The sequence below is a fragment of the Agelaius tricolor genome, unplaced genomic scaffold (assembly GCF_023055355.1).
Source record: "Agelaius tricolor isolate 1412-34295 unplaced genomic scaffold, bAgeTri1.0.p SCAF_90, whole genome shotgun sequence".
Taxonomy (NCBI): domain Eukaryota; kingdom Metazoa; phylum Chordata; class Aves; order Passeriformes; family Icteridae; genus Agelaius; species Agelaius tricolor.
Genome location: NW_027269350.1, coordinates 512,012 through 648,668, shown reverse-complemented (window position 1 = coordinate 648,668; position 136,657 = coordinate 512,012). Strand labels below are relative to the sequence as shown.

General features: G+C 51.5%; 10 protein-coding genes across 48 annotated transcripts in view; 5 read left to right on the top strand and 5 right to left on the bottom strand.

The window, feature by feature from the left end:
- The window catches only part of SYMPK (symplekin scaffold protein), a 28,445-nt gene extending 18,988 nt beyond the window's left edge, over positions 1 to 9,457 (bottom strand). For 7 of the 20 annotated variants that reach the window (XM_071418804.1, XM_071418807.1, XM_071418809.1 and 4 more), the window contains exons 1-9: positions 9,235 to 9,453; positions 8,074 to 8,207; positions 7,071 to 7,136; positions 6,443 to 6,496; positions 5,799 to 5,872; positions 4,863 to 4,989; positions 3,366 to 3,615; positions 2,101 to 2,271; positions 1,128 to 1,367 (exon numbers count right to left, since the gene is read on the bottom strand). In XM_071418804.1, the coding sequence (XP_071274905.1) occupies positions 1,128 to 1,367; positions 2,101 to 2,271; positions 3,366 to 3,615; positions 4,863 to 4,989; positions 5,799 to 5,872; positions 6,443 to 6,496; positions 7,071 to 7,136; positions 8,074 to 8,207; positions 9,235 to 9,316 (1,198 nt within the window). In that variant the 5' untranslated portion in view covers positions 9,317 to 9,453. Of the gene's footprint in view, positions 1 to 1,127; positions 1,368 to 2,100; positions 2,272 to 3,365; positions 3,616 to 4,862; positions 4,990 to 5,798; positions 5,873 to 6,442; positions 6,497 to 7,070; positions 7,137 to 8,073; positions 8,208 to 9,234 lie in introns of all 20 variants that reach the window. The other 13 variants (XR_011677325.1, XM_071418799.1, XM_071418801.1 and 10 more) reach the window with 5 other exon arrangements.
- Positions 9,458 to 14,855: 5,398 nt separating this feature from the next.
- MEIOSIN (meiosis initiator) lies at positions 14,856 to 18,174 on the top strand. Its single transcript, XM_071418730.1, has 4 exons — positions 14,856 to 15,342; positions 15,750 to 16,063; positions 16,655 to 16,744; positions 17,685 to 18,174. Exons 2-4 carry the CDS (start codon positions 16,029 to 16,031, stop codon positions 17,827 to 17,829), a joined length of 270 nt encoding a protein of 89 aa, XP_071274831.1. The 5' UTR covers positions 14,856 to 15,342; positions 15,750 to 16,028; the 3' UTR covers positions 17,830 to 18,174.
- Positions 18,175 to 21,790: 3,616 nt separating this feature from the next.
- On the bottom strand, positions 21,791 to 22,896 carry LOC139585816 (uncharacterized). The gene is made up of 2 exons (XM_071418780.1): positions 22,378 to 22,896; positions 21,791 to 22,276 (listed from the first exon to the last, which is right to left on the bottom strand). Exons 1-2 carry the CDS (start codon positions 22,894 to 22,896, stop codon positions 21,791 to 21,793), a joined length of 1,005 nt encoding a protein of 334 aa, XP_071274881.1.
- Positions 22,897 to 26,701: 3,805 nt separating this feature from the next.
- Positions 26,702 to 55,540, bottom strand: CLPTM1 (CLPTM1 regulator of GABA type A receptor forward trafficking). 13 transcript variants are annotated; one of them, XR_011677314.1, is made up of 16 exons: positions 55,412 to 55,540; positions 54,005 to 54,129; positions 52,837 to 52,960; positions 51,080 to 51,238; positions 49,378 to 49,495; positions 48,172 to 48,257; positions 47,189 to 47,309; positions 45,539 to 45,783; positions 42,631 to 42,724; positions 40,823 to 41,013; positions 37,193 to 37,288; positions 35,985 to 36,120; positions 32,053 to 32,220; positions 27,719 to 28,185; positions 27,621 to 27,648; positions 26,702 to 26,901 (listed from the first exon to the last, which is right to left on the bottom strand). XR_011677314.1 is itself a non-coding variant. In XM_071418742.1 (14 exons), exons 1-14 carry the CDS (start codon positions 55,463 to 55,465, stop codon positions 28,031 to 28,033), a joined length of 1,872 nt encoding a protein of 623 aa, XP_071274843.1. In that variant the 5' UTR covers positions 55,466 to 55,540; the 3' UTR covers positions 26,702 to 28,030. The 13 variants fall into 13 exon arrangements, 3 of the variants coding, with proteins under 3 accessions (XP_071274843.1, XP_071274845.1, XP_071274846.1); XR_011677311.1 differs by having other exon boundaries at positions 27,621 to 28,185; XR_011677308.1 differs by lacking the exon at positions 27,621 to 27,648 and having other exon boundaries at positions 26,702 to 27,556; positions 27,649 to 28,185.
- A 182-nt stretch (positions 55,541 to 55,722) lies between these two features.
- LOC139585815 (keratin, type II cytoskeletal 2 epidermal-like) lies at positions 55,723 to 56,109 on the top strand. Its single transcript, XM_071418779.1, has one exon. The coding sequence runs from the start codon at positions 55,723 to 55,725 to the stop codon at positions 56,107 to 56,109; it is 387 nt and encodes a 128-aa protein (XP_071274880.1).
- A 753-nt stretch (positions 56,110 to 56,862) lies between these two features.
- On the top strand, positions 56,863 to 71,076 carry RELB (RELB proto-oncogene, NF-kB subunit). The gene is made up of 10 exons (XM_071418741.1): positions 56,863 to 56,868; positions 58,339 to 58,727; positions 60,481 to 60,638; positions 61,766 to 61,857; positions 63,258 to 63,389; positions 64,085 to 64,189; positions 65,703 to 65,918; positions 67,558 to 67,626; positions 68,447 to 68,524; positions 69,383 to 71,076. Exons 2-10 carry the CDS (start codon positions 58,356 to 58,358, stop codon positions 71,053 to 71,055), a joined length of 2,895 nt encoding a protein of 964 aa, XP_071274842.1. The 5' UTR covers positions 56,863 to 56,868; positions 58,339 to 58,355; the 3' UTR covers positions 71,056 to 71,076.
- A 252-nt stretch (positions 71,077 to 71,328) lies between these two features.
- CLASRP (CLK4 associating serine/arginine rich protein) lies at positions 71,329 to 93,692 on the top strand. 4 transcript variants are annotated; one of them, XM_071418733.1, is made up of 21 exons: positions 71,330 to 71,458; positions 72,611 to 72,891; positions 74,215 to 74,312; positions 75,091 to 75,192; positions 75,862 to 75,941; positions 76,051 to 76,135; positions 77,748 to 77,896; positions 77,976 to 78,072; positions 78,795 to 78,873; positions 78,961 to 79,034; positions 79,611 to 79,652; positions 80,724 to 80,942; positions 81,308 to 81,616; positions 84,084 to 84,287; positions 85,396 to 85,435; positions 88,925 to 88,985; positions 89,761 to 89,819; positions 90,790 to 90,836; positions 91,652 to 91,734; positions 92,665 to 92,692; positions 93,610 to 93,692. In XM_071418733.1, exons 2-21 carry the CDS (start codon positions 72,793 to 72,795, stop codon positions 93,650 to 93,652), a joined length of 1,998 nt encoding a protein of 665 aa, XP_071274834.1. In that variant the 5' UTR covers positions 71,330 to 71,458; positions 72,611 to 72,792; the 3' UTR covers positions 93,653 to 93,692. The 4 variants fall into 4 exon arrangements, 3 of the variants coding, with proteins under 3 accessions (XP_071274836.1, XP_071274834.1, XP_071274835.1); XM_071418734.1 differs by having other exon boundaries at positions 71,331 to 71,458; positions 92,668 to 92,692; XR_011677305.1 differs by lacking the exon at positions 93,610 to 93,692 and having other exon boundaries at positions 71,331 to 71,458; positions 85,396 to 85,439; positions 92,668 to 92,692.
- An 891-nt stretch (positions 93,693 to 94,583) lies between these two features.
- On the bottom strand, positions 94,584 to 96,733 carry GEMIN7 (gem nuclear organelle associated protein 7). Of its 5 annotated transcripts, XM_071418736.1 has the most exons (4): positions 96,646 to 96,733; positions 96,496 to 96,517; positions 95,822 to 96,140; positions 94,584 to 94,729 (listed from the first exon to the last, which is right to left on the bottom strand). In XM_071418736.1, the coding sequence occupies exons 3-4, from the start codon at positions 96,131 to 96,133 to the stop codon at positions 94,640 to 94,642; spliced, it is 402 nt and encodes a 133-aa protein (XP_071274837.1). In that variant the 5' UTR covers positions 96,134 to 96,140; positions 96,496 to 96,517; positions 96,646 to 96,733; the 3' UTR covers positions 94,584 to 94,639. The 5 variants fall into 5 exon arrangements, with proteins under 5 accessions (XP_071274837.1, XP_071274838.1, XP_071274840.1 ...); XM_071418737.1 differs by lacking the exon at positions 96,496 to 96,517 and having other exon boundaries at positions 96,618 to 96,712; XM_071418739.1 differs by lacking the exons at positions 96,496 to 96,517; positions 96,646 to 96,733 and adding an exon at positions 96,563 to 96,614.
- A 361-nt stretch (positions 96,734 to 97,094) lies between these two features.
- PPP1R37 (protein phosphatase 1 regulatory subunit 37) lies at positions 97,095 to 128,547 on the top strand. The gene is made up of 13 exons (XM_071418731.1): positions 97,095 to 97,391; positions 100,585 to 100,682; positions 101,645 to 101,690; positions 103,856 to 103,956; positions 106,840 to 106,959; positions 109,250 to 109,400; positions 115,995 to 116,150; positions 117,682 to 117,794; positions 118,968 to 119,109; positions 121,227 to 121,393; positions 124,306 to 125,980; positions 127,372 to 127,460; positions 128,435 to 128,547. Exons 1-12 carry the CDS (start codon positions 97,232 to 97,234, stop codon positions 127,452 to 127,454), a joined length of 3,012 nt encoding a protein of 1,003 aa, XP_071274832.1. The 5' UTR covers positions 97,095 to 97,231; the 3' UTR covers positions 127,455 to 127,460; positions 128,435 to 128,547.
- A 2,799-nt stretch (positions 128,548 to 131,346) lies between these two features.
- On the bottom strand, positions 131,347 to 133,996 carry NKPD1 (NTPase KAP family P-loop domain containing 1; the record flags this gene model as incomplete). The annotated part of the gene is made up of 2 exons (XM_071418778.1): positions 131,347 to 133,010; positions 133,831 to 133,996. Coding segments are annotated over 2 exons (1,830 nt in total), but the record flags the coding sequence as incomplete, so codon positions are not given.
- Positions 133,997 to 136,657: the final 2,661 nt, after the last annotated feature.

Genomic DNA, 136,657 nt, shown 5'->3' with positions numbered 1-136,657 from the left:
CCACGAGGCCACCGGGACCCTCTGATGACCACCATGGGAGAGGTGACGATGATGCCATCACAGGGGAGGTGACAATGATGCCACCACAGCTTGAGGGCGGCATCAGGGTTGGGCTGGGGACATCTCCAGAACCTTCTGATGGCCACCATGGCCACCAGAACCCACCATGAACCCTGATGGCCACCACCACCACGGGGGAGGTGACAATGGCACCACCATGGGGGAGGTGACAATGATGCCACCACAAGCAAGGTGACAATGATGCCACCACAAGCAAGGTGACAATGATGTCACCAATGTCCCACTCACCGATCTTCATCTTCTTGAGGGCTCAGCCTGGGGCCATGTCCAGAACCCTCTGATGGCCACCATGGCCACCAGAACCCACCCTGAACCCTGATGGTCACCACCACCACCATGGGGAGGTGACAATGGCACCACCACAGGGGAGGTGACACCAATGCCACCGATGTCACACTCACCGATCTTCATCTTCTTGAGGGCTCATCTTGGGGCCATGTCCAGAACCCCCTGATGGCCACCATGGCCACCACCACCCAACCCTGAACCCACCACACCTGATACCACCACAGGGAGGTGACAGTGATGCCACCACGGGTTCTCGCCGATCTTCATCTTCTTGAGGCCACCACCACCCATCCCTGAATGCCATCACCACCCACCCTGAACCCTGATGGCCACCACCACACCTGATACCACCACGGGGAGGTGACAGCGATTCCACCAGGGGTTCTCACCGATCTTCATCTTCTTGAGGGCGGCGTCGGGCTCATCCCGGGGCCATTTCTGATGGCCACCACCGCCCAACCCTGAACCCTGATGGCCACCACCACCTACTCTGACCCTGATGGCCACCATGACCACCACCACCCATCCCTGAGCCCTGATGGCCACCATGGCCACCACCACACCTGATACCACCACGGGGAGGTGACAGTGATGCCACCACGGGTTCTCACCGATCTTCATCTTCTTGAGGCCACCACCACCCATCCTTAACCCTGATGGCCACCATGGCCACCACCACCCACCCTGAACCCTGACGGCCACCACCACACCTGACACCACCACGGGGAGGTGACATCGATGCCACCGCGGGTTCTCACCGATCTTCATCTTCTTGAGGGCGGCGTCGGGCTCGTCGCGGGGCCGCTTGCGGGCCTCGCGGGGGCTGGGCATGCTGCGGGCGATCTCGGCCTGCGGCGTGCCCAGGTCCACCAGCAGCGTGGTGATCTGCGGCTGGAAGTCGCCCGAGGACGGGTGGCGCAGCACGCTCAGCAGGTGCAGCTTCAGGTTCTTGCGCACGCTGCTCACCTGGGACTTGGCCAGCGTGGGAGGCAGGTTGGCTACGGGGAGAGGGGACGGGTTAGGGACAGCTGGGGACAGCTGGGGACACCTGGGGACAGCTGGGGACACCTGGGAACAGCTGGGACTTGGCCAGCGTGGGAGGCAGGTTGGCTACGGGGAGAGGGGACGGGTCAGGGACACCTGGGGACACCTGGGGACACCTGGGGACAGCTGGGGACAGCTGGGGACAGCTGGGGACACCTGGGGACTTGGCCGGTGTGGGAGGCAGGTTGGCTACGGGGAGAGGGGATGGGTTAGGGACACCTGGGGACACCTGGGGACACCTGGGGACACCTGGGACTGGGCCGGTGTGGGAGGCAGGTTGGCTACGGGGAGAGGGGACGGGTCAAGGACAGCTGGGGACAGCTGGGGACACCTGGGGACAGCTGGGGCTTGGCCAACATTGGAGGCAGGTTGGGTATGGGGGACAGGGATGGGGTTGGGGACACCTGGGGACACCTTGAAGATGTCACCATGGAGGCATGGATGACCTCGGCCATGAACATGGGGACACCAAGGGACACCAGGGGACACTGGGGACGTTACCATGGAGGGTCTCGTAGGCCTGGATGACCTCGGCCATGAACATGGGGACACCAAGGGACACCAGGGGACACCAGGGGACACTGGGGACGTTACCATGGAGGGTCTCGTAGGCCTGGATGACCTCGGCCATGAACATGGGGACACCAAGGGACACCAGGGGACACCAGGGGACACCGGGGACGTTACCATGGAGGGTCTCGTAGGCCTGGATGACCTCGGCCATGAACATGGGCCGCTGGCGGGCGATGGTGGCCAGCGAGCCCAGCGCCGCCGTCAGGTTGATGCTGGAGATGGCCGGGTGCACCATGAACTTGAGCAGCTGCTCCAGCGCCGCCTTGCCCTCCTCCCACAGCACGTCTGGGGACAGCGGCGCCACCCGCGGGTCAGGGGTCACCGACCCATGGGGAGGTCACCAGGGTCACCCACGTGTCAGGGGTCACCGATCCATGGAGGGGTCACCAGGGTCCCAGTCAGGGGGGTCAGTGGGGTCCCCAACTCAAGGGGTCAGTGGGGTCTCCTCTCCAAGGGTCAGTGGGGTCACCCCACCCCAAAGCGCCCTCACTGACTGTACCTGACGATGGGGTGACCCCAATGCTGATCCCAATCCCATTCCCAATCCCAAATCCCGACCCCAAACCCCAAACCCCAAAGCCCAAATCCCAAACCCAAACCCCAAATCCCACTCACTGTACTTGATGACGGGGTGGTCCCAACCCCATTCCTGACCCTAAACCCCAAACCCCAAACCCCAGACCCCAGACCCCAATCCCGTCACTCACTGTACTTGATGACAGGGTGGCTCCACTCCCATTCCTGACCCCAAACCCCAAACCCCAAACCCCAATCCCAAACCCCGTGACTCACTGTACTTGATGATGGGGTGGTCCCAATCCCATTCCTGACCCCAAACCCCAAACCCCAAACCCCAATCCCATGACTCACTGTACTTGATGACGGGATGGTCCCAATCCCATTCCTGACCCCAAACCCCACTCACTGTACTTGATGACGGGGTGATCCCAAACCCATTCCTGACCCCAAAGCCCAAACCCCAGTCCCATGACTCACTGTACTTGATGACGGGGTGATCCCAAACCCATTCCTGACCCCAAAGCCCAAACCCCAGTCCCATGACACACTGTACTTGATGACGGGGTGATCCCAATCCCCAAACCCCAATCCCAAACCCCGTCACTCACTGTACTTGATGACGGGGTGGTCCCAAACCCATTCCTGACCCCAAACCCAAACCCCAAACCCCAACCCCAAACCCCATGACTCACTGTACTTGATGACGGGGTGATCCCAATCCCCAAACCCAAACCCCAAACCCCAGACCCCAAACCCCAATCCCATGACTCACTGTACTTGATGACGGGGTGGTCCCAAACCCCAAACCCAAACCCCAAACCCCAAACCCCAGACCCCAAATCCCAAACCCCGTCACTCACTGTACTTGATGACGGGGTGGTCGCGCGGGATGCGCTCCAGGCTGACGTCGTTCTCGTGCCTCTTGGGCACGTCGGAGTCGGCCGTGCGCGGCGACAGCGTCACGATCAGCCCCTCCACGAACTTGATGGCGTGCGTGCGGACGCCGTCGTTGTCCGAGTCCAGCAGCAGGATGATGTCGCTGGCCATGGAGGACATCATCTCCCAGCAGGCCTCCTGCAGCTCGCTGATCACCTTGGACTTCACCATCCACTGATCCCAACCAAAAAAAAAACGCCACAAAAAAAATTTGGGGGAAAAAAAAAAAAAAGTTGTTATTTTTGTGGGTAATTACGGTAATCGCGTTGGGAGTAGTGGAAATTGTGAGGGAATTTTTATAGGTAATTACGGTAATTGTATTGGGTATTAAAGACTTCTTTTAATATGTAATTAATGATGGCGATTGATATCAAATTTTACTCTAATTGGTATTGACCTAAAGTGATTCCTATGGGTAATTACGGTAATTGCATTGAGGGTCGTGGAAATGGTAATGGCATTTTTACAGGTAATTATGGTAATTGTATTGGGCATTAAAGACTTTTTTAAAATATGTAATTAATGATGGTGATTGATATCAAATATTAAAGCAAATTTATGTGTACTTACACTAATTGGTGTTGACCTAAAGTGATTTCTATGGGTAATTACGGTAATCGCGTTGGGAGTAGTGGAAATTTTAAGGGGATTTTTATAGGTAATTACGGTAATTGTGGTAATTGTATTGGGTATTAAAGACATTTATTTAATATGTAATTAATGATGGTGATTGATATCAAATATTAAAGCAACTTTTATCTGTAATTACAATAATTAGTATGAATTTAAGGTGATTTTTATGGGTAATTACGGTAATTGCGTTAAAGGTTGTGGAAATTGTGAGGGGATTTTTATTGGTAATTACGGTAATTGTGTTGGATATAGAGGAGTTTTTTAATGTGTAATTATGGTGATTGATATCAAATATTAAAGCAATTTTTATCTGTAATTACAATAATTGGTATCAATTTAAAGTGATTTTTATGGGTAATTACGGTCATCGCATTGAGGGTCATGGAAATTGTGAGGGGATTTATATTGGTAATTATGGTAATTGTGTGCAATATTAAAGACTATTTTATGTGTAATTATAGTGATTGATATCAAATATTAAAGCAATTCTTATCTGTAATTACAGTAATTGGTATCGACTATTATAATGGAAAGTGTAAGGCGGTTTTTATTGGTAATTATGGTAATTGTGTTGGATATTAAAGACTTTTTTATGTGTAATTATGGTGATTGATATCAAATATTAAAGCAACTTTTATCTGTAATTACAATACCTGGTATCAATTTAAGGTGATTTTTATGGGTAATTACGGCAATTGTACTGGATATTAAAGACTTTTTTTAATGTGCAATTAATGCTGGTGATTGCTATCAAAAATCCAAGCAATTTGGAGCAATCGAAGCCTCACCTGCAGGGCCACCTTGTAGAGCTGGGTCATGGTCAGGATGGCCTTTTTGACCACGTTGACATTCTCATCCTTGAGCAGCATGTTCAGGTTGGCCACCAGCTTCAGCAGCAGCTCGATGTCCCTCTTGCTGGGGACAGCAAAAAAAAATTGGGTTTATTTGGTTTTATGCCCACAGAAATGGGCAAAAATTCCAACCAAAACGGGCCAAAAATTCCCAAGAAAACGGCCCAAAAATTCCCGACAAATCGGCACAAAATTCCTACCAAAATGGACCAAAAATTCCCAACAAAATGGCCCCAAAATTCCCACCAGAACAGCCTCAAAATGGCCTTGAAACAGCCCAAAAATTCCCAACAAAATGGCCCAAAATTCCCATGGAAATTGCCCCAAATTTCCTGCAGAACAGCCAAAAAATTCCCACCAAAATGGTTCAAAATTCCTATGGAAATGGCCAAAAAATGCCACCAAAATGGCCCAAAACTCCCATGGAAATGGCCCAAAAATTGCCACCAAAATGGCCCAAAAATTCCCAAGAAAATAGCTCAAAAATTCCCACCAAAACAGCCTCAAAGTGGCCTTGAAACAGCCCAAAAATTCCCAGCAAAATGGCCCAAAATTCCCACAGAAATGGCCCAAAAACTCCCAAGGAAATGGCCAAAAATACCCATGGAAACTGACAAACAATTCCCATCAAAATGGCCCAAAATTCCCACAGAAACGGCCCAAAAATTCCCACCAAAATGGCTCAAAATTCGCACCAAAAGGACCCAAAAATTTGCAACAAAGTGACCCAAAATTCCCACAGAAATGGCCCAAAAATTCCCACCAAAATGGCTCCAAAATTCCACCAAAATAGCTCCAAAAATTCCTACCAAATCAGCCCCAAAATGGCCCCAAAAAAGCCCCAAAATCGCTGTTTTTTGCCCCAAATCTCACCAGGCCTCCTCGATGAATCCCACCACGAATTTCCGCACCTCGATGGATTTGTCGGCCTGGAAGGCGATGATTTCCTGGGGGGGAAACATGGGGGGGTCAGAGTGGGCTGGGGGCGCCCCAAATTCCCCCAAATTCCCCCCAAAATCACCACAAACCAATCCCCAATTGCTCCAAATCCACCCCAATCCTGGATCCATCCCAAATTCCCCCAAATCCATCCCAATCCTGGATCCATCCCAAATTCCCACAGATTCACCCCAAATTCCCCAAACCCATCCCAAATTCCCCAGATCCATCCCAAATTCACCCCAAACACATCCCCAAATTCACCCCAAATTTCCCCCAAACCAATCCCAAATTCCCCCAAATTCACCCCAAACCTGCCCCAAATTCACCCCCAAACCCATCCCAAATTCCCCAAACCCATCCCAAATTCCCCCAAATTCACCCCCAAACCCATCCCAAATTCCCCAAACCCATCCCAAATTCCCCCAAATTCACCCCAAACCCATCCCAAATTCACCCCAAACCCGTCCCCAGTTCCCCCAAATCCATCCCAAATTCCCTCAAATCCCCCCAAATTCCCGCACCCACCCCAAATTCCCCCAAATTCCCCAAATTTTCCCCCAAATTTTCCAGCTCACATCCAGGAAGTTGTCCAGGAGCGTGGGGTCCTTGTTGATGATCAGCTCCTGCACCTGGGGACAGGTGGGGACAGGTGGGGACATTGTGGGGACAGCTGGGGACAGAGCCACCTCCTCCTAAATCCCAATTTTCCCCCCTAAATCCCAATTTCCCACCCAAATCCCAATTTTCCCCCCCAAATCACAATTTCCCCCCTAAATCCCAATTTTTCCCCCAAAAAAATCCCAATTTCCCCTCCCAAAATCTCAATTTTCCTCCCCAAAATCCCCTTTCCTCTCCCCAAAATCCCATTTTTTCCCCCAAATTGCAATCCCCCCCCAAAATCCCATTTCCCCACCAAAATCCCATTTTTTATATACAAAAATTCAATTTTCCCCCCAAAATCCCATTTTCCCCCCAAAATCCCAATTTTTACCCACTTTCCCCTCAAAAATCCCCTTTCCTCCCCCCAAAATCCCAATTTCCCCCCCCACCAAAATCCCATTTTTTATATTAAAAAATTCAATTTCCCCCCCCCAAAATCCCATTTTACCCCCCCCAAAATCCCCTTTCCTCCCTGCAAATGTCCCTTTTCCCCCCTTTCCCCCCCTTTTTCCCCATTTTTTGCCCATTTTTCCCCAATCTCACCTGTTTTAAGATGCTGATTTTCCCCTCATTCCCGATCAGCGCCGCCTGGTTCAGCAGATCCACCACCTGCAAATGGAATTTTTCTCCTTTTTTTCTCCTTTTTTACCCATTTTCCCATTTTTCACCCATTCCAAGGTGCTCCTCCCATCCCTCCCATCCCCATTTTTCCCGTTTTTCCCTCATTTTTCCCATTTTTTGTCTTTTTCCCCTCAGTATTTCTGGGTTTTTTTCCATTTTTATCCCATTTTCCCCCCCATTTTCCTGGGTTTTCCCCCATTTTCCCCCCATTTTTTCCCATTTTCCCCCATTTTCCTGGATTTTACCTAATTTTCCCCCTTTTTCCCTCATTTTCCCCCATTTTCCTGGGTTTTACTCAATTTTTCCCATTTTTATCCCATTTCCCCCACAGTTTTCCTGGGTTTTACCCCATTTTTCCCCTTTTTCCTATTTTTACCCAATTTTTACCCATTTTCCCCCCACTTTTCCCCTTTTTCCCCAATTTTTCCCTTTTTTTCCTCCCACTTTTCCCCTTTTTCCCCATTTTTTCCCTTTCCCCCCCATTTTCCTGGGTTTTACCCCATTTTGCCCATTTTTACCCAAATTTTTCCCATTTTTTATCCCAATTTTTGCCCCATTTCTCACCCGTTCCCAGGTGCTCCTCCTGTCTCTCCCATGCCCATTTTTCCTGGTTTTTTTCAGGTTTTTCCCCATTTTTTCTGATTTGTCCCATTTTCCCCATTTTTCGCCCAGTTTTTCCCTGTTTTTTCCAATTTTTTTTTCCCCATTTTTCCTGTTTTTCACCCCATTTTTTCCCTGTTTTTTCCCGTTTTTTGCCCCATTTTTCCCCGTTTTTTCCCCCATTTTTTGCCCCATTTTCCCCATTTTTTGCCCCATTTTCCTCATTTTTTGCCCATTTTTTGCCCCATTTTCCCATTTTTTGCCCCATTTTTCCCATTTTTCCCCATTTTTGCCCGTTTTCCCCGTTTTTTGCCCCGTTTCTCACCCGTTCCGAGGTGCTCCTCCCGTCGCTCCCGGGCTCCTCCTCGCTGGGCCCCTCCTGAGCCCCGGCCATGGCCCCGGAAATGGGACCCCAGACCCAAATGGGAGCCTGGGGAGACCCCAGACCCAAATGGGGCCCTGGGGAGAGAGAGACCCCATGGAGACCCCAAAACAGAACCCATAGAGACCCCAGACCCAAAACAGAACCCATAGAGACCCCATAGAGACCCCATGGAGACCCCAGACCCAAATGGGGCCCTGGGGGGAGAGAGAGATCCCATAGAGACCCCATAGAGACCCCAGACCCAAAACAGAACCCATAGAGACCCCATAGAGACCCCAGACCCAAAACAGAACCCATAGAGACCCCAGACCCCATAGAGACCCCATAGAGACCCCAGAGAGACCCCAGACCCAAATGGGACCCTGGGAGAGAGAGATCCCATAGAGACCCCAAAACAGAACCCATAGAGACCCCAGACCCAAATGGGACCCTGGGGAGAAAAGGACCCTATAGAGAGAGACCCCAGACCCAAAACAGACACCATAGAGACCCCATAGACAGAGACCCAATGGAGACCCCAGACCCAAAAGGAACCCTATAGAGAGAGACCCCAGAGAAACCCCAGACCCAAAATGGAATCTATGGAGAGAGACCCCAGACCCAAAAGGAACCCTATAGAGACCCCACAAAGACCTGATAGAGACCCTATAAAGAGAGACCCCATATAGACCCCAGACCCAAAACAGACCCTATAGAGACCCTACAGAGACCCCAGACCCCACAGAGACCCCAGACCCAATGCGGCCCCTATAGAGATAAACCCTATAGAGACCCCAGACCCCATAGAGACCCCAGACCCCACAGAGACCCTACAGAGACCCCAGACCCAATGCGGCCCCTATAGAGACAAACCCTATAGAGACCCCAGACCCCATAGAGACCCTACAGAGACCCCAGCCCCCCCCATATCCCCCCCCATCAATCCCCACCCCCCCCCATCCTCGCTCTCTCTCCTCCCCCCCCAGAGCCCCCGCGGCTCCTGCGGGCCCCGAGCCCCCTCCCCACCCCCATGGACCCCTCCCCACCCCTTATCGCTCCCCTATTTCCCTCCCTTATCGATCGTTATCGATCCCTTATCGGTTTCCCCCCCCCCTCCCTCACCGCTCCCGCGCTCTCCGCGTCTCCCCCCGCGCGCCGCTGACGTCACCAGCGCGCGCCGCGAAGAAAGGGGGCGTGGCTTCATCGACTGGCTCCGCCCCTTCCTCTACGTCACGGGGGGAGAGGGGGAGAGAGCGCGGGATCGACGTGGGGAGGGGGGGAACCCCAAAATATCAGGGAACAACCCCCCCCCCAAAAATAAACCAATCCCACAGACTCCAAAATAGCGGAACCACCCCAAAAACCTTCCCATATCCCTGAGACCCCCCCAAAATAGCGGGACCCCCCCAAAAAAACCTTCCCATATCCCTGAGACCCCCCCAAAAATACCGAGACCACCTAAAACACTTCCCATGGCCCCTGAGACCCCCCCCCAAAATGCCGAGACCCCCCAAAAGTATCGGGACCACCCCTATAAACCTCCCCACAGACCCTGAGACCCCCCCAAAATATCGGGACCCCCCCCCCAAAAACCCTCCCATATCCCCTGAGACCCCCCACCCCAAAATCCCTCCCATAGACCCTGAGACCCCTCCCAAATACCGGGACCACCCCAAAATATCGGGACCCCACCCCAAAATCCCCCCCACCGACTCTGAGACCCCCCCAAAATACCGAGATCCCCTGTATCCCCCCCCCCCCCCGCTCTCCCCGAACATGGTACGGCCCAAGCCACGCCCCGTTTGAAGCCTCGTCCAATCAGCGCAGCCTCTTCCTCTGGCCACGCCCCCCCGCGCGAGGCGCAGGCAGCGAGGTGCGAAGGGGGGGGGAGGAAGTCCTGGGACCCCCCAAAATTGAGACCCCTCCCCAAAATTTGGGACCCCCCTCCTCAAAATTAGGACCCCCACCCTAAATTGGGTCCGCACCCCAAAATTGGGACCCCCCACCCCAAAATCTGCGTCCCCAAAAAGCCCCCAGGGCCTGGGACCGCCCCAATTCCAGGGCCTGGGAATGGCCCCAAAATGGGGACCCCGCCCCAAAATGGGGACCTCACCTCAAAATTGAGACCCCACCTCAAAATTGGGACCCCACCCCAAAATTGCAACCTCCATCCTAAAACTGGGACCCTCCCCTAAAACTGGGACCCCACCCCAATATTGGACCCCACCCCAAAAACGGGGACCCCACCCCAAAACTGGGGTTGGGATCTGCGGGGTCTCGGATTTCATTGCAGGTTCGGGACCCCTCCCCAAAAAGCGTCGGGACCCCCAAAAAGGGTCGGGACCCCTCCCCAAAAAGGGTCGGGACCCCCCCCCCACGATGGAGCCCCCGACCTGCGGCAGCCCCGGAGAGTGGCACCGGTGAGGGGGGGACACACCTGGGACACCCCAATATCCCCATCACCCCCCAGTGTCCCCAAATGTCCCCAAATGTCCCCAATTCCTTTGATGTCCGCCATCACCCCCTGATGTCCCCAATGTCCCCTCAGTGTCCCCAATCCCCCCATGCCCCAATGTCCCCTCAGTGTCCTCAATCCCCCCAAATGTCCCCAATCCCCCCAGTGTCCTCCAATGTTCCCCAATGTCCCCACTGTCCCCTCAATGTCCCCAATCCCCCCCACTGTCCCCTCAGTGTCCCTGCTGTCCCCAATGTCCCCAATGTCCTCAATGTCCCCAATGTCCCCAGTGTCCCCAATGTCCCCAATGTCCCCAGTGTCCCCAATGTCCCCAATCCCCCCACTGTCCCCTCAGTGTCCCCAATGTCCCCAATCCCCCCAATCCCCCCAATGTCCCCAATCCCCCCATTGTCCCCAATGTCCCCCATGCCCCCATTGTCCCCAATGTCCCCGGTGTCCCCTCAGTGTCCCCTCGGTGTCCCCGCTGTCCCCAGGTCCCCCCGGGACTGGCGCTCGCTGCTCCCCGAGTTGGCCCAGATGGTGCCATGGCCCCGCGGCGGGGGAGGGGCGCGCTCCGAGGTACCCAGGGGGGACACGGGGGGGACATTGAGGGGACATGGAGGGGACATTGAAGGGACATCGAGGGGACACGGGGGGGGGACAATGAGGGGACATTGAGGGGACATCGAAGGGACATCGAGGGGACATGGGGGGGACATTGAGGGGACACCTGGGGGACATGGGGACACCGGGCAGGGGCACACTCTGAGGAATGCGTGGACGCCTGGGGGACATTGAGGGGACACTGGGACACACCTGGGGGGGACATTGAGGGGACACTGGGGGACACTGGGGGGACATGAGGACAGGTGACACCAGGAATAGATGACAGCGGGGACAGGTGACACTGAGGACAGGTGACACCGAGGGCTGAGGCGACACTGGGGAGGTGACAGCGGGGACAGGTGGCACTGAGGGGAGGTGACACTAGGGACAAATGACACCAGGAACAGGTGGCAGCAGGGACAGGTGACAGCAGGGACAGGTGACATTGAGGACAGGTGACACTGGGGACAGGTGTCACTGCGTACAGGTGACACCGGAGACAGGTGACACCGGGGACAGGTGACACCGGGGACAGGTGACACCGGGGACAGGTGACATTGGGCACAGGTGACACCGGGGACAGGTGACATTGGGGACAGGTGACACTGGGGACAGGTGACACCGGGGACAGGTGACATTGGGGACAGGTGACATTGGGGACAGGTGTCACTGGGTACAGGTGACACTGGGCACAGGTGACATTGGGCACAGGTGACACTGGGGACAGGTGACACCGGGGACAGGTGACATCGGGGACAGGTGACACTGGGGACAGGTGACACTTTGCCAGGGTGACACCGGATACAGGTGACACTGGGGACAGGTGACATCGGGCACAGGTGACACTGGGGACAGGTGACACTGGGGACAGGTGACATCGGGCACAGGTGACATCGGGCACAGGTGACACTGGGGACAGGTGACATTGGGCACAGGTGACAGCAGGGACAGGTGACATCGGGCACAGGTGACAGCAGGGACAGGTGACATTGGGCACAGGTGACACTGGGGACAGGTGACATCGGGCACAGGTGTCAGCGCTGTCCCCGTGCTGCCCGGGCAGGTGCAGGTGCTGCAGAACGTTCTGGGTTACCTGGAGTTCCTGCAGGAGCGCGTGCGGGCGGCGCGGGCGGCGGCCGGTGAGGACGGGGACCCCGACCCAAATTGGAGACCCTGACCCAAACTGGGGGCCCCTCCTCAAATTAGGGACCCCTCCTCAAATTGGGGACACCCCCGAATCGGGAACCCCGACCCAAATTGGGGACCCCAACCCAAATCAGGGACCCCAACCCAAACTGGGGACCCCTCCTCAAATTGAGGACCCCAACCCAAATCAGGGACACCCTGACCCAAATTGGGGACCCCTCCCCAAATTGGGGACCCCAACGCAAATCGGGGTCCCCAACCCAAATTGGGGACACCCCTGAATCGGGGACCCCAACCCAAATTGGGGACCCTGACCCAAACTGGGGACCCCAACCCAAATCAGGGACCCCGACCCAAATCAGGGACACCCCAACCCAAATTGGGGACCCCAACCCAAACTGGGGACCCCGACCCAAATCGGGGACCCCCCTCAAATTGGGGACCCCGACCCAAACTGGGGACCCCAACCCAAATCGGGGACCCCTCCTCAAATTGAGGACCCCAACCCAAATCAGGGACACCCCTCCCCAAATTGGGGACCCCAACGCAAATCGGGGTCCCCAACCCAAATTGGGGACACCCCTGAATCGGGGACCCTGACCCAAACTGGGGACCCCGACCCAAATTGGGGACCCCAACCCAAATCAGGGACCCCGACCCAAACTGGGGACCCCAACCCAAATCAGGGACACCAACCCAAATTGGGGACCCCTCCCCAAATTGGGGACCCCGACCCAAATTGGGGACCCCAACCCAAATCAGGGACACCCCGACCCAAATTGGGGACCCCTCCCCAAATTGGGGACCCCAACGCAAATCGGGGTCCCCAACCCAAATTGGGGACACCCCTGAATCGGGGACCCCAACCCAAATTGGGGACCCTGACCCAAACTGGGGACCCCAACCCAAATCAGGGACCCCTCCTCAAATTGGGGACCCCAACCCAAATCAGGGACCCCAACCCAAATCAGGGACCTCTCCCCAATTTAGGGATCCCCCCCTAATCCTGCAATGCCCCTTTAAACCCCCCCAAAATCCCCTCTAGACCCCCCCAGACCCCTCCCCAAATTATCCCAATCCCCAAATACCCCAAAAGGCCCCAAAATCTCCTTTAATGGCCCCAAAATCGCCCCCAGGCCTCTCCCCCTTTGGGGACACCTCGGAGCCGCCCCCCCCCAGCCTTGGGGACACCGAGCCCAGGTGGGGACACTTGGGGACATTTTGGGGACATTTTGGGGAAATTTTTGGGGCTTTGAGGGGAAATTTTGGGGGTTTTGAGGGGAAATTTTTGGGGCTTTGAGGGGAAATTTTGGGGGTTTTGAGGGAAAATTTTGAGGGGAAATTTTGGGGGTCTTGAGGAGAAGTTTTGGGGGCTTTGAGTGGAAATTTTGGGGGTTTTGAGGGGAAATTTTGGTGGTTTCGAGGTGAAATTTTGGGGGTTTTGAGGGGAAATTTTGGTGGTTCTGATGGGAAATTTTGGGGCCTTTGAGGGGAAATTTTGGTGGCTTTGAGGGGAAATTTAGGGGGTTTTAAGGGGAAATTTTGAGGGGTTTTCAGGGGAAATTTTAAGGGAAAATTTTGGGGGTTTCAAGGTGAAATTTTGGGGGTTCTGACGGGAAATTTTGAGGTGAAATTTTGGGGGTGTTGAGGGGAAATTTTGGGGGTTTTCAGGGGAAATTTTAAAGGAAAATTTTGGGGGTTTTGAGGAGAAATTTTGGGGGTTTTGAGGGAAAATTATGGTGGCTTTGAGGTGAAATTTTGGGGTGGTTTTGAGGCGAAATTTTGGGGGGAAACTTTGCATTTATTCTTCGGGGCTTTTTAATCAAAAATTTCGATTTCTTTTCTTGTGGTTTTGAGTAGAAATTTTGGGGTTTTTTCGGTTTCTTTTGCCTTTTTATGCCTAATGTGGGGGTGTCCCCACGCAGGGAGGAGGAAGAGGAGGAAGAGGAGGAGGAAGAGGAGGGCGAGGGCGACACCAGCCCCTGGCTGTGCCAAACTGGGCCGGACTGGGAGCCCCCCCTGAGCCCCCCCCAGCCCCGGGGGGGGGTCCTGGGGCTCAGCCCCTCCCTCTTCACCCCCCCCGAGCCCCCCGAGCCCCCCGAGGGCGTCGTCAGAGGTGGGGGAGGCGAAATTTCGGGGGTTTTGGGGTTTTTTTGGGTTTTTTTTTTTTGGTTTTTTGGGGGTTTTTTTGGGATTTTTTAGGATTTTTTCGAGAGGAATATTTGGGGGAAAATTTGATTTTTTTAGTGGTTTTTTTTTTTGTGTGTGTGTGGGGGATTTTGGGGAGGAATTTGGGAGAAATTTGGGGTTTTTTTGGGGGAGGTTTGGTGAAATTTTGGGGGGGAAAATTTGATTTTTTTAGTGGTTTTTTTGTGTGTGTTTTTGGGGGAATTTTGGTGAAATTTGGCAGATTTTTTCTGGGTTTTTTTTTGAGGGATTTTGGGGAGGAATTTGGGAGAAATTTGGTTTTTTTGTGGGGAGGTTTGGTGAATTTTGTTTGGGGGGAATATTTGGGGGAGAATTTGATTTTTCTAGTGGTTTTTTGTGTGTTTTTGGGGGGATTTTGATGAAATTTGTGGCTTTTTCAGGGTTTTTTTGTGGGTTTTTTTTGAGAGATTTTGGGAGAAATTTGGTTTTTTTTGGGGGAGGTTTGGTGAAATTTTGGGGGGAAATATTTGGGGGAAAATTTGATTTTTTTTAGAGGTTTTTTTGTGTTTTTGGCAGGATTTTGATGAAATTTGTGGCCTTTTTGGGGGTTTTTTTTGTGGGATTTTTTTTGAGGGATTTTGGGGAGGAATTTGGGAGAAATTTGGTTTTTTTGGGGGGAGGCTTGGTGAAATTTTGGGGAGGAATATTTGGGGGAAAATTTGATTTTTTTAGTGTTTTTTTTTTTGTGTGTGTGTGTTTTTGGGGGGATTTTGGTGAAATTTGGTGGGTTTTTTGTGGCATTTTCGGGGTTTTTTTGTGTCACTTTGTGTCCCCTCCCCTCAGAGCTGTTCCCGGATGCGCAGCTCAGCCCCCAGGTGGGTCCCTCCCCCTCCTCATTGTCACCTCCTCATTGTCACCCCCATTGTCACCCCATTATCACCCTCATTGTCACCCCCATTGTCACCCCCATTGTCACCCCCATTGTCACCCCATTGTCACCTCACTGTCACCCTGTCACCCCCATTGTCACCTCATTGTCACCCTCATTGTCACACCATTGTCACCCCCATTGTCACCCTGTCACCCTCACTGTCACCCTCACTGTCACCCCATTGTCACCTCACTGTCACCCCATTGTCACCCTCATTGTCACCCCCATTGTCACCCTCACTGTCACCCCCATTGTCACCCTCACTGTCACCCCCATCGTCACCCCCATTGTCACCCTCCCTCTCTCCCCAATGCCACCCTGGTGCCACCTCTCTGTCCCCTGACCCCACAGGACCCGGTGGCCTCCGGTGGCCCTGATGGGACCCGGGGGGGGACCCGCGGCCGGGGACAGGGACAGGGACAGGGACAAGGACAGGGACAAAGACAAGGACAGGGACAAGGACAAGGACAAGGACAAGGACAAGGACAAGGACAGGGAAAAGGACAGGGACAAGGACAAGGACAAGGACAGGGAAAAGGACAGGGACAAGGACAAGGACAGGGACAAGGACAAGGACAGGGACAGGGACAGGGACGTCCCCGCAAGCGCAAGTGCGTCAACGGCTTCATCATGTTCTGCCGCGTGAACCGGCGCGAGTACATGAGGTGACACCTGGGGACATTGGGGGGCATTGGGGACATTGGGGGGCATTGGGGACATTGGGGGGATTGGGGGCATTGAGGACAATGGGGACACTGGGGACATTGGGGGGACAATTGGGATATCCGGGGTATGGGGACATTGGGGACATCCTGGGGACATCCTGGGGACATTGGGGGGACAATGGGGACATTGGGGGGACAATGGGATCTTGAGGACATTGGGGGTTTTGGGGACACTAGGGGGATGTTGGGGACATTGGGGAGTGGCTTCATCACATTCTGTTGGGCCATGGGGACATTGGGGACATTGGGGACATTGGGGACAATGAGGAGGTGGGGACATTGGGGACAGTGGAGGGGACAGGAGGACACGGGGACAGCGGGGGGGGGGACCTTGGGGACACCTGAGGGCCCCGGGGAGGGGACACAAGGTTGGGGGGGGGGGGGGGTGGTTGGTGACACTTTGATGGCACTTTGGTGTCATTTTCGTGTCACTTTGGTGGCACTTTGGTGGCACTTTGGTGCCACTTTGGTGACACTTTGGTGCCACTTTGGTGTCACTTCGGTGGCACTGAGGTGACACTGAGGTGACAGCGCCATCCCCGGCCTCACCTCCACGGCGGCCACGCGGGACCTGGCCCAGCTCTGGCGCAGCCTCAGCCCCGAGGAGCGCCGGCCCTACTGGTTCGTACTGGTTTATACTGGTTTGGACTGGTTTATGCTGGTTTGGAGGGGTTTGGACTGGTTCATGCTGGTTTATATTGGTTTGGACTGGTTTGGACTGGTTTATACTGGTTTGTGCTCGTTTATACTGGTTTGGACTGGTCAGTGCTGGTTTGGACTGGTTTGTAATGGTTTGTACCAGTCCAGTTTATACTGGGATCTCTTGCAGTCTGGTCTGTACTGGTCCATACCATTCCATACTGGTCCATACTGGTTTATACCAGTCCATGCTGGTTTATACCGGTCCATGCTTGTCCGTACTGGTCCATACTGGTTTATACCGGTCTATATTGGTTTATACTGGTCCATACTTGTCCGTACTGGTCCATACTGGTTTATACCGGTCTATATTGGTTTATACTGGTCCATACTTGTCCGTACTGGTCCATACTGGTCCCACAGCCGGCGCGCGCCATTTCAGCCTCCAGCATAACTGGATGTACTGGTCCATACTGGTTTATACTGGTTTATACTGGTTTATACCGGTCTGTACGGTCCATACTGGTTTATACTGGTTTTTACTGTTCCGTACTGGTTTATACCGGTCCATGCTGGTTTATGCTGGTCTATATTGGTTTATACTGGTCTATACTGGTCCCGCAGCTGGTGCGCGCGCCGTTTCAGCCTCCAGCACAATCGGATATACTGGTCCATACTGGTCCATAGTGGTTTACACTGGTCCATAGTGGTTTATACTGGTCCATACTGGTTTTTACTGGTCCCTACTGGTTTATACTGGTCCATACTGGTCCTGCAGCCGGCGCGCGCGCCGTTTCAGCCTCCAGCACGATCGGATGTACTGGTCCGTACTGGTCCATACTGGTTTATACTGGTCCATACTGGTTTTTACTGGTCCGTACCGGTCCATACTGGTTTATACTGGTTTATACTGGTCCCGCAGCCGGCGCGCGCGCCGTTTCAGCCTCCAGCACGACCGGATGGTGCGGCCGGACCGGGGCAGCGACAGCGACAGCGACGGCGACAGCGCGGCCACGCCCCTGCGGCTGCTGCTGGCTGCGCACGCGCGGCCCGGGGCCGGCCTGTGACAGCTTGGGGACAATGGGGACAGCCTGGGGACACCTTGGGGACACCTTGGGGACAATGGGGACACCTTGGGGACAGCCCGGGGACAGCCTGTGACAGCCTGGGGACAGCTTGGGGACAATGGGGACACCTTGGGGACAGCCCGGGGCTGGCCTGTGACAGCCTGGGACAATGGGGACAGCAGGGACACCTTGGGGACAGCCTGGGGACAGCTTGGGGACAGCCTGGGACAATGGAGACACCTTGGGGACACCTTGGGGACAGCCTGGGGACAGCCTCAGGACAGCCCGGGGACAATGGGGACACCTTGGGGACAGCCCGGGGCCAGCATGTGACAGCCTGGGGACAGCTTGGGACAGCCTGGGGACAGCCTGGGGACACCTTGGGGACAGCCTGGGGACACCAACGGGGACAGCTTGGGGATAACGGGGACAGCCTGGGGACACCTTGGGGACAGCCTGGTGTTCCCTCCAGGGTGTTGTCCCCATCCCAGTTCGTGTCCCCATCGTGTCCCTGTCTCAGTTCCTGTCCCCAGTTCCAGTCCATGTCCCCATCCCAGTTCGTGTCCCCATCATGTCCCCAGTTCGTGTCCCCAGTTCGTGTCCCCGTCCCAGTTCGTGTCCCCTTTGCGTTTCTTGTCCCCATCCTGGTTTTTGTCCCCAATTCCAGTCCCTGTCTCAGTTCCTGTCCCCAGTTCCAGTCCATGTCCCCATCCCAGTTCGTGTCCCCATCGTGTCCCTGTCCCAGTTCATGTCCCCATCACATCCCTGTCCCCATCCTGGTTTGTGTCCCCATCCGTGTCCCCATCCTGTCCCCATCCTGTCCCTGTCCCTGTCCCCAGGCTGGTTCTTGTCCCAGTTCCTGTCCCCATCCTGGTCCCTGTCCCCATCGTGTCCCTGTCCCCATCCTGGTTGTCACACCTCAAGTCCGTGTCCCCATCCCAGTTGATGTCCCCAACCCAGTCCCTGTCCCCACAGTGTCCCTGTCCCCATTGGTGTCCCCATCCTGGCCCCTGTCCCCATCCCGGTTGTGACAATTGAAGTCGGTGTCCCCATGGTGTCCCCATGGTGTCCCTGTCCCAGTCCCTGTCCCCCCGGTGTCCCTGTGTCCCTGTCCCCATTGGTGTCCCTGTCCCAGTTCCTGTCCCCATGGTGTCCCTGTCCCCCAGTGTCCCCAACCCAGTCCCTGTCCCCTTGGTGTCCCCATCCTGGTCCCTGTCCCCATCCCGGTTGTCACAATTGAAGTTGGTGTCCCCATTGGTGTCCCTGTCCCCATTGGTGTCCCCAACCCAGTCCCTGTCCCCACCATGTCCCCATCCTGGTCCCTGTCCCCATCCCGGTTGTCACAATAGAAGTCAGTGTCCCCATTGGTGTCCCTGTCCCAGTTCCTGTCCCCATGGTGTCCCCAACCCAGTTCTTGTCCCCATGGTGTCCCCATGGTGTCCCCGTCCCCATTGGTGGCCCTGTCCCAGTCCCTGTCCCCATGGTGTCCCCACTGGTGTCCCCAACCCATTCTTGTCCCCACCCGTGCCCCTCCAATGTCCCCTCAATGTCCCCAAGTGGCTCCTCCAGTGTCCCCCAAGACTCCAGTGCCACCTCCCTGTGCACCCCCCAATGTCCCCAAGTGTCCCCCAGTGTCCCCAAGTGTCCCCTGAAGGCCCCAATGTCCCCCAATGTCCCCTGTGCCCCTCAGTGCCACCCCCCCAGTGTCCCCAACCCACAGGGGAGGGTCCCACCAGTGACAGGAGGTGACAATGGGGGGGATTTGGGGACAATTTGGGAGATTTGGGGACACTGAGAGAGGATTTGGGGACACTTCAGGGCATTTGGGGACAATTCGGGGCATTTGGGGACAATGGGAGGGATTTGGCGACACTGAGGGGATTTGGGGACAATTTGGGGACAACTTGGAGGAATTTAGGGACAATTTTGGAGTCAATGGAGGGGATTTGGGGACAATTCAGGGGAACGTGGGGACACTGGGGGGATTTGGGGACAATTTGGGGACACTGAGAAGAGATTTCGGGACAATTCAGGGGGGTTTGGGGACAATTTGGGGACAATTCGGGGGAATTTGGGGACACTGAGAGGGATTTGGGGACAATGGGAGGGATTTGGGGACAATTTGGGGGAATTGGGGACAATTCAGGGGAATTTGGGGGCAATTCGGGGTCAATGGAGGGGATTTGGGGACAATTTAGGGGATTCAGGGACAATTCAGGGGGAATTGGGGACAATGAGGGGGTGGTGACACTGGAAATGTCCCTTTTAGTGCCATTTTTGTCCCTTTTTGCCCCATTTAAGTCCGTTTTAGTCCCATTTTGGTGCCTTTCCCCCAATTTTTGTCCCATTTTTGTCCCTTTTTTGTCCCCTCCCCCCCTTGTGGCCACCGCAGTTTTTTTGCCAAAATCTTTTATTGCCGCCCCTCCCCCACCCCAAAATCCCCTCCCAAAACCCCAAAAAACCCCAAATAAATATCCAAGAAAAAAATTCCGTGAAAAAAAAAGGGGAATTTCGGTCAATCACGGGGATTTTTGGGGGGAATTTGGGGAATTTTGGGGCTCCCCGATTATCACACGGTGATAAGGCAGCGCTGACAGCCCCCGGGGGGGGGCGATTTGGGGGAATTTGAGGGGATTTTGGGCAATTTCCAAAGGAATTCTGGGGAATTTTTAGGGCATTTGGAAGAGTTTTTGGCTGTGCAAAAAAAGGGAAAATCCCCGAAAAAATGGGAAAATCCCCCCCAAAATTGAGACACCCCCCCCGCCCCAAAAAGCGGGGAAAGGCCCCCAAAAATGTGGGACAAACCCCCCAAAAATGGGAATCATCAATACAAAGAGTTAGGGACAGTCCGGGTACCTTTTCCTGGGCAGCACGAGCCCGAAAAAGGAACCCACGTTAACAGAGGATTAACCCTTTAAAGTAATAACCTGTTGCATATTCATAGACCTCATTAATGATGCATAAATTCCACTCGAACACGGGAATCGATCTGTCTGTCCTGGATTTATTAATTCAGCTGTCATATTCCAGCTGAACTAATAAATAAAGATAAATTTATAACAATTTAATTATGATAATCGTGACGCAAAATAGTCCCGCTCTCGGTGCCGGGAGCGCGGAAGGCGAAAACGCGGAGGGATACCAGGGATCGGGTGTGCAGTGCTACCCCCCTGCGGAGGGATCTCTCGGTGATGCGGCCGTGCCGCATCAAGCTCCGGCAGCGGCAGAAACGCGGAAGGATACACGCAAGCCGCGGCAGTTTTCGCTTGCGGTGCTGCCGTGTACGGACCCGGTGGCGGCGGAAGCGGCGTGCCCGGGCACGGGGCTGCCGGCTGTGACCGGACAGCGGCGGAAGCGGCTCGGAACCGGGACCAGGCTGCACCAAAACTGCGGGAAAGCAGCGGCGGGGTGGCGGCAAGCTCCGGCAGCGGCAGAGACGCGGAAGGATACACGCAAGCCGCTGCAGTTTTCGCTTGCGGTGCTGCCGTGTACGGACCCGGTGGCGGCGGAAGCGGCGTGCCCGGGCACGGGGCTGCCGGCTGTGACCGGACAGCGGCGGAAGCGGCTCGGAACCGGGACCAGGCTGCACCAAAGCTGTGGGAAAGCAGCGGCGGGGCGGCGGCAAGCTCCGGCAGCGGCAGAAACGCGGAAGGATACACGCAAGCCGCGGCAGTTTTCGCTTGCTGTGCTGCCGTGTACGGACCCGGTGGCGGCGGAAGCGGCGTGCCCGGGCACGGGGATGCCGGCTGTGACCGGACAGCGGCGGAAGCGGCTCGGAACCGGGACCAGGCTGCACCAAAGCTGCGGGAAAGCAGCGGAGAAGGGGGGCGGCGGGGCCGTGCAGATAAAACCGCGCATGCGCGCGGCAGATCCCGGAAGCGGCGCTGTGGTTGGATGAGGCGGCGCGGAGTGATATCGCTGCTGCGGCGTTGTAGCAACTGCGCATGCGTGGTTTGCTGCACTAGGGCAGCGTGAGGGAGCCAACATGGCGGGCGGGGGGGCGCGGGAGGTGGCGGAGCCGCAGAAACGGGAACGGGGCCGCGGCCGCGGAAGGCAACGCCGGCACGGCCGTGGTCGCAGGAGGCGGCGGAGCCGCGCCACGCGGCAGCTCTGAAGCGGGGGTGGCGCTGGGGAAGGCGCGGCTCGGCGCGCCGTGGAGCGGCAGCGGCAGGAGCGGAAAAGCGACCGCGGGCGGCGGCGGGGCGGCCCCGCCAGCGGGAGATGATCCCGGAGGGGCGGCGGGAGGCGGGAGGAGCGGCGGGGAGGCGGCGGGAGGCTGCCGCGGGCTGGGGGGGCGGCCGGCCCGGCGGGCAGGGGCGGAGCGGCAGGCGCGGCAAAAGCCGCGGCCACCGGTGCGGACGCCGCGGCGCCGGCACGGGGGGGCTCGGCGGGCTGGGGCGCTCCGGTCCCGGCGCAAGCGGTGCCGTGCCGGGACCGGGGGATGGCGCTGAAACGGCGGCAGGGACGGGATTAAACACGGGCGTCTGCCCCGCCGCGGGGCCCGTGGGCGGCTCGGAGCGCCGGGGTTGGGGGGGCGGCACCGCGCACAGGGGGCGCTGGGGACGCGGCGCGGCCGCGCCGGGCGCGCTCGGCACCGCAGAGCCGGGAGCGGCAGGGAACGGCAGAGACGCAGCGGCAGCGACGGGGCTCGGGCCAGCACCGGCCCCGCTGGGTCGGCAAAGGGGGCGAGGGGACGGGGGGGGGAAGCGGCGGCGGCGGCAAAAGGGGGCGGGGCCGCGGTGACGCCGGTGGGCGGGGCCGTAAAAGCGGAAGTGAGGCGCGGGTCCCGCGGTAGCCGCGGCAGCCGGGACCGACGGGACGGCAAAGGCGGGGATGGCGGGAGCGGCGGGAGGGGCCGGGGCGCGGGGCGGGAGGGGCGAGCACGGCCGCGGGTACCGTGGGGTCCGGCGGGGAGGTGGGGGCGTGTCCCGTTAAAGACTCGCGGCGGGAAGGGGCGGAGTCGCGGCAGGGGCGGAGCTGGGCGGGGCGGCTGCTGCGGGCACCCCCCGTGCGGCAAACGGAGCTCGAGCGGCGCCCGGCGGGCTGGGAGCGGCCCCCGGCAGCCATGGCCCGGCACGAGAAACGAATAAAGAGCTTTAAAAACGTGTCCGGAGTTTCTGGTTTAAATGGCTGAACGGCAGTTTTGCGACAGTCGCGCTTAACGGCCCCTTTTGCGACAGTCGAGCTTTACAGCAGTTTTGCGGCAGTCGCGCTTTACGGCCCCTTTTGCGACAGTTTTGCTTTACGGCACCTTTTACGACATCCGCGCTTTACAGCCCCTTTTACGACATCCGCGCTTTACGGCACCTTTTACGACAGTCGCGCTTTACGGCCCCTTTTGCGACATCCGCGCTTTACGGCACCTTTTACGACAGTCGCGCCTTACGGCACAATTTACGACATCCGCGCTTTACGGCACCTTTTACGACAGTCGCACTTTACGGCCGCTTTTACGACGGTCGCGCTTTACGGCACCTTTTACGACAGTTCTGCTTTACGGCACCTTTTGCGACAGTCGCGCTTTACGGCACCTTTTGCGACAGTCGCGCTTTACGGCACCTTTTACGACAGTTTTGCTTTACGGCACCTTTTACGACAGTTTTGCTTTACGGCCCCTTTTACGACATCCGCGCTTTACGGCACCTTTTACGACATCCGCGCTTTACGGCACCTTTTACGACAGTTTTGCTTTACGGCACCTTTTACGACAGTTTTGCTTTACGGCCCCTTTTACGACATCCGCGCTTTACGGCACATTTTACGACATCCGCGCTTTACGGCACCTTTTACGACATCCGCGCTTTACGGCACATTTTACGACATCCGCGCTTTACGGCCCCTTTTACGACAGTTCTGCTTTACGGCACCTTTTGCGACAGTCTCACTTTACGGCACCTTTTGCGACATCCGCGCTTTACGGCACCTTTTGCGACATCCGCGCTTTACGGCACCTTTACGACAGTCGCGCTTTACGGCACCTTTTACGACAGTCGCACTTTACGGCCCATTTTGCGACATCCGCGCTTTACGGCACCGTTTACGACATTTTACGACAGTCGCACGTTTCGGTACAACTTTTTATGGAACTTTTCCGGTATTTTACAGCACTTTACGGGGTTTTTTTTGTTTTTTATTAATTTTTAATTAATTTAATTTTTTTCATTTTTTCAATTTTATTTTTAATTTTGTTGTTTTTAAAGCTTTTTATTTTATTTTTTAAATTTTATCGAATTTTTTATTTAATTTTTATTTTTAATTTTACTATTTTTTCAGCAATTTTTAAATTTTTTATTTAATTTTTATTTTTATTTTTTCTATTTTTAAAGCTTTTTATTCCATTTTTTAAATTTTATTTTTAATTTTTTTTTACTTTTTCTATTTTTAAAGCCTTTTTTTTAGTTTTTAAAATTTATTTTTTATTTAATTTCTATTATTAATTTTTCTATTTTTAAATATTTTAAATTTATTTTTTAATAATTTTTTAAAATTTCATTTTTATCTTTAATTTTTCTATTTTTATAGCTTTTTAATTTATTTTTAAATTTTTTAAATTTTATTTTTATTTTTAATTTTTTCCATTTTTAAAGCTTTTTATTTCATTTTTAAAATTCTATTGTAAATTTATTTTTACTTTTTCTTTTTTTAAAGCTTTTTATTTTATTTTTAAAATTTTTTTTATTTGATTTTTATTTTTAATTTTTCAATTTTTAGGCATTTTATTCAATTTTTTAAATTTTATTCTAAATTTATTTTTACTTTTTTTATTTTTAAAGCACTTATTTTATTTTTTAAATTTTATTTTTTATTTAATTTTCATTTTTAATTTTTCAATTTTTAAAGCTTTTTATTTTATTATTTTATATTTTATTTAATTTTTTAAAATTTTATTTTAAAGCTTTTTATTTTTTTATTTTATTTTTTATTTGTTTTATTTTTAATTTTTCTATTTTTAAAGCTTTTAGGTTTATTTTTTAAATTTTATTTTTAATTTTTAATTTTTCTATATTTAAAGCCTTTTTTAAAATTTTATTTTTTACTTAATTTTTATTTTTTATTTTTCTATTTTTGAAGCATTTATTTTTTTAGTTTTATTTTTTATAGAATTGTTATTTTTAATTTTTCTTTTTTTAAAGCTTTTTATTTAATTTTTTAAATTTTATGTTTTATTTCATTTTTCTTTTAATTTAACCTTTATGTTTTTGAATTTTTTTCTCAGTGCCTCAGTTTACCACTGGGTGGAGTTTTCCTCCCCCTTTATCCGTGCCTCAGTTTCCCTTTCTCATGCCTCAGTTTCCCTGTCATTCGCGTTTTTGTGCCTCAGTTTCCCCTCCCCATTCCCCATTCCCTGTGCCTCAGTTTCCCCTGTCATTCCCCATTTCTGTGCCTCAGTTTCCCTCCCATTTTATCTTCCGTGCCTCAGTTTACCACTGGGTGGAGATGTTTTCTGTGCCTCAGTTTCCTTCCCCATTCCCCATTCCTGTGCCTCAGTTTCATTTTTCTCTGTGCCTCAGTTTCCCCCTGTTTCTCTGAGGGGCGGAGCATAACCAGGGACACGCCCAGGGAGGGGTGGGGCACAACCAGGGACACGCCCAGGGAACCTCAGGCCACGCCCAGAACGAGGTTGAACACGCCCATCGAAGCTCAGGCCACGCCCATCGACGCTCAGGCCACGCCCCCACCAAAGCTGTGAATGGCGCTGGACACGCCCCTACTGTGACAGGCCACGCCCCCCATTAAACCTGCTCTGTGTGTTCTGTTCTGTGCCTTTAAGGGGCGGGGCTAATGCAGAGGGTGGGCGTGGCCAATTTGGGCGTGATTATTCTGCAGTGGGCATGGCCAATGTGAAGGGGCGGGGCCGGGTTAGGAGGAGCGCCGTGATTGGTTGGCGGGCGGTGACGGCTCAGTGGAGTGGGCGGAGCTTCCTCTGAGGAATGTGGGCGTGGCCATTCAAGCTCCGCCCTCCAACGCATAAATTTACATTTTAATTAGAATTTTTCCCGTAAAAAAACCGTTTATTGGTGCAAATAAAGTGAAAAACCCAAAAGTGACTTAAAAAAACCACCCCAAAGTGGGGGGTGGGGGAAACGGGGAAAAGTGGGGGGGAGGGGCACAGTGTGGCACTAATTAATAATTAATCATTAATTAGTGAGGGGGGAGGGGCTTGAAACCCCTCCCCCTTTGGGTAAGGCACAGCCTGGGGTGGGGGGAGGGGCTTGGGGACCCCTCCCCTACAAAATTGGGGGCGTGGCTTGGTGGGGGGAGGGGTCAGGGCCTGTTTGGCTTCCTCAGCTCCTGGGACCCCCCCTCCAAATTACCGGGACCCTTCCCCAAATTACAGGGACCCCCCAAATTAATGGAGACCCCTGGGACACCCCCAAATTAATGCAGAGCACTGGACCCCCCCCCAAATTATTGGGACCCCCGGGACCCCTCCCCAAATTGGGGCTCCCTCGTCCCTGGAGCTGCTGCTCCACCCGAGGGAAAACCCCAAAAATTGGCAAAATCCCCCCCAAAAATTGGAAAACCCCCCAAAAAATGGGAATAATCCCCCCCACAAATGGGAAAATCCCCCCAAAAATGAGACACACACCCCCTCTCCCCAAAAAGCAGGGAAAGCCCCCCAAAAAAGTGGGGAAATTCCCTAAAAATTGGAATAATCCCCCCCAAAATTGGAATAATGCCCCCAAAAATGGGAAAACCCCCCCGAGAAATTGGGAAAATCCCCCCGAAAATTGGAATAATTCCCCCAAAAATGGGAAACCCCCCCCCCCAAAAATTGGAATAATCCCCCCAAAAATTGGAAAATCCCCCCCAAAAATGAGAACCCCCCCAAAGCAGGAGCGAAAGCCCGGAAGGAAACAAAAACCCTGAATTGTTTTTGGGGTGAAATCAGCTCTTTATGGCTCCGTGGACACTTTTCCTACCACACCGGACAATGGGATGGATGGAGCACGACGGGGACGCGACAACACCGGGAGGTGACACCGGACACCGGGAGCGGGGAGGGGACCCGGGAGGTGACAAAATTCCCCCCAAAACCCCCCCCCAAAATCCCGGCTGGCCAATGGGAACCTGGGAAGGGCGGGGACAGGAGGTGACACCCCCAAAACTGCCCCAAAAGCCCCAAAATCCCCCCCAAAATCCCAGCTGGCCAATAGGAATGCAGGAAGGGAGAGGGTGACACCCCCTAAGACCCCCCAAATCTGCCCCAAAATCCCAGCTGGCCAATGGGAACCCAGGAAGGGCGGGGACAGGAGGTGACACCCCCAAAAACCCCCCAAAAACCCCAAAACCTCCCCAAAATCCCAGCTGGCCAATGGGAACGCAGGAGGGGAGGGGATAGGAGGTGACACCCCCCAAAACTGCCCCAAAACCCCCCAAAAACCCCAAAACCTCCCCAAAATCCCGTCTGGCCAATGGGAACGCGGGAAGGGCAGGGACAGGAGGTGACACCCCCCAAAACCCCCCAAAAACCCCAAAACCCCCCAAAATCCCGTCTGGCCAATAGGAAGGTGGGAAGGGCGGGGACAGGAGGTGACACCCCCCAAAACCCCCCAAAAACCCCAAAACCCCCCAAAATCCCGTCTGGCCAATGGGAACCTGGGAGGGGAGGGGACAGGAGGTGACACCCCCAAAAACCCCCCAAAAACCCCAAAACCTCCCCAAAATCCCATCTGGCCAATGGGAGCCCGGGAAGGGCAGGGACAGGAGGTGACACCCCCCAAAACTGCCCCAAAACCCCTAAAATTCCCCAAAACCCCCCCCCAAAATCCCGTCTGGCCAATGGGAACCTGGGAAGGGCGGGACAGGATGTGACACCTCCCAAAAACCCCCAAAAACCCCGGTTGGCCAATGGGAACATGGGAAGGGCAGGGACAGGAGGTGACACCCCAAAAACCCCCCCAAAACCTCCCCAAAATCCCGGCTGGCCAATGGGAATCCGGGAAGGGTGGGGACAGGAGGTGACACCCCCAAAACTGCCCCAAACCCCCCCAAAATCCCCCAAAACCTCCCCAAAATCCCGTCTGGCCAATGGGAACCCAGGAAGAGCAGGAGGGGGCCCCGCCCCTTCCCCACCCCCTCCCCTCCCCCATCATGGGGGTGGGGAAAGTTCTGGAAAGTTCTGGGTGCGTGTGGGGGTGGGTGGGGGGGAGGGGATTTTTTATATTTTTTTATATTTTTAATTTTTTTTTGTTATTTTTTAATCGTTTTTTTTGTCCTCGGGGGCGCCGGGGGGCGGCGCCGGGGGGGAGGGGCGGCCCGGGGGGGCTTCCCCGGTGCCCCCGAATTCGTTGACGCGCGTGGGGTCCACGCGGTAAATCCAGCGCTGGTACAGGTAAATGAAGAACACCACGTCTGGATTCGGGGGGAAATTGGGGAGTTTGGGGTCATTCGGGGAAAATTTGGGGTTATTTGGGGGAAATTGGGGGTTTTTTGGGGTTTTTTGGGGAAAATTGGGGTTTTTTGGGGGGTTATTCGGGGAAAATTGGGGAAAATTGGGGGTTATTTGGGGAGTTTTGGGGGTTTTGGGGGTTTATTCGGGGATTTTTGGGGGGATTTTTTGGGGTTTATTCGAGGTTATTTGGGGAAAATTGGGGATTTTTTGGGGTTTATTTGGGGTTATTTGAGCAAATTTGGGGTTTATTTGGGGTTATTTGGGGAAAATTGGGGCTTTTTTGAGGTTTATTTGGGGTTATTTGAGGATTTTTAGGGGTTTATTTGGGGAAAATTGGGGAGTTTTTGGGGTTATTTGGGGATTTTTGGGGGTTTATTTGGGGAAAATTTGGGATTTTTGGGGGTTATTTGGGTTATTCGGGGATTTTTGGGGTTTATTGGGGGTTATTTGGGGATTTTGGGGGGTTTATTTGGGGATTTTTAGGGGTTTATTTGGGGAAAATTGGGGATTTTTTGGGGTTTATTCGGGGAAAATTGGGGGTTTATTTGAGGAAAATTGGGGATTTTTTTGGGGTTTATTTGGGGAAATTGGGGATTTTGGGGGGTTTATTTGGGGGTTATTCGGGTAAATTTGGGGTTTATTTGGGGTTATTTGGGGAAAATTGGGGTTATTTGGGTTGTTTGGGGGAAATTGGGGGTTTTTTGGGGGTTATTCGGGGAAAATTGGGGGTTTTTTGGGGTTTATTTGGGGATTTTTGGGGGTTTATTCAGGGAAAATTTGGGATTGTTCGGGGAAAATTGGGGATTTTTTGGGGTTTATTTGGGGAAAATTGGGGAGTTTTGGGGCTTTATTCAAGGAAATTTGGGGTTTATTTGGGGATTTTTTGGGGTTATTTGGGGGAAATTGGGGGTTTTTTGGGGGTTATTCGGGGAAAATTGGGGATTTTTTGGGGTTTTATTTGGGGATTATTGGGGGTTTATTTGGGGAAAATTGGGGATTTTTTGGGGGTTATTCGGGGAAAATTGGGGGTTTTTTGGGGGTTATTTGGGGAAAATTGGGGAGTTTTGGGGTTTATTTGGGGAAAATTGGGGAGTTTTGGGGCTTTATTTGAGGAAATTTGGGGTTTATTTGGGGATTTTTTGGGGTTATTCGGGGAAAATTGGGATTTTGGGGGTTAATCGGGGAAAATTGGGGAGTTTTGGGGGTTTATTCGGGGAAAATTGGGGATTTTTTGGGGATTTTTTGGGGTTTATTCGGGGAGTTTTGGGGGGTTTATTTGGGGAAAATTGGGGATTTTTTGGGGTTTATTCGGGGAGTTTTGGGGGTTTATTCGGGGAAAATTGGGGATTTTTTGGGGGTTATTCGGGGAAAATTGGGGGTTTTTGGGGGGTTATTTGGGGATTATTGGGGGTTTATTCGGGGAAAATTGGGGATTGTTTGGGGTTTATTTGGGGTTATTAGGGGATTTTTTTGGGGGTTATTCGGGTAAATTTGGGGTTTATTTGGGGTTATTTGGGGAAATTTGGGGTTTATTTGGGGTTATTTAGGGAAAATTGGGGATTTTTGGGGGTTATTTGGGGGTTGTTCGGGGAAAATTGGGGATTTTTGGGGGGTTATTCGGGGAAAATTGGGGAAAATTGGGGGTTTTTTGGGGTTTATTTGGGGGTTGTTCGGGGAAAATTGGGGTTTATTTGGGGTTATTTGGGGATTTTGGAGGTTTATTTGGGGAAAATTGGGGAGTTTTGGGGCTTTATTCGGGGAAATTTGGCGTTTATTTGGGGAAAATTGGGGAAATTTGGGGTATATGTGGGGGTTTATTTGGGGAAAATTGGGGTTTATTGGGGGTTACTTGGGGATTTTTTGGGGTTTATTTGGGGTTTTTCGGGGAAAATTGGGGTTTATTGGGGGTTGTTCGGGGAAAATTGGGGAGTTTTTGGGGTTTATTTGGGGATTTTTGGGGGTTTATTTGGGGAAAATTGGGGATTGTTTGGGGTTCTTTGGGAATATTCAGGAGTTATTTGGGGTTTATTCAGGGAAACTCGGGGGTTATTTAGGGTTATTCAGGAACCATTTGGAAAATTCCATCTCAAATCCCCAAAATTCCACCTGGAATCCCCAAAATTCCCTCTCAATTCCCCAAAATTCCCCTCTAGGATCCTCAAAATTCCACCTCAAATCCCCCAAATTTCATTATAGAACCCCCAAAATCCCCCAAAATCCCCCAAATTTGCCCCAAAATTCCTCCATAGCATCCCTCAGGCAGCCCATCCTGTACATCATGGAACCCCAAAACTGCCTCTCAAATCCCCAAAATTCCACCTCAAATCCCCAAAATTCCAACTCAAACCCCCCAAATTTCCTTCTAGAACCCCCAAAATCCCCCCAAAATCCCCCAAATTTGCCCCAAAACGGCGCTCACCATCCCTCAGGCAGCCCATCCTGTACATCACGGGCGTCTCCTCTGGAACCCCAAAACTTCCTCTCAAATCCCCAAAATTCCACCTCAAACCCCCCAAATTTCATTCTAGAACCCCCAAAATCCCCCAAATTCCCCAAAATCCCCCAGATTCGCCCCAAAACGCCACTGACCATCCCTCAGGCAGCCTATCCTGTACATCATGGAACCCCAAAACTTCCTCTCAAATCCCCGAAATTCCCTCTCAAATCCCCCAAATTTCATTCTAGAACCCCCAAAATCCCCCAATCTCCCCCAAATCTCCCCCAAAATCCCTGAATCTCCCCAAAATCCCCCAAATTTGCCCCAAAATTCCTCCATAGCATCCCTCAGGCAGCCCATCCTGTACATCACGGGCGTCTCCTCTGGAACCCCAAAACTGCCCCTCAAATCCCCAAAATTCCACCTCAAATCCCCCAAATTTCATTCTAGAACCCCCAAAATCCCCCAAATTCCCCAAAATCCCCCAAATTTGCCCCAAAATTCCTCCATAGCATCCCTCAGGCAGCCCATCCTGTACATCATGGAACCCCAAGACTGCCTCTCAAATCCCCAAAATTCCACCTCAAATCCCCCAAATTTCATTCTAGAACCCCCAAAATCCCCCAATCTCCCCCAAATCTCCCCCAAAATCCCTGAATCTCCCCAAAATCCCCCAAATTTGCCCCAAAATTCCTCCATAGCATCCCTCAGGCAGCCCATCCTGTACATCACGGGCGTCTCCTCTGGAACCCCAAAACTTCCTCTCAAATCCCCAAAATTCCCTCTCAAATCCCCCAAATTTCATTCTAGAACCCCCAAAATCCCCCAAATTCCCTCCAAAATCCCCCAGATTCGCCCCAAAACGCCACTGACCATCCCTCAGGCAGCCTATCCTGTACATCATGGAACCCCAAAACTTCCTCTCAAATCCCCAAAATTCCCTCTCAAATCCCCCAAATTTCATTCTAGAACCCCCAAAATCCCCCAATCTCCCCCAAATCTCCCCCAAAATCCTCGAATCTCCCCAAAATCCCCCAAATTTGCCCCAAAATTCCTCCATAGCATCCCTCAGGCAGCCCATCCTGTACATCATGGGCGTCTCCTCTGGAACCCCAAAACTGCCTCTCAAATCCCCAAAATTCCACCTCAAACCCCCCAAATTTCCTTCTAGAACCCCCCAAAATCCCCCAAATTCCCCAAAATCCCCCAGATTCCCCCCAGAACGGCGCTCACCATCCCTCAGGCAGCCTATCCTGTACATCATGGAACCCCAAAACTTCCTCTCAAATCCCCAAAATTCCCTCTCAAATCCCCCAAATTTCATTCTAGAACCCCTAAAATCCCCCAAATTCCCCAAAATCCCCCAAATTGGCCCCAGAACGCCGCTCACCATCCCTCAGGCAGCCTATCCTGTACATCATGGGCATCTTGATGACGAAGGCGAAGAGGTCGTCGATGAAGGTGTTGAGGGCCTTGTAGGTGAGCATGCGCCAGGGCAGGTGCGCCACCGACTGCAGCTTGTAATTGATGAACAGCTGCGGGGTCATCGTGATGAACCCTGCCCGGAAAAGGGGAGTTAGGAACGTTTTGGGGGGTTTGGGAGCGTTTTTGGGGGATTTAGGAGCGTTTTTAGGGGGTTTGGGAGCGATTTCGGGAATTTTCGGGCTTCGGGAACGGTTTCGGGAATTTTCGGGTTGAAGGCGTTGAGGGAGCCCCAATGGGAGCCCATTGTGGTGATGAGTCCTGGGGAAAAACAGGATTTGGGGATGGTTTCTGGGTATTTAGGAACGTTTTTGGGAGATTTAGGAGCGTTTTTGGGAGACTTAGGAACGTTTTTAGGGGATTTAGGAGCGTTCTGGAGCTTTGGGAGCGATTTTGGGCATTTTCGGGTTGAAGGCGTTGAGGGAGCCCCAATGGGAGCTCATTGTGATGCTGAATGCTGGGGAAAAACTGAGATTTGGGGATGGTTTTGGGGGGATTTAGGAACGTTTTTAGGAGATTTAGGAACAATTTGGGGGTTTCTGAGGTGGTTTGGAGGTTTGGGAGCAATTTCGGGAATTCTCGGGTTGAAGACATTGAGGAGCCACGGACTGGAGCTCGTCACGGTGATGAATGCTGGAATAAAACTGAGATTTGGGGAGGTTTTTGGGGGATTTAGGAACGTTTTTGGGAGGCTTAGGAACGTTTTTAGGGGATTTAGGAGCGTTCTGGGGGATTTGGGAGCGGTTTTCAGGCTTTGGGAGCGATTTCGGGAATTTTGGGGTTGAAGGTGTTGAGGAGCCACGGACTGGAGCTCGTCACGGTGCTGAATGCTGGGGAAAAACTGAGATTTGGGGATGGTTTTGGGGGGATTTAGGAACGTTTTTGGGAGATTTAGGAACAATTTGGGGGTTTCTGAGGTGGTTTGGGGCTTCGGGAACGGTTTTGGGCATTTTCGGGTTGAAGGCGTTGAGGGAGCCCCAATGGGAGCCCATTGTGGTGCTGAATGCTGGAATAAAACTGAGATTTGGGGATGGTTTTAGGGGATTTAGGAACGTTTTTGGGAGATTTAGGAGCGTTTTGGGGAGACTTAGGAACGTTTTTAGGGGATTTAGGAGCGTTCTGGGGGTTTGGGAGCGATTTTGGGCATTTTTGGGTTGAAGGTGTTGAGGGAGCCCCAATGGGAGCTCATTGTGGTGATGAGTCCTGGGGAAAAACTGAGATTTGGGGATGGTTTTGGGGGGATTTAGGAACGTTTTTAGGGGATTTAGGAACGTTTTTGGGGGATTTAGGAGCGTTCTAGGGGATTGGGGAGCGATTTGAGGGCTTCGGGAGCAGTTTCGGGAATTTTCGGGTTGAAGGCGTTGAGGGAGCCCCAATGGGAGCTCATTGTGGTGCTGAATGCTGGGGAAAAACTGAGATTTGGGGATGGTTTTTGGGGATTTAGGAACGTTTTTGGGAGATTTAGGAGCGTTTTTGGGAGACTTAGGAACGTTTTTAGGGGATTTAGGAGCGTTCTGGAGCTTTGGGAGCGATTTTGGGCATTTTCGGGTTGAAGGCGTTGAGGGAGCCCCAATGGGAGCTCATTGTGATGCTGAATGCTGGGGAAAAACTGAGATTTGGGGATGGTTTGGGGGGGATTTAGGAACGTTTTTAGGAGATTTAGGAACAATTTGGGGGTTTCTGAGGTGGTTTGGAGGTTTGGGAGCAATTTCGGGAATTCTCGGGTTGAAGACATTGAGGAGCCACGGACTGGAGCTCGTCACGGTGATGAATGCTGGAATAAAACTGAGATTTGGGGAGGTTTTTGGGGGATTTAGGAACGTTTTTGGGAGGCTTAGGAACGTTTTTAGGGGATTTAGGAGCGTTCTGGGGGATTTGGGAGCGGTTTTCAGGATTTGGGAGCGATTTCGGGAATTTTGGGGTTGAAGGTGTTGAGGAGCCACGGACTGGAGCTCGTCACGGTGCTGCATTCTGGGGAAAAACTGAGATTTGGGGATGGTTTTGGGGGGATTTAGGAACGTTTTTGGGAGATTTAGGAACAATTTGGGGGTTTCTGAGGTGGTTTGGGGCTTCGGGAACGGTTTTGGGCATTTTCGGGTTGAAGGCGTTGAGGGAGCCCCAATGGGAGCCCATTGTGGTGCTGAATGCTGGAATAAAACTGAGATTTGGGGATGGTTTTGGGGGGTTTAGGAAAGTTTTTGGGAGATTTAGGAGCGTTTTGGGGAGACTTAGGAACGTTTTTAGGGGATTTAGGAGCGTTCTGGGGGTTTGGGAGCGATTTTGGGAATTTTCGGGTTGAAGGTGTTGAGGGAGCCCCAATGGGAGCTCATTGTGGTGATGAGTCCTGGGGAAAAACTGAGATTTGGGGATGGTTTTGGGGGGATTTAGGAACGTTTTTAGGAGATTTAGGAACAATTTGGGGGTTTCTGAGGGGGTTTGGGAGCGATTTCGGGAATTTTCGGGTTGAAGACGTTGAGGAGCCACGGACTGGAGCTCATTGTGGTGCTGAATGCTGGGGAAAAACAGATTTGGGAATAGTTTTTAGGGGATTTGGGAACATTTTTAGGGGATTTGGGAACATTTTTAGTGGATTTGGGAGCATTTTTGGGGGTTTGGAGGTGAAGGTTTCAAGGGTTTGCGGGTGAGGATCCACCAGAGCAGGAGCTCGGAGTGGTGGTGATGAATCCTGGAGGAAAAAATCGGAATTTGGGATGAATTTAGGGGATTTAGGAACGTTTTTAGGGGATTTGGGAGCGTTTTTGGGGGATTTGGGAGCAGTTTTGGGGGTTTGGAGGTGAAGGTGTTGAGGGACCACGAACTGGGCCTTGTAGTGATGATGAATCCTGGAGAAAAAACTGGGATTTGGGAATGGGTTTTGGGGGATTTAGGAACATTTTTTGGGGATTTAGGAACATTTTTTGGGGATTTAGGAACATTTTTGAGGATGTTTGGGGGAATATTTTGGGGACATTTCCGGGGCTATTTTGGGGAACATTTAGGGGATATTTTGGGGACATTTCCAGGGATATTTCAGGAATATTTCAAGGGTATTTCAGGGATATTTTGGGAACATTTTGGGAATTTTCCAGGGATATTTCAGGAACATTTTGGGAATTTTCCAGGGATATTTTGGGGACATTTCTAGGAATATTTCAGGAACATTTTGGGAATTTTTCAGGGAAATTTTGGGACTATTTGGAGGATATTTCGGGGCTATTTCAGGAATATTTCAGGGACATTTCCAGGGATATTTCAGGGATATTTTGGGAATATTTCAGGGATATTTTGGGGACATTTCCAGGGATATTTCAGGGATATTTTGGGAACATTTCGGGGACATTTCCGGGAATATTTCAGGGATATTTTGGGGAAATTTCCAGGAATATTTCAGGAACATTTTGGGAATTTTGGGGACGATTTTGAGGATATTTCGGGACTATTTCAGGAATATTTCAAGAGTATTTCAGGGACATTTCCAGGGATATTTCAGGGATATTTTGGGAACATTCTGGGGACATTTCTGGGAATATTTCAGGAATAATTTGGGGACATTTCTAGGAATATTTCAGGAACATTTTTGGGACTATTTTGAGAATATTTGGGGACTATTTCAGGAGTATTTCAGGACCATTTTGGGAACGTTTTGGGAATTTTTCAGGGATATTTTGGGAACGTTTTGGGAATTTTTCAGGGATATTTCAGGACCATTTTAGGAATTTTTCAGGGAAATTTTGGGAACGTTTTGGGAATTTTTCAGGGATATTTTGGGACCATTTGGAGGCTATTTGGGGACCATTCCAGGGCTGTTTCAGGGCTGCTGTGGGAGCTGTCAGGACTCACCGAAGGTGAGCAGGAAGCCGTAGAGCATGCTGAGCACCCAGGAGTACCAGCCCTTGTGCTCCAGGTACAGCAGGCTGTACACGGCGTAGCAGCCCAGCAGCGGGAACAGGATCCACGACAGGTACCGGAACGCCATCTGCAAACCCCAAAAACCCCTCAGAACGGGGGGGATTGGGGCTTTTTGGGGGTTTGGGGGAGTTTGGGGCTGGTTTGGGGTCATTGCGGTACCGGAACGCCATCTGGAAAACCCCAAAAACCCCTCAGAACGGGGTGGATTTGGGCTTTTGGGGGTTTGGGGGGATTTGGGGCTGGTTTGGGGTCACTGTGGTACCGGAACGCCATCTGCAAACCCCAAAAACCCCTCAGAACGGGCGGGTTTGGGGCTTTTTGGGGGTTTGGGGGGATTTGGGGTCATTGTGGTACCGGAACGCCATCTGCAAACCCCAAAAACCCCTCAGAACGGGCGGATTTGGGGTTTTTTGGGGGAGTTTGGGGCTGGTTTGGGGGAGTTTGGGGCTGGTTTGGGGTCATTGTGGTACCGGAACGCCATCTGGAAATGGGGCAATGCACCCCAAAAACCCCTCAGAACGGGGGGATTTGGGCTTTTGGGGGGTTTGGGGGAGTTTGGGGGAGTTTGGGGCTGGTTTGGGGTCATTGTGGTACTGGAACGCCATCTGGAAAACCCCAAAAACCCCTCAGAACGGGCGGATTTGGGGCTTTTTGGAGGTTTGGGGGGGCTGATTTTTGGGGGCTCCTGTTGGAATTCCGGGCCCATCCTGAGGTCCCCATCCCGGGGTTCCCATCCCGAATTCCCATCCCGAATTCCCACCCTGGGGTTCCCAAATTCCCATCCTGGGGTTCCCATCCTGGGGTTCCCATCCCAAATTCCCAAATTCCCTTCCCGGGATTCCCATCCCAAATTCCCACATTCCCATCCCAGGGTTCCATCCCAGGGTTCCCGTTGGAATTCTGGGCCCATCCTGGGCTTCCCACCCCAAATTCCCAGGGCTCCCATCCCAAATTCCCATCCCGGGGTTCCCATCCCAAACTCCCAAATTCCCAAATTCCCAGCGTTCCCATCCCGGGGTTCCATCCCAAATTCCCATCCTGGGGTTCCCATCCTGGGGTTCCCATCCTGGGGTTCCCATCCCAAATTCCCAAATAATTCCCAGATTATTCCCAGATGATTCCCGGGGCTCCCCACTCACGTCGTCGTACACCTTGGTGGAGCTCTCCACGTACGTGGATTTGTCGGTGAAGCGCGGCCGGGGCAGGAGCCCGGCCAGACGCTGCTCCCGGTCCAGCTGCCAAAAATCCCAAAACCATCCCAGATGAATCCTTGGGAAATCCCAAAGGAATCCCCAAACCATCCCAGATGAATCCTTGGCAAATCCCAAAGGAATCCCCAAACCATCCCAAATGAATCCTTGGGAAATCCCAAATAATGGATCCCAAAACCATCCCAAGTAATGGATCCCAAAACCATCCCAGATGAGTCCTTGGGAAATCCCAAATAATGGATCCCAAAACCATCCCAGATGGATCCTTGGGAAATCCCAAATAATGGATCCTTGGGAAATCCCAAATGGATCCTTGGGAAATCCCAAACAACGAATCCCAAAACCATCCCAGATGAATCCTTGGGAAATCCCAAAGGAATCCCAAAACCATCCCAAATGAATCCTTGGGAAATCCCAAATAATGGATCCCAAAACCATCCCAAGTAATGGATCCTTGGGAAATCCCAAATAATGAATCCTTGGGATTTCCCAAACGCATCCTTGGGAAATCCCAAATAACGGATCCCAAAACCATCCCAAATGGATCCTTGGGAAATCCCAAAGGAATCCCAAAACCATCCCAGATGAATCCTTGGGAAATCCCAAATAACGGATCCCAAAACCATCCCAGATGAATCCTTGGGAAATCCCAAACAACGAATCCTTGGGAAATCCCAAACAAATCCTTGGGAAATCCCAAATGAATCCCAAAACCATCCCAGATGGATCCTTGGGAAATCCCAAATAACGGATCCCAAAACCATCCCAGATGAATCCTTGGGAAATCCCAAATGGATCCCAAAACCACCCCAAGTGAATCCTTGGGAAATCCCAAACAACGAATCCTTGGGAAATCCCAAACAAATCCTTGGGAAATCCCAAATGAATCCCAAAACCATCCCAAATGAATCCTTGGGAAATCCCAAAGGAATCCCAAAACCATCCCAGATGAATCCTTGGGAAATCCCGAATGGATCCTTGGGAAATCCCAAATAATGGATCCCAAAACCATCCCAAAATGGATCCCAAAACCTTCCCAAACGAATCCTTGGGAAATCCCAAATGATGGATCCTTGGGAAATCCCAAATAATGGATCCTTGGGAAATCCCAAACAAATCCCTCAGGAAATCCCAAATAAATCGTTCGGAAATCCCAAATAACGAATCCTTGGGAAATCCCAAATGGATCCTTGGGAAATCCCAAATGAATCCCAAAACCATCCCAAATAACGAATCCTTGGGAAATCCCAAATAAATCCCTCAGGAAATTCCAAACCAATCCCTTGGGAAACTGGGAAAATCCCAAATTGAACCAGGAAAACCCCAAAGTGACCCCAAGGAAAAGTGGGAAAAGCCCATCCCAGATTTTTCCCTGTTTTTTCCTATTTTTTTTCCTTTTTTTCCCCCCATTTTTCTCAGGTTTTCCTCTGTTTTTTCCCCCCCATTTTTTCCATGCTTTTTGCCATTTATTTTCCCATTTTTCCCTCTATTTTTTCCTGGTTTTCCCCCCCATTTTTTCCCTGGTTTTTCCCCATTTTTCACCGTTTTTTCACATTTTTCCATTTTTCCCCATTTCCCCGTTTTTTGCCCCAGACTGACCCTGACATCCATGACCTTGGTGATCTTCCAGAGGTCGATGAGCAGCCCCACGAGCACACCCAGCTCCTTTTTACCCTTTTTTTCCCCATTTTCCCCCCATTTTTCACCATTTTTCCCCCGTTTTTTCCCGTTTTTCCATTTTTCCCGATTTCCCCGTTTTTTGCCCCAGACTGACCCTGACGTCCATGACCTTGGTGATCTTCCAGAGGTCGATGAGCAGCCCCACGAGCACACTCAGCTCCTTTTCCCCTCATTCTCCCCAATTTTTTGCCATTTTCCCCCTGTTTTTTCCCCCATTTTTTCACGTTTTTCATTTTGCCCAATTTCCCCGTTTTTTGCCCCAAACTGACCCTGACATCCATGACCTTGGTGATCTTCCAGAGGTCGATGAGCAGCCCCACGATGACTCTGAGCTCCTTTTCCCCTCATTTTCTCCCATTTTTCCCCCATTTTTCACCATTTTTCCCCCGTTTTTTCCCGTTTTTCCATTTTTCCCGATTTCCCCGTTTTTTCCCCCAGACTGACCCTGACATCCATGACCTTGGTGATCTTCCAGAGGTCGATGAGCAGCCCCACGAGCACACTCAGCTCCTTTTTACCCTTTTTTTCCCCATTTTTTCCCCATTTTTCCCCCATTTTTCACCATTTTTCCCCCGTTTTTTCCCGTTTTTCCATTTTTCCCGATTTCCCCGTTTTTTGCCCCGGACTGACCCTGACATCCATGACCTTGGTGATCTTCCAGAGGTCGATGAGCAGCCCCACGAGCACACCCAGCTCCTTTTTACCCTTTTTTTCCCCATTTTCCCCCCATTTTTCCCCCATTTTTCACCATTTTTCCCCCGTTTTTTCCCGTTTTTCCATTTTTCCCGATTTCCCCGTTTTTTGCCCCAGACTGACCCTGACGTCCATGACCTTGGTGATCTTCCAGAGGTCGATGAGCAGCCCCACGAGCACACTCAGCTCCTTTTCCCCTCATTCTCCCCAATTTTTTGCCATTTTCCCCCTGTTTTTTCCCCCATTTTTTCACGTTTTTCATTTTGCCCAATTTCCCCGTTTTTTGCCCCAAACTGACCCTGACATCCATGACCTTGGTGATCTTCCAGAGGTCGATGAGCAGCCCCACGATGACTCTGAGCTCCTTTTCCCCTCATTTTCCCCCATTTTTTCCCCATTTTTCGCCATTTCTTCCCCATTTTTTCCCGTTTTTCCATTTTTCCCGATTTCCCCGTTTTTTCCCCCAGACTGACCCTGACATCCATGACCTTGGTGATCTTCCAGAGGTCGATGAGCAGCCCCATGAGCACACTCAGCTCCTTTTTACCCTTTTTTTCCCCATTTTTCCCCCATTTTTTCGCCATTTTTTCCCCATTTTTTCACATTTTTTCCATTTTTCCCAATTTCCCCAGTTTTTGCCCCAGACTGACCCTGACGTCCATGACCTTGGTGATCTTCCAGAGGTCGATGAGCAGCCCCACGATGACTCTGAGCTCCTTTTCCCCTCATTTTCTCCCATTTTTCCCCCATTTTCCCCCATTTTTTCTCCATTTTTTCACATTTTTCCATTTTTCCCCATTTCCCCGTTTTTTGCCCCAGACTGACCCTGACGTCCATGACCTTGGTGATCTTCCAGAGGTCGATGAGCAGCCCCACGAGGACGCTGAGCTCCTTTTTCCCTCATTTTCCCCCATTTTTCCCCCATTTTTCCCCATTTTTCACCATTTTTTCCCGTTTTTCCATTTTTCCCGATTTCCCCGCTTTTTGCCCCAGACTGACCCTGACATCCATGACCTTGGTGATCTTCCAGAGGTCGATGAGCAGCCCCACGAGCACACTCAGCTCCTTTTTACCCTTTTTTTCCCCATTTTTTCCCCATTTTTTCCCCATTTTTCACCATTTTTCCCCCGTTTTTTCCCGTTTTTCCATTTTTCCCGATTTCCCCGTTTTTTGCCCCAGACTGACCCTGACGTCCATGACCTTGGTGATCTTCCAGAGGTCGATGAGCAGCCCCACGAGGACGCTGAGCTGCACCACCACGTTGGTCTCGTTGTCCAGGATGTAGAGCAGCACCACCAGCGACTGGAACACCCCGAAGAAAACCGAGCGCACCGAGAGCCCCTCCAGGGACTGCCGGCTGTTCCAGAACTGGATGTCTGCAGAAAAACGGGAATTTCTGGGGATTCTGACTGGGAATTCAGGGAAAATCCCAGTGGGAACGGAGGGAAATGGAAAAAATCCCAGTGGGAATGGAGGGAAATGGAAAAAAACCCATTGGGAATGGAGAAAATGGAAAAATCCCCATTGGGAATGGAGGGAAAGGATCAGAAACTCCAGGGACTGGCGGCTGTTCCAGAACTGGGTGTCTGCAAAAAAACGGGAATTTCTGGGAATTCTGGGTGGGAATGGAGGGAAAATCCCAGTGGGAATGGAGGGAAATGGAAAAAACCCCATTGGGAATGGAGGGAAAGGGTCAGAAATGGGGATTTGGGAATCCCAGGCTGTTCCAGAACTGGATGTCTGCAGAAAAATGGGATTTCTGGGAATTCTGACTGGGAATGGAGGGAAAATCCCAGTGGGAATGGAGGGAAATGGGGATTTTGGGGAAAAATCCCATTGGGAACGGAGAAAATGGAAAAAACCCCATTGGGAATGGAGGGAAAGGGTCAGAAATGGGAATTTGGGAATTCCAGGGACTGGCGGCTGTTCCAGAACTGGATGTCTGCAAAAAACGGGGATTTCTGGGAATTCTGACTGGGAATTGAGGGAAAATCCCAGTGGGAATGGAGAGAAATGGGGATTTGGGGGTAAAAAACCCATTGGGAATGGAGAAAATGGAAAAAACCCCATTGGGAATGGAGGGAAAGGGTCAGAAACTCCAGGGACTGGCGGCTGTTCCAGAACTGGATGTCTGCAAAAAACGGGAATTTCTGGGAATTCTGACTGGGAATTGAGGGAAAATCCCATTGGGAATGGAGGGAAATGGAAAAAACCCCATTGGGAATGGAGGGAAAGGGTCAGAAATGGGAATTTGAGAATCCCAGGCTGTTCCAGAACTGGATGTCTGCAAAAAAATGGGAATTTCTGGGAATTCTGAGTGGAAATTGAGGGAAAAGTCCATTGGGAATGGAGAAAAAATGGGGATTTTGGGGGAAAATCCCATTGGGAATGGTGGGAAATGGAAAAAACCCCATTGGAATGGAGGGAAAGGGTCAGAAATGCGGATTTGGGAATCCCAGGCTGTTCCAGAACTGGATGTCTGCAAAAAAACGGGAATTTCTGGGAATTCTGAGTGGAAATTGAGGGAAAAGTCCATTGGGAATGGAGAAAAATGGTGGGAAATGGAAAAAATCTCAGTGGGAATGGAGAAAAATTGGGATTTTGGGCGAAAAATCCCCATTGGGAATGGAGGGAAAGGGTCAGAAATGGGGATTTGGGAACTCCAGGGACTGGCGGCTGTTTTGGGAATTTTGTGGGAATTTTTTGGGAATGGTCACCATTTTTGAAGGCCAGGAACTCAAATTCCCAGGGGTTTTTGGGCTGAATTCCCAGGGATTTTTGGGTTGAATTCCCAGGATTTTTAGGATGGGTTCCAAGGATTTTTGAGATTAATTTCCAGGGATTTTTGGGCTGAATTTCCTGGAATTTTTGGGCTGAATTCCCCAGATTTTTAGCATAAATTCCCAGGAAAGTTTGGGAACAGTGGGGAAAGTTGGGAATTTTTAGAATTTGTTGGGAATTGGGAATTTTGGGAATTTTTTGGGAATTGTCACCATTTTTGAAGGCCAGGAACTCGAAGATGCTGTGCACGATGGACACCACGATGGTCAGGGCCAGCAGGTACGGGTTGGTCTCCAGCAGAGCCACCTGGAAAACGGGGAAAAAAACGGGAAAAATGGGAAAAAAAAAAATAAATGGGAATTTGGGGCTGGAATTCCAAAATTGGCGCCTGGAGGGAGCGGGAATTGGGGAGAAATCTGGAGAAATCTGCAGGAAAAACCTTCAAAAAGTGGGGAAAAGTGTGGGAAACAATGGGGAAAATGCAGGAAAATTTGGGCAAATCTGGAGAAAAGTCGGAAAAAAAATAACAAAAAAAAAATTGGGGAAAGATTGGGGTGGATTGGGAAAAATGGGGGGAAAGTTGGGAAAAGTTGGGGAAAAAGTGGGAAAAAATCCACACCAAACCTCGAAAAAAATATGAAAAAAATTGCATTTAACTCCTAAAAAACCCCAGAAAAATTGGGAAAAATCAGGGGGAAAAACTTGGGAAAATCAGGGAAAAACTAGGAAAAAATGGGAAAAAACTTGGGAAAATTGGGGAAGATGGGGGAAATCAGGGAAAATTGTAGAAAAAATAGGAAAATCATAGAAAAATTGGGGAAAATTTTTAAAATGTTGCGAAAAATGTGGAAAATTGTAGAATAATCATAGAAAAATCATAGAAAAACTGGGAAAAATCCCCACTAAGCCCTCAAAAAACCTCAGAAAAATCAGGAAAAATGAAGAAAATTGGGGAAAAATTGTAGAAAAATCATAGAAAACTCATAGAAAAATCAGGAAAAATCCCCACTAAGCCCTCAAAAACCCTCAGAAAAATCAGGAAAATTGGGGAAAAATTGTAGAAAAATCACAGAAAAATCATAGAAAAATCGGCAAAAATCCATGCAAAACCCCCAAAAACCCTCAGAAAACCTCGGAAAAATGGGGAAAAATTGGGCAAAAATCATAGAAAAATCAGGAAAAATCCCCACTAGGCCCTCAGAAAACCTCGGAAAAATGGGGAAAAATTGGGCAAAAAATCATAGAAAAATCGGGAAAAATCCACGCAAAACCCTCAAAAAACCTCAGAAAAATCAGGAAAAATTGGGCAAAAATCATAGAAAAATCAGGAAAAATCCCCACTAAGCCCTCAAAAAACCTCAGAAAAATCAGGAAAAAATGGGGAAAAATGGGGAAAAATTGTAGAAAAATCATAGAAAAATCAGGAAAAATCCACGCAAAACCCCCAAAAACCCTCAGAAAAATCAGGAAAATTGGGGAAAAATTATAGAAAAAATCATAGAAAAATCATAGAAAAATCGGGAAAAATCCACGCAAAACCCTCAAAAAACCTCGGAAAAATCAGGAAAAATTGGGCAAAAATCATAGAAAAATCAGGAAAAATCCCCACTAAGCCCTCAAAAAACCTCAGAAAAATCAGGAAAAATGGGGAAAAATGGAGAAAATTGGGCAAAAATCATAGAAAAATCATAGAAAAATCAGGAAAAATCCACGCAAAACCCTCAAAAAACCTCGGAAAAATCAGGAAAAATTGGGCAAAAATCATAGAAAATTTGGGAAAAATCCCCACTAAGCCCTCAAAAACCCTCAGAAAAATCAGGAAAAATGGGGAAAAATGGAGAAAATTGGGCAAAAATCATAGAAAAATCATAGAAAAATCAGGAAAAATCCACGCAAAACCCTCAAAAAACCTCGGAAAAATCAGGAAAAATTGGGCAAAAATCATAGAAAATTTGGGAAAAATCCCCACTAAGCCCTCAAAAACTCTCAGAAAAATCAGGAAAAAATGGGGAAAAATGGGGAAAAATTGTAGAAAAATCATAGAAAAATCAGGAAAAATCAGGAAAAATTTGGGAAAATTGTGCAAAACTGGAAAACCCGCATTCCCACCTTGACCGAGTCCTGCTCCTCGTCGCTCTGCTCGTACAAATCCTCGCCCAGGAAGTTCCAGGGTGAGCGGGAGCTCTGGGCCGCACAAAAACCCCGAAAAACCCCAAAAAATGAGGAAAAATTGTGGAAAAATTGTAGAAAAATCATAGAAAAATCGGGAAAAATCCCCACTAGGCCCTCAGAAAACTTCAGAAAAATCAGGAAAAAATGGGGAAAACTGGGGGAAAATTGTAGAAAAATCATAGAAAAATCAGGAAAAATCCCCATTAAGCCCTCAAAAACCCTCAGAAAAATCAGGAAAAATGGGGAAAAATTGTAGAAAAATCAAAGAAAAATCAGGAAAAATCCACGCAAAACCCCCAAAAACCCTCAGAAAAATCAGGAAAATTGGGGAAAAATTGTAGAAAAATCACAGAAAAATCAGGAAAAATCCACCCTAAGCCCTCAGAAACCCTCAGAAAAATCAGGAAAAAATGGGGAAAAATTATAGAAAAAATCATAGAAAAATCAGGAAAAACTGGGAAAAATCCACCCTAAGCCCTCAGAAAACCTCAGAAAAATGGGGAAAAATGGGGAAAATTGGGCGAAAATCATAGAAAAATCCCCACTAAGCCCTCAAAAAACCTCAGAAAAATCAGGAAAAATGGGGAAAATGGGGAAAAATCGTAGAAAAATCATAGAAAAATCAGGAAAAATCCCCACTAGGCCCTCAAAAAACCTCAGAAAAATCAGGAAAAATTGGGGAAAAATTGGGGAAAAATTGTAAAAAAATTGGGAAAATCATAGAAAATTGGGAAAAATGTGGGAAATTGTAGAAAAATGAGGGAAAATAGTAGAAAAATTGTAGAAAAATCGTAGAAAAATCGTAGAAAAATCATAGAGAAATTGGAAAAAATCCACGCAAAACCGCAAAAACCCTCAGAAAAAAATGGGGAAAAATTGGGGAAAAACGGGGAAAAATGGGGAAAAATCAGGAAAAATTGTGCAAAACTGGAAAATCTGCATTCCCACCTTGACCGAGTCCTGCTCCTCGTCGCTCTGCTCGTACAAATCCTCGCCCAGGAAGTTCCAGGGTGAGCGGGAGCTCTGGGCCGCGTAGAGCTGCCAGCGCCACAGGGACAGCGGACAGAAGGACAGACGGAAGGGCAGGCGCCGCACGCTCTCGTTGATGGGGAAATAATCGCGCTGCAGGTTCCAGTAATCGTTGAAATACAGGATGGGGAAATAATCCCCGCTCAGAGCGTCGAACTTCACGTCTGGGAGGGGGAGAAAACGGGGTGGGAGAGGGGAAATGATGGGGGGAATGATGGGGAAAATGGGATTGGGAATGGGATTGGGAATGGGGGAAATGGGGGGGAAATGGGGGGGAATGGGATTGGGAGTGGGGGAAATGGGGGGGAAATGGGGGGGAATGGGATTGGGAGTGGGGGAAATGGGGAAAAAAGGGGGAGAAATGGAGGGAAATGGGATTGGGAGTGGGGGAAATGGGGAAAAAAGGGGGAGAAATGAGGGAAAATGGGGGAAATGGGGGGGAAATGGTGGGGAAATGGGATTGGGAATGGAGAAAATGGGGGGAAATGGGGTAAAAATGGGGGGGGAAAAATGGGGGGAAATGGGGGAGAAATGGGGAAGAATGGGGGAGAAATGGGGAAGAAATGGGGGAAAATGGGGGGGGAAATGGGGGGAAATGGGGGAGAAATGGGGGAAATGGGGGGAGAAATGGGGGGAAATGGGATTGGGAATGGGGGAAATGGGGAAAATGGGGTTGGGAAAGGGGGAAATGGGGAAAATGGGGAAAATGGGGGAGAAATAGGGGGAGAAATAGGGGGATGGAGGAGAAATGGGGGGAATGGGGGAGAAATAGGGGGAAAATGGGGGAAATGGGGGGGAAATGGAGGGAGAAATAGGATTGGGAATGGGGAAAATGGGGGAGAAATGGGGGGAGAAATGGGGGAGAATGGGATTGGGAATGGGGGAAAATGGGGGAAAATGGGATTGGGAAGGGGGGAAATGGGATTGGGGAAAATGGGGGGAAATGGGGATAAAATGGGAAAAATGGGGAAGAAATGGGAGGAAAATGGGGTTGGGAATAGGAAAAATTCATTAATAATGGAATAGATTCATTAATAATGGAATAGATTCATTAAGGATTGGGAATGGGAGGAACTGAGATGAACTGGGAGCTACTGGGGCGGCACGATCCCAAACCAGCCCTGTTTTTAATGGGAATTTTTTGGTTTTTCTGGGAAATTTTCAATTTTTTGGGGGATTTTCCCAGGAAAAGTCGGAATTCCAGCTGCTCACACTGGTCTGGGATTGGGGATGGTGCCCCTGACCCTGGGGGATGAACTGGGATGAACTGGGATGAACTGGGAGCTACTGGGGCCCCGCGATCCCAAACCAGCCCCGTTTTTAATGGGAATTTTTCATTTTTTTGGGGGATTTTCCCAGGAAAAGTCGGAATTCCGGCTGCTCACACTGGTCTGGGATTGGGGATGGTGCCCCTGACCCAGAGGAGGAACTGGGATAAACTGGGATGGACTGGAGCCCTGCAAACCCCAAACCAGCCCCGTTTTTAATGGGAATTTTTTGGTTTTTCTGGGAAATTTTCAATTTTTTGGGGGGATTTTCCCAGGAAAAGTCGGAATTCCGGCTGCTCACACTGGTCCAGGGGCGGGGGCACGCTGCCCTTGACCCAGGGCGTGTGGTCGTCCACCATGTTGATGGTCAGGTTTGGGTGCCAGTGGGAAATGACCTCGACCGGCCCGAAATCCTCGGCCCTCTGCAAGGGAAAATCACAGGATTGGCAGAAAAACCCCCAAAAGAATGTAAAAAAATTTAAAAAAAAAACAAAAAACCAAAAAAAACCCAGAAAAAACTCCAAAAAAACCTCAACACCCCCCCCAAAAAAAAAAAACAACAAAAAAACCCCCACACCCTCAAAGAAAAAACAAAATAAAAAAACCCAAACCCCAAAAAATCACCCCAAAAGCAAAAAAAAAAAAATCCCCCAAAATGCTAAAAAAATCCCCCAAAAAACCACCAAAAATGCTAAAAAGATCCCAAAAAAATCCCCCCCACCAAATCTCAAAAAACCCCCTCCAAAACCCTAAGAAAAATCCCCAAAATGCCCCAAAAACCCCCAAAAAAGTCCCCCAAAAATCCTTAAAAAAAACTATAAAATAGCCCAAAAATTTCCTAAAAAAGTCACAAAAAATTCCCCCAAAAAACCCCAACAAATAAAAAAAAATTCCCCCCAAAAATTCCTCCAAATGCCAAAAAAATCCCATAAAATCCCCCAAAAAATCCCCCAAAAGCAAAAAAAAAATTTAAAAAATCCCCCAAAATGCTAAAAAGATCCCAAAATAATCCCCCCCAAAAATCTCAAAAAAACCCCTCCAAAATCCTAAGAAAAATCCCCAAAAATGCAAAAAAAAATCCCCAAAATAAAATAAAATTTTAAAATCCCAAAAAATCGCCAAAAAACCCTTCAAAATCCCAAAAAATCTCCAAAAATCCCCAAAATCCCCTAAAAAAACCACAAAAATCCCACAAAAATCCCCCCAAAGAAACCCAAAATCCCTAAAAAAAACCCCAAAAATTCCCCAAAATTCCCAAAAATTCCCAAATCTGGGAATTCCCACCTTGATCATCTCGGGGTCGGCCTCGGTCTCCCCCGTCAGGAGATTTTTGGTTTTCTGGAATCGCCTCCGTTTGTATTTGTTGATCACTGGGGGAAAAAAGGGGGAAAAAAGGGGGAAAATGGGAAAATGGGATTTGGGAAAAATCAGATCCCTCCCATTCCTGAGGGATTTGGATCCCAAAATTCAGGAATTCCTGGGAATTCTCCCATTCCTGAGGGATTTGCGGCCATTCCTGAGGGGATTTGGGGCCATTTTGGAGGGGATTTGGGGCCATTCCTGAGGGGATTTGGGACCATTCCTGAGGGGATTTGGATCCCGAAGGCTGGGAATTATTGGGAAATAGTTGAGAATTTCCAGGAATTTTCAGGAATTCCCATGTTCCCGTACTCCTGGAGCTGTGCACTGTGGCCAGGGCTGATCCCAGCCCCATTCCTGAGGGGATTTGGGGCCATTCCTGAGGGGATTTGGATCCCAAAGGCTGAGAATTCTTGGGAAATGGTTGAGAATTCCCAGGAATTTTCAGGAATTTTCAGGAATTTTCCAGAATTCCCGTGTTCCCGTACTCCTGGAGCTGTGCACGGTGGCCCAGGGCTGATCCCAGCCCCATTCCTGAGGGGATCTGGGGCCATTCCTGAGGGATTTGGGGCCATTCCTGAGGGGATTTGGATCCCAAAGGTCAGGAATTTTCAGGAATTTCCCTGGAATTTTCAGGAATTCCCAGGAATTCCCGTGTTCCTGTACTCCTGGAGCTGTGCACAGTGCCCAGGGCTGATCCCAGCCCCATTCCTGAGGGGATCTGGGGCCATTCCTGAGGGGATTTGGATCCCGAAGGCTGGGAATGGCTGGGAAATGGTTGAGAATTCCCAGGAATTCCCAGGAATTTTCAGGAATTTTCCAGAATTCCCGTGTTTCCGTACTCCTGGAGGTGTGCACGGTGGCCAGGGCCGATCTGAGCCCCATTCCTGAGGGGGATTTGGGGCCATTCCTGAGGGGATTTGGGCCATTCCTGAGGGGATTTGGGGCCATTCCTGAGGGGATTTGGGGCCATTCCTGAGGGGATTTGGGGCCATTCCTGAGGGGATCTGGGGCCATTCCTGAGGGGATCTGGGGCCATTCCTGAGGGGGATTTGGATCCCAAAGGCTGGGAATTCTTGGGAAATGGTTGAGAATTCCCAGAAATTCCCAGGAATTCCCAGATTTCCGTACTCCTGGAGGTGTGCACGGTGGCCAGGCGCCGGTAGAGGCTCTTCTGCCGCGGGTCGGGGTGGAAGCCGCTCTTGGTGAAGTAAACGTGGACGTAGATGGAGCCGTTCCTCTGCACGCTCTGGGGAAACCCAGGGGGAAAAAAAAACAGGGAAAAGGTTGGGAAAACCACGGGGAAAAACTGGGAAAAACCTCGGAAAAAAAAACCCCGAAAACCTCTGGGGAAAACTATGAAAAAAACCCAGCAGGAAAAGCCAGAAACAGCCCAGAAAAAAACCCTGGGAAAATCGCAGAAAAAAACCTGGGAAAATCCCAGAAAAAAAACCGGGAAAAATCCCAAAAAAACCCCTGGGAAAATCCCAGAAAAAAACCTGGAAATATCCCAGAAAAAATCCTGGGAAAATCGCAGAAAAAAAACCTGGAAGAACCCAGGAAAAACCTTGGGAAAACCCCTGTAAAAATTCCAGGAAAAGCCCCAGAAAAACTTGGGAAAAACCTTGAGAAAAACCTCCCAAAAAAACCCAGAAAAACTCTGGAAAAGCCTGGGGAAATCACCTGGAAAAAAACCCGGGAAAAACCCCAGGAAAACCCTGGGGAAAATCCCAGGAAAAAAACCCTGGAAGAAAACCCCAAAGACCCTGGAAAAAATCTCTGAAAAAAACCAGGAAAAACCCTGGAAAAATCCCCGGAAAAACCCTGGGGAAATCACGTGGAAAAACCCTGGAAAACTTTGGTAAAAACCCCAGAAAAAAACCTGGAAAAACCCTGGGAAAAGCCTCCCAAAAAAACCCTGGGGTCAGAATTCCCTTTCCATAATCCCAAATTCCCTTTTCCTGACCCCAAATCTCCATTCCCAGAGCCCAAATCCCCTCAGAACCATCCCAAATCCCCTTTTCCAGACCCCAGAACTCCCAAAATCCCCCGGAATTCCCAAAATTCCAAAATTCCCAGCTGGGAGATGATGCCCACCTCCCCATAGCGCTCATAGCAACCATCAGAATTCCCTTTCCATAATCCCAAATTTCCTTTTTCTGGCCCCAAATCTCCATTCCCAGAGCCCAAATCCCCTCAGAACCATCCCAAATGCCCTTTTCAAGACCCCAGAACTCCCAAAATCCCCCAGAATTCCCAAAATTCCCAAATCCCCACCTGGGAGATGATGCCCACCTCCCCGTAGTGCTCGTAGCAGCCATTGGAATTCCCTTTTTCCCAAGCCCAAATCTCCATTCCAAGAGCCCAAATCCCCTCAGAACCATCCCAAATGCCCTTTTCCAGACCCCAGAATTCCCAAAATCCCCCAAAATTCCAGAATCCCCACCTGGGAGATGATGTCCACCTCCCCATAGCGCTTATAGCAACTATCAGAATTCCCTTTCCATAATCCCAAATTTCCTTTTTCTGACCCCAAAATCTCCATTTCCCAGAGCCCAGATCCCCTCAGAACCATCCCAAATCCCCTTTTCAAGACCCCAGAATTCCCAAAATCCCCCGGAATTCCTGGAATCCCCACCTGGGAGATCTCCACCTCCCTGTAGTGCTCGTAGCATCCATCAGAATTCCCTTTGCCCAATCCCAAATTCCCTTTTCCCGACCCCAAATCTCCATTCCCAGAGCCCAGATCCCCTCAGAACCATCCCAAATGCCCTTTTCAAGACCCCAGAACTCCCAAAATCCCCCAGAATTCCCAAAATTCCAAAATTCCCACCTGGGAGATGTCCACCTCCCCGTAGTGCTCGTAGCACCCGTCCGAGTTCTCTCCGCTGGTCCAGTCCCCGTAGACCAAATCCCGTTTTTCCCAGAAAAGGGCGGAGCTGACGTTGAAATCCGTAAAGTGCTCGTGCTCCGAGATGTAAACGTAGAGATCCTGTGGGAAGGAGGCCCCAAAAATTCAGGAAATTTATCCCAAAAATCCCCGGGAATTCGTCCTAAAAATCCCCGGAATTTGTCCTAAAAAATCCCGGGAATTCAGCCCAAAAATCCTGGAAATTCAGCCCAAAAATCCTGGGAATTCAGCCCAGAAATTCCTGGAAATTCAGCTCAAATATCCTGGAAATTCAGCCCAGAAATTCCTGGAAATTCAGCTCAAAATTCCTGGAATTTGTCCCAAAAATTCCCAGGAATTCAGCCCCAAAATCCCTGAGAATTTGTCCCAAAAATTCACAGGAATTCATCCTAAAAATTCCCAGGAATTCAGCCTAAATATCCGGGAAATTCAGCCCAGAAATTCCTGGAATTCAGCCCCAAAATCCTGAGAATTTGTCCCAAAACTTCCTGGGGATTCATCCTAAGAATTCCCGGGAATTCAGCGCAAAAATCCTGGGAATTCAGCTCAAAAATCCTGAGAATTTGTCCCAAAATTTCCTGGGAATTCATCCTAAAAATTCCCAGGAATTCAGCCCAAAAATCCTGGAAATTCAGCCCAAAAATCCTGGAAATTCAGCCCAAAAATCCTGGGAGTTCAGGCCAAAAATCCCAGGAGTTAATTCCAAAAATCAGTGGGAATTCATCCTAAAAATTCTGGGAATTCATCCTAGAAGTCCCTGGGAATTCATCCTTTAAAAAACCCCTGGGAACAGTCCCCAGGATTGTTGGGATCCCAGATTTGGGATCTGACCCCAAAATCTCCCCCAGATTTGGGATCTGACCCCGAAATCCCCTCCAAATTTGGGATCTGATCTCAAATCCCAACCCCAAATCCCAAATCCCAAATCCCAAATCCCAAATCCCAAATCTGATCCCAAATCCCCCTGACCATGAGTGTGTCCTTGGGGAAGAGGTTCCTGCTGGGGCTCCAGGTTCTGATCCCAGCTCCAGGTTCTGATCCCAGATTTTCCCCCCAATCCCAAATCCCCAATCCCCAATCCCAAATCCCAAACCCCAAATCCCCAAATCCCAAATCCCCAATTCCCAATCCCAATCCCACAATCCCAATCCCACCATCAGGGTGTCCTTAGGGAACAGGTTCCTGTTGGGGCTGCGGGCGCTGATCCCAGCCCCAGGATCTGATCCAGGATCCAAGTTCTGATCCCAGATTTCCCCCCAATCCCAAATCCCCAATCCCCAATCCCAAATCCCCAATCCCAATCCCAATCCCAATCCCACCATCAGGGTGTCCTTGGGGAACAGGTTCCTGCTGGGGCTCCAGGTTCTGATCCCAGCCCCAGGTTCTGATCCCAGATTTTCCCCCCAATCCCAAATCCCCAATCCCAAATCCCAAATCCCAAATCCCCAATCCCAAACCCCAAATCCCCAATCCCAGATCCCCAATCCCAAATCCCCAATCCCAATCCCAATCCCAATCCCAAATCCCCAATCCCAATCCCACCATCAGGGTGTCCTTGGGGAACAGGTTCCTGCTGGGGCTCCAGGTTCTGATCCCAGATTTCCCCCCAATCCCAAATCCCCAATCCCAAATCCCCAATCCCAAATCCCATAATCCCAATCCCACAATCCCAATCCCACCATCAGGGTGTCCTTGGGGAACAGGTTCCTGCTGGGGCTGCGGGCGCTGCCCCCGTTCCCGCTGCTCTCCTGCGTTGCCGGCGCTCTCCGGAACCAGCTGGAGATGGCCCAGATGATGAAAATCCTGCGGGAAAAATGGGAAAATGATCCCAGGCCTGGGATTTGGGCTCCTGGGGTGATCCTGATCCCGGGATTTGGGGTTCCAGGATGGTCCCAGTCCTGGGGTGATCCCAGGCCTGGGATTTGGGGTCCTGGGTGATCCCAGGGTGATCCTGATCCTGGGATTTGGGGTTCCAGGGTGATCCCAATCCCAGGGTTTGGGGTCCTGGGGTGATCCTGATCCTGAGATTTGGGGTTCCAGGATGATCCCAGTCCTGGGGTGATCCCAATTCCTGAGATTTGGGGTTCCAGGATTGAACCAAATCCCAGAATTTGAATTGATCCCAGTCCTGGGGTGATTCTAATCCCAGGGTGATCCCAATCCCAGGGTTTGGGGTCCTGGGGTGATCCCAGGGTGATCCTGATCCTGGGATTTGGGGTTACAGGATGATCCCAGTCCTGGGGTGATCCCAATCCCAATCCCAGATTGATCCCAGGGTTTGGGGTCCCGGGATGGTCCTGGATTGATCCCAGTCCCAGAGTGATCCTGGAATTTGGGGTTCCGGAGTGATCCCAGTCCTGAGGTGATCCCAATCCCGGGATTTGGGGTTCCAGGGTGATCCCGATCCCAGGGTTTGGGGTTCCAGGATGGTTCTGGATTGATCCAAATCCCAGAATTTGGATTGATCCCAGTCCTGGGGTGATCCCAATCCCAATCCCAATCCCAGACTGATCCCAGGGTTTGGGGTCCCAGGATGATCCCAGCCCTGGGGTGATCCCAGTCCCAGACCCCGGGATTTGGGGTCCCAGGGTGATCCTGACCCCAACCCCTTTAACCCCTTCAGTCCCAAACCCCACCCGAACAGGGCCCCGTTAACCCCTTCAGCTCCAAACCTCACCCGAACAGGGCCCCTTTAACCCGTTCAGTGCCGCTCTCACCCGAACAGGGCCCCGTTAACCCTGTTAACCCCTTTGGTGCCGCTCTCACCTGAACAGGGTCCCTTTAACCCCTTCAGTCCCAAACCTCGCCTGAACAGGGCCCCTTTAACCCCTTCGGTGCCGCTCTCACCTGAACAGGACGCCCTTCACCACCTGCCAGGCGTTCGGTGCCGGCTGCTGCTGCTGCTGCTGCCCCTGAGGGCTCTCGGGGCCAGCGCCGGTACCGGTGCCGGCAGCGCCGTTACTGCTGGACACCTGCAGGAACCGGATCCGGTCAGTGACACTGGTACCGGTACTGACACCATCCTAACCCTGATCCCATCCCGGTACCGGTGCCGGCAGCGCCGTTACTGCTGGAAACCTGCAGGACCAAACCTGTCACTGACACCGGTACCGGTACCGGTACCGACCCCATCCTAACCCTGATCCCATCCCGGTACCGGTGCCGGCAGCGCCGTTACTGCTGGAAACCTGTGGGACCAGAACCGGTCAGTGACACCGGTACCGGTATTGGCACCATCCTAACCCTGATCCCATCCCGGTACCGGTACCGGCAGCGCCGTTAGTGCTGGAAACCTGCGGGACCAGAACTGGAACCAGTCAGTGACACCGGTACCGGTATTGGCACCATCCTAACCCTGATCCCATCCCAACCCCATCCCGGTACCGGTACCGGCAGCGCCGTTACTGCTGGACACCTGTGGGAGCGGGAATAGAACCGGTCACAGACACCGGTATCGACCCAGTACCGACCCCATCCTAACCCTGATCCCATCCCGGTACCGGTCCCAGCGGTGCCGTTACTGCTCAGCACCGGGACAGGCACTGGTCACTGACACCAGCCCGGTACCGACCCCATCCCGGTCACCGGCCCCTTCCTGCTCTCAGTCCCGGTCCCGTTCCCGGAGCTGTTCCCAGTCCCCATCCCGGTCCCCGTCTCGTTCTCTGACGCTGTCCCTGGTCCCGTTCCCCATCCCGGAGCTGTCCCGGTCTTGGTCCCGTTCTCTGCCCCGATCTTGGTTCTGGATCCCTTCCCCGGTTCCCATCCCTGGTCTCGGCCCTGTCCGGTCCCGGTCCCGTTCTCTGCCCTCTTCCCGGTTCTGGTTCCGTTCTCTCCTCCTGCCCCGCTCCCCGCTCTCGGTCCCTCCTCCAGTCCCGGTCCCCGACTTTGACCCCGGACCTTGCCCCATTCCCGGTCCCCGTGCCTGCCCTCAGACCTGCCCCGCTCCCATTCCCCGCTCTCCCATCCCGGTCTCCGGTCCCGTTCCCGTTCCCCGCTCTCGGTCCCGGTGCCCGGTCCCGATCCCCGTCCATGTCTCCGTCCCTTTCCCAGTCTCCGGTGCCGCTCCCGTTCCCTGTCCCCGTTCCCGTTCCCTGTCTCCAGTCCCGGTTCCCGCTCTCGGTCCTGGTTCTCGGTCCCCGCTCCGGTTCCCGCTGCCCCTCTCCCCTCTCGGGCCCGGTTTCCCGCTGTCCCTGCCCGCCCGTTCCCGTTCCCGGTGCCGCCCCCGGGCCCCGCGGGCCCCGCTCGCTCCCGGACCTGCCCCGGGCCCGGGCCCGGCCCCGCCGCCGCCTCCGTCCCCGGCGCCGCCATCTTTGCTGCGCCGCCTCTCGCGAGACTTCCGGGGGCAGCGCCCACGTGACCCCAATGAGGGGCGGGAAAGTGCACAAACCGCGCCCATTTCGTGACGTCACAAGAACACGCACCAATAGCAGCGCGGCCCGCCCCCGGCGGGAGGGGGTTTCCCCGCCCCGCCCCCTCCGCCGCGCTCAGCCAATGGGAGCGCGCCCCGCCCCCAGCGCGCTCCCCGGGGGTGTTCCCTACAGTGACGTCACCGGCACGCTCAGCCAATGGCGGCGCGATGCGCTCCCGGTGGGGGTTTCCCCGACCGCGCCCCCGGTGGTGACGTCACGGCGGGCTCAGCCAATGGCGGCGCGGCCCGCGCGGGGATTTCCAGGTCCGGCGGCGGCGCGGCCTCGGGGGGCGGCGGCGGGAGCGGCACCGGCAGCTCCGGGAGCCGCACCGGGAGCCGCACCGGGAGCGGGACATGGCGCTGCCGCTCGGTGAGCGCCGCCCCGGGGGAGCGGAACCGGGGATCGCCCCCGGTGGCAGAGCCGGGACCGGCCCGGGGGGAGCGCAACCGGCCCGGGGGGAGCGGAACCGGCCCGGGGGGAGCGGAACCGGGGATCCCCCCCGGTGGCAGAAGCGGCACCTCCCGGGGGGTCACGGGGGGATAACGGGGCGGTCGCGGGGCTCGGGGCGGTCCCGGTTGGGCGCCGGTGCCGGTGCCGGTGCCGGGGGTAGCGCGGTTTTACCGGGGTCGCTCCTTTCGGGGTGTCCCGGCGGCGCTGCCGGTGCTGACGCCGCCATCCCGGTGCCGTGTCCCGGTAGGAGCCGCCGTGCCGGATCCCGGGCTGGCGATGGCTCACGGAGCACCGGGCACAGGTAAAGTCCCGCTCCCGGTGTCCGGTCCCGGTGTCCGGTCCCGGTGTCCCCTCCCGCTCGGGGACTCCTCACGGGATCGCTTTTCCCGGTTTTCCCCCGTTTCTCCCGGTTTTCCCCCGTTTCTCCCGGTTTTTCCCCGTTTCTCCCGATTTTCCCTTTTTTTCCTCGGTTTTCCCCCGGTGTTTTCCGATTTCCCCCCGTTTCTCCCGATTTTCCCGGTTTTTTCCTCCCGTTTTCCCCGATTTTTCCCTAATTTTCCCCGTTTTCCCCAATTTCCCCCCGTTTTCCCCAATTTCCCCCCGTTTTTCCCGGTTTTTCCCGGTTTTCCTCGGACTTTTCCCTGTTTCTCTCGGTTTTCCCCGTTCTCCCCCGTTTTTCCCCGTTTTCCTCCGTTTCTCCCGATTTTTCCAGGGTTTTTCCCCATTTCTCCCGATTTTCCTCCGTTTCTCCCGATTTTCCCGGTTTCCCTCCCTTTTTTCCCCGTTTTCCCCCCCGTTTTTCCCGGTTTTTCCCCGTTTCTCCCGATTTTTCCCCTTTTCCAGATGATTTGGGTGAGTGGAACCGCAGGGATTCGGAATCTGCGCCACCTCCCGGGAATTTCGGGATCCTGGAGCCGCACGGAGGAATCCGGGAATTCGGGAATTCGGGGGAATTTGGGAATTTTGGGAATTCGGGATTTTGGGATTTTGGGAATTCGCGATTTCAGGGATTTGCGAATTCGGGATTTTTGGGATTTTGGAAATTCCGGATTTCGGGAATTCGGGGAGGGGTCGGGTCCCATCCTGGGGGGAATCGGGGTGGGGAGCGCCGAGATCGATCCCAAATTTGGGACCTGAATCCCAGAAATCCCTCCCGGCTTTGGGATCTGGGCTGGAATTCCCTCCCGAACCCCCCGAAATTCCCGATTTTTCCTGCAGTTATCCTCCAGAACACCCCGAAATTCCCGGTTTTCACCCCACAAATCCTCCCGAACCCCCGAAATTCCCGATTTTCACCCCAGAACCTCCCCTAAAATCCCAGTGTCCCTCCAGAAATCCTCCCCGAACCCCCCGAAATCCCCGTTTTTCCCCCGAAACCCCCCCCAAAATTCCCGGGTTTTCCCCCCAGAACTCCTCCCAAACCCACCGAAAATCCCCGGTTTCCCCCCAAACCCCTCGAAATTCCTGGTTTCGGCCCCAAACCCCCCGAACTTCCCGTTTTTCCTCCCAAACCCCCCGAAATTCCCGATCTTCTCCCCAGAACTCCTCTCAAAACTCCCCGAAATTCCCGGTTTTTTTCCCCCAGAACTCCTCCCAAAACCCCCCGAAATCCCCGTTTTTCCCCCCGCAAAGCTCCCCAAAATTTCCGATTTTTCTCCCCAGAACTCCTCCCAAACCCCCCGAAATCCCCGTTTTTCCCCCCGAACCCCCCGAAATTCCCGGGTTTTCCCCCAAAATCCCCGGTTTTTTCCCCCGAAATTCCTGTTTTTTCCCCCCAGAACTCCTCCCAACCCCACCGAAAATCCCCGTTTTCCCCCCAAACCCCCCGAAATCCCCGTTTTCCCCCCCGAACCCCCCGAAATCCCCGTTTTTCCCCCGAACTCCCCGTTTTCCCCCCCGAACCCCCCGAAATCCCCGTTTTCCCCCCGAAATCCCCATTTTCCCCCGAACCCCCCGTAATCTCCGTTTTTTCCCCCGAAATCCCCGTTTTTCCCCCCAAACCCCCCGAAATTCCCGATTTTTCCCCCAGAACTCCTCCTAAAACTCCCCGAAATTGCCGGGTTTTCCTCCCAAACCCCCTGAAATTCCCGCGTTTTCCCCCGAATTTCCCGGTTTTTTCCCCAAAATTCCCGATTTTCCCCCCAGAACTCCTCCCGAAACCCCCCGAAATCCCCGTTTTTCCCCCCGAAATCCCCGTTTTCCCCCCGTTTTTCCCCCCGAAATCCCCGTTTTCCCCCCGTTTTTCCCCCCGAACTCCCGTTTTTCCCCCCAAACCCCCCGAAATCCCCGTTTTTCCCCCCAAACTCCCCGTTTCTCGCGCAGAGATCCTGGAGGAGGTGATGAAGGAGGACGGGTTCCAGCCCGAGGCCGCTGCCGAGGCTCCCCGGGCCCTGCCCCGTTTGGTCCCGCGCGGTTCCGCCCCCGGCGCCGCCCGGGAGCCGCCGCTGGCCCGGAGCCTCCGCGGGCTCTCGCTGGGGCCCCGCGAGCGGCTGGAAAAGCTGGAAAAGCTGGAAAAGATGGAAAAGATGGAGAAGATGGAAAAGATGGAGAAGTTTGAGAAGCTGGAAAGGGCGGGGAGGCCGCGCTTGGTGATCACGGAGCAGCCGAAGCAGCGCGGGATGAGATTCCGGTACGAGTGCGAGGGGAGATCGGCCGGGAGCATCCTCGGGGAAAACAGCACCGAGAGCAACCGCACCCTGCCCAGCATCGAGGTGGGAAATGGGGGAAAATGGGGGGAAAATGGGGAAAAAATGGGGAAAAACTGGGGGAAAAAATGGGGGAAAAAACCCGGGAAAATCGGGGAAAAAAACTGGGAAAAATTGAGGTGAAAATGGGGGGAAAATGGGGAAAAAATCGGGGAAAACAGCACCGAGAGCAAGCGCACCCTGCCCAGCATCGAGGTGGGAAATGGGGGAAAATGGGGGGAAATGGGGAAAAAAAACTGGGGAAAAAATCGGGGAAAAAAAACTGGGGAAAACATCGGGGAAAAATGGGGAAAAAATCGGGGAAAACAGCACCGAGAGCAACCGCACCCTGCCCAGCATCGAGGTGGGAAATGGGGGAAATGGGGGAAAATGGGGAAAAAAAACTGGGGAAAATTGGGGAAAGAATCGGGAAAAAATGGGGAAAAAATCGGGAAAAAATGGGGAAAAAATCGGGGGAAATCGGGGAAAACAGCACCGAGAGCAACCGCACCCTGCCCAGCATCGAGGTGGGAAAATGGGGGAGAAAATGGGAAAAATTGGGGGAAAAAACCCGGGAAAATCGGGGAAAAAAACCTGGGGAAAATTGGGGAAAGAATCGGGAAAAAATGGGGAAAAAATTGGGGAAAACAGCACCGAGAGCAACCGGACCCTGCCCAGCATCGAGGTGGGAAATGGGGAAAAATGGAGGGAAATGGGGAAAAATAACCTGGGGAAAATTGGGGGGAAAATGGGTAAAAAATGGGGGAAGAATTGGGGAAAAAATCGGGAAAAAATCGGGAAAAATCGGGGAAAAAACCTGGGAAAAATTGGGGGAAAAATTGGGGGAAATCGGGGAAAACAGCACCGAGAACAACCGGACCCTGCCCAGCATCGAGGTGGGAAAGCGGGGGAAATGGGGAAAAAAATGGGAAAAAATTGGGAAAAATCGGAAAAAATCGGGAAAATATCAGGGGAAAATTGTGTAAAAATCGGAAAAAAATCGGGAAAACCCGTGAGAAACTGGGAAAAAATGGGGAAAAAACTGGGAAAAAGTCGGGGGCGGGTTGGGATGGATTTGGGGGATTTTGGGTTGAATTTTCCCCTGAACTTCATCCAGATTTCCCTGTGATTTTCCCCAATTTTCCCTGCGTTTTTCCCCAATTTTCCCCAACTTTCCCCCATTTTTCCCCCTGACTTTTCCCAACTTTCCCCATTTTTCCCATGATTTTCCCAACTTTCCCCCTGACTTTCCTGAACTTTTCCCCGATTTCTCCCCAATTTTCTCCCCTGACTTTCCCCACTTTTCCCCCAATTTCCCCCCAATTTCCCCCCGATTTTCCCCACTTTTCCTCCATTTTTTCCCCCATTTTCCCCCCAATTTTCCCCAATTTTCCCCAATTTTCCCCAATTTCCCCCAATTTCCCCCAATTTCCCCCCAATTTCCCCCCATTTTTCCCCCATTTTTTCCCATATTTTCCCCCATTTCCCCCCCAATTTCCCCCAATTTTCCCCCCGATTTTCCCCCATTTTCCCCCCTGACTTTCTCCACTTTTCCCCCAATTTCCCCCCATTTTCCCCCCAATTTCCCCCTGATTTTCCCCAATTTCCCCCCATTTTTCCCCCCAATTTCCCCCCCATTTCCCCCCAATATTTCCCCCCATTTCCCCCCCATTTTTCCCCAATTTCCCCCATTTTCCCCCCCAATTTCCCCCAATATTTCCCCTATATTTCCCCCAATTTTCCCCAATTTTCCCCCATATTTCCCCATATTTCCCCGCAGCTGCTGAACTGCCAGGGCATCCCGGAGGTGGCGGTCACGGCGTGCCTGGTGTGGAAGGATTGGCCCCACCGGGTGCACCCGCACGGCCTCGTGGGCAAGGACTGCGCCCAGGGGCTCTGCCGGGTGCTGCTCCGGCCCCACAGCAACCCCCGCCACAGGTCAGCCCCCAAATCCCAAAAAAAAACCGGGAATTTTGGGCATTTTCTGGGAATTTTCCCGTTTTTCTGGCGTTTTTCGGTCGTTTTCGGTCGTTTTTTGGGCGGTTTTTGGGCTCTGCCTGGTGCTCCTCAAGCCTCAAACCCATCCCAAGCACAACAAAAATCTGGGAATATTCCTTGGGTTGGATCCCATTGGAATTTTCCGGAATTATTCCAAATTTCCCAGCATTTTTGGGGCATTTTTGGGGCATTTTTGGGGCATTTTTGGGTGGTTTTTGGCTGCAGGGACTGCGCCCAGGGGCTCTGCCGGGTGCTCCTCAGGCCCCACAGCAACCCCCGCCACAGGTCAGCCCCCAAATCCCAAAACAACCGGGAATTTTGGGGATTTCCCGGGAATTTTCCCAGTTTTCTGGAAATTTTTGGGCATTTTTTGGGCATTTTCTGGGAATTTTCCCATTTTTCGGGCGTTTTTTGGGTGTTTTTCGGTCGTTTTTCGGTCGTTTTTTGGGCGGTTTTTGGGCTCTGCCTGGTGCTCCTCAAGCCCCAAACCCATCCCAAGCACAACAAAAATCTGGGAATATTCCTTGGGTTGGATCCCATTGGAATTTTCCGGAATTATTCCCAATTTTCCAGCATTTTTGGGGCATTTTTGGGGCATTTTTGGGTGGTTTTTGGCTGCAGGGACTGCGCCCAGGGGCTCTGCCGGGTGCTCCTCAGGCCCCACAGCAACCCCCGCCACAGGTCAGCCCCCAAATCCCAAAAAAACCCGGGAATTTTGGGCATTTTCTGGGAATTTTCCTGTTTTTCTGGAGATTTTTGGGCATTTTTGGGGCATTTTCTGGGAATTTTCCCATTTTTCTGGAGCTTTTCGGGCGTTTTTTGGGCATTTTTCAGGCATTTTTTGGGCTCTGCCTGGTGCTCCTCAAGCCCCAAACCTGGGACATCCCAATAAACTGAATTTCCATGGGACTGTCTGTTATTCCCCCCATTTTTTGAGGCATTTTTGGGCATTTTCCGTTGCTTTTTTGGCCTTTTTTTTGCCAATTTTTGGGGATTTTGGGGCGTTTCTGGGCAGGGAAATTTGGGAAGGGACCTGGAGAGTTTGGGAATTTGGGGATTTCTGGCAGTTTCAGCAACCTGGGCATTCAGTGTGTGAAGAAGAAGGAAATCGAGGCCGCCATCGAGAAGAAGCTGCAGCTCGGGATCGACCCCTTCAAAGGTCAGAATTTCCCCCTTTCCCTGGATTTTCCTGGGATTTTCCTGCATTTCCACATTTCCCCAAATTTTCCTGTCCTTTCCCTGTTTTTCCTGGGTTTTTTTTCCTTTTTTTTGGTGTTTTTCCCCAATTTTTCTCAATTTTTTTCCCAATTTTTCCTGTTTTTTCTCTTTTTTCCCTCGATTTTTTTCCCCATTTTCTCCTTGGATCTCCCAGGATTTCCACGTTTTCCCAAATTTTCCTGTCTTTCCCCTGTTTTTCCTGGGTTTTTTTCCCTTTTTTTGGTGTTTTTCCCCCGATTTTTCTCAATTTTTTCCCCAATTTTTCCTGTTTTTTCTCTTTTTTCCCTCGATTTTTTTCCTCCCCATTTTCTCCTTGGATCTCCCAGGATTTCCACGCTTTCCGAAATTTTCCTGTCTTTTCCCTGTTTTTCCCCCATTTTTCCTGGGTTTCTTTCCCTTTTTTCCTGTTTTTGCCCCGTTTTCCCCAATTTTTCCAGTTTTTTCCCATGTTTTTCCTTTTCCTCCCAGGTTTTTCATGCTTTCTCCAAGTTTCTCTGTTTTCTTTTTCCTTTTCCCCCCAATTTTACCAAATTTTTCCCCATTTTTCCCCATTTTTTCCAGCGGGCTCTAATCAGAACAACCTTTTCCTATTTTCTGACATTTTTCCCTGATTTTTCCCCCAATTTCCCCCATTTTCCCCCCATTTCTCCCCTACTTTTCCCCTTTTCCCCATTCCTCTGTTTCTCCCCCATTTTTCCCCATTTCTGCCCTGTTTTTCCCATTCCCCCCCCCTTTTTTCCCATTTTTCTCAGTTTCTCCCAATTTTCCCAATTTCTGCCCCATTTCCCCGTCTTTCCCCATTTCCCCCCATTTTTCCCCATTTCCCTCCCATTTTTCCCCATTTTCCCCCATTTTCTCCCATTTTCCCCATTTCCCCCATTTCTGCCCCATTTTTCCCCATTTTTGCCATTTCCTGCCCCATTTTTCCCCATTTTCCCCCCATTTCTGCCCCATTTCTGCCCCATTTTTCCCGGTTTCTGCCCCGTTTTTCCCCATTTCCCTCCCATTTTGCCCCATTTTTCCCCATTTTCCCCCCCGTTTCTGCCCCGTTTTTCCCCATTTTCCCCCCATTTCTGCCCCATTTTTCCCCCCATTTCTGTCCCATTTTTTCCCCGTTTTTCCCCATTTCCCCCCCTTTTTTCCCCCCTTTTTTCCCCATTTTTCCTGTTTCTGCCCCATTTCTGCCCCATTCCCCCCCGATTTCTGCCCCGTTTTTCCCCATTTTTCCCGTTTCTGCCCCGTTTTTCCCCATTTCTGCCCCATTTCCCCCCCGTTTTTCCCCATTTTTGCCGTTTCCTGCCCCGTTTTTCCCCATTTTTGCCGTTTCTGCCCCGTTTCCAGCGGGCTCCCTGCGGAACCATCAGGAGGTCGATCTCAACGTGGTCCGGATTTGCTTCCAGGCCTCGTTCCGGGACCGCGCCGGGATCCCCCGCAGCCTCAGCCCGGTGCTGTCCCAGCCCATCTTCGACAAGAGTGAGTCCCAAAATGCCCCAAATTCACCCCAAAAATGTCCTGAAAATATCCCGAAAATATCCCCAAAAATGTCCTGAAAATGTCCTGAAAATATCCCAAAAATGTCCTGAAAATGTCCTGAAAATATCCCCAAAAATGTCCTGAAAATGTCCTGAAAATATCCCCAAAAATGTCCTGAAAATGTCCTGAAAATATCCCCAAAAATGTCCCTGAAAATATCCCTGAAATGTCCCAAAAATATCCCCAAAAAATCCCAAAATCAGCCCCAAAAATCCCCCCAGAGTCTCAGCCTGGAGCTGTCCCAGCCCATCTTCGACAATAGTGAGTCCCAAAAACCCCCAAATTCACCCCAAAAATATCCCTGAAACCAACCCCAAAATCATCGCAAAAATGTCCCTGAAATGTCCTGAAAATATCCCGAAAATATCTCAGAATTATCCCCAAAAATATCCCCAAAAATCCCCCCGGAGCCTCAGCCCGGTGCTGTCCCAGCCCATCTTTGACAAGAGTGAGTCCCAAAATACCCCAAATTCACCCCAAAAATATCCCTGAAAATATCCCAGAGTCACCCCAAAAACGTCCTGAAAATATCCCGAAAATGTCCCCAAAAATTCCCCAAAAATGCCCCAAATTTCACCCCCTCTCCCCCCAATTCCCAATCTCTGGGGGGTTCCCGATGTTGTGGAACTTTCCAGAATCCACGAACACCTCGGAGCTGCGGATTTGCCGCATGAACAAAGAGAGCGGCCCCTGCACGGGCGGGGAGGAGCTGTACCTGCTCTGCGACAAGGTGCAGAAAGGTATGGGGGGCACAGCTGGGCACACCTGGGATACACCTGGGATACACCTGGGATACACCTGGGCACAGCTGGGATCACAGCTGGGCGGGGAGGAGCTGTACCTGCTGTGTGACAAGGTGCAGAAAGGTAAAGGGCACAGCTGGGCACAGCTGGGATACACCTGGGATACACCTGGGATACACCTGGGCACAGCTGGGATCACAGCTGGGATCACAGCTGGGCAGGGAGGAGCTGTACCTGCTCTGTGACAAGGTGCAGAAAGGTACGGGGGGCACAGCTGGGCACAGCTGGGATCACAGCTGGGGCACCTGGGATACACCTGGGTACAGCTGGGCACACCTGGGGGCACCTGGGGCATCAGGGATCACAGCTGGGATCACAGCTGGGCAGGGAGGAGCTGTACCTGCTGTGCGACAAGGTGCAGAAAGGTAAAGGGGGCACAGCTGGGCACATCTGGGGTACCTGGGATACACTTGGGTGGGGAGGAGCTGTACCTGCTCTCTTCCCAATCCCATACCCCGATCCCATACCCCGATCCCATACCCCAAATCCCGAATTCCCGAATTCCCGAATTCCCGTGGAATCCCCGCTGTTTTCCAGAGGACATCGCGGTGATTTTCCACAGGGAGCCCTGGGAGGCTCGGGCCGATCTCTCCCATACCCCAAATCCCAAATCCCGAATTTCTGATCCCAAATTCCCGAGTTCCCAAATTCCCGAGTTCCCAAATTCCCGAATTCCCCTGGAATTCCCGCTGTTTTCCAGAGGACATCGCGGTGATTTTCCGCAAGGAGCCCTGGGAGGCTCGGGCCGATCTCTCCCGTACCCCAACCCCCAAATCCCATACCCCAAATCCCAAATTCCTGATCCTAGATCCCAAATCCCACAATCCCAAACCCCAAATTCCTGAATCCCAAACCCCAAAATCCCGAGTTCCCGTGGAATCCCCGCTGTTTTCCAGAGGACATCGCTGTGATTTTCCGCTGGGAGCCCTGGGAGGCTCAGGCCGATCTCTCCCACATCCCAATCCCGATTCCATATCCTGATCCCACATTCTCATACCCCATTCCTGATCCCAAATCCCACAATCCCAAATCCCCAAATCCCAAATTTCTGAATCCCAAACCCCAAATTCCCGAATTCCCCTGGAATCCCCGCTGTTTTCCAGAAGACATGGCGGTGATTTTCCGCAGGGTGCCCTGGGAGGCTCGGGCCGATCTCTCCCATACCCCAAACCCCAAATCCCAAACCCCAAATCCCAAATTCCTGATCCCAGATCCCAAATCCCACATTCCCAAACCTCAAATTCCCGAGTTCCCCTGGAATTCCCGCTGTTTTCCAGAGGACATCGCGGTGATTTTCCGCAAGGAGCCCTGGGAGGCTCGGGCCGATCCCTTCCCACATCCCAATCCCGATCCCATTCCTGATCCCAAATCCCACAATCCCAAATTCCCAAATCCCACATTCCCAAACCCCAAATTCCCGAGTTCCCCTGGAATTCCCGCTGTTTTCCAGAGGACATCGCGGTGATTTTCCGCAAGGAGCCCTGGGAGGCTCGGGCCGATTTCTCGCAGGCCGACGTTCACCGGCAGGTGGCGATCGTGCTGCGCACGCCGCCCTACGCGCACCTGGAGCTGCGGGAGCCCGTGCAGGTGGAGGTGTTCCTGCAGCGCCTCACCGACAGCGTCCGCAGTGAGGGGTTCCGGTTCACCTACCTGCCCCGGGACACCGGTACCGACCGGGGATAACGGGGATGGGGGACAGGGACAGGTACAGGTACAGGGACAGGTACAGGGACAGGGACAGGTTCAGGTGTTCCTGCAGCGCCTCACCGACAGCGTCAGGAGCGAGGGGTTCCGGTTCACCTACCTGCCCCGGGACACCGGTACCCACCGGGGATAACGGGGATAACGGGGATAACGGGGTACAGGTACAGGGACAGGTTCAGGTGTTCCTGCAGCGCCTCACCGACAGCGTCAGGAGTGAGGGCTTCCGGTTCACCTACCTGCCCCGGGACACCGGTACCGACCGGGAACACCTGGGGATAACGGGGATGGGGTACGGGTACAGGGACAGGGACAGGGACAGGTTCAGGTACAGGTACAGGGACAGGTACAGGTTCAGGTACAGGTTCAGGTGTTCCTGCAGCGCCTCACCGACAGCGTCCGCAGTGAGGGGTTCCGGTTCACCTACCTGCCCCGGGACACCGGTACCGACCGGGGATAACGGGGATAACGGGGATGGGGTACAGGTACAGCAGGTACAGGTACAGGTGTTCCTGCAGCGCCTCACCGACAGCGTCCGGAGTGAGGGATTCCGGTTCACCTACCTGCCCCGGGACACCGGTACCGACCGGGAACACCTGGGGATAACGGGGATAACGGGGATAACGGGGATGGGGTACGGGTACAGGTACAGGTACAGGTACAGGTTCAGGTGTTCCTGCAGCGCCTCACCGACAGCGTCAGGAGTGAGGGATTCCGGTTCACCTGCCTGCCCCGGGACACCGGTACCGACCGGGGATAACGGGGATGGGGCACGGGGACAGGTACAGGGACAGGGACAGGTTCAGGTACAGGTACAGGGACAGGTACAGGGACAGGGACAGGGACAGGGACAGGGACAGGTACAACAGGTACAGGTACGGGTACAGGTACAGGTGCAGGTACAGGGACAGGTCCCAGTATTTCCCTGTGTAATTTCCAATATTTCAGGGTGTAATTCCCGGTATTTCCAGGTGTAATTCCCGGTATTTCCCAGTATTTCCGGGTGCAATTCCCGCTGCAGTTCCCGGTGCAGTTCCCGGTGTAACTCCCGGTATTTCCCAGTGTAATTCCCAGTATTTCCGGGTGTATTTCCGGGTGTATTTCCGGGTGTATTTCCCGGTGTAACTCCCAGTATTTCTGGGGGTAATTCCCGGTATTTCCAGGTGTAATTCCCGGTATTTCCGGGTGTATTTCCAGGGGCAATTCCCGGTGTAACTCCCGGTATTTCCCGGTGCAACTCCCGGTATTTCCAAGTGTATTTCCGGGTGTATTTCCGGGGGTAATTCCCGGTGTATTTCCGGGTGTATTTCCGGGGGTAATTCCCGGTATTTCCGGGTGTATTTCCGGGGGCAATTCCCGGTGTAACTCCCGGTATTTCCCGGTGTAACTCCCGGTATTTCCAAGTGTATTTCCGGGTGTATTTCCGGGGGTAATTCCCGGTGTATTTCCGGGTGTATTTCCGGGGGTAATTCCCGGTATTTCCGGGTGTATTTCCGGGTGTATTTCCCGGTGTAACTCCCGGTATTTCCCGGTGTAATTCCCGGTATTTCCGGGTGTATTTCCCGGTGTATTTCCCGGTGTAACTCCCGCTGTTGCCCCCGCAGACGCGTACCGGGTGCAGGTGAAGCGCAAGCGGGGAATGCCCGACCTGCTGGAGGAGCTCTCGGGGACAGGTGGGACTGGGATAAACTGGGATAAACTGGGAGGGACTGGGAGGGACTGGGAATGGACTGGGATAAACTGGGAGGGACTGGGAGGGACTGGGATTGGTCTGGGAGGGACTGGGAGGGACTGGGAGGGGATTGGGAGGGGCTGGGAGGGGATTGGGAGGGACTGGGAGGGAACTGGGATAAACTGGGAGGGGATTGGGAGGGACTGGGATAAACTGGGATAAACTGGGAGGGGACTGGGAGGGAACTGGGATGGACTGGGAATGGATTGGGATAAACTGGGATGGACTGGGGGGGACTGGGAGGGACTGGGAGGGGATTGGGAAAGGATTGGGAGGGACTGGGATGGACTGGGAATGGACTGGGATAAACTGGGAGGGACTGGGAGGAACTGGGAAGGGACTGGGAACCACTGGTGGGGACTGGGAGGGAACTGGGATAAACTGGGAAGGACTGGGAGGGACTGGGAAAGAACTGGGATTGGACTGGGAGGGACTGGGAAGGGATTTGGGGGAAATTTGGGATGAATTTCAGAGGATTTGGAGAGAATTTGGTGGAATTTGGGGAAGTTTGGGGAGAATTTGGGGGGAAATTTTGGGGGATTTGGGATGAATTTGGTGGAGTTTGGGGAAATTTTGGGGGATTTGGAAGAATTCGGGGAGAATTTGGGATGGATTTTGGGAAACCGGGAGGAACGTGGGGGAATTTGGGGAGAATTTGGGATAAATTTGGGGAGAATTTGGGAGGAATTTGTGATGAATTTGGGGGGATTTAGGGGAATTCTGGGGGGATTTGGGGAACTGACCCCCCCTGTTCCCCCCAGACCCGTTTGGGATCGAGGCCAAGAGGAGGAAGAAGCCCCCGGGGTACCTGGAGCACTTCATCCCCCTGGGCCCCACAGGTGCCACCCCTGGCCCCCCAAAATCCCAAATCTCCACCCCCAAAATCCCGGATTTTCACCCAAAATCCCCATTTCTGCCCCCAAAATCCCCATTTTTCTCTGTAAAATCCCCATTTCCCCAGTAAAATCCCCATTTTCCCAATAAAATCCCCATTATTTCCCCATTAATTCCCCATTATTTTCCCATTAATTCCCCATTATTTCCCCTATAAAATCCCCGTTTTTTCCCAATTAATTCCCCATTATTTCCCCAATAAAATCCCCATTATTTCCCCAATCCAATCCCCATTATTTCCCCAATAAGTTCCCCATTATTTCCCCAATAAAATCCCCATTATTCCCCCATTAATTCCCCATTAATTCCCCATTATTTCCCCAATAAAATCCCCATTTTCCCCCATTAATTCCCCATTATTTCCCCCATTAATTCCCCATTATTTCCCCAATAAATCCCCCATTAATTCCCCATTATTTCCCCTATAAATTCCCCATTTTTCCCCCATTAATTCCTCATTATTTCCCCAATGAAATCCCCATTATTTCCCCAATAAATTCCCCATTATTCCCCCATTATTTCCCCAATAAATTCCCCATTATTCCCCCATTAATTCCCCATTATTTCCCCTATAAATTCCCCATAATTCCCCCATTAATTCCCCATTATTCCCCCATTAATTCCCCATTATTTCCCCAATAAAATCCCCATTATTCCCCCATTAATTCCCCATTATTTCCCCAATAAATTCCCCATTATTTCCCCAATAAAATCCCCATTATTTCCCCAATAAATTCCCCATTATTTCCCCATTAATTCCCCATTATTTCCCCCATTAATTCCCCATTATTCCCCCTCCGCAGACGCCGCCTTTCCCCCGGATCCGGAGCCTCTGGAGCCGCTCCCGGCCCTGCTGGGTCCCTTCGCGCCGCCGGCGCTGGCGCCGTTCGTGGAATTCCCGGAATTCCCGGAATTCCCGATGTTCCCGGCGCCCCCGGAGCTGCTGGCAGAGCCGCCCCCCCCCCGCCGGGGACCCCCCCCCCATTTCCAGCCTCTTGGGGACCCACCTGTTCCCGGGGGAGGGCTGAGCGGGCCCCCAAAATTCCCCAAAAATCCCCGGGAAAATCATCCCAGAAATTCCCCAAAATCCCCTCGAAATTCTCCCAAAACCCCCTCGAAATACTCCCCAAAATTCCCAAAAATCCCCATCGAAATACTCCCAAAATTTCCCCAAAATCTCCTCGAAATTCTCTCAAAATTCTCCCAAAAATCCCCTCGAAATTCTCCCAAAAATTCCCCAAAATCCCCTCAAAAGTCTCCCAAAAATCTCCGTGGAAATTCTCCCAAAAATTCCCCAAAACCCCCTCGAAATTCTCCCAAAAATTCCCCAAAAATCCCCTCGAAATTCTCCCAAAAATTCCCCAAATATCCCCTCGAAATACTCCCAGAAATTCCCAAAAACCCCCTCAAAATACTCCCAGAAATTCCCAAAAATCCCCGTGGAAATCATCCCAAAAATTCCTCAAAATCCCCTCGAAATTCTCCCCAAAATCCCCTCGAAATTCTCCCCAAATCCCCTCAAAATCTCTTCAAAAAATTCCCCAAATCCCCTTCAAAATTCCCAAAAATTCCACCTCAAAATCCCTTCAAAATTCTCCTCAGAATTCCCAAAAACCTCCCTCAAAATCCCCTCGAAATTCCCAAAAATACCCAAAATTTCCCTCAAAATCCCCGGAATTCCCAAAATTTCCCCGGAGGATTCCAGGGATTTTCTCCCCATCCCAGAAACTGGGGCCAGGCCTGGCTGGACCCCCTCAGGATTTTGGGAAATTCCCAATTTTTTTCCCCTTTTTTGTTTTGGTTTTTTCACTATATTTATAGGGGGAACCCCAGCCTGGATTTTGGGGAAAATTTTGGGGAAAATTCCTGGGATTTTGGGGAAAATTCCCAGATTTTTGGGCAGAATTCCTGGGATTTTGTCTGGGATTTTGGGGAAAATTCACGGACTTTTGGGCAGAATTCCTGGGATTTTGGGTGGATATTTGGGCAAAATTCCGGCATTTTGGGGAAAATCCTGGGATTTTGGGCAGAATTCCAGGATTTTGGGTGGGATTTTGGAAATTTTGGGCAAAATTCTGGGATCTGGGGGGAAATTTCTGGGATTTTGGGGGAAATTCTGGGATTTTGTGTGGAATTTTTGGGGAATTTTGGGCAGAATTCCAGGATTTTGTGTGAAATAAAGGCGTGGATGGACACACAGGAGCTGGTTTTGGGAACTGGGAGGGAACTGGGACAAACTGGGAGGGACTGGGCCGAGTCTGGCCCAGTATCGAACTGGGAATGGGAGCAGGATCTGGGCCCAGTATCAGCCTTGGAATGGCACCAGTTTGGACCAGTATCGAACTGGGAATGGAACCCGGAAGAGGAAGCGCTCAGGCCCCGCCCACACATCAAACCACGCCCCCTCATCAGGCACCGCCTCAAGCCCCGCCCCAGCCTCGTTCTGACACAAGCCACGCCTCAATTAATTTCTTAATTAGCCCCACCTCAGCCTCGTTCTGACACAAGCCACGCCCCAATGTATTTCTTAATTAGGCCCCGCCTCAGCCTCGTTCTGACATCAAGCCGCGCCCACAACTCGATCCTCTTAGGCCCCATCCAGCCTCGTTCTGACACCAAGCCACGCCCCAATCTGTTTCCTCATTAAGCCCCGCCCCAGCCTCGTTCTGACACAAGCCACGCCCTAATGTATTCCTTATTAGGCCCGCCTCAGCCTCGTTCTGACACAAGCCACGCCCTAATGTATTCCTTATTAGGCCCCGCCTCAGCCTCGTTCTGACACAAGCCACGCCCACAACATCCATCCCATTAGGCCCCGCCCTTTTCCCGGTCACTTCCGCTTCCGGCCGTCACTTCCGCTTCTGGGTGCGCCGAGCGCGGTGAGCGGCGATGGCGGCGGGGCCGCTCCCCCAATTAACGCTTCACTACCGCCCTAATTACCCCCCCCCTCGGGACTGCCCCTCATTAGCGCGCTAATTACCGCCCTAATGACCCCCCTGCCCCTCAGGGCTGCCCCCGGGGCCTCCCCTGCCCCCCGCATTCCCCTTTTCCCCTTCCCGCCCTTATTCCCACTTGCTTTTTTCTATCCCTGTTTTTCCCCCTTTAATCAATCCCCAATTCCCCCTTAATTAATCCCCAATTCCCCGTTAATCGATCTCCAATTCCCTTTAATCAATCCCCAATTCCCCCTTTAATCAATCCCCAATTCCTCCCTTCATTAACCCCAATTCCCCCTTAACTCCCATTTCCCCTCTTAATCAATCCCCAATTCCCTTTAATTAATCCCCATTTTTCCCTCCCTTAATTAACCCGAATTCTGCTTTAATTAACTCTCAATTTCTCCTTAACTAATCCCCATTTCCCCTTTAACAATCCCCAAATTTCTCCTTTAATTAACCCCAATTTCCCCCCCTTAATCCCCATTCTTTGTCCCAAATTTTCCCTTTTCCCCCTCAATTTCCCCTTTAATTAACTCTCAATCCCTCCTCAACTAATCCCCATTTCCCCTTTAATAATCCCCAAATTTCTCCTTTAATTAACCCCAATTTCCCCCCCTTTAATCCCCATGCTTTGTCCCAAATTTTCCATTTCCCCCCCAATTTCCCCTTTAATTAATCCCCAATCCCCCTTTAATTAACTCTCAATTCCTCCTCAACTAATCCCCATTTCCCCTTTAACAATCCCCAAATTTCTCCTTTAATTAACCCCAATTTCCCCCCCCTTTAATCCCCATGCTTTGTCCCAAATTTTCCCTTTTCCCCCTCAATTTCCCTTTTAATTAATCCCTGATTTCCCCCTTAATTAACTCTCAATTCCTCCTTAACTAATCCCCATTTCCCCTTTAATAATCCCCAAATTTCTCCTTTAATTAACCCCAATTTCCCCCCCTTTAATCCCCATTCTTTGTCCCAAATTTCCCCTTTTCACCCCCAATTTCCCCTTTAATTAATCCCCAATTTCCCCTTTAATTAATCCCCGATTTCCCCCTTAATTAACCCCAACCCCTTTCATTACCCCCAATCCCCCTCCAGCCCTTCCCCATCCCTAAATCTTCATTTTTCTCCCCCAGGCCCCTCCTCCTTTTCCTCCTCCTCCTCCTCCCCTCTCCATCCCCCTTTCCCCACAGCCCCAGGCCGCTCCCAGAGGGTCCCAGAAGGTTCCAGAAGGTTCCAGGAGGCCCAGAAGGTTCCGGAAGGTTCCGGAAGGCCGCAGGATGTGGCACGAGGCGCGGAAGCACGAGCGCAAGCTGCGGGGGATGATGGTGGATTACAAGAAACGCGCCGAGAGGCGCCGCGAGTACTACGAGAAAATCGTGAGTGCAGGACCAGGCTGGGCCAGTTTGGGGGGTCCTCAACCGGTTTGGGGGGTCCTCAACCAGTTTGGGGGGTCCTTGTCCCAGTTTGAGGGGGCCTTGTCCCAGTTTGAGGGGGCCTTGTCCCAGTTTGGGGGGTCCTTGTCCCAGTTTGGGGGGTCCTTGTCCCAGTTTGGGCCAGTTCGCACCAGTTTGGGCCAGTTCACACCAGTTTGGGAGTTCCTGGTCCCAATTTGGGGGGTTCTCGTCCCACTTTGGAGGGACCCAGAATCAGTTTGGGCCAGTTTGGGGGGTCCTTGTCCCAGTTTGGGCCAGTTTGCAGGAGTTTGGGGGGGTCCTTGTCCCAGTTTGGGGGGGCCTGAGCCAGTTTGGGCCAGTTCGCACCAGTTCGGGAGTTCCTTGTCCCAATTTGGGGGGTTCTTGTCCCAGTTTGGGAGTTTCTTGTCCCAGTTTGGAGGGACCCAGAATCAGTTTGGGCCAATTTGGGGGGTCCTTGTCCCAGTTTGGGGGCACCCAGAACCAGTTTGGGCGGTCCTGAGCCAGTTTGGGCCAGTTCACACCAGTTTGAGAGTTCCTTGTCCCAGTTTGGAGGGACCCAGAACCAGTTTGGGCCAGTTTGGGGGGTCCTTGTCCCAGTTTGGGGGGCTCTTGTCCCAGTTTGGGGGATCCTGGTCCCAGTTTGGGCCAGTTTGCACCAGTTTGAGGGGTTCTCAACCAGTCTGGGGACTCCTTTCCCAGTTTGGAGGCCAATATTCCCATTTTTCCTGGGAATTCTGTCCCAGAACTCCCCTTTCCCCTGCATTCCAGCCCCTTCCCACATCCCCCTTTTCCTGGGAATTCTCCCCACCTTTCCCCCATCCCTAATCCCAGAATTTTCCTCTTTTTCCTGGGAATTCTCCCCTTAATTCCAGGATTTTCCTGGGAATTTTCCCCCTCATTCCCACCTTTCCCCTTGTCCCTAATTCCTGGATTTTCCTGGGAATTCTCCCCACCTTTCCCCCAATCCCTAATCCCAGAATTTTCCTCTTTTTCCTGGGAATTCTCCCCTCCATTCCCACCTTTCTCCCATCCCTAATCCCAGAATTTTCCCATTTTTCTTGGGAATTCTCCCCCTCATTCCCACCTTTCCCCCATCCCTAATCCCAGAATTTTCCCATTTTTCCTTGGAATTCTCCCCCTCATTCCCACCTTTCCCCCCATCCCTAATCCCAGAATTTTCCCGTTTTTCCTGGGAATCCTCCCCTTCATTCCAGGATTTCCCTGGGAATTCTCCCCACCTTTCCCCCCAATCCCTAATTCCCCATTTTTTCCCGTTTTTCCCAGAAAAAGGACCCGGCTCAGTTCCTGCAGGTGCACGGCCGGGCCTGCAAGGTGCACCTGGACTCTGCCGTGGCCCTTGCGGCCGAGAGCCCTGTAAACATGTGAGTGTTGGGAATTCCCACCTGGAATTCTATGGGATTATCCCTGGAATATTCCTGGGATCACCCCCCAGGGATGGAGAAATCCAGGATTTCCCAGGGGTTGGAATTTGGGCGATTTTGGGCAAATCTGGGAAGAACTGGAGCTGCCATTCCCGTTTTTTAGTGATGGGAAAGGGGGAGTTTTTCTCATTCCAGGGATAAATTCCATGGGATTATCCCTGGAATATTCCTGGGATCACCCCCCAGGGACGGAGAAATCCAGGATTTCCCAGGGGTTGGAATTTGGGCGATTTCGGGGGAAATCCGGGAGGATTTGGAGTCGCCGTTCCTGTTTTTGCTGAAGGAATTTTGCTCATTCCAGGGATAAATTCCATGGGATTATCCCTGGAATATTCCTGGGATCACCTCCCAGCAATGCAGAAATCCAGGATTTCCCAGGGGATGGAATTTGGGTGGTTTTGGGCAAATCTGGGGAGAATTCAGATTTTTATTGGAATTATCATTCCCATTTTTTTTGCTGATGGAAAGGAGGAATTCTGCTCATTCCAGAGAGAAAATCCCCACCCTGAACCCTCTCCCCCCAGGGCTGGATAAATCCCAATTTTCCTTTAAAATGAAATTTAATTTGGTTTTACTTCATCAACCCAAAGAAAATTCAGCTTTTTGAGGGAACCCACTTTTCCCATTTTTTTTGTGCTGAAGGAAAGGGGGGAATTCTGACCATTCTGGGTGGAATTCCAGGATTTTTCCCATTCCCAAAGTTTGTTTTTTCCTGCAGGATGCCCTGGCAGGGGGACACCAACAACATGATCGACAGGTTCGACGTCCGTGCTCACCTGGATTTCATCCCCATGTACACCCCGGCCCTGCTCAGCCCCACGTAAGAGTCCCAAAAAATCCCCAAGGAATTCCCAAAAAAATTCCTGCAAGATTCCCCAAAAAATTCCCGTAAAATTCTCAAAAAAATTCCCCCAAAAATTCCGTTTGAAGCCATAAAATGCCTCCTTTTTTAGCACAAAATCCCTTTTTCGATCCTCAAAATCCTACTTTGAACCCATAAAATCCACATTGGATCCCCAAAATCTCCCTTTGAACCCCAAAATTCCCTGTTTTGATCCCAAAATCCCCTCAGAATTCCCATTTTTCCAGCTCACCTGAGCAGGAATTGGAGGAGCACAAACACAACTGTGAGGGGGATGCCCCCATAATCCACCTTTTTTCCCCCAAATCCAGCTTTTTTTAGCACCAAGTTTTTCTTTGACCCCTTAAATCCACTTTGAACCCCCAAAATTCCCATTTGGATCCCAAAATCCCCTCAGAATTCCCGTTTTTCCAGCTCATCTGAGCAGGAGTCAGACAAGCAAAAACGCAACTATGAGGGGGGAGGCCCCAAAATCCCCCTTGTTGCTCCCCAAATTCTACCTTGTTTTTTCCCCCAAAATCTGTTTGTTTTCCTCTCCAAATCCACTGTGGGACCCCAAAATCCACCTTGAACCTCCAAAATTCCCATTTTGATCCCAAAATCCCCTCAGAATTCCCGTTTTTCCAGCTCACCGGAGCAGGAGTCGGACGAGCGCAAATGCAACTACGAGCGGTACCGGGGCCTGGTGCAGAACGACTTTGCTGGCAGTGAGTCCCTTTTTTCCTGGTTTTTTGGGAATTCTGACCCCTCTGGATCCCCTGGGAATGGTTCCCGAGGTATTTAAGGAATGATTTGATCCCAAATTCCCGATCCCAGTCTCGGAGGAGCAGTGCCTGTACCAGATCTACATCGACGAGCTCTACGGGGGCCTCCAGAAACCCAACGAGGATGAGAAGAAAAAGTGAGGGAAAAAAGTCGGAATTCCTGGGAATTCCAGATGGGAAATCACCGGGAATGCACCCCCACACCCTCGGGAATGATCCTAATTCTGGGATAATGCCCCCAGTCCCAGTTTTCCCCTCACTCCTTTGCCTGAATCTCCCCCGAAACCACCCTGGGAAGGACTCCTGGTTTAGCTTGGGGGATTCTGGTTTGGAATTTCCATTTTTTCCTTTGGGATTCTGCCTCAGAGCTCCCATTTTTCCTTGGAATTCCAACTTGGAAATCCCATTTTCCCTCACAATTCCTGTTTTCCCTCACAATTCCACCTCAGGCCTCCCATTTTGCCTCACAATTCCCATTTTCCCCTCAGAATTCCCACTCAGGCTTCCCATTTTCTCTCAGAATTCCCTCTCACAATTCCCCCTCAGAATTCCTGTTTTCCCTCACAATTTCCCCTCACAATTCCCATTTCCCCTCGCAATTCCCATTTTCCCTCACAATTCCCCTTTCCCCTCACAATTCCCATTTTCCCTCACAATTCCCCCTCACAATTCCCCTTTCCCCTCACAATTCCTATTTTCCCTCACAATTCCCCCTCACAATTCCCCTTTCCCCTCACAATTCCCCCTCACAATTCCCATTTTTCCCCTCACAATTCCCATTTTCCCTCACTATTTTCCCTCACAATTGCCATTTCCCCTCAATTCCCATTTCCCTCACAATCCTCCCTCACAATTCCCATTTCCCCTCACAACTCCCATTCCCCTCACAATTCCCATTTCCCCTCACAATTCCCCCTCACAATTCCCATTTCCCCTCACAATTCCCATTCCCCCTCGCAATTCCATTTCCCCTCACAATTCCCCCTCACAATTCCCCTTTCCCCTCACAATCCCCATTTTCCCTCACAATTCTCATTTTCCCTTACAATTTCCCCTCACAATTCCCATTTTCCCTCACAATTCCCATTTCCCCTCACAATTGCCATTTCCCCTCACAATTCCCCCTCACAATTCCCCCTCACAATCCCCATTTCCCCTCACAATTCCCATTCCCCCTTACAATTCCCATTTCCCCTCACAATTCTCCCTCACAACTCCCATTTCCCCTCACAATTCCCCCTCATAATCCCCATTTCCTCTCACAATTCCCATTTCCCCTCACAATTCCCATCTCCCCTCACAATCCCCATTTCCCCTCACAATTCCCCTTTTCCCTCACTATTTCCCCTCACAATTCCCCATTTCCCCTCACAATTCCCCCTCACAATTCCCATTTCCCCTCACAATTTCCCCTCACAATTCCCCCTCACAATTCCCATTCCGCCTCACAATTCCCCCTCACAATTCCCATTTTCCCTCACTGTTTCCCCTCAGATTTCCCATTTCCCCTCACAATCCCCATTTTCCCTCACAATAATTTCTCCTCACAATTCCCCTTTTCCCTCACAATTCCCCTTTTCCCTCACAATCCCCATTTTCCCCTCACAATTCCCCTTTTCCCTGGGCGGGGCTCCCCGGCCCGGTCCCCTCAGCCCCTCGGCCTTCCCGGGGGATCTCCCTCCCTCCCTCCCTCCCTCCCTGAGGGGAGAAGCCGCGGCCTGGAGGGATTCGTGTCCCAACCCTCCCCAGGCTGGCGGAGAAAAAAGCTTCCATAGGCTACACCTACGAGGACAGCACGGTGGAGGAGCTGGAGAATTCCCTGGAAAAACGAGCCGGGGACGAGGAGGACTCCGAGGAAGACTCCAACACCGACGAGGACGAAGTGATCCCGGACATCGGTAACGGATCCGAGGCCTCCGGCCGGGATTCAGGGCTCCTTCCGGGCGGAATTCCAGGATTTTCCCGGCGTTTTTCCAGACGTGGAGGTGGACGTGGACGAGCTGAACCAGGAGCAAGTGGCCGACCTGAACAAGCAGGCCACCACCTACGGCATGGCCGAGGGCGATTTCGTCAGGTACGGCCCGGAAAAAACTCGGGAAAACTTGGGATCCTGCCCCAAAATCACCCTGGGGAGGGTTGTTTCTGCTGTTCCTTGGGATTTTGGCTTGGCAATCCCATTTTCTTTGGGATTCTCTCCTGGAAATCCCATTTTTCCTTTGGGATTTTGGCTCAGGAATCCCATTTTTCTTTGGGGTTCTCTCCTGGAAATCCAATTTTTCCTTAGAATTTTGGCTCAGGACTCTCATTTTTCCATAGGATTTTGTCTTGGGAATCTCATTTTTCCTTGGGATTTTGGCTTGGGATTCCCATTTTTCCTTGGGATTTTGGCTTGGCAATCCCATTTTTCTTTGGGATTTTGGCTTGGGATTCCCATTTTCCTTTGGGATTTTCTCCTAGAAACCCTATTTTCTGAGAAGATTTTCTCTTGGAAATCCCATTTTCCCTTACAATTTTCTCCTGGAAATCCCATTTTCCCTTGGGATTCTCTTCTGAAAATCCCATTTTTCCTTGAAATTCTGCCTCACATCTCCCTGGTTTTCCTGAGGATTCCCCCTTTTTTTTTCCAGACTTTTCCCTGATACTCTGCCTTGAAAATAACACTTTTTCCTGAGCTTCCGCCTCAAAAATCCCATTTTCCCCTGAAATTCCAGCTCAGGGCTCCCCCTTTTCCTCAGAATTCGGGATCTCCCCACAACCCCACCCTGATCCCATTTATTTTTCCCCCCCTGGAAAAAGGATGCTGAGGAAGGACAAGGAGGAGGCTGAAGCCATCAAAAACGCCAAGGCCCTGGAGGAGGAGAAGGCCATGTACTCGGTGAGGGGGGAAAAACCCGGAAAAAACCCGGGAATTTCCCTTGGAAAATCCCCCCAAATCCCTTCCTGACCTCCAATCCCTTCCCAGGGCCGCCGCTCGCGCCGGCAGCGCCGGGAATTCCGGGAGAAGCGGCTGAAGGGCCGGAAAATCAGCCCCCCCAGGTGGGAGTCCCGACCCTTCCACCCACAGCCCCCGCTTTCCAACCGCCCCATTTCCCAATTTATTATTCCCAAATCCCAACTTTTTCCATTTCCATATCCCGTTCCCCCCCCCAATCCCAGTTCTCGCCCCAAATCCCAACTGTTCCTCTCCAAAATCCCATTTTTTCCCCCCCAAAGCCCAAATTTTCATTCCCAAACCCCCCCCCAATTCCACCAAATCCCCCCCGTATTCCCCCAATCCCCCCAAACCTCACCTTTTCATCCCCAAAATCCCATTTTCCCCCTCAAATCCCATCTTTTCATCCCCTAATCCCCCTCAAATCCCACTTTTGTCATCTCCAAAATCCCATTTTTCTCCCCAAACCCCAACTTTTCCATCCCCAAAATTCCCCCATTTCCCCCCCCCGTTTTCCCCCCACATTTTATTTTATATTTTATTTTATATATATTTTTAATTTTCTATTTTATTTTCTATTTTATTTTATTTTATTTTATTTATTATTTTATTTATTTTATTTTTATTTATTTTAATTTTTATTTTTATTTTATTATATTTTATTTTCTCTCTCCCCCCAGCTACGCCCGCCGGGACAGCCCCACCTACGACCCGTACAAACGGTACCGCCCCCGGGAACGGCCCCGGTGCTTCCCCCCGTTCCCCCCGGGGCCGCTCCAATCCCATTCCCGGTGCCCCCGTTCCCTCCCGGGGGCCGCTCCAATCCCCATTCCCGGTGCCCCCGTTCCCTCCCGGGGCCGCTCCAATCCCCATTCCCGGTGCTCCCGGGGCCGCTCCCGTCCCCCATTCCCGGTGCTCCCGGGGCCGCTCCAATCCCCATTCCCGGTGCCCCCCGTTCCCTCCGGGTCTGCTCCAATCCCCGGTGCTCCCGGGGCCGCTCCCATCCCCAACCCCCGGTGCCTCCCCTGCAGCTCCCGGGGCCGCTCCAATCCCCATTCCCGGTGCCTCCCGTTCCCTCCGGGGCTGCTCCAATCCCCATTCCCGGTGCTCCCGGGGCCACTCCAATCCCCATTCCCGGTGCTCCCGGGGCTGCTCCAATCCCCAACCTCCGTTCCCTCCGGGTCTGCTCCAATCCCCAACCCCCGGTGCCTCCCGGGGCCACTCCAATCCCCATTCCCGGTGCCTCCCGTTCCCTCCGGGGGCTCCTCCAATCCCCAACCCCCGGTGCCCTCCCGGGTCTGCTCCAATCCCCAATCCCCGGTGCTCCCGTTCCCTCCGGGGCCGCTCCGGTTCCCAACCCCCGGTGCTCCCGTTCCCTCCCGGGTCTGCTCCAATCCCCATTCCCGCTGCTCCCGGGGCCGCTCCCATCCCCATTCCCGGTGCCCCCGTTCCCTCCCGGGGCCGCTCCAATCCCCATTCCCGGTGCTCCCGGGGCCGCTCCAATCCCCATTCCCGGTGCCCCCGTTCCCTCCGGGTCTGCTCCAATCCCCATTCCCGGTGCTCCCGGGGCGCTCCCGTCCCCATTCCCGGTGCTCCCGGGGCCGCTCCAATCCCCATTCCCGGTGCCCCCGTTCCCTCCGGGTCTGCTCCAATCCCCATTCCCGGTGCTCCCGGGGCCGCTCCCATCCCCAACCCCCGGTGCCTCCCCCGTTCCCCCCGGGTCTGCTCCAATCCCCATTCCCCGGTGCTCCCGGGGCCGCTCCGTTTCCCAACCCCCGGTGCTCCCCCCGCAGTTCCCCCTCGGAATCGAGCTCCGAGTCCCGTTCCCGGTCGCGGACGCCGTCTCCGGGCCATGAGGAGAAGATCACCTTCATCACCAGCTTCGGCGGCAGCGACGAGGAGCCCCCGGCCCCGGGAACCACAACGGGAGCACCGGGAGCACCGGGAGCACCGGGAGCGCAGCGCCCCCCGGCGCCCGGAGCCTCGGCCCCCGCACACAGAGCGGCCTCACGGTCAGGGACCAGCCCCTTTTTCCCCTTTTTTTCCCCCTTTTTCCCCCCTGTTTTTCCCCCTTTTTCCCTGATTTTCCCCGATTTTCCCCCTTTTATTTTTTTGCCCTGGTTTTCTCTTTTTTTCCCTTTTTTCCCTCCCTTTTCCCCTCTTTTCCCCTTTTTTCCCCTCCTTTTCCCTCCCTTTTCCCCTCCCTTTCCCCTCCCTTTCCCCTCCCTTTTCCCTCCCTTTTCCCCTCTTTTCCCCTTTTTTTCCCCTCCCTTTCCCCTCCCTTTTCCCTCCCTTTTCCCCTCTCTTCTACTCCTTTTCCCCTCCTTTCCCCCCATTTTTCCCACCCCCCAATTTCTCACTTTTCTCCCTTCTGCAGGCGCCGCTCTTCCTCCACCTCCTCGTCCTCCTCCTCCTCCTCGCGCTCCTCCTCCTCCTCCTCGTTCAGCTCCGGCTCCCGCAGCCCCTCCCGGAGCTCCCGCCCGCCCTTCCGGGGCCGCTCCCGGGGCCTCTTCCGGGGCCGCTCCCGCCGCTCCCGGAGCCGCTCCCGGAGCCGCAGCCGCTCCCGGAGCCGCTCCCGGAGCCGCTCCCGCCGCTACTCCCGGGGGGGCTCCCGGGAGCGCCGCTGCTCCCGATCCCCGGAGCAGCAACAGCAGCAGCGGGGCCACCGCCACCGGCGCCGCTCCAGGTCAGCGCGGCCCGGGGCTGTGGGACCGGGCTGGGAAAGTTTGGGACCAGTTTGGGTCAGTTTTGGGTCAGTTTGGGACCAGTTTGGGACAGTTTGGGTCAGTTTGGGTCAGTTTTGGGTCAGTTTGGGGGGGAGCCGCTGCTCCAGGTCAGCGCGGGCCGGGGCTGTGGGACCGGGATTGGGACAGTTTGGGTCAGTTTTGGGTCAGTTTTGGGTCAGTTTGGGACCAGTTTTGGGACAGTTTGGGTCAGTTTTGGGTCAGTTTTGGGTCAGTTTGGACCAGTTTGGGCAGTTTGGGTCAGTTTTTGGACCAGTTTGGGACAGTTTGGGTCAGTTTTGGGTCAGTTTGGGGGGAGCCGCCGCTCCCAGGTCAGCGCGGGCCGGGGCTGTGGGACCGGGATTGGGACAGTTTGGGTCAGTTTTGGGTCAGTTTTGGGTCAGTTTGGGACCAGTTTGGGGCAGTTTTGGACCAGTTTTGGGACAGTTTGGGTCAGTTTTGGGTCAGTTTGGGGGGAGCCGCTGCTCCAGGTCAGCGCGGGCCGGGGCTGTGGGACCGGGGCACAACGGCTGGGGCAGTTTGGGACCAGTTTGGGACAGTTCGGACCAGTTTGGGTCAGTTTGGGACCAGTTTGGGACCAGTTCGGGACCAGTTTGGTTTAGTTCGGGACAGTTTGGGACAGTTTGGGACCAGTTTGGCTCAGTTTGGGTCAGTTTGGGACAGTTTGGGACAGTTTGGGACCAGTTCGGGACAGTCGGGACCAGTTTGGGTCAGTTTGGGACAGCCTGGGTCAGTTTGGGACAGTTTGGGACCAGTTCGGGACAGTTTGGGACCAGTTCGGGACAGTTTGGGACCAGTTTGGGACAGTTTGGGACAGCCTGGGTCAGTTTGGGACAGTTTGGGACCAGTTTGGGACAGTTTTGGGACCAGTTTGGGGGGAGCCACCGCTCCAGGTCAGCGCGGGCCGGGGCTGTGGGACCGGGGCACAACGGGCTGGGGCAGTTTGGGACCAGTTTGGGACAGTTTGGGACCAGTTTGGGACAGTTTGGGTCAGTTTTGGGTCAGTTTGGGACCAGTTTGGGACAGTTTGGGTCAGTTTTGGGTCAGTTTGGGGGGAGCCGCTGCTCCAGGTCAGCGCGGGCCGGGGCTGTGGGACCGGGGCACAACGGGCTGGGGCAGTTTGGGACCAGTTTGGGACAGTTTGGGACCAGTTTGGGACAGTTTGGGTCAGTTTTGGGTCAGTTTGGGACCAGTTTGGGACAGTTTGGGTCAGTTTTGGGTCAGTTTGGGGGGAGCCGCTGCTCCAGGTCAGCGCGGGCCGGGGCTGTGGGACCGGGGCACAATGGGCTGGGGCAGTTTGGGACCAGTTTGGGACAGTTTGGGACCAGTTCGGGACAGTTTGGAACCAGGTTGGGATAGTCTGGGTCAGTTTGGGACAGTTTGGGTCAGTTTAGGACAGTTTGGGACCGGGTCACACCAGTTTGGGACAGTCTGGGTCAGTCTGGGTCAGTTTGGGACCAGGTCACACCAGTTTGGAACCAGTTTGACACCAGTTCACGCTGGTTCAGGTTGAGTTTGGGACCAGTTTGGGACCAGTTTGCGCCGCTTTGGGACCACTTCACACCAGTTTCCCCCCCTATTTCTCCATTTTCCCCCAATTTTCCCCATTTTCATAGGATTTTCCCCCATTTCCCCATGATTTTCCCCATTTCTCCCCCAATTTTCCCTCAATTTCCCCATGATTTTCCCCATTTCCCCCCAATTCCTCCCAGGATATTCCCCCTATTTCCCCCCCATTCCCCCCTGATTTTCCCCATTTTCACACGGTTTCCCCCCATTCCCCCCTGATTTTTCCCATTTTCCCCCCATTTTCCCCCCGATTTTCCCATTTTTCACGCAGTTTTCCCCATTTCCCCCCCGATTTTCCCATTTTCACGCATTTTTCCCCATTTCCCCCCCGATTTTTCCCATTTTTCCCCATTTCCCCCCCCATTCCCCCCCGATTTTTCCCATTTCCCCCCATTTCCCGCCCATTCCCCCCCGATTTTTCCCATTTCCCCCCATTTCCCGCCCATTTCCCCCCCGATTTTTCCCATTTTTCCCCATTTCCCCCCATTCACCCCCGATTTTTCCCATTTTTCCCCCATTTCCCCCCCCCGATTTTCCCATTTTCACGCAGTTTTCCCCCCCATTTCCCCCCCGATTTTTCCCATTTTCACGCGGTTTCCCCCCCCATTTCCCCCCCAATTTTCCCCTGTTTCCCCCCTTTCCCCTCCCGATTTTTCCCAGGATTTCCCCCTCATTCCCCCCCAATTTTTCCCATTTTTTCCCATTTCCCGCCCATTCCCCCCCGTTTTTCGCATTTTCACGAGGTTTTCCCCATTTTCCCCCCGATTTTTCCCATTTTCCCCCATTTCCCCCCCGATTTTCCCATTCTCACGCGGTTTTCCCCCATTTCGCGGCCGGCAGGAGCCGCTCCCGGCGCTCGCTGCGCTCGTGGCGCCGCTGGAGCAGCGGCAGCCGGAGCCGGAGCAGCCGCAGCGACTCCCGGAGCCCCTCCCGCTCCCGCTCCCGCTCCCGGAGCCGCTCCCGCTCCCCGAGCCCGCCCGGAGCCCGGGACAAGGCCCCGCCCCGGGCCCCGGCCTCGCCCGCCGTCGGAGAGAAGCTGAAAAAGTGAGTGGAAAACGCGGAAATTGGGGAAAAAGCCTGAAATACCTCAAAATCTTCCCCAAATCCCCCAGAAATCAGCCAGAATTTCCCTCAAATCCCTCTGAGATCGCCCAGATCCCTAAAATTCCCCTCAAAAATGCCCAAAATCCCCTCAAAAATCCCCAAAATTCCCCCCAAATCCCCTCAAAAATCCCCAAAATCCCCTCCAAAATCCCTGAAATTCCCTCAAAAATCCCCGAATTTCGCTCAAAATCCCCTCAAAAATCCCCCAAAATCCTTTCAAAAATCCCTAAAATTCCCCCAAAATTCCCTCAAAAATCCCCAAAATTCCCCTCAAAATCCCTCAAAAATCCCCAAAATCCCCTCAAAAATCCCTAAAATCCCCCTCAAAAATCCCCGAAATTCCCCAAAATCCCCCGGAGCCCCTCCCAGTCCCAGACCCCGCCCCCGGCCTCGCCCACTGTCAGAAGCAGAAAAAGTGAGTGGAAAACGCGGAAATTCGGGAAAAAGCCTGAAAAATCCCCACTGAAATCCCTCAGAATCTTCCCAAATCCCCCAGAAATCAGCCAGAATTTCCCCCAAATCCCTCTGAGATCGCCCAAATCCCTAAAATTCCCAAAAATCCCCTCAAAAATCCCCCAAATCCCCTCAAAAATCCCCAAAATCCCCTCCAAAATCCCCAAAATTCCCTCAAAAATCCCTAAAATTCCCTCAAAAATCCCCTCAAAAATCCCCAAAATCCCCTCAAAAATCCCTAAAATTCCCCCAAAATCCCCTCCAAAATCCCCAAAATTCCCTCAAAAACCCCTCAAAATCCCTTCAAAAATCCCTAAAATTCCCTCAAAAATCCCTAAAATTCCCCTCAAATCCCCTCAAAAATCCCTAAAATTCCCCCAAAATCCCCTCAAAAATCCCCAAAATTCCCCCCAAAAATCCCTAAAATTTCATACAATTTTCCCCCCTAATTTCCACAATTTTCCCCCACAATTTCCCCCCCAATTTTCCCCCCTACTTTCCCCAATTTTTCCCCACAATTTTCCCCCCTAATTTCCCAAATTTCCCCAATTTTTGTCCCCCAATTTCCCTGATTTTGGCCCAAATTTCCCCTCAGGGCGGACGCCGGTGCTGGTAAAGATTCCGGAGCTGCCAAAGTCAGTAAGAATTGGAATTTCCCCTTGTTCTGAACGGAACTCGGCTCTGTGGGAGCAGCACCGGGGATCCTCAGGGATTGGGGATCCTCAGGGATTGGGGAGCCTAAAGAGGATTTGGGGGGCCTAAAGGGGGTTTGGGATCCTCAGGGGATTGGGGATATTAAAGGGATTGGGGATCCTAAAGGGGATTGGGGATCCTCAGGGATTGGGGAGCCAAAAGGGGATTTGGGATCTTAAAGGGGATTGGGGATCCTAAAGGGATTGGGGAGCCAAAAGGGGATTGGGGAGCCAAAAGGGATTGGGGATCCTCAGGGATTGGGGAGCCTCAAGGGGATTGGGGAGCCTCAAGGGATTGGGGAGCCTCAAGGGGATTTGGGATCCTCAGGGATTGGGGATCCTCAGGGATTGGGGAGCCTCAAGGGGATTTGGGGGGCCTAAAGGGGATTTGGGATCCTCAGGGGATTGGGGATATTAAAGGGATTGGGGATCCTCAGGGATTGGGGATCCTCAGGGATTGGGGAGCCTCAAGGGATTGGGGATCCTAAAGGGGATTTGGGATCCTCAGGGATTGGGGAGCCTCAAGGGGATTTGGGATCCTAAAGGGGGTTTGGGATCCTAAAGGGGGTTTGGGATCCTAAAGGGGATTTGGGATCCTCAGGGACTGGGGAGCCTCAGGGATTGGGGAGCCTCAAGGGGATTTGGGATCCTCAGGGATTTGGGATCCTAAAGGGGATTTGGGATCCTCAGGGATTGGGGAGTCTCAAGGGGATTTGGGATCTTAAAGGGGATTGGGGATCCTCAGGGATTGGGGAGCCAAAAGGGGATTTGGGATCTTAAAGGGGATTGGGGATCCTAAAGAGATTGGGGAGCCTAAAGGGGATTTGGGATCCTCAGGGATTGGGGATCCTCAGGGATTGGGGAGCCTCGAGGGATTGGGGAGCCTCAAGGGGATTTGGGAGCCGAAAGGGAGCTGGGAGCCTAAAGGGGATTTGGGATCCTAAAGGGGATTGGGGAGCCTCAGGGGACCTGGGGGGGCCAAAGGGATTTGGGAGCCTAAAGGGGATTTGGGAGCCTAAAGGGATTGGGGATCTTAAAGGGATTTGGGATCCTCAGGGGATTGGGGAGCCTAAAGGGATCTGGGGGGGCCAAAGGGATTTGGGATCCTAAAGGGACTGGGGAGCCTCAAGGGGATTTGGGATCCTAAAGGGATTTGGGATCCTCAGGGATTGGGGAGCCTCAGGGATTGGGGAGCCTCGAGGGAGCTGGGAGGGCAAAGGGATTGGGGAGCCTCAAGGGATTGGGGATCCTAAAGGGATTGTGGGAGCCTAAAGGGAGCTGGGGGTGCAAAGGGATTTGGGATCCTGAAGGGGATTTGGGAGCCTAAAGGGATTGGGGAGCCTAAAGGGAGCTGGGGGTGCAAAGGGATTTGGGATCCTGAAGGGGATTTGGGAGCCTAAAGGGACTGGGGAGCCTAAAGGGATCTGGGGGGGCCAAAGGGATTTGGGAGCCTAAAGGGATTTGGGAGCCTAAAGGGAGCTGGGGGGGCAAAGGGATTGGGGATCCTCAAGGGATTGGGGAGCCTAAAGGGGATTGGGGAGCCTAAAGAGATTAGGGAGCCTAAAGGGATTTGGGATCCTCAGGGATTGGGGATCCTCAGGGATTGGGGAGCCTCAAGGGGATTTGGGATCTTAAAGGGGATTGGGGAGCCTCAAGGGGATTTGGGATCCTCAGAGATTGGGGAGCCTAAAGGGGATTGGGGGGGCCAAAGGGATTGGGGAGCCTAAAGGGATTTGGGAGCCTAAAGGGATTTGGGAGCCTAAAGGGATTTGGGGATCTTAAAGGGATTTGGGAGACTAAAGGGATTTGGGGGTGCAAAGGGATTTGGGATCCTCAGGGATTGGGGAGCCTCGAGGGAGCTGGGGGGGGCCAAAGGGATCGGGGAGCCTCAAGGGAAGGGGATTGGGGAGCCTAAAGAGGATTTGGGGGGCCTAAAGGGGATTTGGGATCCTAAAGGGAGCCGGGGGGGCCAAAGGGATTGGGGATCCTAAAGGGATTTGGGGAGCCTGAAGGGATTGGGGATCCTAAAGGGATTGGGGATCCTAAAGGGATTGGGGAGCCTAAAGGGATCTGTGGGTGCCAAAGGGATTTGGGGATCCCAAAGGGATCTGGGGGTCCCACAGGGAGCTGGGGGTGCCAGAGGGATTTGGGATCCTAAAGGGGTTGGGGGATCCTGAAGGGGTTGGGGATGCCAAAGGGATTTGGGATCCCACAGGGATCAGGGAATCATCCCAGGGATCCCTTTGGGATCACTGGGGAGGGGGAATTTTTCCGGGGATTTTTCTGGGGATTTTGGGCAATTTGGGGGAAAAATGGAAAAATCAGCTTGGAAGGGGGTGGGGTGGGGAGGCCTTTCCTGGACTTTCCCTCATTTTCCCAGATTTTCCCAAATTTTCCCCAGATTTCCTTGGATTTTCCCTCATTTTCCCAGATTTTCTTAATTTTTCTTTAATTTTCCCCAGATTTTCCAAGATCTTCCCAAATTTTCCTGGTGTTTCCCAGATTTTCTGAATTTTTCTTAGATTTTCCCAGATTCTCCTCAGATTCTCCCAGTTTTTTCCCAAATTTTCCTGGTTTTTCCATCTTTTCCCCATTTCTCCTTGCATTTTCCCAGATTTTCTTAATTTTTCTTGGATTTTCACGGATTTTTCTTGGATTTTCCCAGATTTATCCCAGATTTTCCAGGATTTTCCCAGATGTTCCCATTTTTTCCCTGGTTTCCCCCATATTCTTCAATTTCTCCATAATTTTCCCAGATTTCTTTGGTATTTTCCCTTAATTTTCCCAAATTTTCCTTCAATTTTCCCTCTACTTTCTTAAATTTTCCCAGATTTTCCTGTTTTTTTCCCAGATTTTTCCCAGATTTTCCTTTTATTTTCTTACATTTTCCCAGATTTTTTGGGGTTTTTTCCCAGATTTTTGGAGTTTTTTTCCCAAAATTTTTGGGAGTTTTTCCCAGATTTTTTGGGGTTTTTTTCCCCAGATTTTTGGGGTTTTTTCCCAGATTTTTTGGGGTTTTTTCCCCAGATTTTTGGGGTTTTTTCCTAGATTTTTGGAGTTTTTTTCCCAAATTTTTTTGTTTTTTTTTTTAACCAGATTTTTGGGGGTTTTTTCCCAGATTTTTTGGGGTTTTTCCCCCAGATTTTTGGAGTTTTTTCCCAAATTTTTGGGGTTTTTTTCCCCAGATTTTTCTGCTTTTTCCCCAAATTTTTCTGCTTTTTTCCCAATTTTCCCATTTTTTTTCCCATTTCCCCCATTTTCCCCAGCTTCCCTCCCCCAGCTCCCTTCCCAAATTCCCCAAATTTCCCCAAGTTTCCCCCAAATTCCCGGGATGGGCTGGGGATTGTTTGGAAAAGGCTCTGGGGGGGTTTTGGGGGGTCCCCACCCCGATCCCGACGCCTTTTCCTGACCCAAATTCCCAAATTTTTGCAGCCCAAACTGACCCCGCAGGAGAAGCTGCGGCTCAGGATGCAGAAGGCTCTCAACAGGCAGTGTGAGCATTCCCAAAATTCCCAAAAAAATTCCCCAAAAAATTCCCTAAAATTCCTCCAAATTCCCCCAAAAAAATCCCCCAAAAAATCCCGCCCGGAATTCCTCAGATTTTGCCCCAAAATCCCCCCCAAATTCCCCCTAAATCTCCTGGGATCCTTAAATCCTCCCTAAATTCCCTGAGATTCTCCAAAATTCCCCCAAATTCTCCAAAATTCCTCAAAATTCCCCCAAAATTCCTCAAAATTCCTCAAAATCCCCCCAAAAAATCCCGCCCGGAATTCCTCAGATTTTGCCCCAAAATCCCCCCCAAAATCCCCCCCAAATTCCCCCTAAATCTCCTGGGATCCTTAAATCCTCCCCAAATTCCCTGAGATTCTCCAAAAATTTCCCCAAAATCCCCCAAAATCCCACCCAGAATTTCTCGAATTTGCCCCAAAATCCAGCTGGGATCACCCGAATCTCCTTAAATTCCCCCAAAATCCAGCCGGGATCCCAAAACTCCTCCCCAAATCCTCCCCAAATTCCTTCGGGGTCCCAAAAATTCCCCCAAAATCCCCTGGAATTCCCCCATATTTCCCCCAAAAATCCCCCAGAATTCCCCCAGAATTCCCTCAAAATCCCCTTTGGACCCCCCAAAATTCATCCCAAAATCCCCGTTTTTCCCCAAAATCCCCCTGGAACCCCCCAGAATTCCCCAAAATCCCAGATTTTGCCCCAAATGCCCGGATTTTTCCCCAAAATCCCGGGTTTTGCCCCAATCCCTGCTCCCTCCGCAGTCAAGGCCGACAAGAAGGCGGCGCAGGAGAAGATGCTGCAGCAGGAGCACGAGAGACAGGTGGGGAGGGGAGAAAAAATGGGGAAAATGGGGCAAAAATGGGAGAAAATGGGAAAATAATGGGAGAAAATGGGAAAATAATGGGGGAAATGGGAAAATAATGGGGGAAAATGGGAGAAAATGGGTTAAAAATGGGAGAAAAATTCGAGAAAACTGGGAGAAAAACAGGAGAAAAATGGGGTAAAAATGGGATTGAATTGGGATAGAAATGGGATGGGAATGGATTGGATTGGGATGGGAATGGGATAAAACTGGGATTGAAATGGGATAAAAATGGGACTGAACTGGGATGGGAATGGGATGGAAATGGGATAAAACCCGGACTGAACTGGGATTGAACTGGACTGAACTGGGATTGAACTGGGCTGAACTGGGCTGAACTGGGGCTGAACTGGGATTGAACTGGGCTGAACTGGGATAAAACCCGGACTGAACTGGGACTGAACTGGGACTGAACTGGGCTGAACTGGGCTGAACTGGGATTGAACTGGACTGAACTGGGATCAAACCCGGACTGAACTGGGCTGAACTGGGATAAAACCCGGACTGAACTGGGACTGAACTGGATAAAACCCGGACTGAACTGGGCTGAACTGGGTTGAACTGGGATTGAACTGGATTGAACTGGGATAAAAACGGGACTGAACTGGACTGAACTGGGATAAAACCCGGACTGAACTGGGCTGAACTGGGACTGAACTGGGCTGAACTGGGATAAAACCCGGACTGAACTGGGATCAAACCCGGACTGAACTGGGATAAAACCCGGACTGAACTGGGCTGAACTGGGATAAAACCAGGATTGAACTGGGGTTAAACTGGGATAAAACCCGGACTGAACTGGGACTGAACTGGGGTTGAACTGGGACTGAACTGGGCTGAACTGGGATAAAACCCGGACTGAACTGGGACTGAACTGGGCCGCGAGGGCCCGGCCCCAGGCTCAGTTTGGGCTCCTCTCTCTGGGCAGGAGCGCGAGGATGAACTGCGCGCCATGGCCCGCAAGATCCGCATGAAGTAATCACTGATCCTCATTAATTACTGATCTTAATGAACTCCCAGATCCTCATTAATCACTGCCAGATCCTCATTAACTCCCAGATCCTCATTAACTGCCAGATCCTCGTTAATCACTGCCAGATGGTTAACTCCCAAATCCTCGTTAACAACTGCCAGATCCTCATTAACCACTGATCTTCATTAATCACTGACCCTTGTTAACCAGTGATCTTCATTAACCACTCATCTTCATTAACCATTCATCTTCATTAACTCCCAGATCCTCATTAATCACTGCCAGATCCTCGTTCATTCCCAGATCCTCATTAACAACTCCCAGATCTTCATTAACAACTCCCAGATCCTCATTAACTCCAAGATCCTCATTAACTCCAAGATCCTCATTAATCACTGCCAGATCCTCATTAACTCCCAGATCCTCATTAACAACTCCCAGATCCTCATTAATTCTCAAATCCTCATTAACTCCCAGATCCTCATTAACTCCCAGATCCTCATTCCCAGCCCCATTTCCCAGCCCTTTCCCTGTTCTCCCCATTTTCTGTGTCCCCAATCCCATTTTCCCCATCTCCAATCCCATTTTTCCCTATTTTCCCCACTGTTTTCCCCCACTGTTTTTCCCCATTTTCCCCACTATTTTCCCCATTTTTCCCCATTTTCCCATTTTCCCTGCTGTTTTTCCCATTTTTCCCACTGTTTTTCCCTGCTATTTTTCCCCACTGTTTTTCCCCATTTTCCCCATCCCAAATCCCATTTTCCCCATTTTTTCCCTGCTGTTTTTCCCATTTTCCCGCGTTTTTGCCCCGTTCCAGGGAGCGGGAGCGTCGTGAGAAGGAGCGGGAGGAGTGGGAGCGCCAGTACAGCCGCCAGAGCCGCAGCCCCTCCCCGCGCCACGGTCCGGAAAATCCCAAAATTCCCGAAATTCCCGAAATTCCCAACATTCCCAACCTTCCCTGGGCCTCGGGGGGGGGGTGCGGGGGGGAGCCCTTCCCAAAATTCCGGGAAAATTCCCAAAATTCTGGGAAAATTCCCGACCTTCCCTGGGCCTCTTGGGGGGGCGAGCCCTTCCCAAAATTCCGGGAAAATTCCCAGGAAATCCCCAAAATTCCCCAAATCTTCCCAACCTTCCCTGGGGCTCGGGTGGGGGGGGGGAGCCCTTCCCAAAATTCCAGGAAAATTCCTGGGAAATTCCCAAAAATTCTGGGAAAATTCCTGACCTTCCCTGGGCCTCTTGGGGGGGCGAGCCCTTCCCAAAATTCCTGGGAAAATTCCTGAGAAATTCCCAAAAATTCTGGGAAAATTCCCGGGAAATTCCCAAAAATCCAGGAGCTGTTCCCCCTTTCTCAGGGGTTTGTGGGGCTCTCTTCCCAAAATTCTGGAAAATTCCCAGAAAATTCCCAAAAATTCAGGAGCTGTTCCCCCTTTCTCAGGGGTTTGTGGGGTCTGTTCCCAAAATTCTGGGCAATTCCCAGAAAAATTCCCCAAAAATTCCCCAAATTTCTGACATTCCCAGCGTTCTCCAGGGCTCTGAGGGTCCCGTTCCCAAAATTCCGGGGGATTCCCAAAATTCTGGGGAATTCCCAAAATTCCAGGGCGTGCGGGGGAGGCAGAGGGGAAGGATTTGGGGCTGGGAAAAAAATGGGGGGAAAAAAATGGGAATTTTGGCTGGAAAAATGGGGGGAAAATGGGGGAAAAAAGGGATTTTGGGAGAGGCCGAGCTGGGGGATTTTGGAGTGGGAAAATGGGGGAAAAATGGGGGAAAAATGGGGGAAAAAATGGGGGAAAAAATGGGGATTTTGGGAGCTGATTTGTGGTGTTTTCCCAGCAGGTCGGGAGTACAGCTCCTCCCGGAGGTACGGCCGCAATTCCCGGGATTTCTGGGATTTCTGGGATTTCCGGGATTCCCGGAGATCCTGGGGTTGATCCAGCGCCGGTCCCTGATCCCAGAGATCCCAAATTTCCTTCAGTTCATTCCCAGGAATCCCAAATTTCACCATTCCCATTTTCCCTGATCCTCAGAAATCCCAAATTTCCCATTCTCATTTTCCTCGATCTCAGAAATCCCAAATTTTCCATTTTCTCAGGAATCCCAACTTTCCATTTTCCCGTTTTCCCAGATCCCAGGAATCCAAACTTTCCCATTTTCCCTGATCCCAAATCTCCCGTTTTCCCCCAAATCCCAACTTTCCCGTTCTCCCTGATCCCAGAAACCCCAAATTTCCCATTTTTCCCCATTTTCCCCTTTTCCCCGAAACCCCAAATTTCCCATTTTCCCCTTTTCCCAGGGATCCCAAATTTCCCATTTTCCCCCAAATCCCAGAAACCCCAAATTTCCCATTTTTCCCCCATTTTCCCCTTTTCCCAGGAATCCCCAATTTCCCCTTTCCCCTTTTCCCATTTTCCCAGGAATCCCAAATTTCCCATTTTCCCTTTTCCCGTTTTCCCGGAAACCCCAACTTTCCCATTTTTCCCCCATTTTCCCCTTTTCCCAGAAACCCCAACTTTCCCATTTTCCCCTTTTCCCAGAAATCCCAAATTTCCCAAATTTCCCATTTTTCCGTTTTCCCAGAAACCCCAACTTTCCCATTTTTCCCCCATTTTCCCCTTTTCCCAGAAATCCCAAATTTCCCAAATTTCCCAACTTTCCCATTTTTCCCCCATTTTCCCCCCATTTTCCCAGAAACCCCAAATTTCCCATTTTCCCCTTTTCCCAGAAATCCCAAATTTCCCAAATTTCCCAAATTTCCCGTTTTTCCCCCATTTTCCCCAGGCACTCGCGGTCGCACTCGCGGAGCCCCCACTACCGGCACTGAGGGACGGAGCCCCCCCAATAAATCCATGGAAAATCCCAAATCCCTCCTGGAACCCTCAGTGCCCACGGGAAACGGGGCAAAAAATGGAAAACTTGGGAAAAATTGGGAAAAAAATGGGAAAAATTGGGAAAAATTGGGAAAAAAAAGCCAGAAAAATGAGAGAAAATCAGGGGAAAATGGGGAAAAATGATGGGGGAAATGGGGGGAAAAGAAGGAAAAATGATGGGAAAAATGGGGAGAATTATGGGAAAAAGGAAGAAAAAAGAGGAAAAAGCTGGGAAAAAAAGAAAAGCTGGAAAAAAGGGGTGGGAAATGGGCAAAAAATGGGGAAAAATTATGGGGAAAAAGGAGGAAAGCTGGGAAAAGGAGAAAAGCCAGGAAGAAAAGGGGAAAACTGGAAAATTGGGGAAAAATGATGGGAAATGGGGGATAAGCAGGAAAAATTCTGGAAAAAAGGGGGAAATCAGTAAAAATAGGGAAAAGATGGGAAAAAGGGGGGAAAGTCAAGAAAAAGGGGAAATGTCTCAAAAAGAGGTGAAAATCTGGAAATGGGAGGAAAAATTGGGAAGGACCCAGGGAAATGGGGGTAAAATAAAATAAAGGGAAAAAAAGGAGGGAAAAGTCAGGAAAAAGGGGGAAAATTGGGAGAAAAATTGGGGGAGAAAGGGCAGGAAAATCAAAAAGGGGGAAATGGGGGAAAAACTGGGAAAAGGATGGAAAAGCCAAGGGGAAAATGGGAAAAAGGATTAAAAGTGGGAAAAGACAGAAAAAATGGGAAAATGAAAGAAAAAAAACAGGGAAAAGGAGGAGAAAAGTGGGAAAAGGCAGAAAAAATCAGGAAAAATTGGGAAAAAACAGCAAAAATCAGGAAAAAGTGGGAAAAGGCTGGGAAAAAAGGGGAAAATGGTAGGAAAAAGGCAGAAAAAGGGTGTGGAAAAGCAGGAAAATGGATTTATTCCCTTGGGGCCGATTGCAGGAATTCCGGGGTTATTCCAGAGGGAAGGAAAATTCCAGAACATCCCCAGAGCGCAGCAGGGCCGAGGCCTGAACTCCCAGAGGGGTCCGCAGAGAATCCACCTGGAAAATGGGGAAAAATCAGGGAAAATCCAGAGAAAAATGGGGAAAAATCAGGGAAAAATCAGGGAAAATCCAGAGAAAAATGGGGAAAAGTCAGGGAAAATCCAGAGAAAAATGGGAAAAATCAGGGAAAATGGGGAAATCCCAGAGAAAAGGGCAGGGAAAATGGGGAAAAATCAGGGAAAAATGGGGAAATTCCAGAGAAAAAGGCAGAAAATGGGGGAAATCAGGGAAAATAGGGAAATTCCAGGGGAAAATCAGGGAAAATCAGGGAAAATGGGGAAATTCCTGAGAAAAGGCAGAAAATGGGGGAAATCAGGGAAAATCACAGAGAAAAGGGCACAAAAATGGGGGAAAGTCAGGGAAAATCCAAAGGAAAATGGGGAAAAGTCAGGGAAAATGGGGAAATTCCAGAGAAAAAGGCAGAAAAATGGGGGAAATCAGGGAAAATCCAAAGAAAAGTGGGGAAAAATATGGGAAAACTGGGAAAACTCCAGAGAAAAATGGGGAAAATCAGGGAAAATGGGGAAACCCCACAGAAAAAGGCAGAAAAATGGGAAAAGTCAGGGAAATTTGGGAAATTCCAGAGAAAAGGGCAGAAAAATGGGGGAAAGTCAGGGAAAATCCAGAGAAAAATGGGGAAAAATCAAGGAAAATCCAGAGAAAAGGGCAGAAAAAATGGGGAAAATCAGGGAAAATGGGAAATCCCAGAGAAAAGGGCAGAAAACGGGGAAAAGTCAGGGAAAATGGGGAAATTCCAGAGAAAAATCAGAAAAATGGGGGAAATCAGGGAAAATCCAAAGAAAAAGGGGGAAAAGTCAGGGAAAATGGGGGAAATCAGGGAAAATAGGTAAATCCCAGAGAAAAAGGCAGAAAATGGGGGAAAATCAGGGAAAATCCAAAATAAAATGGGGAAAAATCGGGGAAAAGCGGGAAAATTACAGAGAAAAAGATGGAAAAGGCGGCGGGGGGGGGGGGGGGGGAACAAGAGAAAAAAGGAAATAAAGGGGAATAAGGGCAGGAAAAAAAAAAGGGGAAAATGTGGAAAAAGGGCTGGAAAAAAGGGTGGAAAAGGCAGAAATCGGGGCCCACCTGGAAGGCCCCGGACTGGACATCGGCGGCCCCGAAGTCGGCGAGGACCCGGAGCCCGTTCCAGAGGCAGAACCGGCTCCGCTTCCCCCGGGCCCGGCCCAGGAGCCGCAGGAACCGAGCCCGGAGCGCGGCCCGGGCGCCCTGGACAGCGGCGAGGTCCCGGGAACGGTCCCGGGAATGGTCCCGGTGGTCCCGGTGCCGGTCCCGGTGCTGGTCCCGGTGCCGGTGCCGGTCGAAGCCGCGGCTGCCGGAGCTGTCGGGGCCCCGCGGCAGCCGCAGGATCCCCACGGGAACCGGGATGGGATCGGCCATGGAGCGGCTGGGAAACGGGAAATGAGGGAAAATGGGGGGAAAAAAGGGAGAAAAATGGGAAAAAGGGAGGGTGAGGATTCCAAGGGAGTCCCGGTCCCGGGTGGAGTTCCCGGTCCCGATCCCGTTCCCGTGTGGGATTCCCGGTCCCGGTCCCGATCCCATTTGGGTCTCCCGAGTGGAATTCCCTGTCCCGATCCCCGTCTCGTGTGGGATTCCCGGTCCCGTTCCCGTGTGGGATTCCCGGTCCCGTACTCGTGTGGGATTCCCGGTCCCAGTCCCGTTCCCAGCCCCGGCCCCGGTCCCGTACTCGTGTGGGATTCCCGGTCCCGGTCCCGTTCCCGGCCCCGGTTCCGGTCCTGTACCCGTGTGGGATTCCCGGTCCCAATCCCGGTCCCAGTCCCGTTCCCGTTCCCAATCCCGGTCCCGTACCCGTGTGGGATTCCCGGTTCCAGTCCCGTTCCCAGCCCCGGTTCCGGTCCTGTACCCGTGTGGGATTCCCGGTTCCAGTCCCGGTCCCGTTCCCAGCCCCGGTTCCGGTCCCGCTCCGCTCCCCACGCGGGTCCCCGGCCCAGCGCTGCCGCCGCTCCGCCGATTCGCCACGGGCACCCCCGAGACCTCTGCACCCCCGCTGCCACCGGAGCCCCCTCACCGCTCTCTCCCCTCTCCCCTCTCTCCCAAATTCCCCCCAATTTCCCCAAATTTCCCCAAATCCCCCAAATTCCCGCTCCGTGCCGAATCTGCCGCTCCTCACCCCGCCGCAGATTCGCCGCTGCAGATTCGCCACGAGCGCCGGCCGGGGCGCTCCACCTCCTCCTCCCGTTATCTCCGTTCTTTCCCCGCCATCTCCTCCCTCGTCCCGTTCCCCTCCCTTTCCGCCCCTCGGTGATTTTTTCCGGAGCTCCGATCTCGGCGGGTTCTCCCCTCACGGCCGTGGCGAAAGTGCGGCCGTTGCGGCCGTGGCGCGGGGCCGTTGCGGCGGCGGCGGCTCCGCTCGGTGCCGCTGCCGGTGCCGCTGCCGGGGCCTCCCTCGCTGCGGGGCGGCCCCCGAGGCCGCGGGCGATGCCCCCCGGGCGGCCCTGAAGCACCGAGAGCTCCGCCATGGACGAGGCCGAGCCCGCGGCGGGGGACGCGGCCCCGGCGGCCGCCGAGGCCTCGCCGGGGGACGGGCGGGGGAGGCCCGGGGCCAAGCGGGTCACGTTCCCCTCGGACGAGGACATCGTGTCCGGGGCTGTGGAGCCCAAGGACCCCTGGAGACACGGTGAGGGGACAGGAGGGACCGGGAAGGGACAGCGGGGACCGTGAGGGAACCGTGAGGGGATAGCGGGGACTGTGAGGGGACAGCGGGGAACGTGAGGGGACAGCGGGGACCGTGAGGGAACTGAGGGCACCGGGGACCGTGAGGGGACAGCGGGGACCGTGAGGGAACCGTGAGGGGACAGCGGGGACTGTGAGGGGATACCGGGGACCGTGAGGGGACAGCGGGGACCGTGAGGGGACTGAGGGCACCGGGAAGGGACAGCGGGGACCGTGAGGGGATAGCGGGGACTGTGAGGGGATACCGGGGACCGTGAGGGGACAGCCGGGAACGTGAGGGGACAGCGGGGACCGTGAGGGGACTGAGGGCACCGGGGACCGTGAGGGGACACCGGGAACCGTGAGGGAACCGTGAGGGGACAGCGGGGACTGTGAGGGGATAGCGGGGACCGTGAGGGGACACCGGGAACCGTGAGGGAACCGTGAGGGGACAGCGGGGACCATGAGGGGACCCTGAGGGGGCACCGGGAACCGTGAGGGGACCGTGAAGGGACACCGGAAACCGTGAGGGGACAGCGGGGCTTGGGAAGCGGCCTGGGAACAGTCCCAGAATGGGCCAAAAAGCCTGAAAAGAGCCCGAAAATTGTCCCAACAATACCCCCAGACCGGCTTGAAAACAGAGCCAATAATACCACAAAAACCGGCTTGAAAACAGTCCCAATAATACCCCAAAATGGCTTGAAAACAATCCCAATAATACTCCCAAATCCAGCCTGAATAATAGCCCAAAACCTGCCCAAATAATACCCCAAACCACCCCAAAATCAGCCTGAACAATAGCCCAAAACCTGCCCAAATAATACCCCAAAACTACCCAAAAAGCTGCCCAAAACTCATATTAACAGACTGAATAATACCTGAATAATGGGCCTGAATAATACCCCAAACCACCCCAAAACCAGCCTGAAAACAGCCCGAAAATGACCCAAATAATACCCAAAAATCACCCCAAAAACTGCCTGAAAATGACGCAAATAACACCCCAAAACCACCCCAAAAACCCACCTGAAAACAGCCTGAAATCAAACTGGAAATGCCCCCAAAAACCGACCTAAAAACAGCCTCAAAATTCCACAAATCACCCCAAAACCAGCCTGAAAATGCCCCCAAATTATCTTCAAATTGTCTTTAAAATGTCCCAAAAATACCCCAAAAATACCCTAAAAATGCCCCAAAACCGCCTCAAAAATGCCTGAAAATCAGGATTGTTTAGGATCCCAACAGGAATTTTGGGATCCTGACAGAATTTTTTGGATCCCAACAGGAATTTTGGGAGTTTTTCCCACTTTTTCCCCTCCTGGTGCTGCCCCCCTGCAGCTCCAGCTCAGGTTTCCTGCTATGGATCCTCATGAATTATTCCTGATTCCATTTCATGAATTATTCCTGATTCCATCAATTATTCCTGATTTCCTTGGGATCCATTTCAGGGTCCAATTCCAGCGTTTTTCCCCCCAAACCCTCCTGGATTTCTGGGATCCCAAAATCCCAACTCCAGAGGGGGTGGCAAAAATCCCAGAAAAAGGAAAAATCTCTTTATTCTCCCTAAATTCCCTTTTCCAACCCCTTTTCCACCCTTTCCCCCCATTTTCCATCCTTTTTTTCCCATTTTCCCTCCTTTTTTCCACCTCTTTTCCCTCCTTTCCCCCACCCTTTTTTCCCTATTTCTCCATCCCTTTTCCACCCTTTTCCCTCATTTTTCCCACCCTTTTTTGTCCCTTTTTTTTGCCATTTTCCCTCATTTTTCCATCATTTTCCTCCCCTTCTCCCCCCCTTTTCCTTCATTTTCCCACCTTCATTTCCCTTCTTTCCCCTCTCATTTTCCCACCCTTTCTTCCCCTTTTTCCACCTTTTCCCCTCATTTTCCCATCTATTTTTCCCTTTCCCCCCTTTTCCTGGCTTTTCCCTCATTTTTGCACCATTTTCCCCCATTTCTCCCCCCTTTCCCATTTTCCCCCATTTCCATTTCCCCCCATTCCCTCCTTCCCCCCCATTTTTCCCCCCTTTTCCCCTCATTTTTGCACCATTTTCCCCCATTTCTCCCCCATTTTCCCTATTTTCCCCCCATTCCCCCATTTTCCCCCATTTCCCTCTTTCCCCCCATTTTCCCCCATTTCCCCCATTCCCCCATTTTCCCCATTTCCCCATTTTCCCCATTTTCCCCCAATTTTCCCCATTTTTCCCATTTTTCCTCCATTTCCCGGTTTCCCCCCCATTTCCCCATTTCCCCCATTTTCCCCCCTTTTCCCCATTTCCCCCTCCATTTTCTCCCCAACTTCCCCATTTTCCCCAATTTCCCACCTTTTCCCCTCTTCCCCCCCATTTTTCCCCCATTTCCCCACCTTTCTCTCCATTCCCCCCATTTTCCCCATTTCCCCATTTTCCCATTTTCCCCCATTTCCCATTTCCCCCCATTTCCCCCTTTTCCCCCATTTTCCCCATTTCCCCCCCATTTTCCCCCTTTCCCATTTACCCCCATTTCCCCATTTCCCCCTTTCCCCCCCATTTCCCCATTTCCCCTCTATTCCCCCATTTTCCCCCATGTTCCTCCTTTCCCCATTTTCCCCCTTTCCCCATTTCCCCCTTTCCCCCATTTTCCCCTTATCCCTCTTTTCCCCATTTCCCAATTTTCCCCCCATTTCCCCATTTCCCCCATTTTCCCCCCATTTCCCCATTTCTTCCCCATTTCCCCACCTTTCTCCCTATTTCCCCCCATTTCCCCATTTTTCCCCCATTTCGCCCCTGATTTCCCCATTATTTCCCCCTAATTTTTCCCCCATCTTTCCCCGTTTCCCCCCTAACTTTTCCCTGTTTTCCCTATGTTTTCCCCCCATCTTTCCTCCTGATTTTTCCCTGTTTTTCCCCCTGATTTCCCCCCCGTTTTCCCCCTGATTTTCCCCCTGTTTTCCCCATATTTCCCCCCTGATTTCCCCCCCATTTTTCCCCCCTTTCCCCCTTCCCCCCATTTCCCCCTTTTCCCCCTTTCTCCCCCATTTTCCCCCATTCCCCCATTTCCCCCCATTTTTCCCCCTTTTCCCCCCTTTTTCCCCATTTCCCCCATTCCCCATTTTCCCCCATTTTCCCCATTTTCCCCATTTTCCCCATTTTTCCCATTTTTCCCTGTATTTATCCCGTTCCAGCCCACAATGTGACGGTTGATGAGATCGTGGCCGCCTATCGCCAGGCCTGCCTCAAGCTCAACTGCCGCCAGAGCCCCAAGCTGCTCAAGCAGATCCAGGTCACTCCCAAATCCCCTTTTTTACCCCCAAAAATCCCCTTTTTCCCCCAAAAAATCCCTTTTTTTTCCCCCAAAAAATCCCCCTTTTTCCCTCCTCAAAAATCCCCTTTTTTCCCACCAAAATCCCCCTTTTTACCCCAAAAAATCCCTTTTTTTCCCCGTAAAAAATCCCCATTTTTCCCCCTAAAAAATCCTTTCTTTCTCCCCAAAAAATCCCCTTTTTCCCCCAAAAAAATCCCCTTTTTTCCCCAAAAATCCCCTTTTTTTACCCTCAAAAAAATCCCCTTTTTTGCCCCCAAAAATCACCTTTCCCCCCAAAAAAAATCCCATTTCCCCCCCCAAAAGTCCCACTTTTTCCCCAAAAAAATCCCCTTTTTTACCCTCAAAAAATTCCCCTTTCTTTCCCCCAAAAATCCCCTTTTTTTCCCCCCAAAAATCCCCTTTTTCCCCCCTGAAAAATCCCCTTTCCCCCCCCCAAAATCCCCTTTTTTCCCACCAAACATCCCCTTTTTTCCCCCCAAAAAAATCCCCTTTTTCCCCCAAAAAAATTCCCCTTTTCCCCCCTCAAAAATCCCCTTTTTTCACCATAAAAATCCCTTTTTCCCCCCCCCAAAATCCCCTTTTTCCCCCAAAAAATCCCCCTTTTTCCCCAAAAAAATCCCCTTTTTCCCCCCAAAAATCCCCTTTTTTCACCACAAAAAAAATCCCCTTTTTCTCCCCCAAAAATCCCCTTTTTTCCCCAAAAAAATCCCCTTTTTTCACCCCCAAAAATCCCCTTTTTTCCCCCAAAAAATCCCATTTTTCCCTTTGTTTTTCCCCAAAAAAATCCCATTTTTTCCCTTTGTTTTTCCCAAAAAATCCCATTTTTTCCCTGTGTTTTCCCCCACAGTTCCCACTTTCCCTGTGTTTGACCAAACCCATCCCTTTTCCCCCCCCAATTCCCATTTTTTGGTGTTTTGCAGGAATTCAAGGATTTGGCTCCCAGGATCGACTGCTTGGATCTCAAGGGTGAGGCCACTTCAGCCCAGCCTTTGCCAGAGGGGAATTTCCAGGAATTTTCCCAGGGATTTCCCAGGAATTTTTTCCAGGATTTTCCTGGGAATTTTCCCAGAGATTTCCCAGGATTTTTTCCATAAATTCCCCATGAATTCCCCGTGAATTTCCCATGAATTTCCCATGATTTGTCCATGAATTCCCCATGGATTACCCATGACTTTTCCCATGAATTTCCCATTAATTTCCCATGGATTTTCCCATGAATTCCCCATGGATTCCCCGTGAATTTCCCAGGATTTTTCCCATCAATTCCCCATGAATTCCCCATGAATTTTCCCAGGATTTCCCATTCATTCCCCATGAATTCCCCATGAATTTCCCAAGATTTTTCCATGAATTCCCCATGAATTTTCCCATGAATTTCCCATGGATTTTCCCATGAATTCCCCATGAATTCCCCATGATTTTCCCATGAATTTCCCCAGAATTTTACCATGAATTCCTCATGAATTTTCCCAGGATTTTCCCATGAATTTTCCCATGAATTCCCCATGGATTCCCCGTGAATTTCCCAGGATTTTTCCCATCAATTTCCCATGAATTCCCCATGAATTTCCCCATGAATTCCCAGGATTTTCCCATCATTTTCCCCATGGATTCCCCATGAATTTCCCTTTAATTCCCCATGAATTCCCCATGAATTCCCCAGGATTTTTCCCATTAATTTTCCCAGGATTTTCCCACGAATTTCCCATGATTTCCCCATGATTTCCCCATTAATTTCCCATGAATTCCCAGGATTTTCCCATGAATTTCCCATGAATTTTCCCAGGATTTTCCCAGGATTTTTGCATGAATTTCCCAGGATTTCTCCCATGAATTCCCCATGAATTCCCCAGAATTCCCCCACGAATTCCCCATGAATTCCCAGGATTTTCCCAGGATCTCCCCATCAATTTCCCCATGAATTTCCTCACGAATTCCCCATGAATTCCCAGGATTTCCCCATGGATTTTCCATGGATTTTCCAGGAGAGAAGCTGGATTACCGCTCGGGACTTTCTGGGGATTTTCCCATGGATTTCCCAGGAATTTCCCTGGAATTTTCCCAGGAATTTTCCCAGGATTTCCCATTGAATTTTCCCAGGATTTTTCCCATGAATTCCCCATGAATTCCCCATGAATTCCCCATCAATTTTCCCATGAATTTCCCAGGATTTTTCCCATGAATTCCCCATCAATTTTCCCATGAATTTCCCAGGATTTCCCATTGAATTTTCCCAGGATTTTCCCCATCAATTTCCCCATGAATTCCCAGGATTTCCCCATGATTTTTCCATGGATTTTCCAGGAGAGAAGCTGGATTACCGCTCGGGACTTTCTGGGGATTTTCCCATGGATTTCCCAGGAATTTCCCTGGAATTTTCCCAGGATTTCCCATTGAATTTTCCCAGGATTTTTCCCATGAATTCCCCATGGATTTCCCATGAATTTCCCCATGAATTCTCCATGAATTCCTCATGAATTCCCCATCAATTTTCCCATTGAATTTTCCCAGGATTTTTCCCATGAATTCCCCATGGATTTCCCATGAATTTCCCATGAATTCCCAGGATTTTCCCATGAATTTCCCCATGAATTCCCCGTGAATTTTCCCAGGATTTCCAAATCATTCCCCATGAATTCCCCATGAATTCCCCATGGATTCCCCATGAATTCCCCATGGAATTTCCCATGAATTTCCCCATGAATTCCCCATGGAATTTCCCATGAATTTCCCCATGAATTTCCCCATGAATTCCCCATGGATTCCCCATGAATTCCCCATGAATTCCCCATCAATTTCCCCATGAATTCCCAGGATTTTTCCATGGATTTTCCATGGATTTTCCAGGAGAGAAGCTGGATTACCGCTCGGGACTTTCTGGGGATTTTCCCATGGATTTCCCAGGAATTTCCCTGGAATTTTCCCAGGATTTCCCATTGAATTTTCCCAGGATTTTCCCCATGAATTCCCCATCAATTTTCCCATGAATTTCCCATGAATTCCCCATCAATTCCCCATCAATTTTCCCATGAATTTCCCAGGATTCCCCATTGAATTTTCCCAGGATTTTCCCCATAAATTTCCCCATGAATTCCCAAGATTTTTCCATGGATTTTCCCTGGATTTTCCAGGAGAGAAGCTGGATTACCGCTCCTGCGAGGCCATGGAGGAGATTTTCAAGCGGCTCCAGTTCAAACTGCTCGACCTGGAGCAAACCAGCCTGGACGAGGACGTGAGTGAATTTGGGGGGATTTTTGGGAATTTTTAGGGGGAATTTTTGGGATTTTTTAGGAGAAATTTTGGGGAATTTTTTGGGATTTTTGGGGGAATTTTTTGGGATTTTTTTGGGGAATTTTTTTGGGATTTTTTGGGGATTTTTTTCGAATTTTTTGCGGAATTTTTGGGATTTTTTTTTATAATTTTCAGGAAATTTTGGGAATTTTTTGGGGAATTTTATGGGAGTTTTTTGGGAATACTTTGGGATTTTTTGGGGATTTTTTTGGGGAATTTTTGGGGAATTTTTTTGGGGAAATTTGGGGGATTTTTTGGGACTATTTTGGGATTTTTTTATTTTTTGGGGTTTTTTGGGGGGATTTTTTTGGAATTTTTTGGGGAATTTTTGGGATTTTTTTTATAATTTTCAGGAAATTTTGGGAATTTTTTGGGGAATTTTATGGGATTTTTTTGGGAATACTTTGGGATTTTTTGGGGAATTTTTTGGAATTTTGGGGGGATTTTTTGGAGACTTTTTGGAGATTTTTTTCTTAATTTTGGGGCCAGTTTGGGGAAACTTTTTGGGAATTTTTTGGGACTTTTTGGGGGGAATTTTTGGGGATTTTTTTGCGGGATTTGTTTGGGATTTTTTGGGGAATTTTTGGGGGAATTTTCAGGAATTCCGGCCCAGCTCCATCCCAGATTTTTAGTGTTTTTGGGATTTTCCTGCTCTTATTTTCCTCTGCCTCTTTTCCTTTGGCTGCTTCCTGCAAAGCTCCAGGTTTCCCAGGATTTTTCCAGGATTTTTCTGGGATTTTCCCAGGATTTTTCTGGGATTTTTTCCTCGGATTTTTCTTGGAGTTTCTCAGTTTTTTTCCATTTTTTTTTCTGGGATTTTTCAGGGATTTTTCCCAGAATTTTTCCGGGGTCTTTGCAGAGTTTTCCCAGGTTTTTTTCCAGGGTTTCCCTGGGGTTTTTCCTGGGATTTTTCCATGATTTTTTCAGTGATTTCCCTGTGATTTCCCCATGACTTTTCCATCATTTTCCCTGACTTTTCCCATCACTTTTCCCTGACTTTCCCCTGTTTTTCCCCTGTTTTTCCCCATGTGTTTCCCCCGTTTTCCCCATGAGTTTCCCCATGATTTTCCCCTGTTTTTCCCCATGATTTCCCCCTGTTTTCCCCTGTTTTTCCCCATTTTCCCCATTATTTTCCCCCATTTTGTCCATGATTTTCCCGTTTCCCCCCTGATTTTCCCCCTGATTTTCCCCCTGATTTTCCCCATGTTTTCCCTTGTTTTCCCCCCTGATTTCCCCCTGTTTTTCCCCCTGATTTTCCCTGTTTTTCCCCCATGATTTCCCCCATATTTCCCCCCTGATTTCCCCCCTCTTTTCCCCCCGATTTTCCCCCATTTTCCCCCATATTTCCCCCATATTTTCCCCATATTTTCCCCCATTTTCCCCATATTTTCCCCATATTTCCCCCATATTTTCCCCAATTTTCCCCATATTTCCCCCATATTTTCCCCATATTTTCCCCATATTTTCCCCCATATTTCCCCCATATTTTCCCCATATTTTCCCCCATATTTCCCCCATATTTTCCCCATATTTCCCCCATATTTTCCCCAATTTTCCCCATATTTTCCCCATATTTCCCCCATATTTCCCCCATTTTCCCCATATTTCCCCCATATTTCCCCCATATTTCCCCCATATTTCCCCCATATTTTTCCCCATATTTCCCCCATATTTTCCCCATATTTCCCCCTGATTTTCCCCCATTTTTCCCCATGATTTTCCCCCAATTTTCCCCATATTTTCCCCCATATTTTCCCCATATTTTCCCCCCAATTTTCCCCCAATTTTCCCCATATTTTCCCCATGATTTTCCCCCCTGATTTCCCCCTGATTTTCCCCATGTTTTCCCCTGGCTTTCCCCTGATTTTCCCCTGATTTTCCCTCACTTTTCCCATCACTTTTCCCCCCATTTTTCCCCATGTTTTCCCCATGTCTTCCTCTGACTTTTCTTTGTTTTTCCCCCTGTTTTTCCCCCCGTTTTTGCCCCATATTTCCCCCATATTTCCCCCATATTTCCCCCATATTTTCCCCAATATTTCCCCCATATTTCCCCCATATTTTCCCCCATATTTCCCCCATATTTCCCCCATATTTCCCCCATTTTTCCCCATATTTTCCCCATATTTTCCCCCATTTTTCCCCCCGTTTTTCCCCCAATTTTCCCCCAATTTCCCCCATATTTCCCCCATATTTCCCCCATATTTTTCCCCATATTTCCCCCATATTTCCCCCATTTTCCCCCGTTTTTCCCCCAATTTTCCCCCAATTTCCCCCAATTTCCCCCATATTTCCCCCATATTTTTCCCCATATTTCCCCCATATTTCCCCCATATTTTCCCCCATATTTCCCCCATATTTCCCCCATATTTTCCCCCTGTTTTCCCCCTGATTTTCCCCCATTTTCCCCATATTTTCCCCCATTTTTCCCCCCTGATTTTCCCCCATTTTTCCCCCCTGATTTCCCCCCTCTTTTCCCCCATTTTCCCCCATATTTCCCCCTGATTTCCCCCCTCTTTTCCCCCATTTTCCCCCATATTTCCCCCTGATTTCCCCCCTCTTTTCCCCCCTCTTTTCCCCCCTCTTTTCCCCCCGATTTTCCCCATATTTCCCCCATATTTCCCCCATATTTTCCCCATATTTCCCCCATATTTTCCCCATATTTCCCCCATATTTTTCCCCATATTTCCCCCATATTTTTCCCCATATTTCCCCCATATTTCCCCCATATTTTCCCCATATTTCCCCCATATTTTCCCCATATTTCCCCCATATTTCCCCCATATTTTCCCCCATTTTTCCCCCATATTTCCCCCGTGTTTCCCAGGGAGCCTCGGCGCTGTTTGACATGATCGAGTACTACGAGTCGGCCACGCACCTCAACATCAGCACCAACAAACACCTGGGGGCCCGCGGCTGGCAGGCGGCGGCTCACATGATGAGGAAGGTGAGAATTCCCAAAATTCTCAAAATTCCCGAGGCTTTTCCCCCAAAATTCCCAGAATTCCTGAGGTTTTCCCCCAAAATTCCCGGAATTCCTGAGGTTTTTCCCCAAATTTTTGGCGTTCCTGGGGTTTTCCGTACCCAGGGAGGGTGGGTGGCAACAGAGGTGATGGGGAAGGGGAGAATTCCCAAAATTCCTGGCAGTTATCCCTGGAATTCCCAAAATTCCCAAAATTCCTGAGCTTTTCCCCCAAAATTCCCGGAATTCCTGAGGTTTTTCCCCAAATTTTTGGTGTTCCTGGGGCTTTCCATACCCGGGGAGGGTGGGTGGCAACAGAGGGGATGGGGAAGGGGAGAATTCCCAAAATTCCTGGGAATTATTCCTGGAATTCCCAAAATTCCTGAGTTTTTTCCCCCAAAATTCCCAGAATTCCCGAGGGTTTTCCTCAAAATTCCTGGAATTCCAAGGAATTTCTGCCATTCCTGAGGGGTTTTTGTGCCTGGGAGGGGCAGGGGTGGCTCAGACTCAGTGAGGAAAGGGAGAATTCCCAACATTCCTGGGAATTGTTCCTGAAATTCCCAAAATTCCCAAAATTCGTGAGGTTTTTCCCAAAATTCCCGAGCTTTTTCTCAAAATTCCTGAGGTTTTTTTCCCAAAATTCCTGAATTTTTTCCCAAAATTTTTGGGGTTTTTTGTGGCCTAGGAGGGGCAGGTTCTGTTCACAGGATGGGGAAGGGGAGAATTCCCCAAAATTCCTGGGAATCCTTCCTGGAATTCCCAAAATTCCTGGGATTCCCCAATTTTTTCCCCCCAAATTCCTGGAATTCCAAGGAATTTCTGCCATTCCTGAGGGGTTTTTGTGCCTGGGAGGGGCAGGGGTGGCTCAGACTCAGTGAGGAAAGGGAGAATTCCCAACATTCCTGGAAATTATCCCTGGAATTCCCAAAATTCCTGGGAACTATTCCTGGAATTCCCTGAAATTCCCCAAATTCCTGGGATTCCCAGCAAAAGGGTGGAACCAAAGCCTTTCCTGGGCTAATTAGCGCCAACAAAGGGTTAATTACCCACACAAAGGCCGGGTTGTTGCTCTCCCAATTATCCCAATTATGCAAATGACCCCAATTATGCAAATGACCCCAATTAGCCCAGGGATGAGCCCGAATTTCCGGTTCCTTCCCATCCCCCTCACTTCCCTTGGGGCACTCCCAGCAATTCCAGAGGCCTTGGGATTGTCTGGGATTCTTTGGGAATTCTTGGGGAATTTTTTGGGAATTTTGGGGGATTTTTTGGGGAATTTTTTGGGAATTCTTTGGGAATTTTGAGGAATTTTTGGGGAATTTTTTGGGAATTTTTAAGAATTCTTTAGGAATTTTGAGGAATTTTTGGGGATTTTTTTTGGAATTTTAAAGAACTCTTTGGGAATTTTGGGGATTTTTTCGGGAATTTTTAAGAATTCTTTGGGATTTTTTTGGGAATTTTTTGGGAATTTTAAAGAATTCTTTGGGAATTTTGGGGAATTTTTGGGAATTTTTTGGGAATTTTAAAGAGTTCTTTGGGAATTTGGGGGAATTTTTGGGAATTTTTTGGGAATTTTAAAGAGTTCTTTGGGAATTTTGGGGATTTTTTGGGGATTTTTTTGGGAATTTTAAAGAACTCTTTGGGAATTTTGGGGAATTTTTCGGGAATTTTTAAGAATTCTTTGGGAATTTTTTGGGAATTTTTAAGAATTCTTTGGGAATTTGGGGGAATTTTTGGGAATTTTTTTGGAATTTTAAGGAATTCTTTGGGAATTTTTAAGAATTCTTTGGGGATTTTTTGGGAATTTTTAGGAATTCTTTGGGAATTTTTAGGGATTCTTTGGGAATTCTTTGTTTGGGAATTCTGCTCCCGGATCCGTCCCCAAAATTCCCAAGTTCTCCTGGGAATCCTGGGATGTTTTCCCAAATTTCCTGGCTCAGAGTTCCCCAGGGCAGTTGGGATCCCTCTGGATCCGTGTCCCAATCCCAAATCCCAAATCCCAGTTTTTCTATCCCAAATCCCAATCCCAAATCCCACATTTTTTATTGAAACCCCATTATTTACCCCAGACCAGCTGCCTGCAGTACCTGGGTGGGTTTCAATGACCCCAAATCCCCCATTTCTGACCCCAAATCCCCCATTTCTGACCCCAAATCCCTTTTCCCTCCCCAGACCAGCTGCCTGCAGTACCTGGGTTGGTTTCAATGACCCCAAATCCCCCATTTCTCACCCCAAATCCCCCATTTCTGACCCCAAATCCCCTCTTTCCCCCCAGACCAGCTGCCTGCAGTACCTGGATGCCCGGAACACGCCCCTGCTGGAGCCCTCGGCGCCGTTGGTGGCGCGCGCTCTGCGCATCAGCAGCAGCCTCGTGGTTCTGCACCTGGAGAACACCTCCCTGTCCGGGAGGCCCCTCATGCTGCTCGGTCAGAGCCCCCACATCCACAAAAAATCCACAAAAATCCACAAAAATCCACAAAAATCCACAAAAAATCCACAAAAAATCCACAAAAATCCACAAAAATCCACAAAAATCCACAAAAATCCACAAAATCCCGAGGGGATGAAAGGGTTAAAGGGCTTTGGGGTGGGGCAAGGGGCAAAGGAGGGACTGGGAACTGCTGGGGGGGATTATTCCCATTTTTCCATTGTTTTTTCCCATTTTTCTATCAATTTTTTCCCATTTTCCATCCATTTCCATCCATTTTTCCATCCATTTGTTTCCCATTTTTCCATTGTTTTTTCCCATTTTTCTATCATTTTTTTCCCATTTTCCATCCATTTTCTATCCATTTTCCATCTATTTTTCCCATCCATTTTTCCATCCATTTTTCCCATTGTTCCACCCATTTCCCCACCCATTTTAATCCATTTCCCCATCCATTTCCATCCATTTCCATCCATTTTTCCCATTTCTCCATCCATTTTTCCCATCCATTTCCATCCATTTTCCATCCATTTCCATCCATTTCCCATCCATTTTTCCACCCATTTGTTTCCCATTTTCCCACCCATTTTCCGTTCTGCACCTGGAGAACACCTCCCTGTCCGGGAGGCCCCTCATGCTGCTCGGTCAGAGCCCCCACATCCACCAAAATCCACAAAAATCCACCAAAAAATCCACAAAAATCCACAAAAATCCACAAAAAATCCACAAAAATCCACAAAAAATCCACAAAAATCCACAAAAATCCACAAAAAATCCACAAAAATCCACAAAATCCCGAGGGGATGAAAGGGTTAAAGGGGTTTGGGGTGGGGGAAGAGGGAAGGGAGGGACTGGGAATTGCTGGGGGGGATTATTCCCATTTTTCATCCATTTTCCCACCCATTGTTTTTTCCCATTTTCTACCCATTTTCTATCCATTTTCCCATCCATTTTTTTCCCATTTTTCCATCGTTTTTTCCCATTTTTGTATCAATTTTTTCCCATTTTCCATCCATTTTCCATCCATTTTTCCATCCATTTTTCCATCCATTTCCCATCCATTTTTTCCCATTTTCCCATCAGGTTTTCCATCCATTTTTTCCCATTTTCCCATCAGGTTTTCCCATCCATTTTTCCCATTTCCCATCCATTTTTCCATCCATTTGTTTCCCATTTTCCCACCCATTTTCCGTTCTGCACCTGGAGAACACCTCCCTGTCCGGGAGGCCCCTCATGCTGCTCGGTCAGAGCCCCCACATCCACAAAAAATCCACAAAAATCCACAAAAATCCACAAAAAATCCACAAAAAATCCACAAAAAATCCACAAAAAATCCACAAAAATCCACAAAAATCCACAAAAATCCACAAAAAATCCACAAAAATCCACAAAAAATCCACCAAAATCCACCAAAATCCACAAAAAATCCACAAAAATCCACAAAAATCCACAAAATCCCGAGGGGATGAAAGGGTTAAAGGGCTTTGGGGTGGGGCAAGGGGCAAAGGAGGGACTGGGAACTGCTGGGGGGGATTATTCCCATTTTTCCATTGTTTTTTCCCATTTTTCTATCAATTTTTTCCCATTTTCCATCCATTTCCATCCATTTTTCCATCCATTTGTTTCCCATTTTTCCATTGTTTTTTCCCATTTTTCTATCATTTTTTCCCATTTTCCATCCATTTTCTATCCATTTTCCATCTATTTTTCCCATCCATTTTTCCATCCATTTTTCCCATTGTTCCACCCATTTCCCCACCCATTTTAATCCATTTCCCCATCCATTTCCATCCATTTCCATCCATTTTTCCCATTTCTCCATCCATTTTTCCCATCCATTTCCATCCATTTTCCATCCATTTCCATCCATTTCCCATCCATTTTTCCATCCATTTGTTTCCCATTTTCCCACCCATTTTCCGTTCTGCACCTGGAGAACACCTCCCTGTCCGGGAGGCCCCTCATGCTGCTCGGTCAGAGCCCCCACATCCACCAAAATCCACAAAAATCCACAAAAATCCACAAAAAATCCACAAAAATCCACAAAAAATCCACAAAAATCCACAAAAATCCACCAAAAATCCACAAAAATCCACAAAATCCCGAGGGGATGAAAGGGTTAAAGGGGTTTGGGGTGGGGGAAGAGGGAAGGGAGGGACTGGGAATTGCTGGGGGGGATTATTCCCATTTTTCATCCATTTTCCCACCCATTGTTTTTTCCCATTTTCTACCCATTTTCTATCCATTTTCCCATCCATTTTTTCCCATTTTTCCATCGTTTTTTCCCATTTTTGTATCAATTTTTTCCCATTTTCCATCCATTTTCTATCCATTTTCCATCCATTTTTCCATCCATTTTTCCATCCATTTCCCATCCATTTTTTCCCATTTTCCCATCAGGTTTTCCATCCATTTTTTCCCATTTTCCCATCAGGTTTTCCCATCCATTTTTCCCATTTCCCATCCATTTTTCCATCCATTTGTTTCCCATTTTCCCACCCATTTTCCGTTCTGCACCTGGAGAACACCTCCCTGTCCGGGAGGCCCCTCATGCTGCTCGGTCAGAGCCCCCAGATCCCAAAAAATCCACAAAAATCCACAAAAAATCCACAAAAAATCCACAAAAAATCCACAAAAAATCCACAAAAATCCACAAAAATCCACAAAATCCCGAGGGGATGAAAGGGTTAAAGGGCTTTGGGGTGGGGCAAGGGGCAAAGGAGGGACTGGGAACTGCTGGGGGGGATTATTCCCATTTTTCCATTGTTTTTTCCCATTTTTCTATCAATTTTTTCCCATTTTCCATCCATTTCCATCCATTTTTCCATCCATTTGTTTCCCATTTTTCCATTGTTTTTTCCCATTTTTCTATCATTTTTTCCCATTTTCCATCCATTTTCTATCCATTTTCCATCTATTTTTCCCATCCATTTTTCCATCCATTTTTCCCATTGTTCCACCCATTTCCCCACCCATTTTAATCCATTTCCCCATCCATTTCCATCCATTTCCATCCATTTTTCCCATTTCTCCATCCATTTTTCCCATCCATTTCCATCCATTTTCCATCCATTTCCATCCATTTCCCATCCATTTTTCCACCCATTTGTTTCCCATTTTCCCACCCATTTTCCATTCTGCACCTGGAGAACACCTCCCTGTCCGGGAGGCCCCTCATGCTGCTTGGTCAGAGCCCCCACATCCACCAAAATCCACAAAAATCCACCAAAAAATCCACAAAAATCCACAAAAATCCACAAAAAATCCACAAAAATCCACAAAATCCCGAGGGGATGAAAGGGTTAAAGGGGTTTGGGGTGGGGGAAGAGGGAAGGGAGGGACTGGGAATTTCTTGGGGGGATTTTTCCCATTTTTCATCCATTTTCCCACCCATTGTTTTTTCCCATTTTCTACCCATTTTCTATCCATTTTCCCATCCATTTTTTTCCCATTTTTCCATCGTTTTTTCCCATTTTTGTATCAATTTTTTCCCATTTTCCATCCATTTTCCATCCATTTTTCCATCCATTTTTCCATCCATTTCCCATCCATTTTTTCCCATTTTCCCATCAGGTTTTCCATCCATTTTTTCCCATTTTCCCATCAGGTTTTCCCATCCATTTTTCCCATTTCCCATCCATTTTTCCATCCATTTGTTTCCCATTTTCCCACCCATTTTCCGTTCTGCACCTGGAGAACACCTCCCTGTCCGGGAGGCCCCTCATGCTGCTCGGTCAGAGCCCCCAGATCCCAAAAAATCCACAAAAATCCACAAAAATCCACAAAAAATCCACAAAAAATCCACAAAAAATCCACAAAAATCCACAAAAATCCACAAAAAATCCACCAAAATCCACCAAAATCCACAAAATCCCGAGGAGATGAAAGGGTTAAAGGGGTTTGGGGTGGGGGAAGAGGCAAGGGAGGGACTGGGAATTGCTGGGGGGGATTATTCCCATTTTTCCATTGTTTTTTCCCATTTTTCTGTCCATTTTCTGTCCATTTCCCCACCCATTTCTCCCATTTATTTCCCATTTTTCCTCCATTTTCCCACCCCTTTCTCCCATTTCCCCACCCATTTCCCCCCTCATTTTCCATTGATTTTCTCCATTTCCCCACCCCTTTCTCCCATTTCCCCCCTCATTTTCCTGCTGTTCCTGGTGGCGCTCCCGGTGCTGTCCCCATCCCCATTCCCATTCCCATTTCCCATTATTTCCCATTTTTCCCATTTTTCCCCCATTTTTCCTGCATCCACGGCCCTGAAGATGAACGTGACTCTCCGTGAGCTGTACCTGCCTGACACCAACCTCAGTTCCCATTCCCATTCCCAGTTCATTCCCAGTTCATTCCCAGTTCATTATTTCCCATTTTTTCCCATTTTTTCCCCGTTTTAGCCACAGCCCTGAAGATGAACGTGACTCTCTGTGAGCTGTACCTGCCTGACACCAACCTCAGTTCCCATTCCCATTCCCATTGCCCTGCCCCATTCCCAGTTAATTCCCAGTTCATTCCCAGTTCATTCCCAGTTCATTCCCAGTTGTTTATTTCCCATTATTTCCCATTTTTTCCCGTTTTTTCCCCGTTTTAGCCACGGCCCTGAAGATGAACATGACTCTGCAGGAGCTGTACCTGCCTGACACCAACCTCAGTTCCCATTCCCATTCCCATTCCCATTCCCATTCCCAGTTCATTCCCAGTTCATTCCCAGTTCATTCCCAGTTCATTATTTCCCATTTTTCCCGTTTTTTCCCCATTTTAGCCACGGCCCTGAAGATGAACGTGACTCTGTGTGAGCTGTGCCTGCCTGACACCAACCTCAGTTCCCATTCCCATTCCCATTGCCCTGCCCCATTCCCAGTTCATTCCCAGTTCATTCCCAGTTCATTCCCAGTTCATTATTTCCCATTTTTTTCCCATTTTTCCCCCATTTTAGCCACGGCCCTGAAGATGAACGTGACTCTCTGTGAGCTGTACCTGCCTGACACCAACCTCAGTTCCCATTCCCATTCCCATTCCCAGTTCCCTGCCCCATTCCCAGTTCATTCCCAGTTCCTTCCCAGTTCATTCCCAGCCATTTATTTCCCATTTTTCCCGTTTTTTCCCCATTTTTCCTGTATCCACAGCCCTGAAGATGAACGTGACTCTCCAGGAGCTGTACCTGCCTGACACCAACCTCAGTTCCCATTCCCATTCCCAGTTCATTCCCAGTTCATTCCCAGTTCATTCCCAGTTCATTATTTCCCATTTTTTCCCGTTTTTTCCCCATTTTAGCCACAGCCCTGAAGATGAACGTGACTCTCTGTGAGCTGTACCTGCCTGACACCAACCTCAGTTCCCATTCCCATTCCCATTGCCCTGCCCCATTCCCAGTTCATTCCCAGTTATTTATTTCCCATTTTTCCCATTTTTTCCCCATTTTAGCCACAGCCCTGAAGATGAACGTGACTCTCCGTGAGCTGTACCTGCCTGACACCAACCTCAGTTCCCATTCCCATTCCCATTCCCCATTCCCATTGCCCTGCCCCATTCCCAGTTCATTCCCAGTTCATTCCCAGTTCATTATTTCCCATTTTTCCCATTTTTCCCCCATTTTTCCTGCATCCACGGCCCTGAAGATGAACGTGACTCTCTGTGAGCTGTACCTGCCTGACACCAACCTCAGTTCCCATTCCCATTCCCAGTTCCCTGCCCCATTCCCAGTTCATTCCCAGTTCCTTCCCAGTTCATTCCCAGCCATTTATTTCCCATTTTTCCCGTTTTTTCCCCATTTTTCTTGCAGCCACAGCCCTGAAGATGAACGTGACACCGTGTGAGCTGTACCTGGCTGACACCAACCTCAATTCCCATTCCCAGTTCCCTGCCCCATTCCCATTCCCAGTTCATTCCCAGTTCATTCCCAGTTATTTATTTCCCATTTTTCCCATTTTTTCCCCATTTTAGCCACAGCCCTGAAGATGAACGTGACTCTGCGGGAGCTGTACCTGCCTGACACCAACCTCAGTTCCCATTCCCGTTCCCATTGCCCTGCCCCATTCCCAGTTCATTCCCAGTTCATTCCCAGTTATTTATTTCCCATTATTTCCCATTTTTTCCCGTTTTTTCCCCGTTTTAGCCACGGCCCTGAAGATGAACATGACTCTGCAGGAGCTGTACCTGCCTGACACCAACCTCAGTTCCCATTCCCATTGCCCTGCCCCATTCCCATTCCCATTCCCAGTTCCCTGCCCCATTCCCAGTTCATTCCCAGTTATTTATTTCCCATTTTTTCCCCGTTTTAGCCACAGCCCTGAAGATGAACGTGACTCTGCAGGAGCTGTACCTGCCTGACACCAACCTCAGTTCCCATTCCCATTCCCATTCCCATTCCCATTCCCAGTTCATTCCCAGTTCATTCCCAGTTCATTCCCAGTTATTTATTTCCCATTTTTCCCATTTTTCCCCCATTTTAGCCACGGCCCTGAAGATGAACGTGACTCTGCAGGAGCTGTACCTGCCTGACACCAACCTCAGTTCCCATTCCCATTCCCAGTTCATTCCCAGTTCATTCCCAGTTCATTATTTCCCATTTTTTCCCATTTTTTCCCCATTTTAGCCACGGCCCTGAAGATGAACGTGACTCTGCGGGAGCTGTACCTGGCTGACAATAAACTGAACGGGCTGCAGGACTCGGCCCAGCTCGGGAACCTGCTCAAGTTCAACGGCTGCATCCAGATCCTGGACCTGCGCAACAACCACCTCATGGATTCGGGTGGGAAATCTGGGAATTCTGGGAAAAATGGGAATTCTGGGGTGTGGGAATGGGGTGTGGGAATGGGCAACAACCACCTCATGGATTCCGGTGGGAAATGTGGGAATTCTGGGAAAAATGGGAATTCTGGGGTGTGGGAATGGGGTGTGGGAATGGGCAACAACCACCTCATGGATTCCGGTGGGAAATGTGGGAATTCTGGGAAAAACGGGAATTCTGGGGTGTGGGAATGGGGTGTGGGAATGGGCAACAACCACCTCATGGATTCCGGTGGGAAATGTGGGAATTCTGGGAATTCTGGGGTGTGGGAATGGGGCTGGACCTGGGCAACGACCACCTCATGGATTCCGGTGGGAAATCTGGGAATTCTGGGAAAAATGGGAATTCTGGGGTGTGGGAATGGGCAACAACCACCTCATGGATTCCGGTGGGAAATGTGGGAAAAATGGGAAAAATGGGAATTCTGGGGTGTGGGAATGGGGCTGGACCTGCGCAACAGCCACCTCATGGACTCGGGTGGGAAAAACGGGAAAAACGGGAAAAATGGGAATTCCGGGGTGTGGGAATGTGGGAATGGGGTTTGGGAAATGGGCAACAACCACCTCATGGATTCCGGTGGGAAAAACGGGAAAAACGGGAAAAATGGGAATTCTGGGGTGTGGGAATGGGGTGTGGGAATGGGCAACAACCACCTCATGGATTCCGGTGGCAAATCTGGGAATTCTGGGGCTTGGAAATGTGGGAGTGGGGTTTGGGAATGGGGCTGGACCTGGGCAACAACCACCCCATGGATTCCAGTGGGAAATGTGGGAATTCTGGGAATTCTGGGGTTTGGGAATGTGGGAGTGGGGTTTGGGAATGGGCAACAACCACCTCATGGATTCCGGTGGGAAAAACGGGAAAAACGGGAAAAATGGGAATTCTGGGGTGTGGGAATGTGGGAATGGGGTTTGGGAATGGGCAACAACCACCTCATGGATTCCGGGGGGAAAAACGGGAATTCTGGGGTGTGGGAATGGGCAACAACCACTTCATGGATTCTGGTGGGAATTCCAGGAATGGGGCTTGGGAATGTGGGAATGGGATTTTGGAATGATGGCAATGGGTTTGGGAATCCATCGTTTCTGATTTTCCAGGCCAGGCCTAATCCCAGGATTATCCAGGCCCGGCCTAAGCCCCCATTTCCCGGGATTTCCCAGGATTTCCCCCCTTTTCCAGGCCTGGCCTAATCCCAGGATTATCCAGGCCCGGCCTAAGCCCCCATTTCCTGGGATTTCCCCCCTTTCCAGGCCAGGCCTAATTCCAGGATTATCCAGGCCCGGCCTAAGCCCCCGATTCCCGGGATTTCCCGGGGTTTCCCCCTTTTCCAGGCCAGGCCTAATCCCAGGATTATCCAGGCCCGGCCTAAACCCCCATTTCCCGGGATTTCCCAGGATTTCCCCCTTTTCCAGGCCAGGCCTAATCCCAGGATTATCCAGGCCCGGTCTAAGCCCCGATTCCCGGGATTTCCCGGGGTTTCCCCCTTTTCCAGGCCTGGCCTACATCTGCGAGGGGCTGCGGGAGCAGCGCCGGGGTTTGGTGACGTTGGTGCTGTGGAACAACCAGCTCAGCCACGCCGGCATGGCCTACCTGGGCATGACCCTGGTGAGCGTTCCCGAAATTCCCACAATTCCTACAATTCCCAGAATTTGCGGAATTCCCGGCATTCCCGGCGTTCCCATTGGCCAGAAACGTTGATTTTTTTTCGTGGTTTTAATTTGTGGATTTCTGGGGTTTTCTATGGGTTTCTTTGGTTTCCTTGGGTTTTCCATTGATTCCCATGGGTTTTCCATTGATTTCCATGGGTTTTCCTTGGGTTTTCCATGGGTTTTCTTTGGGTTTTCCATTGGTTTTCCATGGATTTTTTTTTGGCTTCCATTGGTTTTCCATGGATTTTTTTTTGGTTTCCATTGGTTTTCCATGGATTTTTTTTTGGCTTCCATTGGTTTTCCACGGATATTTTTTGGTTTCCATTGGTTTTCCATTGATTTTCCTTGGGTTTTCCATTGGTTTTCCACAGATATTTTTTGGTTTCCATTGGTTTTCCATGGATTTTTTTTTTTTTTCCATTTCCATTGGTTTTCCATGGATTTTCCATGGATATTTTTTGGTTTCCGTTGATTTTCCATGGATTTTCTCATGGATTCCCATGGATTTTCTCATGGATATTCCCATGAATTTTCCCGTGGCTTTTTCCATGGATTTTCCCATGGACATTCCCGTGATTTTTCTCTGGATTTTCCCACGGGTTTTCCCATGGCTTTCCCATGGATTTCCATGGATTTTTCCTGGATTTTCCCATTGCTTTTCCCATGGATTTTCCCATTGCTTTTCCCTGGATTTTTCCATGACTTTTCTCTGGATTTTTCCATGGCTTTTCCCATGGATTTCCCCATGGATCCCCATAGATTTTGCCATGGCTTTTCCCTGGATTTCCCCATGGATCCCCATAGATTTTGCCATGGCTTTTCCCTGGATTTCCCCATGCATTCCCATGGACTTTCCCATGGATTTTCTCTGGATTTCCCCATGAATTCCCATGGACTTTCCCACGGATATTCCCACGGCTTTCCCATGGATTTTCTCTGGACTTTCCCACGGATTTTCTCTGGATTTTCCCTGGATTTTCCCTGGGTTTTCCCACGGCTTTCCCATGGATTTTCTCTGGATTTCCCTATGAATTCCCATGGACGTTCCCATGAATTTTCTCTGGATTTCCCCATGGATTTTCCCATGGATATTCCCACGGATTTTCCCTGGATTTTCCCATTTTTTCAGCCGCACACGCAGAGCCTGGAGACGCTGAACCTGGGCCACAACGCGGTGGGGAACGAGGGCGTGCGGAACCTGAAGAACGGCCTGATCGGGAACCGCTCCGTGCTGCGCCTGGGGCTGGCCTGCACCAAACTCACCTGCGAAGGTCCCGCCGGGGCTCTGGGACACTGGGATGGGGTTGGGAAATTGGGATTGGGAAACTGGGATGGGCTTGAGAAAGTTGGGATGGGGTTGGGAAAGTTGGGATTGGGAAATTGGGATTGGGAAATTGGGATTGGGAAGGTTGGGTTGGGTTTGAGAAAGTTGGGGTGGGATTGGGAGATTGGGATGGGGTTGGGAAAGTTGGGTTGGGTTTGAGAAAGTTGGGATGGGATTGGGAAAGTTGGGATGGGAAAGTTGGGTTGGGTTTGAAAAAGTTGAGATGGGGTTGGGAGATTGGGATTGGGAAATTGGGATGGGGTTGGGAAAGTTGGGTTGGGCTTGAGAAAGTTGAGATGGGTTTGGGAAAGTTGGGATGGGTTTGGGAAATTGGGATTGGGAAAGCTGGGATTGGGAAAGTTGGGATGGGCTTGAGAAAGTTGGGATGGGCTTGGGAAAGTTGGGATGGGTTTGGGAAAGTTGGGATGGGGTTGGGAAATTGGGATAGGAAATTGGGATTGGGAAAGTTGGGTTGGGTTTGAGAAAGTTGGGATGGGATTGGGAGATTGGGATGGGCTTGGGAAATGGGGATAGGAAAGTTTGAGATGGGATTGGCAAAGTTGGGATGGGAAAGTTGGGATGGGATTGGAAAAGTTGGGATGGGTTTGGGAAAGTTGGGATAGGAAAGTTGGGATGGATTTGGGGAAATTGGGATGGGTTGGGGGAAGGTGGGATGGGGTTGGGAAAGGATTGGGAAAGTTGGGATTGGGAAAGTTGAGATGGGATTGGAAAAGTTGGGTTGGGGTTGGCAAAGTTGGGATGGGAAAGTTGGGATTGGGAAAGTTGGGATGGGAAATTTGGGTTGGGTTTGGGAAAGTTGGGATGGGGTTGGGAAATTGGGATGGGATTGGGAAAGTTGGGATGGGATTGGAAAAATTGGGATGGGAAAGTTGGGATGGCAAAGTTGGGATGGGAAATTTGGGATTGGCAAAGTTGGGATGGGATTGGAAAAATTGGGATGGGAAAGTTGGGATGGCAAAGTTGGGATGGGCTTGGAGAAGTTGATTTGAGCCTCTGAAGCCGGAATCTTTTCCAAATTTCCCCCTGATTTCCTGGGATTTTTCCCCGATTTCCCAAATTTCCCCCTGATTTCCTGGGATTTCCCCCATTCCCTGGATTTCTTCCTGACTTCCTGGGATTTTTCCACAATTCCTGGGGCTCCACCCCAGTTTCCTGGAATTCCCCTCAGTTCCCCAGATTTTCCCCCAAATTCCTGGAATTTCCCCCCAAAATTCCCAGGCTTTTTTCCCGCCACATGCCCAGATTTCCCCTCAATTTCCCTGGATTTTCCCCCCAAATTCCCAGGGATTTCCCCCCAAATTCCCGGGATTTTTCTCCCCCAAATTCCCGTGATTTCCCCCCAAATTCCCAGGGATTTCCCCCCAAATTCCCGGGATTTTTCTCCCCCAAATTCCCGTGATTTCCCCCCAAATTCCCAGGATTTCCCCCCAAAATTCCCAGGCTTTTTTCCCCCAGACTCCCAGGATTTTCCCCCCACACACACCCGGGATTTTTCCCCCCAATTCCCGGGATTTTTTCCCCCCAAATTCCCGGGATTTTTTCCCCCGAACTCCCAGGATTTTTTCCCCCCACACACCCATGATTTCCCCCCAAATTCCCGGGATTTTTTCCCCCCACACCCCCATGATTTCCCCCCAAATTCCCTTGCTTTTTCCCCAAATTCCCAGGATTTTTCCCCCCACACACCCATGATTTCCCCCCAATTTCCCCGGCATTTTTCCACCAAATTCCTGGGTTTTTTTCCCCCAAATTCCCAGGGATTTCCCCCCCAATTCCTGTGTTTTTTCCCTCAAAATTCTCGGGATCTTTTCCCCTCAAATTCCCAGGGATTTTCCCCCCAAATTCCCAGGATTTTTCCCCCCACACACCCAGGATTTCCCCCCAGTTCCCTGGCTTTTTTTCCCCCAAATTCCCTCGATTTTTCCCCCCAGTTTCCCAGGATTTTCCCCCCCAAATTCCCGTGATTTCCCCCCAAATTCCCGTGATTTTCCCCCCAACATTCCCATGATTCCCCCCCAAATTCCCGGGGTTTTGTGCCCTCAGGGGCCGTGGCCGTGGCCGAGTTCGTGGCCGAGAGCCCTCGGCTGCTGCGCCTGGACCTGCGCGAGAACGACATCAAGACCGGGGGGCTCATGGCGCTGTCCCTGGCCCTGCGCGTCAACCACTCCCTGCTGCGCCTCGACCTCGACCGCGAGCCCAAGAAGGAGCCCGTGAGTCCTGGAATTCCCAAAAAAACCCCACGGAATTCCCAGGAAATTCCGGGAGTTGCCCAAAAAATCCCCGCGGTTCTGGGGCGTTCCCGGAGCGGGGAACGGTGCTTGAGGTGTTGGGGGTTTGGAGTTTGACTTTGGGCCTAAGGAGGAGGTGATGAGTCCTGGAATTCCTGAAAATCCATGGGATTCCCAAAAATTTCCCAGAAGTCCCCAAAAATTCCAGGAATTCCCCAAAAATCCCCACAGTTCTGGGGCATTCCTGGAGCGGGGAACGGTGCCTGAGGTGTTGGAGGTGTTGGAGGTTTGGGGTTTGGGATTTGGGATTTGGGATTTGGGATTTGGGATTTGGGCATGAGCCTGAGGAGCAGGTAATGAGTCCTGGAATTCCTGAAGATCCATGGGATTCCCAAAAAAATTCCTGGGATTCCCAAAAATTCCCCAGAATTCCCAAAAAATCCCCGCGGTTCTGGGGCGTTCCCGGAGCAGGAAACGGTGCCTGAGGTGTTGGGGGTTTGGGGGTTTGGGATTTGGGCACATGGCCAAGAAGGAGGTGATGAGTCCTGGAATTCCTGAAAATCCATGGGATTCCCAAAAAAAATCCTGGGATTCCCAAAAATTTCCCGGAATTCCCCAAAAATTTCCCAGAATTCCCAAAAAAATCCCCGCGGTTCTGGGGCGTTCCCGGAGCGGGAAATGGTGCCTGAGGTGTTGGGGGTTTGGGGTTTTGGGGTTTTGGGGATTTGGGCATGAGCCTGAGGAGGAGGTGATGAGTCCTGGAATTCCTGAAAATCCATGGGATTCCCCAAAAAATTCCTGGGATTCTCAAAAATTTCCCAGAATTTCCAAAAAATTCCAGGAATTCCCAAAAAATCCCCACAGTTCTGGGGTGTTCCTGGAGCACAAAACGGTGCCTGAGGTGTTGGGGTTTGGGCTTTGGGATTTGGGCACATGGCCAAGGAGGAGGTGATGAGTCCTGGAATTCCTGAAAATCCATGGGATTCCCCAAAAAAATTCCTGGGATTCCCAAAAATTCCCCGGAATTCCCAAAAAATCCCCGCGGTTCTGGGGCGTTCCCGGAGCAGGAAACGGTGCCTGAGGTGTTGGGGGTTTGGGGGTTTGAGCCTGGAATTCTTGAAATTCCCCAAAATATTCATGGAATTCCTGAAAGATTTCCCAAAATTCCCAAAAATCCCTGGGATTTTGGGGCTGGTTCCTGGTGATTTTTCCAGGTTTTTTTTTTCTTGGATTTGCCAAATTTTCCCAGGAGCTGAGCCTTGGGGATTTTGGGGCTGATGGAACATTCCCAACTCCAGGGATTTTGGGAATCTCCAGGAGCCAATTCCCACCTTGTTGGCCTCTTTTTCCAGTGGGGAAAAATCCATTTTTGAAATGAGGAAATCCAAATTCTCTGGATTTCCTCATTTCCCACCAAGAATTCTGGGAATTCTGGGAATATCTGAAAATCTTCATTCTCCAAGCCCTGCTGGAATCACAAATTCCAACCCCCAAAATCTTGGGAAAAACCCTCAAAACTCCACAATTCCAACCGCAAAATTCCACAATTCCAGGTCCAAAAATTCCCCAATTCCAACCCCAAAATTCCCAAATTCCAACCCCAAAATTCCCATTTCCAGTCCAAAAATTCCCAATTCCAGTCCAAAATTCCACAATTCCAAGTCCAAAAATTCCCCAATTCCAACCCCAAAATTCCCCAATTCCAACTGCAAAATTCCCAATTCCAGTCCAGAATTCCACAATTCCAAGTCCAAAAATTTCCCAATTCCAACCCCAAAATTCTAAAATTCCAACTGCAAAATTCCCATTTCCAGTCCAAAGATTCCCCAATTCCAACCCCAAAATTCCCAAATTCCAACTGCAAAATTCCCAATTCCAACCCAAAAATTTCCCAGTTCCAACTGCAAAATTCCAACTGCAAAATTCCCAATTCCTGTCCAAAATTCCCCAATTTCAACCCCAAAATTCCCCAATTCCAGCCACAAAATTCCACAATTCCAAGTCCCAAAATTCCCCAATTCCAACCCCAAAATTTCCCAATTCCAGTCCAGAATTCCCCAGTTCCAGCTCCAAAAATTCCACAATTCCAACCCCAAAAATTCCCAAATTCCAGCCACAAAATTCCACAATTTCCAACCCCAAAATTCCCAATTCCAGTCCAAAAATTTCCCAATTCCAAGTCCAAAAATTCCCCAATTCCAGCCACAAAATTCCACAATTTCCAACCCCAAAATTCCCAATTCCAAGTCCAAAATTCCCCAATTCCAGTCCAAAAATTCCACAATTCCAAGTCCAAAAATTCCACAATTCCAACCCCAAAATTCCCCAATTCCAGTCCAAAAATTCCCCAATTCCAACCCCAAAATTCCCAATTCCAGCCGCAAAATTCCACAATTCCAACCCCAAAATTCCAACCCCAAAATTCCCCAGTTCCAAGTCCAAAAATTCCCCAATTCCGACCGCAAAATTCCCCAAGTCCAACCCCAAAATTTCCCAGTTCCAACCCTAAAAATTCCCCAATTCCAACCCCCAAATTCCCAAATTCCAACTGCAAAATTTCCAATTCCAAGCCCAAAAATTCCACAATTCCAACTGCAAAGTTCCCAATTCCAACCCAAAAATTTCCCAGTTCCAACTGCAAAATTCCAACTGCAAAATTCCACAATTCCAACCCCAAAATTCCCCAACTCCAACCCCAAAATTCCCCAATTCCAAGTCCAAAATCCCCTCTTAAAGGGCCAGCGCCCCAATTCCCGCACCCCGACTCCTCTCCCTCCATTCCCGAGGGAATTCCCGGGGGTTTTCCTGCCATTCCTGGGGATTTTCCCGCCATTCCCGAGGATTTTCCCGCCATTCCCGAGGATTTTCCCGCCATTCCCGGATTCCCCCGGCAGGTCAAGAGCTTCCTGGAGACGCAGAAGGCGCTGCTGGCCGAGATCCAGAACGGCTGCAAGCGGAATTTCATCCTGGCCAAGGAGAAGGAGGAGAAGGAGCAGCAGCTCCAGCACTCGGCCTCCATGGCCGAGATCTCCGGCGCCGATCCCGAAATTCCCGAAATCCCCGAAATTCCCGAAATTCCGGAGGGCGCTTCCCCCGGCCCGGAGGAGAACGGCAACGCGGCCCCGGCCGGAGATTCCAGCTCGGACACCGAGGAGGAGGAGGAGGAGGATGGGAAGGACTCGAGGGAGGTTGTGGAATCTTCCGGGGATTCCGGGAATTCCGGGAACGGCGAGCGCAGGATTTCCGTCTCCAGCCCCGGCAGAGGCCGCAAGATCTTCGTGGTGACGCGGGTGGAGAACGTTCCGGAAGGATCTGGGGCTGTTCCCAAGGAACCTGGAACCGTTCCCGACGGATCCGGGGTCGTTCCTGAGAGATCCGGGGTCGTTCCAAAGGAATCTGGTGCCGTTCCCGATGGATCTGGAGCCGTTCCTGGTGGATCTGGGGCCGTTCCCGATGGATCTGGGGCTGTTCCTGATGGATCTGGAGCCGTTCCTGGTGGATCTGGAGCTGTTCCTGATGGATCCGGGGCCGTTCCCGATGGATCCAGGGCCCTTCCCGATGGATTTGAGACTGTTCCTGAAGGATCTGGGGTCGTTCTTGGTGGATCTTTGGTTGTTCCTGAAGGATCCAGGGTCATTCCTGAAGGGTCTGGGACAATTCCTGATGGATCTGGAGCCGTTCCCAACAGATCTGGGGTTGTTCCTGATGGATCTGGGACAATTCCTGATGGATCTGGAGCCGTTCCCGACAGATCTGGGGCTGTTCCCGATGGATCTGGAGCCGTTCCTGATGAATCCAGGGTTGTTCCCATTGGATCTGGGACAATTCCTGATGGATCTGGAGCCGTTCCCGATGGATCCAGGGCTGTTCCTGTTGGATCTGGGGTTGTTCCCGATGGACCTGGAGCTGTTCCCATCGTTCCAGATGGATCTGGGGTTGTTCCTGCTGGATCTGGCTCCGTTCCCAATGGATCCAGGGCCACTCCTGATGGATCTGGAGCCGTTCCCGTTGGATCTGGGGCCCTTCCTGATGGATCCGGGGTTTCTCCCGATGGATTTGAAGCCGTTCCCGTTGGATCTGGGGCCATTCCTGATGGATCCAGGGCTGTTCCTGTTGGATCTGGGGCTGTTCCTGATGGATTTGGAGCCGTTCCCGATGGATCCGGGGCCGTTCCCGTCGGATCCGGGGCTGTTCCTGATGGATTTGGAGCCGTTCCCATTGGATCCGGGGCCGTTCCCGTCAGATCTGGGGCCGTTCCCATTGGATCCGGGGCCATTCCCGATGGATCCGGGACCGTTCCCATCGGATCCGGGGCTGTTCCCGATGGATTTGGAGCCGTTCCCATTGGATCTGGGGCCGTTCCCGATGGATCCGGGGCCGTTCCCGTCGGATCCGGGGCCGTTCCCGAGCCGCGGCCGCGCCGGGCGGGCGCCTCCGAGGGAATTCCGTGCGGGAGCCCCTCCCGGGATTCGCCGCTTCCCAACGGGCTCAAGGCCGATTTCGCCCGGGCGCTGCCGGAGCCGGGCCCGGAGGGCGACGGGAAATCGGGAACGTGCGCGGCCGAGCACGGTGAGACCCCCAAATTCCCACATCCCCACATTCCCAAATTCCTGAGGGTGTTCCCGGGCTCGGGGCATTCCCGGGAGTTCAGGCATCCCAGATTTCTGAGGGTTCTGAGATTCCCAAATTTCTGGGGTTCCAGGATCCCAAATTCCAGAGAGAGTTCCTGAGCTTGGGACATTCCCGGGAGTTCTGGGATCCCAAATTTCTGGTGGTTCTGGGATCCCAAATTCCCAAATTCCAGAGGGAGTTCCTGAGCTTGGGGCATTCCCGGGACTTCTGAGATCCCAAATTTCTGGGGGTTCTGGGATCCCAAATTCCGGAGGGAGTTCCCGGGCTCGGGGCATTCCCGGGAGTTTGGAGATCCCAAATTCCCAAATTCCAGAGGGAGTTCCTGAGCTTGGGGCATTCCCGGGAGTTCTGAGATTCCCAAATTTCTGGGGGTTCTGGGATCCCAAATTCCAGAGGGAGTTCCCGGGCTCGGGGCATTCCCGGGAGTTCAGGCATCCCAAATTTCTGGGGGTTCTGAGATTCCCAAATTCCAAATTCCTGAGGAAGTTCCCAGGCTCAGGGCATTCCCAGGAGTTCCAGGATCCCGAAATTCTGGGGCTTCTGAGATCCCAAATTCCAGAGGGAGTTTCCAGGCTCGGGGCATTCCCGGGAGTTCTGAGATCCCAAATTTCTGGGGGTTCTGGGATCCCAAATTCCAGAGGGTGTTGCTGGGCTTGGGGCATTCCCGGGACTTCTGGAATCCCCAAATTCTGGGGGTTCTGAGATTCCCAAATTCCCAAATTCCAGAGGCAGTTCCTGAGCTTGGGGCATTCCCGGGACTTCTGGGATCCCGAAATTCTGGAGGTTCTGAGATTCCCAAATTTCTGGGGGCTCTGGGATCCCAAATTCCCGAGGCAGTTCCCGGGCTTTGCGTCATTCCCGGGAGTTTGGAATTGGGGTGAAAAAGTGGGAGAAGGACTGGAGAAACTGGGAAAAGCAGCGGGAAAATCCCAAATCCTTGGGTTGGGAACAGGGAAAATTGGGAATGCAGCAGGAATTGGGGTAAAAAACTGGGAAAAGCAGCAGGAAAATCCCAAATCCCTGGGTTGGGAACAGGGAAAATTGGGAATGCAGCAGGAATTGGGGTGAAAAACTGGGAAAAGCAGCAGGAAAATCCGAAATCCGCGGGTTGGGATGAGGAAAAACTGGGAAAGGAGCAGGAAAATCCCAAATTTCCGGGCTGGGAAGAGGAAAAAACTGGGATTGCAGCAGGAATGGGGGTAAATAAACAGGAAAGGAGCAGGAACTGGGCTGAAAAAGTGGGAAAAGAGCTGGAAAAAGTGGGAGAGGAGCGGGAAAATCCCAAATTTCCGGGCTGGTTCCAGAACGTTCCGCGCTCCTTCCCCCAGAGCTGAGCTGCTCCAGGAACGAGCAGGAGCTGCAGGAGCTGCTCCTCGAGGCCAGCCAGGACACGGCTCCGGAGCTGCTGTGAGCGCAGGTGAGAGAGCCGGGGAAACCCTGGAATCCCGGGAATTTTCCTGGGAATTTTCCTGGGAATTTTTCCGGGAATTTTCGTGGAATTTTCTGGGAATTTCTGGGAATTTTTCCGGGAATTTTTCTGGGATTTTCTGTGAATTTCCTGGGAATTTTCCTGGGAATTTTCTGTGATTTTCTGGGAATTTTCCAGGAATTTTTTGGGGAATTTTCCGGGAATTTTCCTGGGAATTTTCCGGGAATTTCCTGGGAATTTTCCTGGGAATTTTCCGGGAATTTTCCTGGGAATTTCCGGGAATTTTCTGGGAATTTTCTGGGAATTTTTCCGGGAATTTTCTGGAATTTTCTGGGAATTTCTGGGAATTTTTCCGGGAATTTTTCTGGAATTTTCTGGGAATTTTCCTGGGAATTTTTCTGGGATTTTCTGTGAATTTCCTGGGAATTTTCCTGGGAATTTTCTGTGATTTTCTGGGAATTTTCCAGGAATTTTTTGGGGAATTTTCCGGGAATTTTCCTGGGAATTTTCCGGGAATTTCCTGGGAATTTTCCTGGGAATTTTCTGGGAATTTTCCTGGGAATTTCCGGGAATTTTCTGGGAATTTCTGGGAATTTTCTGGGATTTCCTGGAAATTTCCTGGGAATTTTCCTGGGAATTTTTCTGGGATTTTTCTGTGAATTTCCTGGGAATTTTCCTGGGAATTTTTCTGGGATTTTCTGGGAATTTTCCTGGGAATTTTCCTGGAATTTTCTGGGAATTTTTCTGGAATTTCCTGGGAATTTTCCTGGAATTTTCTGGGAATTTTTCTGGAATTTTCTGGGAATTTTCCTGGGAATTTTTCTGGGAATTTCCTGGAATTTTCCGGAAATTTTCCTGGGATTTTCCGGGAATTTTCCTGGGAATTTCTGGGAATTTTCCTGGGAATTTTCTGGGAATTTCCTGGAATTTTCCCAGCCCTGCCCTTCCCGCTCTCCCCACAGGTCCTGGAGGGGGAGGCTCCGGAGCTTTTCCCCCTCTCCCCAACTCCGCACAAGATTCCAACCAAACCTCGGGAATTTCGGGACTTTGCTTGGGAAAGGAAAAAAAAAACAAACCAAAAAAACAAAAAACCACGAAACACAAAACAAAACCGGATTTTATTTTTTTTTTTTCCCGACTTCTTTTCCCGATTTTTCCCGATTTTTTCCCGCCTCCCCGGGGGCGGGGCAGGAGGCGGGGCTCGGCCTTCCCGATCCGCCGGGAATTCCCGGGGCCATTCCCGGCGGGATCGCAGGGACCGGGAGCGGCGGCGATTTGGGAATTCCGTCCCTAAAAAAGAGAGAAAAAAAACCCCGGGATCGGCTGCTCCCGCAGCCCCCGCGCTTTATTTATTTTTAATTTCCCTCCCTTTCCGGTGGCTTTGGTTTCTTTGGGAATTTTTTCCCTGTTTTTCCCCCCTTTTTTCTGTTATTTTTTCCCCTTTTTTCCCGTCTCTATTTATCACCAGCCGCAGAATTCCCGGGAAAACGGGGAAAGGTGGAAAAGGGGGCGGGGAGGGGCTGGAATTCCTCGCTCATCCCAAATTCCCAGAGGGGTCGGGGCAGGGGAAATCCAGCGATTCCCACGGGGATCTCCCGGCCCGGAATTCCCAAAAAATTCCCGGAATTCCCGGGGAGATTCCCGGGGGTCGCTTTTCTTTCTTAAGTGCAATAAAATCTTTCAGGGAGCTGCGTTGGGGGGATGGGGGGGATTGGAATTCCGGGGGGATATTCCCGATTTTCTGGCCGGGAATTTTTGCTGGTGTTTCCTCTGGGTTTGGTTTTTGGGGTTTGTTGTTGGTTTTCTTTTTTTCCTGTCTTTTCCCCGTTTTTTTTTTTTTTTTGGTTTTTTTTCCCCCCCGTTTTTCCCCGTGGTGGAATTTTTGTTAACGGCTGTTTTCTAATTAAAGGAATTCTGCATTCGTCACCCGCCCTCTTTTTGGGGGCTCATCCCGGAATTCCAGGATTTGGGGAATTCATGGATTTGTTGGGGGGGGGTTGGGTAGGGAGGGGGTGAAGATCCCCAAAAAAAACCCCAAAAAACCCCAGAACAGGTGGGAAATCCCAAAAAAATCCCAAAATACGGAGCCGGGGGTGGAACTTGGTTTATTGGGGGATGATCCCGGGGAATTTTCCCGGGAATTCTGGGTGGGATGGGGTTTGGGCATGGCCCAAATTTGGGGCTTTTTTGGGGGGGATTTTCTCCCAATTTTCCCTCCCAAAAGGACACGGATTTTGGGAGGAGATCCCAAAAATGTCTCAGGGTTGGGGATTCCCGGGAGGGATCAAAATTCCCTTGGATTCCGGGAGCTTTGGGATACCCCTGGATCACCCCAGTCCCCTCCCAGCGTTTCCCAGTGACAAAAACTGGGAATGAAAGCCCGGAATTCCCTCTGGATCATCCCAAACCCTTCCAGCATCCCCAAAAACCAGGAATAAAACCCAGGAATTTCCTCTGGGTGTTCCCAGTGCTCTCCAGGATCACAGACTGGGGATAAAACCCCAGAATTCCCAATCCCCGTTCCCCTAAAAAGATCCCCAAATCCTCCAGGAGCTCTCCCTGCCCTTGGTGGGGTCTGGATCCCATTCTTGGTCCCAAATCCCCAACCCTGATCCCAAATCCCCAATCCTGATCCCATTCCTGATCCCAAATCTCAAATCCCAAATCACGAATCCCATATCCTGATCCCATTCCTGATCCCAAATCCCAATGCCATTCTTGATCCTAAATCCCGATGCCATTCCTGATCCCAAATCTCATTCCCAAATCCCGATGCCATTCCTGAACCCAAATCCCAAATCTTGATCCCAATCCCAAAACCCAATGCCATTCTTGATCCCAAATCCTGACGCCATTCCTGATCCCAAATCTCATTCCCAAATCCCGGTGCCATTTCCGATCCCAAATCCCAGTCCTGATCCCAAATCCCCAACCCTGATCCCATTCCTGATCCCAAATCACAAATCCCAAATCCCGATGCCATTCCTGAACCCAAATCCCAAATCTTGATCCCAATCCCAAAACCCAATGCCATTCTTGATCCCAAATCCTGATGCCATTCCCGATCCCAAACCGTGATGTCGCTCCCGATCCCAAGTCCCCAATCCTGATCCCAAATCCCCAATCCTGATGCCATTCATGCCATTCCCAAATCAAAAAATCTCCATCCCAAATCCCAAAAACTGATGCCATTCCCGATCCCAAATCACAAATCCTGATCCCAAATCCCCATTCCCAAATCCCGATGCCATTCCCGATTCCAAATCCCACATCGCAAATCCCCAAATCCCACATCCCCAGTCCCAAATCCCCACATCCCAAATCCCAAATTCCCAAATTCCCAAATCCCCACATCCCAAATCCCCAAATCCCCAATCCCAAATCCCCACATCCCAAATCCTCAATCCCAAATCACCAGGCACCGTGTGGGACGCACTGCACCCCTCGGGACACGGGTGCGGCCCTGCCCAGCTGGGCCATGGCCCTCAGCAGCCCCATCTGCTGCCATGGAACCGCCCCAAATCCCAATCCCAAATCCCCAAATCCCAAATCCCCAATCCCCACATCCCAAATTCCCAAATCCCCAATCCCAAATCCCCAAATCCCCAATCCCCAAATCCCAAATCCCAATCCCAAATCCCCAATCCCCAATCCCAAATCCCAAACCCCATTCCTGGTGGGGTTCACCGGGCACCGTGTGGGACGCACTGCACCCCTCTGGACACGGGTGCGGCCTTGCCCAGCCGGGCCATGGCCCTCAGCAGCCCCATCTGCTGCCATGGAACCGTCCCCAATCCCAATCCCAAATCCCCACATCCCAAATCCAAATCCCAAATCCCCAATCCCAAATCCCAAACCCCATTCCTGGTGGGGTTCACCGGGCACCGTGTGGGACACACTGCACGCCCCGGGACACGGGTGCAGCCTTGCCCAGCCGGGCCATGGCCCTCAGCAGCCCCATCTGCTGCCGGATGGAGTGGTCCAGGTTGACGGTGACGCCGAGCAGCTGCCGCGCCTCGCCGGCGCCGAAGGGGAAATCCCGCGCCAGGAAGGCCTGGAAGAGCTCGGGCTCGGCGTCCAGGCTCAGCACTTTGCCCAGCGGCTGCCGCAGCGCGCTCAGCTCCCCGGCGTGCTCCTGGAACACGCTCCAGAGGGACCTTCCGGAATGTTCCGCCGCGTGGCCCTGCCCGGCGTCCTCCAGGCACTGCAGCGTCCAGCTGAGGCGGCAGGGCCAGCGGTCGGCCAGCACCACCCAGGCGGCCGCGGCGCGCGGCGACAGCTCGGCCACGGTGCCGGCACCGGCGGCGCGGTGCAACAGCAGCCGCAGCGTGATGGGGATGGTGTTGACGATGCGCCGCACGTTGGCGCCGTTCTCCGGCAGGTACCGGCTCAGGACGTCCGAGGCGTCGTGGAGGCACCGGAACGCCTCGTGGATCCACGCCACCGCCTCGGAGTCCGCCTCCTTCCAGCTGGGTGCCGGCGCGACCGCGCCGCAGCCACCGCCACCGCAGCCGCCGCCGCGGGTTTTGGCGACGTTGTCGGCGATGATTCGGTACATGAGGTCCTCGCGCGTCTGGATGGCGGCGGCCACGCTGCGCAGGCGGGAGCGGGCGCCCATCTCGGGGATGGAGAAGGGCAGCGTGACGGCGCGGTTCAGGTACAGGTACCCGTTGTCCGCCAGCCCCTTCATGCAGCCCGTCTGCTCCAGGCACGGCACGATGACGCTGGGGTCCACGGCCAGCAGGAAGATGAAGGGCGCGTTGGCGTCCGACAGCAGCGTGGCCATGGCGTTGAACACCCCGGCCACTTTCTCCGGGTAGCAGAGGTCCAGGCTGGTGATCTCCATCACCACGCGCAGCCGGCGGCGCTCGAAGACCTCCATGAAGGCCAAATAATCCACCAGAACCTCGACCTCCTCGCGGATCTTGCTCATGAACCCCAGCTGCCCGGCGAACCTGTCGCTGTTGGTCAAGCGCTCGATCTTCTTCTTCTCGCTGACCAGGAAGTTCTTGAGGATGGACAGCGCTCCCAGCACCAGCGAGGAGCCCGACAGCGACGCCACGGCGCTGCCCACCACCTTCAGAGCGTGGTGATCCTTGATGCCCGGCACCAGCAGCGCCACCAGCAGGATGGCGATGCCCGCGGCCAGCACCAGCAGCAGCCCCCAGAGCCTCAGGCAGGTCCCTTTCTTGAGGATCCACTCCCGCTGCGAGAAGCCGGAGGCGAAGCGCGGCCGCGAGCCCAGCACGTGGAAGACGCTGAGCGGCAGCGCGCCGAAGTGCTGGCGCACGTGGTGGCACAGCGTGGTCACCAGCCCCGCCCAGAGCTTGTCGCAGCCCGCGAACTCCCAGGCGCTGAAGCGGATGAAGATGAACTCCAGGTTCTTCCTCCTCAGGTGGCCCTCGGTCACCACGGGCTCGTAGAAGGCCAGGAGCCACAGGGCCTCCAGCAGGCCCCAGCCGTGGGGGCTGCGCGGCCGGCGCTGGCCCCGGCGCAGCTCGGCCGCCTCGCGCTGCGCCATCTCCTCACGCATGAAGGCTGGCAACGAGCGATTGGGGGCATTTGGGGGTGGGATTTGGGATTTGGGTTGGGATTTGGGGTTTGGGGTGGTTTTGGTGTGGTTTTTGGGGTTGGTTTGGGGTTTAGATTGGATGGGGTTTGGGTTGGGTTGCGTTGGGTTGCGTTGGGTTGGGTTGGGTTGGTTTTGGGATGGAATGCATGGGATGAGTTGGCATTTGGGATTTGGGGTTGGTTTGGGGTTTAGATTGGATGGGGCTTGGGTTGGGTTGCATTGGGTTGCATTGGGTTGTGTTGAGTTCAGTTGGGTTGGGTTGGGTTGGAATTTGGATTGCATTGGGTTGGGTTGGGTTTGTGATGGAATGCATGGGATGAGTTGGGATTTGGGATTTGGGGTGGTTTTCGGGGTGGGATTTGTGGTTTGGGATGAGTGGGATTGGGTTGAGTTGGGTTGGGTTGGGGATGGAATTCATGGGATGGGATGGGATGGGATTTGGGGTTTGGAGTGGGATTTGGGATTCAGGATGGGATTTGGGTTGGAATTTGGGATTGGGATGGGAATTTGGAACTGGGGTGGGATTTGGGCCTAGTATGGGATTTAGGATTGAGATGAGATTTGGGATTTGAGATGGGATTTGGGACTGGGGGTGGGATTTGGGCCTGACTTAAGGATTGCAATGAAATTTGGGACTGCAATGAGACCCCAAACCCTGAGAAAACAACACCGGGCACAGAAAACCCCAAATCCGCCGCTCCGAATTCCCACATTCCCGAACAATTCCCGAACAATTCCCGAACAATTCCCGAACAATTCCCAATAATCGGTGAGATCCGCACGCACCGGTGACCTTGGCCAGCAGGGACTCGAGGCGGTGCCCGCAGGGCGCGTAGAACCCGACGGTGACGGGCGTGGCCGTGTGGCACAGCGTGCGCGACAGGCAGCGGCAGTAGATGTCATCCTCCGTGGGCGGCTCTGCGTTTGGGGTTTGGCGTTTGGGGTCAGCATTTGGGGTCAGGATTTGGGGTTTGGGGTCGGGATTTGGGGTTTGGGGTCAGCACAGACAGCGGCAGTAGATGTCATCCTCCGTGGGCGGCTCTGCGTTTGGGGTTTGGCGTTTGGGGTCAGCGTTTGGGGTTTGGGGTCGGGATTTGGGGTTTGGGATCAGGATTTGGGGTCAGCATTTGGGGTTTGGGATCAGCACAGGCAGCAGCAGTAGATGTCATCCTCCGTGGGCGGCTCTGCGTTTGGGGTTTGGGGTCAGCATTTGGGGTTTGGGGTTTGGGGTTTGGGATTTGGGGTTTGGGGTTTGGGATTTGGGGTTTGGGGTTTGGGATTTGGGGTCAGCACAGGCAGCAGCAGTAGATGTCATCCTCCATCGGGGGCTCTGCATTTGGGGTTTGGAGTTTGGGATTTAGGGTCAGGATTTGGGGTTTCAGGTCAGGATTTGGGGTTTGGGATTTGGGGTTTGGGGTCAGCATTTGGGGTTTGGGGTCAGCACAGGCAGTGGCAGTAGATGGGCCTCTGTGGGTGGCTCTGTGTTTCGGGTTTGGGGTCAGGATTTGGGGTCATCATTTGGGGTTTGGGGTTTGGGGTTTGGGGTCAGCACAGGCAGTGGCAGTAGATGTCATCCTCCGTCGGGGGCTCTGCGTTTGGGGTTTGGGGTCAGCATTTGGGATTTGGGGTTGGGGTTTGGGGTTTGGGACAGGCAGTGGCAGTAGATGTCATCCTCTGTCGGGGGCTCTGTGTTTGGGGTTTGGAGTTTGGGATTTAGGGTCAGGGATGATTTGGGGTCAGCATTTGGGGTCAGGGATGATTTAGGGTTTGGGGTTTGGGACAGGCAGCGGCAGTAGATGTCATCCTCCATCGGGGGCTCTGGGATTGGGGTTTGGGGTCAGGATTTAGGGTCTGGGATCAGGATTTGGGAGTTGGGCTTTGGGGTTTGGGACAGGCAGCAGCAGTAGATGTCATCCTCCGTCGGGGGCTCTGGGATTGGGGTTTGGGGTCAGGATTTAGGGTCTGGGATCAGGATTTGGGAGTTGGGCTTTGGGGTTTGGGACAGGCAGTGGCAGTAGATGTCATCCTCCGTCGGGGGCTCTGGGATTGGGGTTTGGGGTCAGGATTTAGGGTCTGGGATCAGGATTTGTGATTCAGGGTTTGGGACAGGCAGCGGCAGTAGGTGTCATCCTCCGTAGGGGGCTCTGGGATTGGGGTTTGGGATCCAGATTTGGGATGATTTGGGGTCAGGGTTTGGGGTTTGGGGTCAGGATTCAGGGTTTGGGATGATTTGGGGTTTAGGGTTTGGGATTTGGGGTCAGGATTCAGGGTTTGGGATGATTTGGGGTTTAGGGTTTGGGATTTGGGGTCAGGATTCAGGGTTTGGGATGATTTGGGGTTTAGGGTTTGGGATTTGGGGTCAGGGTTTGGGGTCCGGCCGTACCTCGCAGCTCCGGGGCCGCTCCCTCGGCGGGGGCTCCGTGGGGACACGGCCGGGGGGACCCCCCCGGGCCCAGCCAGGCCTCGCTCTCCTCACAGCCCCCCGGGGACAGCCCTGGGGACAGCCCTGGGGACATCTCCAGGGACAGCCCCGGCCCCGAGGAGCAGCAGGAACCCTGCGGGGACAGGGACACCTTGGGGACACTGTGGGGACATCACAGGGACCCTGTGGGGACAGGGACACCTTGGGGACACTCTGGGGACAGCCCTGGGGACATCACAGGGACCCTGGGGGAAAGGGACACCCTGGGGACACCACAAACAACAAGAACCCTGAGGGGACAGGGACACCATGGGGACTGCCCTGGGGACATCACAGGGACACCAGAAACAATGGGAACCCTGAGGAGACAGGGACACCCTAGGGACACTCTGGGGACAGCCCTGGGAACATCACAGGGACCCTGCGGGGACAGGGACACCTTGGGGACACCCTGGGGACAGCCCTGGGGACATCACAGGGACCCTGCAGGGACAGGGACACCTTGGGGACACCGTGGGGACACCATGGGGACGTCACAGGGACCCTGCGGGGACAGGGGCACCTTGGGGACACCCTGGGGACACTACAAACAACAAGAACCCTGAGGGGACAGGAACACCTTGGGGACACCATGGGGACACCTTGGGGGCATAACAGGGACCCTGAGGGAAAGGGACACCTTGGGGACACCGTGGGGACAGCCCTGGGGACATCACAGGGACACCAGAAACAATGGGAACCCTGAGGGGACAGGGACACTCTGGGGACACTCAGTCCCAATCCCACCCCAGTCCCATCCCGATCCCACCCATTCCTACCCGGGGTGGCTCCAGCGGCTCCGTCCTTGTCCCTGTCCTTGTCCCTGTCCCTGTACCTGTCCCTATCCCAGTCCTGTTCTTGTCCCTGTCCCAGTCCTGTTCTTGTCCCTGTCCCTGTCCCGGTCCTGTTCTTGTCCCCATCCCTGTCCCCGTCCCTGTCCTGTTCTTGTCCCCATCTCTGTCCTGGTCCCGTCCCGGTCCTTGTCCCCTTCCCCGTCCCTGTCCCTGTCCCCATCCCTGTCCCTGTCCCCATCCCTGTCCCTGACCCCATCCCGGTCCCGTCCCGGTCCCTCCCGGGTTTATGGCACCGATCCCATCCCGCTCCCACCCGTTCCTACCCGGGGCAGCTCCAGCGGCTCCATCGCTGTCCCGG

What these genes read in the sequence shown, in the direction of transcription:
- PPP1R37 (XM_071418731.1), top strand. Translation starts at nt 97,232, where the DNA reads ATGGACGAGGCCGAGCCCGCGGCGGGGGACGCGGCCCCGGCGGCCGCC. An exon ending in AGCTGCTCAAGCAGATCCAG is followed by an intron (nt 100,683 to 101,644) that starts GTCACTCCCAAA and finishes GGTGTTTTGCAG; the next exon opens with GAATTCAAGGATTTGGCTCC. An exon ending in CGACTGCTTGGATCTCAAGG is followed by an intron (nt 101,691 to 103,855) that starts GTGAGGCCACTT and finishes TGGATTTTCCAG; the next exon opens with GAGAGAAGCTGGATTACCGC.
- LOC139585816 (XM_071418780.1), bottom strand. Translation starts at nt 22,896, where the DNA reads ATGGCTGCCGGGGGCCGCTCCCAGCCCGCCGGGCGCCGCTCGAGCTCC. An exon ending in CCGCGTCCCCAGCGCCCCCT is followed by an intron (nt 22,277 to 22,377) that starts GTGCGCGGTGCC and finishes CCGCCGTTTCAG; the next exon opens with CGCCATCCCCCGGTCCCGGC.
- CLASRP (XM_071418733.1), top strand. Translation starts at nt 72,793, where the DNA reads ATGTGGCACGAGGCGCGGAAGCACGAGCGCAAGCTGCGGGGGATGATG. An exon ending in CGGAAAATCAGCCCCCCCAG is followed by an intron (nt 79,035 to 79,610) that starts GTGGGAGTCCCG and finishes CTCTCCCCCCAG; the next exon opens with CTACGCCCGCCGGGACAGCC. An exon ending in CGCCACCGGCGCCGCTCCAG is followed by an intron (nt 81,617 to 84,083) that starts GTCAGCGCGGCC and finishes CGCGGCCGGCAG; the next exon opens with GAGCCGCTCCCGGCGCTCGC.
- LOC139585815 (XM_071418779.1), top strand. Translation starts at nt 55,723, where the DNA reads ATGGCGGCGCGATGCGCTCCCGGTGGGGGTTTCCCCGACCGCGCCCCC.
- CLPTM1 (XM_071418742.1), bottom strand. Translation starts at nt 55,465, where the DNA reads ATGGCGGCGCCGGGGACGGAGGCGGCGGCGGGGCCGGGCCCGGGCCCG. An exon ending in CGGGCCCGGGCCCGGGGCAG is followed by an intron (nt 54,130 to 55,411) that starts GTCCGGGAGCGA and finishes CGGTTCCTGCAG; the next exon opens with GTGTCCAGCAGTAACGGCGC. An exon ending in GGGAGGTGGACATCTCCCAG is followed by an intron (nt 49,496 to 51,079) that starts GTGGGAATTTTG and finishes GGGTTTCCCCAG; the next exon opens with AGCGTGCAGAGGAACGGCTC.
- RELB (XM_071418741.1), top strand. Translation starts at nt 58,356, where the DNA reads ATGAAGGAGGACGGGTTCCAGCCCGAGGCCGCTGCCGAGGCTCCCCGG. An exon ending in GGAGGAGCTCTCGGGGACAG is followed by an intron (nt 67,627 to 68,446) that starts GTGGGACTGGGA and finishes TGTTCCCCCCAG; the next exon opens with ACCCGTTTGGGATCGAGGCC. An exon ending in CATCCCCCTGGGCCCCACAG is followed by an intron (nt 68,525 to 69,382) that starts GTGCCACCCCTG and finishes CCCCCTCCGCAG; the next exon opens with ACGCCGCCTTTCCCCCGGAT.
- MEIOSIN (XM_071418730.1), top strand. Translation starts at nt 16,029, where the DNA reads ATGTTCTGCCGCGTGAACCGGCGCGAGTACATGAG. An exon ending in AACCGGCGCGAGTACATGAG is followed by an intron (nt 16,064 to 16,654) that starts GTGACACCTGGG and finishes CTGAGGTGACAG; the next exon opens with CGCCATCCCCGGCCTCACCT. An exon ending in GAGGAGCGCCGGCCCTACTG is followed by an intron (nt 16,745 to 17,684) that starts GTTCGTACTGGT and finishes CTGGTCCCGCAG; the next exon opens with CCGGCGCGCGCGCCGTTTCA.
- GEMIN7 (XM_071418736.1), bottom strand. Translation starts at nt 96,133, where the DNA reads ATGGCCGATCCCATCCCGGTTCCCGTGGGGATCCTGCGGCTGCCGCGG. An exon ending in TCCAGTCCGGGGCCTTCCAG is followed by an intron (nt 94,730 to 95,821) that starts GTGGGCCCCGAT and finishes CCCATTTTCCAG; the next exon opens with GTGGATTCTCTGCGGACCCC.